The sequence below is a fragment of the Ursus arctos genome, chromosome X (assembly GCF_023065955.2).
Source record: "Ursus arctos isolate Adak ecotype North America chromosome X, UrsArc2.0, whole genome shotgun sequence".
NCBI classification, from domain to species: domain Eukaryota; kingdom Metazoa; phylum Chordata; class Mammalia; order Carnivora; family Ursidae; genus Ursus; species Ursus arctos.
In genome coordinates this window covers 60,657,175-60,801,353 of record NC_079873.1, presented here as the reverse complement: position 1 = coordinate 60,801,353, position 144,179 = coordinate 60,657,175, and positions in this window count along the sequence as shown.

Genomic DNA, 144,179 nt, shown 5'->3' with positions numbered 1-144,179 from the left:
GAACACAAGCAGGGGGAGTGGGAGAGAAAGAAGCAGGCTCCCAGCAGAGGAGCCTGACATGGGGCTCGATCCCAGAACGCTGGGATCACACCCTGAGCCCAAGGCAGATGCTTAACGACTGAGCCAGCCAGGCGTCCCACTGAGCCACCCAGGCACCCCATCACTGGTTTTTGATGTAAAAGTCGATGATTCATTAGTTGCGTATAGCACCCAGTGCACCATGCAATACGTGCCCTCCCTACCACCCATCACCAGCCTATCCCATTCCCTCAACCCTCTCCCCTCTGAAGCCCTCAGTTTGTTTCTCAGAGTCCATAGTCTCTCATGCTTCATTCCCCCTTCTGATTATCCCCCTTCTTTATCTCTTTCTTCACCGACCGATCTTCCTAGTTCTTAATGTTCCATAGATGAGAGAAACCGTATGATAATTGTCTTTCTCTGCTTGACTTATTTCACTTAGCATTATCTCCTCCAGTGCCATCCATGTTGTGGCAAATGTTGAGAACTCGTTCTTTCTGATAGCTGAGTAATATTCCATTGTATATATGGACCACAACTTCTTAATCCAGTCGTCTGTTGAAGGGCATCTCGGCTCCATCCACGATTTAGCTATTGTGGACATTGCTGCTATGAACATTGGGGTGCATATGGCCCTTCTCTTCACTACGTCTGTATCTTTGGGGTAAATACCCAGTAGTGCAATGGCTGGGTCATAGGGTAGCTCAATTTTTAACTTCTTAAGGGACCTCCACACTGTTTTCCAGAGTGGCTGTACCAACTTGCATTCCCACCAACAATGTAGGAGGGATCCCCTTTCTCCACATCCTCTCTGACAATTGTTGTTTCTTGCCTTGTCAATTTTCCCCATTCTAACTGGCATAAGGTGATATCTTAGTGTGGTTTTGATTTGAATTTCCCTGAGGGCTAATGATTTTGAACATTTTTTCATGTGTCTGTTAGCCATTTGTATGTCATCATTGGAAAAGTGTCTGTTCATATCTTCTGCCCATTTTATAAGTTGTTTATTTGTTTCTTGTGCATTGAGTTTGAGAAGTTCTTTGTAGATCTTGGATACCAGTCTTTTCTCTGTAGTGTCATTTGCAAATATCTTCTCCCATTCTGTGGGCTGCCTCTTAGTTGTTTTGACTGTTTCCTTGGCTGTGCAGAAGCTTTTTATCCTGATGAAGTCCCACAAGTTCATTTTTTCTTTTGTTTCTCTTGCCTTTGGAGATGTGTCATGAAAAAATGTTGCTGCGGCCGATGTTGTAGAGGTTGCTGCCTATGTTCTCCTCTAGGATTTTGATGGATTCCTGTCTCACATCGAGGTCTTTCATCCATTTGGTGTTTATCTTTGTGTATGGTGTGAGAGAATGGTCAAGTTTCATTCTTTTGAATGCAGCTGTCCAATTTTCCCAGCACCCTTTATTGAAGAGACTGTCTTTTTTCCACTAGATGTTTTTTTCCTGCTTTATCAAAGATTAGTTGCCCAAGGAGCCAAGGGTCCATTTCTGGGTTCTCTATTCTGTTCCGGTGGTCTATGTGTCTGTTTTTGTGCCAGTACCATGCTGTCTGTGTGATCACAGCTTTGTAGTACAACTTGAAATCCGGCAATATGATGCCCCCAGCTTTGTTTTTCCTTTTCAACAATTCCTTGGCGATTCGGGGCCTTTTCTGGTTCCACACAAATTTAAGGGCTGTTTGTTCCAGTTCTTTGAAAAATGTCATCAGTTTTGATAGGGATGGCATTGAAAGTGTAGATTGCTCTGGGTAGCATGGCTACCATTTCTCTCTTGGTTCTCCTATCTGGACTTTTCTGCAACTACTATGTGCTTTTCTTCTTTTTTCCCACTCATTGTTTGGGACTCCACTTTGCTTTGCTCTTGTGTTTGTGTTTTCCCATTCTGCCTTTTTGGGTTATTTTGAGTCTACTTTCATCTTCACCTCAGTGAAATTGACAAGTTTGCCCATCAGCATTCTGCGCCCTCAGATAATCCCTCTTTCTTCCAACTCACTGTGGCTCCTACCACAATCACTGTAGCCAGTCAATTTAAAACTGATGTTAAGACTTATATGTTCTAGTCTTATTTATATTATACAGGGTGAATCTAATTTCAGTTTCTTAGTGTGTTCCTTAAAATAGATAAATCTATTCTTCACGATAAACCTCTCTAATTCATTTTACTATTCATTACATTAAGTAGTTTTCAGTATCTTCCTTATTCACTGTCCTGGGTACTGCTTTGCAACATGATCTACCTTACCCATATTATTCATAAAATATGGTATCCATCAGCAAAATCATATCTCAAGTGGTCGTACCAGCCCAGAATAAAGTGAAACTATCCCCTCCTTAATTTTGAGCATTATGCTACTGTTGATACAACATAACTTTACATTAGCATTTTTGACAGCTTACTAACTCATCCTGAACTTGGAATCAACTAACTGGGATCAAGTCTGCAAAGACTGTGCTGTTGCAAAGTCATATCATCCAAATCCTATCTTTGTACTTCTTTTTTTTTAGACTGCAGGTAGATTCTGATATACATGTGTATATCACACACACACACACACACACACGCCCCTTTGGGGCAAAAACTTACCTCCAAGATATAAAACTGCTTCTTGGGCTATCTCTCTGACATGCAAACAATTAGTGAAAAAGTTTTTTAAAAGTTAGTTTTTGATCTTTTTTCCTAGTTGCCACACTCCCCTCCTCACTTCTAGCCCCCCAAATTGACTGTATTTATTCCATGAAGACAGTGGCTAGAATCTTCCACCTTCAGGTTCTCTGTACCTGTTTGCCATGAGCCTTTGGCTTTCCTCACTGTCGATCCTGCTTAAAACCATGAAAAAGTTTATTGTAATTTCCAACTTGGCCAAGAATAACAGGGGAAAATATCCCAGATAAGGTCAAACTAATGGGAGCTTTGGCTCCAGGATATGGGTGGATTAACTAAGGGGTCAGTAGGGATCAGCATCTTGGAGTGACCCCGTTACAAGCTCTTACTAGAGTTCTACCCCATCTCAAGGGTTATCAGAAGGATGAACGGATTCTACTGTGGTATGATTTAGTACTTCTGAACTCCAAACCCAAAACCAGGTAGACAGACCATCTGAGGGGAATTGGGCGTTGTTGGTATCTAAGAGAAAGGTGGATTTGAGCAGAGGAAGAACTTGGCTATGGAATGAGGACAAAATCTTCTTTTATAAATCTTTGGCAATCAGCTAACATTTGTACATATGACAGATATGATCTTTTCTAGTACTTTCTAGCTGGAAGGCAGGGAAAGGGAAGAAAATACACCCTAGACTGAAGATTCTGTGATGGATTAGTTCTATGGTGACTCCCAAGGTGGAATATATCCAATCAGTCCAATTCATCCTTGCAAAATTATCATCACATTCTTTGGGCCAGGACAGAAGAGTTACAGAAATTTTCCTCCATTTTTCTATTCTTTTTTAAAATTTTATTTCTAATATAATTAACATACAGTGTTATATTAGTTTCAGGTGTAAAATACAGTGATTCAACAATTCTATACATTACTCAGTGCTCATCATGAAATATATATTCTTAATCCCCTTCACCTATTTTGGTCACCACCACCCTCCTTCCTCTGGTAACCATTAGTGTGTTCTCTATAGCTAACAGTCTGTTTTTTAGTTTCTCTCTTTTTTTTCCTTTTTTTGGGGCTTTGTTTCTTAAATTCCACATTTGAATGAAATCATATGGTATTTGTCTTTCTCTGCCTGATTTCACTTAGCCTTGTACCCTCTGGATCCATCCATGGTGCGAACAGCAAGATTTCAGTCTTTTATATGGCTGAGTAATGTTCCATTTTTTAAATCCATTCATCTATTGATGGAAACTTGGGTGGCTTCTATATCTTGGCTATTATAAATAATGTTGTAATAAACATAGGGATGCATGTATTTTGTTTTGAATTGGTATTTTCATTATTTTTGGTAAATACCCAGTAGTGGAATTACTGGATCATATGGTAATTCTATTCTTAATTTTTTGAGGAACCTCCATACTGTCTTCCACAGTGGTTGCAACACTTTATACTCCCACCAATAGTTCATTAGGGTTCCTTTCTCTCTGTATCCCCACCAACACTTGTTGTTTCTTGTGTTTTTTATTTTAGCCATTCTGATAAGTGTGTGGTGGTACCCTATTGTGGTTTTGATTTGCCATTTCCCTGATGATTAGTGATGTTGAGCATCTTTTCATGTGTCTTTTGGACATCTGGATGTTTTCTTGGAGAAATGTCTATTCAAGTCTTCTGCCCATTTTTTAATTGAATTATTATTTTTTGGTGTTAAGTTGTATAAGTGCTTTAAATATTTAGGACATTAACTGTTTATAGAATATGACATTTGCAAATATATTCTCCCATTCCGTAGGTTGCCGTTTAGTTTTGTTCATTGTGTCCTTTGCTGTGCAGAAGCTTTTTATTTTGATGTAGATCCAGTAGTTTATTTTTGCTTTTGTTTCCCTTGCCTCAGGAGACATATCTAGAATGAAGTTGCTATGGCCAATGTCACAAAAGTTACTGCCTGTGCTCTCTTCTACAATTTTTGATTTCATGTCTCCCGTTTAGTTCTTTAATCCATTTTGAATTTATTTTTGTGTAAGGTGGAAGAAAGTGGTCCAATTTCATTTTTTTGCATGTTGCTGTCTAGTCTTCCCGTCACCATTTGTTTAAGAGATTGTCTTTTCCCATTGAATATTCTTTCCCATTTTGTTGAAGATTAGTTGACCATATAGTTACATTTATTTCTGGGTTTCTCTTATGTTCCATTGATCTGTGTGTCTATTTTTTGTGCCAGTACCATACTGTCTTTTTTTTTCACTGCTGTGACTTTATTTATTTATTTTTGTTTTTTTAATTTGAATGCAATTAGCCAACGTATAGTACATCATTAGTTTCTGATGTAGTGGTCAATGATTCATCAGTTGTGTAAAACACCCAGTGCTCATCACTTTTTTTTTTTTTAAAGATTTTATTTATTTATTTGACAGACAGAGACAGCCAGCGAGAGAGGGAACACAAGCAGGGGGAGTGGGAGAGGAAGAAGCAGGCTCATAGCAGAAGAGCCTGATGTGGGGCTCAATCCCATAACGCCGGGATCACGCCCTGAGCCGAAGGCAGACGCTTAACCGCTGTGCCACCCAGGCGCCCCAATCATCACTTTTTTTAATAATAATTTTTTATTTATATTATGTTAGTCACCATACAGTACATCCCTAGTTTTTGATGTAAAGTTCCACGATTCATTACTTGCATGTAACACCCAGTGCACCGTGCAATACCATACTGTCTTGATCACTACAGATTTGTAATATAACTTGAAGTCTAGAATTGCTTTTTCTGTGTCTATTGAAATGGTCATATGCTTTTTATTCTTTCTTTTATTGATGTGATGTATCATGTTGATTGATTTGTGAATATTGAACCACTCGCGTCCCAAGAATAAACCCCTCTTGCTCCTGGTGAATGATTTTTTTTAATGTATTGTTGGGTTCGATTTGCTAGTATTTTGTTGAGGATTTTTCATCTATGTTCATCAGAGATATTGGCTTGTATTTCTCTTTTTTTTCTGGTGTCTTCATCTTGTTTTGCCTGCCTCGTAGAATGAATTTGGATGTTTTCTTTCCTTTTCTATTTTTTAAGAAAAGTTTGAGAAGGATGGGTATTAAATTTTTCTCCACTTTAAAAATTTTTTATTTAAATCCAATTTAATTAACATAAACTGTATAATTAATTTCAGAGGTAGAATTTAGTAATTTATCAGTGGCATACAACACCTAGTGCTCATTACTTCAAGTGCCCTCCTTAATGTCCATCACATAATTACCCCATTCCCCACCCATCTCCCCTCCAGCAACCCTCAGTTTGTTTCCTAGAGTTAAGAGTTTCTTATGGTTTGCCTCATTCTTTATTTTTGTCTTATTTTATTTTTCCTTCACTTCCCCTATGTTCATCTGTTTGTTTCTTAAATTCCACAAGTGAGTGAAATCATATGGTATTTATCTCTCTCTGACTGACTTATTTTGCTTAACATAATACCCTCTAGTTCCATCCACATCATTGCAAAAGACAATATTTCATTCTTTGATGGTGGAGTAATATTCCATTGTGTGTGGATAGATATAGATAGATAGATAGATAGATAGATATAGATATAGATATAGATATAGATATAGATATAGATATAGATACAGATATAGATATCACACCTTTATCCATTCATTTGTTGATGGATATCTGGGCTCTTTCCATAGTCTGGCTATTGTGGACATTGCTGCTATAAACATAGAGTGCATGTGCCCCTTTAAATCATTATGTTTGTATCCTTTGGATTAATATCTAATAGTGCAGTTCCTTCATCATAGGGTAGCTCTATTTTTAACTTCTTGAGGAACCTCCATACTGTTTTCCAGAATGGCTGCACCAGTTTGCATTCCCACCAATAGTGTAAGAAGGTTCCCCTTTCTCCACATCCTCGCCAACATCTGTTGTTTCCCAAGTTGTTAATTTTAGCCATTCTGATAGGTGTGAGATGGTATCTCATTGTGGTTTTTATTTGTATTTCCCTGATGCCAAATGATGCTGAGCATTTTTTTCATGTGTCTGTTGGTCATTAGTATGTCTTCTTTGGAGAAATGACTGTTCATGTCTTCTGCCCATTTATCGACTAGATTTTTTTGGGTTTGGGTGTTAAGTTTGCTAAGTTCTTTATAGATTTTGGGTACTAGCCTTTCATCTCATGAGACATTTGCAAATATCTTCTCCCATTCTGTATGTTGCCTTTTAGTTTTGACTGTTCCCTTTCCTGTGCAAAAGCTTTTAATCTTGATGAAGTCCCTCTCCGTAGCTCATTTTTGCTTTTGTTTCTCTTGCCTTAAGAGATGTGTCTATGAAGAAGTTGCTGTGGCCAAGGTCAAAGAGGTTGCTGCCTGTGTTCTCCTCTGGGATTTTGATTGATTCCTGTCTCACATTTAGGTCTTTCATCCATTTTTAGTTTATTTTTGTGTATAGTGTAAGAAAGTTTTGTTTGTTTGTTTTTAAAGGGAAAGAAAAACCTTTATTTACATTTTTTTAAATTAAGAGCAGACCAGTAATCTAAAGAAAGTGGTCCAGTTTCATTCTTCATACAGGAATTCACCAACGTTGCAGGTTATAAAATCAATGAACAGAAGTCAGTTGCATTTCTGTACACTAACAATGAGGCTGAAGGAGCAGAAATCAAGGAATCTATCCCATTTACAATTGCCCCCAAACCATAAGATACCTAGGAATAAACCCAACCAACGAAGTAAGTAATCTGTGCTCTGAAAACTATTGAACACTTACGAAAGTTTTTAAATCTTCTTTAAATACTTGGTGGCATTCATCTGTGAAGCCATCTGATCTTGTACTTTTGTTGAGAGTTTTTTGGTTACTGATGCAATTTCATTGCTGGTTATCAGCCTGTTCAAATTTTGTTTTTCTTCCTGCTTTAGTTTTGGTAGTTTATGTTTCTAGGAATTTATCCATTTCTTCTAGGTTGTCCAGTTTGTCAGCATACTATTTTTCATAATATTCTCTTCTAATTATTTGTATTTCCATGGAGTTGGTGTTGTTTCTTTACTTTCCTTTCTGATTTTGCTTGGGTCCTCTTTCTCTCTCTCCTTTATTTGATTAATCTGCTAGTGGTTTATCAATTTTGTGATCTTTCCAAAGAAACAGATCCTAGTTTCATTGATCTGTTCCTTTTAAAAAAAAATTCTGTTTCATTTATTTCTGGTCTAATCTTTTTATTTCCTTTCTTCTGCTGGTTTTGGGTTTTAGTCTTCTTTTTCTGGCTACTTTAGGTTTAAGATTATGTTATTTATTTGGGATTTTTCTTGCTTCTTGAGGCAGGCCTATATTGCTGTTATCTTCCCTTGTAGAACTGCTTTTTGCTGCAACCCCAAAGATTTTGGACCATGTCGTTGTTCTTGTTTTCATTTTCATTTCTTTCCATGTATTTTTAAATTTCTTCTTTGATTTCTTGTTTGACCCATTCATTGTTTAGTAGCATGTTATGTAACATCCATGTATTTTTGGTATTTTCAGATTTTTTTCTTGTGATTGATTTCTAGTTTCATTGCATTGTGGTCAGAAAAAATGTCTGGTATAACTTTGATATTTTGAATTTGTTGAGACTAGCTTTGTGGCCTAATACATGATCTGTTATGGGGAATATTCATTGTACACTATAAAAGAATGTGTATTCTGCTGTTTTAGGATGTAATGTTCTCAATATATCTATTAAATCCATCTGGTCCAATGTGTCTTTCAAAGCCACTGTTTCCTTTTTGATTTTCTGTTTGGATCATCTGTCTTTTGATGTAAGTGTGGTGTTAAAGTCCCCTACTATTATTGTATTACATTCAACTAGTCCCTTTATATTTGTTATTAACTGCTTTATGTGTTTGGGTGCTCCCTTGTTGGGTGCATAAGTATTTATAATTGTTGTATCTTCTTATTGATTGTCCCCTTAATGATTATATTGTGTCTTTCTACGTCTCATGTTACAGTCTTTGTTTTAAACTGTATTTTGTTACCTGATGTGTTGACACCCCAGCTTTATTTTCACATCCATTTTTATGATAAATATTTCTCAATACCTTCACTTTCAATCTACAGGTGTGATTAGATCTGAAATGAGTCTCTTTGGACAGCGTATAGATGGGTCTTGTTTTTTATCCATCCCATCATCTTTGTCATTTGGAGCTTTTAGTCTATTTTCATTCAAAGTAATTATTGATAAGTATGTAGTTATTTCCATTTTATTTGTTTTTGTTTTGCAGTTCTACTCTGTTACTTTCTTGTCTTGCTCTATTCCCTCACAGTTTGCTGGCTTTCTTTAGTGATATATTTGGATTACTTTCTCTTTATTCTTTGCATGTCTATTACTGGTTTTTTATTTGTCATTACCATTAGTTTTGTACTTAGCGTCTTATGCATATAGCAGTCTATATTAAGTTAATGGTCACATTTAAACCTATTGTTTGCTCCTCCTTCCCCACATTTTAGGTGATGTCATATTTTATATGATTTTATTTTTCTTAAATTTCTTGACTGATTTTTCAGATACACTTATTTTTAATACTCCCATTCCTGGTCTTTCTTTTCTACTCAAAAGCTCCCCTTTAATATTTCTTTTAGGGCTGGTTTAATGGTCATGAACTCCTTTAGTTTGTGCTTATCTGAGAAGCTCTTCATCTCTCCTTCTATTCTGAATGAGAGCCTTGCTGGGTAGAGTATTCTTGGATGCAGATTTTTCCCCTTCTGGCAAATTGAATATATCATGCCACTGTCTGCTGGCCTACAAAATGGTTGCTATAAAATCCACTGATAGCCTTACCGGGGTGGCGGGGGGGAGGTTCCTGTGTATGTAACTGTTTTCTTTTCTCTTGCTGCTTTTAATTTTTTTCTTTATCACTACTTTTTTCCATTTTAAATGCTATGTGTCTTTGTGTGGACTTCCTTGTGTTGATTTTGTTGGGGGATCTCTGTGTTTCCTGGATTTGGATATCTGTTTCCTTCCCCAGATTAGGGAAGTTTTCAGCTATTATTTCTTCAAATAATTTTTTTACCCCTTTTCTCTGTTCTTCTGAGATCCCTATAATGTAAATGTTATGCTTGATGGATTCACTGCATTCCTTCAGTCTATTCTCAATTTGCATAATTTTCTCTCTTCCCTGCTCAGCTTGATACTTTCCGTTTCTGTTTTCCAGGTTATTAATTTGTTCTTCTGTTTTCTCTAGCCTGCTATGTATTCCATCAAATATATTTTTAATTTCAATTGTTGTGCTCTTCATCTCCAATTGGTTCTTTTTATCTTTTTGTTGAGGGTGTCACTGATATCCTCCACTCTTTCCTCAAGACCAGTGAGTATCTTTATGAGCATTACTTTAAATTTTCTAGCAAGCATTTTATTTATCTTTGTTTTACTTAGGCCTCTTGCTGTTATTTTATTCTGTTCTCTTATTTAGGACATATTCCTCTGTTTCCTCATTTTATCTAACTCTGTGTGTATGTGTCTCTATGTTAGGAAATTCAGTTACATCTCCTATTCTTGAAGGTAATGACTTTATGAAGAAGAGGTACTGTAGTGCCCTGCAGTAGTGTCCCCTGTTCCCCAGGGCCTGAAACTTCAGGGAGTGTCTCCTATGTATGTTGTATGTGCTCTGCTCCCTGGCCACTTTTTTCTTCAGTCCAGGCATCTGCAGAGGCTCTCTGCCTATTGTGGTCAGTGTTTCCTGGGGCAGGGCACATTTTAAGAAGGTGCTTGCTGGTCTGCTTGTGAAATGAGACCTGCTGCCACTGCTGAAATCAAGGCCCCATAAAATACATGGGTTGGAGACATGTTTGCAGGGTTTGCCCTGGTCTTTTTGGGGAGGTGACCCTCAGCACCATGACTGAGGCAAGTGTGATTGTGGTGGGTGGATCCACCAAAATGCAGGTGGCAGACCTTGGTGTAAGCAAGGTAGATAGTGAGTGTTGTTGCTGTACTGGTTCCTGCAGGTGGTGGCACATTTATGCTGGGGGTTGGGAGAGTGAAGTGGCACCTGCTAGCTCCTTTGTTCCGGGAAGGGACTCCCTGTGATTCCTGCCTCTCTAGGATACACTCTGAGATGAATAAATAACACTCACTCCCATATGCCTCAGACGTTTTTCTAACTGCTGCTTTTATGCTGTATCTCCATAGGCTGTTGTTTGTGCCATCTTTGCGAGGGTAAGGAGTCAGCTTCCTAATGCCCTCTGGACTATCCCAGAGCCAAACCCACTGTTTTTCACAATTCTAGGCTTTATATCTTGCTGGTTGTAAGAACTCACAAAACTCACCCCTCTTTCTTTCAAAGTCAAGTGTACGGGGATTCATTTTCCCCATGCAGGCTCCCCACTATAACAGTCTGTTTTTTGCCCTTCTCAGGGCCACTGGCTTTCTCCCAACTGCACATGGATGGTCATGCTTCATTTTGCTCCCAAACCATGTCTCTGCCCTTTCTGTCTTTAGTTGTGGAGTGTGTTCTTCCAGTCTTTGAGTCATTTTCTGGGTTATTTACACTGATGTGAGTGTTATCTGATTGCATCATGGGACAAGGTGAACTTAGGGTCCTCATAGTCTGCCATATTCCTAGCCTTCACACCATTTTATCTTGAATACTACTGTTTTGCTGTAAATTTTGAAACTGGAAAATGTTAATCCTCCTACTTCATTCTTCATTTTCATAATTGTTTGGCTATTCTGGGTCCCTTGCAGTTCCATATAAATTCTGCAATTACCCTGTCAACTTCTACAAAGAACTCAATTGGTTTGCTTTACCCTACATTCAAGGCTCAAGCCAATATTGAGTATGAACCTGTGGAAAAAGTTCTCTTAAATTAAATTCAAATCACTGGAAAATGTACTCTGTAAAGGGTTTTATTTGTTTAATTAAGAGATTCCTTTTGCATAATGGATAATGACACGCTGAGGGTCTCAAAAAATTATCATGAAATTTATACAAAACTCTTTCCAATAAAAATGGTCATTGATGGTGTCTAACACAGACACAGCCTTTTGGAAAAGGAGCAAGGAGGAAAATCTTGCCATATAATTAAAGATAATGAAATTACCTATCATGATTTAAGGCATTGGATTATTTGATTTGAAGATATTTGATATAAATAGTTTCAGTGTGAAATAAGTTAAAAAATATTGACTATGTGCCTTATAGTAGACAGTATCATTTATCCAATAGATTATATTATTTAACCACCTTTGGAATAGTAATTGTTAATCATAAACTAAACTAAAACAAAGTAAAAATAAAGTATACCACATGTGAAGCCATTGCAATAAACAATTTCTGTGTGAAAAAAAAATAACTCAGCCAGGATTCTGATGGGTTTTGTGTTGAATTTGTAGATCATTTTGGGAAGTGGTGCCATCTTAACAATGCTAAATATTTTGATTTATGAGCGTGTTTTACCATTTATTTAGATCTTTAATTTTTTTAAAGATTTTATTTATTTATTTGGCAGAGATAGAGGCAGCCAGTGAGAGAGGGAACACAAGCAGGGGGAGTGGGAGAGGAAGAAGCAGGCTCATAGCAGAAGAGCCTGATGTGGGGCTCGATCCCATAACACCGGGATCACGCCCTGAGCCGAAGGCAGACGCTTAACCGCTGTGCCACCCAGGCGCCCCTAGATCTTTAATTTTTTTAAACAATATTTTGTCATTAAGAGATGAACAAAAAACCATTCTTAAATATAGAGAACAAACTGGTGGTTGCTAGAGGAGAATTGGGTGGGGGGCGGTATGAAATAGATAACGGGGATAGAACAGAGGGATGAGCACTGAGTAATGTATAGAATTGTTGAATCATTATATTGTGCACCTGAGACTAATATAACACTGTATGTCAATTATACTTCAATTAAAAGAAAATAAAACAAAAAATAAATCTCAAGAGTATAATGACCGGGTGTTTGGTAACTATATGTTTCATTTAAAAAGCAATTGTCTTTCTGTTTGTTTTTTGTCAATGTAATTTCTGGAGTAGCTGTATAATTTTATCTTCTTTCCAGCAATGTATGAAAATCTAGTTTTATTTCATCCTCACAAGCATTTGGTATTGTCACTGTTTTTAATTTTAATCATTCTGATAGGTGTGCAGTGATATCTCATTGTGGTTTTAATTTGCATGCATCTAATGGGTAATTACGTTGCATCTTTTCATGTGCTTCTTTACCATCTGTAGATCTTCCTCAGTGAAATGTATGTTCATATGTTTTGCCCATTTCCTAATTGGACTAATATTTTTCTTCTACTATTGAGTACAGAGGGTTATTTATATATTGTACATAGAAAAACTTTGTTGAAAATATGGTTTGCAAATATTTTGTCCCACCTTGTTGCTTATCTTTTCATCCTCTAAAGAGGGTGTTTGGCAGAGTAAAAGTTTTTAATATTGTTGGGGTTCAATTTATTAATTTTTCCTTCTATAAGTTGTGCTTTTGTTGTCAAGTCTGAGAACTTTTCAACTACTTCAGGTCCTAAGGATTTTCCATTTTTTCCCTAAAAGTTTTATGTTTTACATTTAAGGTCATGATACATTTTGAGTTAATTATTGTATAAGATGTGAAGTTTAGGTCAAATATCATTTTATTTTTGCATATGGGTATTGGTTGCTCCAGCACCATTTGTTGAAAAGGCTGTCCTTTCTCCATTGAATTGTCTTTGCACTTTTGTCAAAAATTTCTCAGGAACATTTGTGTAGATCTGTTTCTGTGTTCTCTATTCTGTTTCATTGATCTATGTGTCTACCTCTCCACCAGTTCAACACTATCTTGATTACTGTTAACCTTCAGCCAGAATGATTCTTCCCACTTTATTTGCTTTTTCAAAATTGTTTTAGTTATTCTAGGTTCTTTCCTTTCCATATGAATTTTAGAATAAGCTTGTGTATGTCTACAAAACACGTTATTGGAATTTGATAAAAATTGCATCAAAACTATAGATCAATTTAGAGAGAATTGACATCTTTACTATGCTGAATCTTCTGATCCACAAATATGGTATAGCTCTCTATTTCCTTAGGTTTTCTTTGATTTCTTCATCAGCCTTCTGTAACTTTCAGCATACAGATCCTTTAACTGTTTTGTTAGATTTGTACCTAAGTATTTCATTTTCTTTGGAGTGGTTAGAAATGGTATTGTGTTTTTAATTTTGGTTTCCACATGTTTGTTGTTCATAAATAAAAATGTTATTAATTTTTGTGTGTTCTCCTTGTAACCTGCAACCTTGCCAAACTCATTTATTCTAGGAATTTTGTTTTGTTTTGTTTTGGAATGTCTATGTAGATAATCATGTCACTTGTAAATAGGAATGGTTTTATTTTTTCCATTCCAATGTATATGTTTTTTATGTCCTTGTCAAGGTTTCATTTTAAGGTTCTATAATTGTGCTTGGGAATATGTTGACTTGTTTGAAGAATTACTGATGAAACACTTGTTTTTAAATGGACACATTTACATTCTATTCCAGAAAGTATTGAAATTGAGAAGGACTACCTATAGTTTTGAAGAATTTAAATATAGCAAAACATCCAAAAGCATCAGAGACAATTCATTTAACCAATTCTGTCTTGGAAAAACATATTTGTTGAAGAAAGGTACTCAACAGAAATAGAAAATAATGTACATTTCAAAATTCAAAAAACAGTATTTTGTCATTTTTGTAGTATAAATTTGACACTTCTGTTAAAGTTATTCCTAACTATTCTCTTTTTTCTACTGTGCATGGAATTGTGTCCGAATTTATTGAACTTCTCCAATTTTGGCCTTATCATCCTTTCAAACTTTTATCTAACTAACAACAGTACTTGCCATCTCCTCTGAACCCAAAATATACACTTGGCTTCCTAGCCTTATGGTTATCGTTGTTGATCCCCATAAGTTTGACTTACATGTTCATCTTCTATCAGGCAGCCATCAATATTTATTGAACCTACAATGTAGAGGCCTGTGATACTCTAAGGATACAAAAATGAAATTAAAAAGTGGTGAAATTTGAGTTGGGTCTTTCAGGAGCGAATCAAGTATTCTCACTAATTCTTTTTGAAAAGTGTTTTTGCTAGACTGTGAGCCCTTGAGGACAGGGGATATGTTGATATTTGTTCTGAGATCATCATCTATACTTAGCTCATATGTTGGCATCGATGGATGTTTGTTGAATGAACTAATCAGGCCAAGAGGAAACTCTAGATTTATAATTAAGACACCTTTAAAAAAAACCAAACTGCTTTTAGATTCTTCCTAACCCTTTTTGGTGGTAGTTGAAACTATCAAAAACTATCAGAAATTGGCCATCAAGCTTACTGATTTTTTCAAACAATTTACTGTATAATAGAGTAGAATGTTCTTGGCTTCATCAACTGTGTCTAGAAGGGTTCTGTGTTCAAATTAGCCACAAGTCATGTCTCTCCTGGCATTGTTGCTAATAGCAATACTTGAAGACCAGAAATATCTGTCAGCGAAAAAGATTTAATTTCAAGTGCCCCTGACAGTTTACACCTGACAAGAAAGTAATTTTCTCTGTGTGGAATTATGATGGAGTAAACTAAGTTAAACACATATACATATGTGTACACACATATGTGCATGCACAAAGGGCTCTCATCTGGTCTGTGATTATCTTATAACCTGGGAAAATTTTATAGCTTCCCTAGTGTTAGGGATGGGAATTGAGCTAAGGGAATGCCCTTGGTGATCAAAAAGCAAAAGGATTTCTGTGCAACTGAGAACAGAGTAGCTGCCCTTGGCTCTTACTTTTAGAAAAATGACAGGTATTCAATAAAGTATCAGAATGATTAAAGGAAAAAAAATCAGAGAGAGCTGCCCTTCCTCTAAATAAGCAGTTGAGACAAAAGCACTCATTGGAAGTCCTGGTTGGTTGACTACATGTAGTCTATTCTTGCTTAGTTGTGTTTCCTATTTTCAGAATGTTGGTTTGGTTCTAGCAATAGGAACATGGATCTTTTTGGCCTTGTGGTGGTTTTTTTTGCGGTGCAATTGACATACAACATTATATTCATTTCAGGTGTACAATGTTATGATGCAACACTTGCACACACTGCAAAATCATTACCACAAGTTTTGTCACCATTTGTCACCATTTTTTATTATAATAATATTTTTTTATTATATTATGTTAGTCACCATACAGTACATCCCTGGTTTGTTATGTAAAGTTCGATGACTCATTAGTTGCGTATAATACCCAGCGCACCATGCAATACGTGCCCTCCTTACTACCCATCACCAGCCTATCCCATTCCCCCACCCCCTTCCCCTCTGAAGCCCCCAGTTTGTTTTTCAGAGTCCATAGTCTCTCATGCTTCATTCCCCCTTCTGATATTTTGTCACCATTAAAAGTTATAAAAATTTGTTTTTCTTGTGATGAAAACTGTGAAAATCTACCCTCCTGGAAACTTTCAAATATGCATTACAATACCATTGACTACAGTCACCATACTACATACCATAACCCAATGACCTATTCATTTCATAACTGGAAGTCTGTACCTCCTGACCCCTGTTGCCTATTTTGCTCACATCCTAACCCCTCTACCCCCAGCAACCAAGTCTCTATTCTGTGTATCCATGAGTTTTGTTTTGTCTTGTTGTTTGCTTTGCTTTTATTTTAGTTTTTTTAAAATTTTTAATAATAATATTTTTATTATATTATGTTAGTCACCATACAATTCATCTCTAGTTTCTGATGTAAAGTTCCATGATTCATTACTTGCGTATAACACCCAGTGCACCATGAAATACATGCCCTCCTTAATACCCATCACCAGACTATCCCGTTCCTCCCCTCCCCTCTGAAGCCCTCAGTTTTAAATTACACATATAAGTGAGGTCATATGGTATTTATGTTTCTGTGTCTGACATATTTCATGTGCCATAATACCTTCAAGATCCAGCCATGCTGTCACAAATGGCAAGATTTAAGTTTTTAGAAGCTGAATAGTATTCCATTGTATGCATGTATGTACACACATGCATATCATGTTTTCTTTATCCATTCATCCATTGATGTAACTTAGGTTCTTTTCCATGTCTTGGTTATTGTAAATGATACTGCATATAACTTTTTTTAAAATTTAAATTCAAGTTAGTTAACATATAGTGTATTATTAGTTTCAGGGGCAGAATTTAGTGATTCATAAGTTGCATATAACACACAGTGCTCATTATATCAAGTGCCCTCCTTAATGCTCATCACCCAATTACCCTCCTTATCTACCTCCCCTCCAGCAACCCTCAGCTTGTTTCCTATGGTCAAGAATCTCTTATGGTTTGCCTCTCTCTCTGTTTTTATCTTATTTTATTTTTCCTTCCTTTCCCCTATGATCATCAGTTTTGTTTCTTAAATTCCACAAATGAGTGAAATCATATGGTATTTGTCTCTCTCTGACTGACTTATTTTGCTTAGCACAAATACCCTCTAGTTCCATTCATGTCATTGGAAATGACCATATTTTGTTCTTTTTGATGGCTGAGTAACATTCCAGTGTGTGTGTGTGTGTGTGTGTACTATATATATACCATATCTATCCATTCATCTGTCAATGGACATCTGGGCTCTTTTCATATTTCAGCTTTGTGGACATTGCTACTGTAAACATTGGGGTGCATGTGCCCCTTCAAATCACTATTTTTGTATCATTTGGGTAAAAACCTAATAGTGCAATTGCTGGGTCATAGGGTAGTTCTACTTTTAACTTTTTGAGGAACCTCCATACTGTTTTCCAGAGTGGCTGCAACAGTTTGCATTCCCACAATGATGTAAGAGGGTTCCCCTTTCTCTGCATCCTTGCTATATATATATATATATATATATATATATATATATAATTTTTTTAAATATCTATTTATTTTAGAGAGAGTGTGCACACACAAACAGGGGGAGAGACAGAAGGAGAGGGAGAGAATCTCAAGCAGGCTCCAACTCCCTGCTGAGCCCAGAGCCTGATGTGGGGCTTGATCTCACCCCTGAGACCATGATGATGCAGAAATCCAGAGTTGACCACCTAACCAACTGAGACACCAAGGCACCCCAATTTTTGAATTAGTGTTGAAACATAGGGGTGCATATATCTTTTCAAAGTAGTGTATTTGTTTTGTTTGGATAAATACCCAGTAGTGGAATTTCTAGATCATATGCTATTTCCACTTTAATTTTTAGAGGAACCGCCATACTGTTTTCCATACTAGTTGCACCAATTTACATTCCTGCCAACAGTGCATGAGGATTTCCTTTTCTCCACATCTTTGCCAACACTTTTTTTATTGAAATATAATGGACATACAATATTCTATTAGTTTCCTGTGTACAATATAGTTATTCAACATTTGTACACATTGCAAACTGATTACTATAATGAGTCTACATACCATCCATTGTACAAAGTTAATACACTATTAACGACTGTATTCCCGGTTCTGTATTACATCCCCATAATTTATTTATTTTTTAACTTAAGTTTGTACCTTTTTAAGCCCTTCACCCATTCCCTCCTCCCCATCCCATTATCTTCTGGCAATCACTAGTTTGTTTTCTGTATCTATGAGTTTGGGTTTTGTTTTGTTTGCTTGTTTTTTAGATTTCACTTGTAAGTGAAATCATGTGGTATTTATTGTTCTCTGACATTTCACATAACATAATACCCACAAGATCCATTCATGTTGTTGCAATTGGCAAAATTTCATTCTTTTTTGTGGCTGACTCAGATTCCATTATATAATATATATATATATAATTTATATATTTTGAATATTAACCCCATATAAGATAAATGATTTGCAAATGTATTCTTCTGTTCAGTAGGTTGCCTTTTCATTTGGTTGTTATTTTCTGTGGCAGTGCAGAAGCATTTTAGTTTGATGTAGTTCCACTTGTTTGTTTTTGCTTTTGTTTCCTTTGCTTTTGGAGTCAGTTCCAAAAAAACTTTGCCAAGACCAATGTCAAAGAGCCTACTGCTTATGTTTTCTTCTAGGAGATTTATTATTTCAGGTCTTACATTCAAGTCATTAATCCATTTGAGTTAATTTTATCTATAGTATAAAATAGTAGTCTACTTTCATTCTTTCACATGTGGTTGTCCAGTTTTTCAAGCACCATTTATCAATGAGAATATACTTTCTCCATTTGTATATTTTTGCCTCTTTTGTAGTAAACTATTGATCATATATATTCAGGAATATTTCTGGACAATTTATTCAGTTCCATAGAATTATGTGTCTGTTTTTATACCAGTACCATGCTGTTTTGATTACTATGGCTTTGTAATATAGTTTGAAATCAGGAAGCATAATGCTTTCAGCTTTGTTCTACTTTCCCAAGACTGCTTTGGCTATTTGGGGTCTTTTTGGGATTCCATACAAATTTTAGGATTCTTTATTCTATTTTGGAGAAAAATGACATTGATATTTTGATAGGGATTGCATTGAATCTGTACATTACTTTAGGTAATATGGATATTTAAATGGGATTAATTCTTCCATTCTACGATCACATAGTATCTTTCCATTTATTTGTGTCTTCTTCAATTTCTTTCATCAGTGTTTTATAGTTTTTTGTGTACAGGCTTTTCACATCCTAGGTTAAATGTATTTCTAGGTATTTAATCTTTTTGATACATTTATGAATAGGATTGGATTTGCTCATCTCTTTTTCTGATAGTTATTACTGTATCAAAACACAACAGATTTTTCTGTGTTGATTTTGTACCTGCAACTTTACTGCACTCATTTATTTTAACAGGTTTTTTTTTTTTTTTGGCTTAGGGTTTTTTATATATAAAATCATGTCATCCACAAACACTGACCATTTTATTTCTTCCTTTAGAATTTTGATACTTTTTATTTCTATTTCTTGCCTAATTACTCTGGCTGTAACTTCAAATACTATGTTGAATAAAAATAGAGACAGTGGGCATCTTTTTCTTGTTCCTGATCTTACAGGAAAAGATATCAGTTTTTCACCTTTAAGTATGATGTTAGCTGTGAGCTTATCATATGGTCTTTGTTACATTTAGGTAAGTTCTATCTGTACCCTCTTTGTTGAGAGATTTCTTTTAAAAATCATAAATGGATGTTAAATTTTGTCAAATGATTTTCCTGCATCTATTGAGATGATCATACCATTTTTATCTTTCCTTTTGTAAATGCGGTGTATTATGTTGATGGAATTGTGGATGTTAAACCATCCTGGAAGAAATCCTACTTGATAATGGTGTATGATCTTCTTAACATCTTATTGTGTTCTGTTTGTTAATATTTTGTTGATAATTTTTGCATTTATGTGGATCAGTGATGTTGGCCTGTAATTATCTTTTGTGTGTGTGTGTGTGTATCCTTTTCTGGTTTTCCTATCAGGGTAATGCTGGCCTCATAGAATGAATTTGGAAGCATTCTTTCTCTTCAGTTTTTGGAGTAATTACAGAAAGATAGGTATTAACTCTAAATATTTGGTAATATTCATCAATGAAGCCATTTGATCTTGGGCTTTTGTGCGCTGAGAGACTTTTTTTTTTAATTACTGAATCAATTGAATTCCTAGTAATTGGTCTCTTCAAAGTTTTATTTATTCTTGATTCAGACTTGGAAGATTATAAGTTTCTAGGAATTTATCCATTTCTTCTAGGTTGTCCCATTTGGTTTGATATAATTTTTCACACTAGTCTCTTAGGAATATTTGTGTCTCAAATGGCTAACAGACACATGAAAAAATGTTCAAAATCATTAGCCCTCAGGGAAATTCAAATCAAAACCACACTAAGATACCACCTTACACCAGTTAGAATGGCAAAAACTGACAAGGCAAGAAACAACAATTGCAGAGAGGATGTGGAGAAAGGGGATCCCTCCTACATCGTTGGTGGGAATGCAAGTTGGTACAGCCACTCTGGAAAACAGTGTGGAGGTCCCTTCAAAAGTTAGAAATTGAGATACCCTATGACCCAGCCATTGCACTACTGGGTATTTACTCCAAAGATACAGACGTAGTGAAGAGAAGGGCCATATGCACCCCAATGTTCATAGCAGCATTGTCCACAATAGCTAAATCGTGGAAGGAACCGAGATGCCCTTCAACAGATGACCGGATTAAGAAGTTGTGGTCCATATATACAATGGAATATTACTCAGCTATCAGGAAGAACGATTTCTCAACATTTGCTGCAACATGGATGGCACTGGAGGAGATAATGCTAAGTGAAATAAGTCAAGCACAGAAAGACAATTATCATATGGTCTCTCTCATCTATGGAACATAAGAACTAGGAATATCGGTAGGAGAAGAAAGGGATAAAGAAAGAGGGGGTAATCAGAAGGGGGAATGAAGCATGACTATGGACTATGAGAAACAAACTGAGGGCTTCAGAGGGGAGGGGGTTGGGGGAATGGGATAGACAGGTGATGGGTAGTAAGGAGGGCACGTATTGCAAGGTGCACTGGGTGTTATACACAACTAATGCATCATCGAACTTTACATCAGAAACCAGGGATGTACTGTATGGTGACTAACATAATATAATAAAAAAAAACATTAAAATAAAAAAATAAAAAAAGGAATATTTGTATATCTGTGGTACTGGCTATAACTTCTTTTTCATTTTTGATTTTATTTATTTGGACGCCCTCCTTTTTTCTTGATAGGTTTGGTTAAAGTCTTATCAATTTTGTTCATCTTTTCAAAGAACCAGCCCTTTGTTTCATTTATCTTTTCTATTGTTTGTGTCTATTTTATTAATCCCTTCTAATCTTTATTATTTATTTCCTTTTACTATCTTTGAACTTCATTCATTCTTTTTCTAGTTCTTTTAGGTGTAAGGTTAGATTGTTTATTTGAAATTTTCTTTATTTCTTGAGTTAGGCCTGCATCTATATAAACTACTCTCTTATACCTACTTTTGCTGCATACCATATAATTGGTATGTTGTATTTTTATTTTAAGTTTTCTCAAGATAGTTTTTGATTCCCTTTTCAATTTCTTCATTGCCCATTCGTTGTTTAGTAGCATGTTTTAGTCTCCATGTGTTTGTGTTTTTTCCAGTTTTCTTCTTGTAATTGACTTTCAGTTTCATAGTGTTGTGGTTGGAAAAGATGCATTATATGATTTCAGTCTTTTTAAATTTATTATGAATTGTTCTGTGGCTTAACATGTGATTTATCCTGGAGAATGTTTTATGTGCACTTGAAAAAATATATATATTCTGCTGTTTTTGTATGGAATTTTCTCTATATATTGATTAACTCCATCTAGTCTAATGTGTGGCTTAAAGCCAGTGTTTTCTTATTGATTTTCTGTCTGGACAATCTATCCAGTGATGTAATTGGGGTGTTAAAGTCTCATACTATTATTATATTGATGTCTATTTCTCCCTTTATTGCTGTTAATATTAACTTTACATTTTTATGTGCTCCTACATTGGGAACATAAATATTTACAAGTGTTATATGTTCTTCCTGGATTGATCTCTTTATCCTTATGTAATGCCCTTCTTTGTCTCTTATTGCAGCCTTTGTTTTAAAGTCTGTGTTTTCTGATATAAGTATTGCTACCCCACCATTTTTTTTGTTTCCATTTACATGGAATATCTTTTTCAAGGCCATCACTTTTAATCTGTGTGATTTTAGATCTGAAACGAGTTTATTGTAGACATTATATAGATGGGTCTTGTTTTTTAGTTCCATTTAGTTACCTTATGTATTTGACAGCAGCATTCGACTATTTACATTTAAAATAATTATTGGAGGGGCGCCTGGGTGGCTCAGTCAGTTAAGTGTCTGTCTTCAGCTCAGGTCATGATCTCAGCATCCTGAGATCAAGCCCTGCATCAGGCTTCCTGCTTAGTGGGGAGCCTGCTTCTCCTTCTTCCTCTACCTGCAGCTCCCCCTGCTTGTGTGCACATGCGTGCTCTCTCTCTCTCTCAAATAAATAAATAAAATATTTTTAAAAATAAAAAATAAGTAATTATTGGACAGACTTCCAGGGAAGATGGCAGAGTAAGAGGATCCTAAACTCACCTCATCCCACAGATAAACATACATAATACCCATGTAAGTGTAGCTAACTTGGAAATGACCTAAAGATTGGCAGAGTAGACTCTCCACAGTTAATTGTGGAGAGGAGGTCACATCAAAAATAGTAGATGGGTAGATATGTGGTTGGGAACAAAACTAACCAGCAAGACTAACCACAAAAAGAAGGGACACCACAAACATATAGAGGGGAGAGGACCAGACACCCCAGACATGGGGAAACTGCAGGGGGAAGATGAATCCCCATAACATTTGACTTTGAAAGCCAGAGGGACTGAACACCTTGAATTTTTCCAGTCTGTGGGTTTTAACATGGGAGAAGTTTGAAAAGCAGTGGGGTCAGCTTTGGGAGAACCAGAAGGCAATAAGAAACAGTTCCTGCCCATAAAGATCATAACAACCTCACTGAGATACAGTATATAAGCAGCAGTTTGAAAAGTGTCTGGGGTATAGGTAACAAGATTTATTTACTAATCTTGGAATATGGAAGGAGGGACAGGGATCGTTGGGAGACTTCACCAAGAACAAAAGAGCTGGCAGGCACCATTTCTCTTCCCCACATCCCAGCCTAGATACCTGGTCAACTATGGGAACTATCAGCAACTCTATCTAACTTGCTAACAACAGGCGCCACTTTCCTGTTCTCTTGTGAATCCACCTCATCCAACCAGTCTCACTTGGTGAGAGTTCCTCCAAGATGGCTCCAGGTCTCTTCCCACAAGCAGACCAGTGCATACTTTACTAACATGGCACGCTGTGACCCTGCATTCTCCTGCATACTGTGCCATGCAACATGCCCCACTGGGCAGGAGTCCATTCAAAGTGCCACAAGCATGGCATCATGCAAGCAGTTACTGAACAATGGCTTACACTACTTCAAAGTGACTCCTGCCCCGACTAAAGAGGAAGATAATGACAGAAACCAATTCCATGTCAGCTCTAGCAGTGGGCTAGGGGCAGACATCTCATCTGACTGCCAGTCTTACCCACCAACAAAAACCTCACAAGTGGCAGCACAAAGAAAGGGCCTAGTAATTTGGGGTTATGGCAACCCCAATAGACAGACTGGGAGGAGACATCTGGTCTAACTGCAGGCCCCATACACCAATGAAACCCTCTAGGACATAATGCAGGAAGAGTCCCCTATAGTTCAGTACAACCACAACTCAGGCAAATGAGCTGAAGGCAGGTGTGCTGTTAAGAGGTCTGTCTGGGGCTGCCTTGGGTTTGACCAAATTCAATCCCAAGGCAGCCCTGGACAGACCTCTTAATAGCACAGGGGCCAAATGTTGCACACAACAGGTAAAGAGAGTCATTGCAGACAACTGGAGTAAGGGCGGACATGGCTCAACCACAGTATTAGGGTGCAAGCAACACACATAGGAGACACACCTGAAGCACCAGTTTCTGTGGAATGTGAACATTACATGGCACGGCACTACAGGACCTCTTCTTCATAAGGCCACACCTTGCAAGAGCAGGAGATATATATGATTTTCCTAACACATAGAAACAAATACAGATAACTAGATAAAATGAGGGGACAGAGGAATATGTCCCAAATGAAAGACTAGGACAAAATCATGGCAGGATAGCTAAGGATAAACAGCAATCTGAAAAATGCCTCAGATGCTCCAAGTGAAATAGAGAAAATTAATAGGACTGATAAAGAATTCAAAGTAATGGTCATAAAGATATTCACTGGACTGGACTTGAGAAAAGAGTGGAGGATCCCAGTGAAACACAAAAAAGAGAGAAAATGTAAAAAAGAACCAATTTGAGAGGAAGAACTCAATCACTGAAATTTAAAATGCACTATATGAAATAAATAGTACACTAGAGGGAGCATAATAATGGATCAGCAAACTGGAAGACAGAGTAATGGAAGGCAACAAAGTGGAACAGGAAAAAGAAAACAGAAGAATACTAAAAATGAGAATTGGTTAAGAAAACTCAGCAATACCATCAAGCATAATAACATTCACATTGTACAGATCACAGAAGTATAAGAGAAAGAAAAGACAGAAAATGTATTTGAAGAAGTAAGAGCTGCAAACATTCCTAATCTGGGAAGGAAAAAGACATCCAGATCCAGGATGCACAGAAAAACCCAAACAAAATCAATCCAAGGAGGCCAACACCAAGACACATAATAATTAAAATTGCAAAAAGTAGTGAGTAAGGGGAAGAGCTAAGATAGCAGAGTATAGGAAGACACTAGGCTTGCCTTATCCTTTGAACACAAATAGAAAACTATCAAATCATTCTGGATATCCAAGAAATCGACCTGAGGACTGGCATAACAAACTGCATAACTAGATGGAGAGAAGACGCCACATTGTAGAAGGTAGGAAGTGTGGAGACAACTTTTGGAGGAGAAATGGGTCAAGGGTGCTGCAGAGGGGAGGGAGCCCTGATTGCAGAGAAAGGTGAGAGAAAGAGAGGAGGACACAGGAGTTTGCACAAGGAGAGCACTTCCCCAAAATCATTCATTGAGAAAATGAGAGGGCAGATTTTTGTGAGTTTTTGCAACCACTGGGGATAAAAGACTGGAATTTTAGAGGTCCAAAACGTGGCTGGTATAGAGCCCTGAGAGTGCTGCAGTACTGCTGTAAATAAGGAATGCAGATAACCCAAGGACAGAAGGCACAATTTGAAGATCCCCTAAGAGGAACAAGGAGAGAACGTTCCCTCTTCTTAGAGTGCATCTGAGAAAGGTAGCATTGCCTCTCTAGGGACAAAAGAACCAGTGGTTGCCATTTTCCTCTCCTGCCCCTCAGCATAGGTGCAAAGAAACCTGCTGAGGGTGGCTAAATCATACACTGGCTGTTTAGCCTGTATTCCTCCAAATCCCATGTCCCTGCACTCTTGTGAGACAACACTTCTAGGTCACACATGCATCAATCCCAGCATGGTGAGATCTCCTCCAGGAGACCAGGATACATACCCATCACACCAGATTCCTAAAGTTTGGGGTTTTAAAAATCAGGTGGCCTGGCTGGGATAGAGCCCAAAGGTCCCTGCACTGCTCCATGTAGGCAAGCAACCCAGACACAGAAACTGAAAACAGCAATCTGAAAAATGCCTCAGATGCATGAAAGGAAATTATCCACTCTTCTGAGTGGTCTTCCCTGAGAGCAGTTAGCATGAACTCCCCTCTCCAGGGACAAAGGAACTGGCTTGAACCATTTCCCTCCCCCATTCCTCAGCATAAACCAACTTCAGGAAATAGCACAGTGCTAACACTGGCTTCCTAACATGCTTATGCCAAGTCCCATCCCCCTGCACTCTGCTGATACTGCCTTTCTCAAATGAGGGTGCCTTAGAACAAGCACAGTGGACCCTTCCCCCAGAAAACCAAAACAAACCCCACATGAATCTCATCTACTGACCATAGAGTTCTACAAAGCTTCAGTTCTAGTGGAAATAACATCAGGTCCCTTTTAACAAGCAGACCAGAGCACATGTAGATAAAACTCGTCACACACTGGCCAAGGTCCAAACACTCCCCATTGCAGGCAAGGAGAAACTCTGCAGAAGACTGACCTGAGGAAAAAAGCAGCCATAACAGAGTAGCATAGTGCATATAGCTCACACCAGAGGCACTTCTTAAGGCATCAGACCCTGGGCATTACATGACGTCGTCTTAATAAAGCCATTACTCTCAGGAGCAGGAAACATAACAGGCTTTCCTAACACAAAGAAAAAGACAGAGACTAGACAAAAACCAAGATGGAGGAATTCATTCCAAAGGAAAGAACAACAAAAGGTCATGGCCAAGGATTTAATCAAAACAGACCATTCAAAAAAAGATGGCAGAGGAGTAGGGGACCCTATTACAACTGGTACCCTGAATTAAGCTTTATATCTACCAAACCATTCTGAACGCCCATGAAATCAGCCAGAGATATAAGAAGATAAATCTGGATCTCTACAAACAGAATATCTCTGGCAGTTGGTCTTGAGGTATGAAGCAGGGAGCTGTGATTCTGCAGGCAGATATTGGAAGATAAACAGAAGGGGGAGGGAACTTCCATAAATTTGTGCTGGGAAGGTGAGATAACACTGGAGTGCAAAAGCCTCCCCCACTGGGGACCAGGCACAGACTTGCCGACCAGTAGTGGTGGGGAAGGAATTTTAGGGCAGCCCCCAGACAGAAACTTGGAGCTAGGGGTGCGCACTTGCGAACTGGGAGCAGTTTGTGGTTTTAGAAGCCCGAAGGGCAGAGATGTGCCCAGTATTGGGAGCAACATCTGAGAGTGCTGCTGTGGGGTGCACAACCCAGGAGACTGCTTTTTAGAAGCACAGACAGAAACAGAGACAGTGTAGCCTGGAGAGCTCAGTGAAGAGCAGACTGCAATCTCTCAGTTCTGAGACAAAGTTTTGGATGTGGTCACTTCTGCTCTGGCTCTCAGAAGATACATGGAAAGCCACCAGAGAACATAGGCCACAAAAACCCAGTTTTCACTGAGCCCGTTCCCCAACACACAGAGGGCAGGGCAACTGCACCCAAACAGGGTTGTCTGAGTAACGGCATGGCAGGCCCCTCCCCCAGAAGACAGGCTGGAAGAGAAAGAGGACAACAACCCTAAGGTCCCTATAAAACAGGTGCATCTTGTTGGGTCGTGGTTAATACTTTGAACTCTGTACATTCCCTCAACCACCCCTCAACAGAATGACTAAGAAGAGGAACCCCCAACAAAGAAAAGAAACAGAGACTGTGGCCTCTGCCACACACCAGATGGATATGGATATAACCAAGATGTCAGAGATAGACTTCAGAGTAACAATTATGAAAACGATATGTAGGCTTGAGAAAAATATTAATGACAATATAGAATCTCTGAGGGCAGAAATGAGATCTAATCAGGTTAAACTTAAAAATGTTATGAATGAAATGCAGTCTAAACTGGATACTCTGACTGCCAGGGTAAATGAGGCAGAAGAACAAATTAGTGAGATAGAAGATAAGATGATAGAAAAGAAGGAAACCTAGAAGGCCTGGGAAAAACAGCTTAAAGCCCAAGAGATCAGACTGAGAGAGATTAATGATGCCATGAAATGTTCCAATGTCAGAATTATTAGGATCCCTGAGGGAGTGGAGAGAGAGAGAGGTTTAGAACTTTCCTAATCTGGGGAAGGAAACAAGCATTCTTGTCCAAAAGGCAGAGAGGACCCCTCCCGAGATCAATGAGAACAGACCAATGCCTCGACATATAATAGTACAATTTGCAAATCTTAGATCTAAGGAAACAATCTTGAAAGCAGCTAGCGGGAGGAGATTTCTATGTACAGAGGGAGGAACATCAGAATAAGGTCAGACCTATCCACAGAGACCTGGCAAGCCAGAAAGGGCTGGCAAGACATACTCAGGGTACTAAATGAGAAGAATATGCAGCCAAGGATCTTTTATCCAGCAAGGCTGTCATTCATAATGGATGGAGAGACAAGAGCTTCCTGAGAACTGGCAGAAACTGAAAGAATACATGACCATCACCCCGACCCTACAAGAAATATTAAGGGGGGTTTTATAAAAGAAGAAAGATCCCAAGAGTGATATAGAAAAGAAATTTACAGAGACAATCTATAGAAACAAGGACTCCACAGGCAACATGATGACAATAAAATCATATCTTTCAATAATCACTCTTAACATGAACAACCTAAACGCTCCCATGAAATGGCACAGGATAACAAATTGGATAAAAAGACATGACCCATCCATATGTTGTCTAAAGGAGACTCATTTTGAACTTAAAATTGCCTTCAGACTGAAAGTGAGGGGATGGAGAACAATTTTTCATGCTACTGGACCTCAAAAGAAAGCTGGGGTAACAATTTTCATATCAGACAAAATAGATTTTAACCTAAAGACTGTATTAAGAGATACAGAAGGACACTATATCATTCTTAAAGGGTCTACCCAACAAAAATTTAACAATTATAAATATCTATGCCCCCAATAGGGGAGCAGCCAACTACAGAAGCCAACTGTTAAACAAAATAAAGAAACATACTGGTAATAATACGTTAATAGTAAGGAGACCTCAACAGTCCACTCTCAACAATAGACAGATCATGTAAACAGTAAATCAACAAAGAAATAAGACCTTTATATGTTACATTGGACCATGTGGACTTCATAGATATATATACAGAACATTGCACCTTAAAACAGCAGAATACTCATTCTTCTCAAATCCACATGGAACTGTCTCCAGAATAGACCACATACTGGGTCACAGATCAGGGCTCAACTGATACCAAAAGATTGAGATTATTCCCTGCATATTCTCAGACCACAATGCTTTGACACTGGAACTCAATCACAGGAAAGAATTGGGGAGAAATTCAACCACTTGGAAGCTAAAGACCATCCTGCTTAAGAATGTTTGTGTCATTCAGGATATCAAAGAAGAACTTAAACAATTCATGGAAACCAATGAGAATGAAAACACAGCAGTCTAAAACCTATGGGATACTGCAAAGGGGGTTCTAAGGGGGAAATACATAGCCATCCAAGCCTCACTGAAAAAAGTAGAAAAATCCTGAAAACACAAACTAACTTTATAGCTTAAAGAACCGGAGAAAGAACAAGAAATAAAACCTGAACCAAGCAGGTTCTCTGCTGTAGCAGAGATCAATGAATTCAAAACCAGAAGTACAATAGAGCAGATCAACAAAACTACATGCTGGTTCTTTGAAAGAATTAATTAGATCATTGGTCAGAGCTATCCAAAAGAAAAGAGAAATGACCCAAATTTTTAAAATTATGAATAAAAGGGGAGAGATCATGACTAACAGCAAGGAAATAGAAATAATTAGAATTTATTATCAATAACTATATGCCAATAAATTAAGCAACATGGAAGAAATGGATGCCTTCCTGGAAACCTATAAACTACCAAGACTGAAAGAGGAAGAAATTGACAATCTGAATAGACCAATAATCAATTATGAAATTGAAGCAGTGATCAAAAACCTAACAAAAGCCAAAGTCCAGGGCTTGATGGATTCCCAGGGAAATGTGAAACATTCAAAGAAGAAATAATATCCATTCTTCTGAAGCTATTTCAAAACATAGAAACAGAGGGGAAAAAGATGGGGGAGGAGTAGGGGTCCCCTTTTTCAACTGGTCCCCTGAGTCGGGCTGGATAGGTACCAGACCATCCTGAAAAACCCACGGAATCAGCCTCAGACACAGGAAGATATATCTGGATCTCTACAAACGAACATCTCCAGCGCTGAGTTTTGAGGTACACAGTGGGGAGCCTGAATCCACGCACAGATATCGGAAGATAAATGGAAGGGGAAGGGAACTGCCATGCTCAGGCACCAGGAAGCGGTAGCCACCTGCACTGGGGAGTGGGCCAGACTCGCGGGACCCACGAGAAAGCAGACTGAGACTGTGAGCCTGGGAACACATGTGTGACCAGACTGAAAACCGGAGCCCTGGAGCTCTCACTGGAGCTGGACTACAACCGGGAGCTCGGTAGTGCGCACGTGTCCAAACTGAAAACCGGAGCTCCAGAGCGCACACTTGAACTAGACTGAAACCGGGAGCTCGAGAGTGCTCGCGTGACCAACTGAAAACTGGCGCTCCGGAGCGTGCGTGAACCACACTGAAACAGGGAGCTCAGGAGCGTGCACAGGAACTGGGGGTGGCTGGCAGTGTTAGAAGCACAAAGGACAGAGACGTGCCTGCCCTGGAAGTGAGGGCTGGGACACCGGCTGTGGGGCCCACAACCTGGGACGCTACAGGGTTTTTGGTAGCACTGACAGAAACAGAGTTAAAGTGGCCAAGAGAGCTCAGTGGAAAGCGGACTGCAATCTCTCTGTTCTGAGACAGGCTAGGATACAGCAGCTGCTGCTCTGACTCTTAGAAGAGTCACAAAAAATGGCCAGGGAAACCTGCCAGAGAAGAAAAGCCCGGAAATACCAGCTCACATTGTGCCCATCCCCATCCCCCCTCTCAAGGGATAGGGAGACTCTACCCAAAACAGGGTTGCCTGAGAATCAGCGCGGCAGGCCCCTCCCCCAGAAGGCAGGCTGAAAAATCAAGAAGTCCACATCCCTAAGGTCCCTATAAAACAAGTGCACAATGCCTGGGTCTTGGTCAATAATTTCAGCTCTGGACAACCCCGCAACCTCTCCTCACCAGAATGATGAGGAGGAGAAATCCCTCCCCCTCCAAAAAAAAAGATGAGTCTGTGTCCTCTGCCACAGAAATGATGGATATGGATATAACCAAATTATCAGAGATGGAGTTCAGAGTAACAATGGTCAATATGATGTGTAGACTTGAAAAAATTATTAACGAAAATATTAACGAGAATATAGAATCTCTAAGGGCAGAAATGAGGGTGTATCTGGCAGAAATTAAAAATGCTATGAATCAAATGCAGTCAAAACTAGATGCTCTGACAGCCAGGGTAAATGAGGCAGAAGAACGAATTAGTGAATTGGAGGATGGGATGGTAGAAGACAAAGTTAAAACAGAAATTTCATTAAAAAATATCCAATCTCAAGAATGTAGATTACAGGAGATTACTGACTCAATGAAATGATCCAATATCAGAATCATTGGCATCCCCAAGGGGGTGGAGAAAGAGAGAGGTATAGAAGAGATATTTGAGCAAATTGTAGCTGAAAACTTCCCTAATCTGACAAAGGAAGCAAGCATTCATGTCCAAGAGGAAGAAAGGACCCCTCCCAAGGTCAATGAGAACAGACCACATCACATCATAGTACAATTTGGAAATATTAGATCCAAGGATACAGTACTGAAAGCGGCCAGGGCGAAAAGATTTCTCACGTACAGAGGTAAAAATATCAATATAACGTCAGACCTGACTACACAGAATTGGCAAGAGAGGAAGGGTTGGCAGGGTATTTTTAAAGCTCTATCTGAGAAGAACATGCAGCCCAGGATCCTTTATCCAGCAAGGCTGTCATTCACAATTGATGGAGAGATAAGGATCTTCTAGAATCACCAGACACTAACAGAATTTGTAACCACGAAACCAGCCCTACAGGAGATATTAAGGGGGGTTCTATAAAAGTAAAAAGGCCCCAAGGGTAATACAGAACAGAAATTTACAATCTATAGAAACAAAGACTTCACAGGCAACATGACATCATTAAAATCATATCTCTCAATAATCACTCTCAATGTGAATGGACTAAATGCTCCCATAAAATGACACAGGGTTGCAGATTGAATAAAAAGACATGACCCATCCATTTGCTGTCTACAAGAGACTCATCTTGAACCTAAAGATACATCCAGACTGAAAGTGAAGGGATGGAAAACAATTTTTCATGCAAATGGACCTCAAAAGAAAGATGGGGTAGCAATTCTCATAACACACAGATTAGATTTTAAACAAAAGACTGTAGTTAGAGATACAGAAGGATATTATATTATTCTTAAAGGATGTATCCAACAAGTGGATATGACAATTCTAAATATCTATGCCCCCAACAGGGGAGCAGCTAGATACACAAGCAAACTCTTAATCCGAATAAAAAGACATATAGACAGTAATATGTTAATAGCAGGGAACCTCAACACTCCACTCTCAGCAATAGACAGATCACCTAAGCAAAAAATCAACAAAGAAACAAGAGCTTTGAATGACATATTAGACCAGATGGACCTCTTAGGTACATACAGAATGCTACACTCCAGAATAAACAGAATACTCATTCTCTTCGAATGCACATGGAACTTTCTCCAGAATAGACCATATACTGGTTCACAAAACAGGTCTCAACCGATACCAAAAGACTGAAATTATTCCTTGCATATTCTCAGACCACAATGCTTTGAAATTAGAACTCAATCAAAAGAAAAAATTTGGAGGAAACGTAAACACTTAGAAACTAAGAACCATCCAGCTCAAGAATGATTGGGTAAACCAGGAAATTAAAAATTAATTTAAACAATTTATGGAGACCAACAAGACTGAAAACACAATGGTCCAAAACCTATGGGACACTGCAAAGGCGGTCCTAAGGGGAAAATACATAGCCATTCAAGCCTCACTCAAAAGAATAGAAAAATCTAAAATGCAGTTTTTATATTCTCACCACAAGAAGCTGGAGCTGGAACAGAGGAATAGGCCTAACCAATGCACAAGAAAGCAGGTGATCAAGACTAGAGCAGAGATTAATGAATTAGAAACCAGAACCACAGTAGAGCAGATCAACAGAACTAGAATCTGGTTCTTTGAAAGAATAAATAAGATCGATAAGCCACTAGCAAGACTTATTCAAAAGAATAGAGAAAGGACCCAAATTAATAAAATTATGAATGAACGGAGAGGTCAAAACCAACACCAATGAAATAGGAAGGATCATTAGAATCTTTTATCAACAGCTTTATTTCAACAAGTGAAACAGTCTGGAAGAAATGGATGTCTTCCTGGAGACCTATAAACTACCAAGACTGAAACAGGAAGAAATTGATTTTTTAAACAGAATGACTAATTATGAAGAGATTGAAGCAGTGATCAAAAACCTCCTGAAAAACAAGACTCCAGGGACTGATGGATTCCCCGGGGAATTCTACCAAACATTCAAAGAAGAAATAATACCTATTCCTCTGAAGCTGTTTCAAAAAAGAGAAACAGAAGGAAAACTACAAAACACATTCTACGAGTCCAGTATTATCTTGATCCCCAAACCAGGAAAGACCCCATCAAAAAGGAGAATTACAGCCCAATATCCCTGATGAATATGGACGCCAAAATTCTCAACACCATCCTAGCTAATAGGAACCAACAGTACATTACAAGGATTATCCATCTTGACCAAGTGGGATTCATCCCTGGAATGCAAGGGTGGTTCAACATTCACAAATTGATCAGTATGATAGATCATATCAACAAGAAAAGACTCAAGAACCATATGATCCTCTCAATTGATGTAAAGAAAGCATTTGACAAAATACAGCATCCATTCCTGATTATAGCACTTCAGAGTGTAGGGATAGAGGGTATTTCTCAGTTTCATAAAAACCATCTATGAAAAGCCTACAGTGAATATCATTCTCAATGGGGAAAAGCTGGAAGCCTTTCCCTTAAGATCAGAAAGACGACAAGGATGCCCGCTCTCGCCATTATTATTCAACATAGTACTAGAAGTCCTAGCATTCAGACAACAAAAAGGGATGAAATGTATTCAAATCGGCAAAGAAAAAGTCAAACTGTCTCTCTTTGCAGATGACATGATACTCTATTTGGAAAACCCAAAAGACTCCACCCCAAAACTACTAGAACTTATAGAGCAATGCAGTAATGTGGTGGGATACAAAATCAATGCTCAGAAATCAGTTACATTTCTATACACGAACAATGAGACTGAAGAAAGAGAAATTAGGGAATCCATTCCATTTAAAATAGCACCAAAAATCATACGTTATCTCGGAATTAACTTAACCAGTGACTTAAAGGATCTATATTGTAGAAACTACAAACCACTCTTTTTTAAAAAGATTTTATTTATTTATTAGACAGAGATAGAGACAGCCAGTGAGAGAGGGAACACAAGCAGGGGGAGTGGGAGAGGAAGAAGCAGGCTCATAGTGGAGGAGCCTGATGTGGGGCTCGATCCCATAACACCGGGATCACGCCCTGAGCTGAAGGCAGACGCTTAACCGCTGTGCCACCCAGGTGCCCCTACAAATCACTCTTGAAAGACATTGAAGAACACACAAAAAGATGGAAAAATATTCCAGGCTCATGGATCAGAAGAATAAACATAGTTACAATGTCAATGTTACCCAGAGCAATCTACACTTTCAATGCCATCTTGATCAAAATACCAATGACATTTTCAAAGAACTGGAGCAAATAGTCCTTAAATTTGTGTGGTACCAGAAAAGGCCCTGAATCGCCAAGGAATTGTTGAAAAGGAAAAACAAAGCTCGGGGCATCACATTGCTGGATTTCAAGCTATACTACATAGCTGTGATCAGAAAGACAGCATGATACTGGCACAAAAACAGACACATAGACCAATGGAACAGAATAGAGAACCCAGAAATGGACCCTCGGCTCTTTGGGCAGCTAATCTTTGACAAAGCAGGAAAACACATCCAGTGGAAAAAAGACAGTCTCTTCAATAAATGGTGCTGGGGAAATTGGACAGCTACATGCAAAACAATGAAACGTGACCATTCTCTGACACCATACGCAAAGATAAACTTCAAATGGATGAAAGACCTCAATGTGAGACAGAAATCCATCAAAATCCAAGAGGAGAACATAGGCAGCAACCTCTACGACATCGGCCACAGGAACTTTTTTCATGACACATCTCCAAAGGCAAGAGATACAAAAGAAAAAATGAACCTGTGGGACTTCATCAAGATAAAATCTTCTGCACTGGTAAGGAAACAGTGAAAAAAACTAAGAGGCAGCCCACAGAATGGGAGAAGATATTTGCAAATGACACTACAGATAAAAGACTGGTATCCAAGATCTACAAAGAACTTCTCAAACCCAATACACGAGAAACAAATAATCAAATCAAAAAGGGGTGGAAGATATGAACAGACACTTTTCCAATGAGGACATACAAATGACTAACAGACACATGAAAAAATGTTCAAAACCAGTAGCCATCATGGAAATTCAAATCAAAACCACCTTAAGATACCACCTTACACGAGTTATCATGGCAAAATTTGACAAGGCAAGAAACAACAATTGCAGGAGAGGATGTGGAGAAAGGGCATCCCTTCTACATTGTTGGTGGGAATGTAAGTTGGTACAGCCACTCTGGAAAACAGTGTGGAGGTCCCTTATACCCGTTAGAATGGCAAAAATTGACAAGGCAAGAAACAACAAATGTTGGAGAGGATGTGGAGAAAGGGGATCCCTTTTACACTGTTGGTGGGAATGCAGGTTGGTACAGCCACTTTGGAAATCAGTGTGGAGGTCCCTTGAAAAGTTCAAAATTGAGCTATCCTATGATCCAGCAATTGCACTACTGGGTATTTACCCCAAAGGTACAGACATAGTGAAGAGAAGGGCCATATGCACCCCAATGTTCATAGCAGCATTGTCTACAACAGCTAAATCGTGGATGGAGACGAGATGCCCTTCAGCAGATGACTGGATTAAGAAGATGTGGTCCATATATATAATGGAATATTTCTCAGCCATCAAAAAGAATGATTTCACAGCATTTGCATCAACTTGGATGAGACTGGAGTAGATAATGCTAAGCAAAATAAATCAAGGACAGAAAGACAATTATCCTATGGTTTCACTCATTTATGGAAAATAAGAAATAGGGAGATCGGTAGGAGAAGGAAGGGAAGAAGGAATGGGGGTGAACAGAAGGGTGAATGAACCATGAGAGACTACAGACTCTGGGAAGCAAACTGAGGGCTGAATAGGGGAGGGAGGTATGGGATTGGGATAGGTCGGTGATGGATTTTAAGGAGGGCATGTATTGCTTGGTGTAGTGGTTGTTATATGCAAGTAATGAATCATGGAACTTTACATCAAAAACTTGGGATGTACTGAATGGTGACTAACATAACTTAATAAAAATTATTATTAAAAAAATAGAAACAGAAGAAAAACTTCCAAACTCATTCTATGAGGCCAGCATTACCTTGATCCCAAAACCAGGCAAAGACCCCATCAAATCAAAGTATTACGGACCAGTATGCCTAAAGAATATGAATGTCAAAATACTCAACAAGATCTTAGCTAAAGATCCAACAGTTCATTAAAAGGTTAATTCGTCACAACCAGGTGGGATTTATTTCTGGTATGCAAGGGTGGTTCAACATTCACTAATTGATCAGTGTGATAGATCACATTAATAAGAGAAGAGACAAGAACCACATGATCCTCTGAATTGATGCAGAAAAAGCCTTTGACAAAATACAGCATCCTTTCCTGATTAAAATGTCAGAGTGTAGGGATAGAGGGTACATTCCTCAATTTTATAAAAACCATATATGAAAAGCCCGTAGCAAATATCATTCTCAATGGACAAGACCTGAGAGCTTTTCCCTTAAGATCAGGAACACGACAGTGATGCCCATTCTTGCCACTATTGTTCAACATAGTACTAGAAGTCCTAGCATCAGCAATCAGACAAGAACAAGAAATAAAAGATATTCAAATTGGAAAAGAAGATGTCAAACTCTCTCTCTTCACCAATGACATGATACTTTATATGGAAAACCCAAATGCCTCCACCCCCAAATTACTAGAACTCATACAACAATTAACCAATGTGGCAGGATACAAACTCAACACAGAGAAACCAGTTTCTTTCATATACAGTAACAATGTAACTGTAAAAAGAGAAATTAGGGAATCAATCCATTCACAATAGCAGCAAAAATCATAAGATACCTTGATATAATCCAAACCAACGAGGTAAAGGATCTATAATATAGAAACTACAGAACACTTATGAAAGACATTGAAGAAGACACAAAAATATGGAGAAACATTCCATGCTCATGGATCAGACGAATAAGCATTGTTAAAATGTGTATGCTGCCCAAAGCAATCTATACTTTCCACCCCATCCTGATTAAAATACCAATGCCATTTTTCGAAGTGCTGGAACAAACAACCCTAAAATTTGTAGTGAACCAGAAAAGACCCCGAATCACCAAGAAAATGTTAAAAAAGAAAAAGAAAGCTGGGGCATTATGTTACCTGATTTCAAGCTATATTACAAAGCTGTGATCACCAAGACAGCGTGGTACTGGCACAAAAACAAACACATAGATCAAAGGAACAGAATAGAGAGCCCAGATATGGGCCCCCCATCTCTATGGTCAATTAATCATTGACAAAGCAGGAAAAAACATCCAATGGAGAAAAGATAGTCTCTTCAATAAATGGTGCTGGGAAAATTGGACAGCTACATACAGAACAATGAAACTTGACCACTCTCTTATACCATACACAAAGATAAACTCTAAATGGATAAAAGACCTCAATGTGAGACAGGAATCCATCAAAATACTAGAGGAGAACATAGGCAGTAACCTCTTCAGTATTGGCCACAGCAACTTCTTTTCAAGATACGTCTCTAAAGGCAAGGGAAACAAAAGTGAAAATGAACTTTTGGGACTTCATCAAGATAAAAAGCTTCTGCACAGCAAAGGAAACAGTCAACAAAACAAAGAAGGAACCTCCAGAATGGGAGAAGATATTTGCAAATGACACTACAAATAAAGGGCTGGTATCCAAAATCTATAAACAGCTTCTCAAACTCAACACCCAGAAAACAAATAATCAAGTCAGAAAATGGGCAGAAGGCATGAACAGACATTTCTCCAAAGAAGACATAGGAATGGCTAACAGACACATGAAAAAAATGTTCAAAATCATTAGCTGTCAGGGAAATGCAAATCAAAACCACATTGAGATACCACCTTACACCAGTTAGAATGGCAAAAATTGACAAGGCAAGAAACAACAAATATTGGAGAGGATGTGGAGAAAGGGGAACCCTCTTACACTGTTGGTGGGAATGCAAGTTGGTACAGCCATTTTGGAAAACTGTGGAGGTCCCTTAAAAAGTTAAAAATAGAGCTACCCTATGATCCAGCAATTGCACTACTGGGTATTTGCCCCCAAGACACAGACATAGTGAAGAGAAGGCCATACGCACCCCAATATTCATAGCAGCATTGTCCACAATAGCTAAATTGTGGAAGGAGCCGAGATGCCCTTCAACAGATGAATGGATTAAGAAGATGTAGCCCATATATACAATGGACTATTACTCCGCCATCAGAAAGAACGTGTCTTGTTTCTGACCATAGAGGAAATGCTCTTGTTTTTCCCCGGTGAGGATGATATTAAGGGTCTTTCATGTATGGCTTTGATGATATTGAGGCATTTGCCCTCTGTCCCTACATTGTTGGGGCTTTGAATTGTGAATGGATGCTATATTTTGTCAAATGCTTTTTTTCCCATCTATTGAGAAGCTCATGTGGTTCTTATCCTTTCTTTTATTAATGTGATATAACACATTGATTTTTGAATATTGAACTATCCTTGCAGCCCAGGAAAAAATCCCATTTGATTGTGGCGAATTTCTTTTAATGCACTGTTGCATTCAATCTGCTAGTATTTTGTTCAGAATTTTTTAAAGCTTTATTTATTTGAGAGAGAGAGAGAGAAGGAGAGCAGGGGAAGGGGCAGAGGTAGAGAAATCTTCAAGCACACAACCTGCTGAGTGGGTAGCCTGATGTGGGGCTGAGTTCCAGGACCATGTGATCATGACCTGAACCAAAACCAAGAGTCAGACACCTAACTGACTGAGACACCCAGGTGCCCCTGTTGTTGAGAATTTTTGCATCCATGTTCATCAGGTATATTGGCTTGTAGTTCTCCTATTCAGTGGGGTGTTTTTCTGGTTTTGGAATCAGGGTAGTGCTGGCCTCATAGAATGAGTTTGAAAGTTTTCCTTTCATATCTATTTTTTGGAATAGTTTGAGAAGAATAGTTATTAACTTTTCTTTATTTTTTATTTTTTTTAAGTTTGAGTGTTTTTTAAAATATTTTTTATTATATTATGTTAGTCGCCATACAGTACATCCCTGGTTTTTTATGTACAGTTTGATGATTCATTAGTTGCATATAACACCCAGTGCACCATGCAATATGTGCCCTCCTTACTACCCATCACAAATTCAATTTCTTTCCACGTAATTGGTCTGTTCAAGTGTTCTATTTCTTTCTGTTTTAGTTTATATGTTTCTAGGAATTTATTCATTTCTTCCAGGTTGTCCAATTTTTTGGCACCTAATTTTTCATAATATTCTCTTATAATTGTATTTCTGTGGTGTTTATTTTGGTCTCTCCTGTCTAATTTGTGATTTCATTTATTTGGGTCCTTTCTCTCTTCTCTTTGACAAGTGTAGTTAGGGGTTTATAATTTGTATTCCTTCTTTCAAGGAACCAGGTCCTGGTTTCCTTGATCTGTTCTACTGGTATTTTTTGTTTGTATATCATTTATTTCTGCTCTAATCTTTATTATTTACCATCTTCTGCTGGCTTTAGGCTTCATTTGTTGTTCTTTCTCTAGCTCTTTTAGGTGTAAGTTTAGGATGTGTATTTGAGATTTTTATTGCTTCTTGATGTAGTCCTGTATTGCTATATGCTTCCATCTTATGACCACATTTGCTGCATTCCAAAGGTTTTGGACTGTCATGTTTTTTTAAGTTAATTAATTTATTTGAGAGAGACAGAGAGAGTACAAGCAAGGAGAGAGGCTGAGGCAGAGGGAGAGGGAGAAGCAGACTTCCCACTGAGCTTGGAGCCTGAAGCAGAACTTGATCCCAGTACCTGGAGATCACGACCTAAGCCAAAGACAGATGTTGAAACATCTGAGCCACCCAGGCGCCCCTGTTGTGTTTTCATTATTGTTTGTCTCCAGGTATTTTTTATTTATTTCCTGGTTGACCACTTCATTCTTTGGTAGGATGCTCTTTAACCTCCATATATAAGTGGTCTTCCCCAATTTTTCAAGTTTCATAGTGTTGTGGTCAGAAAATATACATTGTATGATTTCAGTCTTCCTGTACTTACTGAGGCCTGATTTGTGACACAATATGTGATCTATTCTGGAGAAAGTTCAGTGTGCACTCTAAAAGAATGTGTATTCTGCTGCTTTAGGATGAAATGTTCTGAAAATACTGGTTAAGTCCATCTGGTCCCATGTGTCATCTATATCCATTGTTTCTTTGTTGATTTTCTGCATAGATGATCTGTCCCATTGCTGTAAATGGGGTGTTGATGTCCCCTACTATTATGGTATTAGTATCAATGGGTTTATTTTTGTTTGTTATTGATTTATATATTTGGGTGCTCCCAAGTTGGGGGTATACCATTTGCAATTGTTAGTTCTTCTTGTTGGATAGACCCATTTATTATGACACAGTGCCATTCTTCATCTCTTATTACAGTCTTTCATTTAAAATCTTGTTTGTCTAAGTATGGCTACTCCAGCTTTCTTTTGATGTCCATTAGTGTGATAAATGGCTCTCATCTTTTAATCTGCAGTTGTCTTTAGGTCTAAAATGAGTCTCTTCTAGGCAACATATAGATATTTTTTAAAAATTCATCCTTACACCCTATGTCTTTTGCCTGGAGCCTTTAGTCCATTTACATTCAGAATGATTATTGATAGATATGAATGTAGTGATATTTTATTACTTGCTTTGTCATTTTTTTTCCTGGAGATTTTTGCTGTTCTGTTCTAGTCTTTATTACTTTTATTCTTTCCTTCCCACTCAAGGAGTCCCCTTTAATATTTTTTGTAGGGCTGGCTTAGTGGTCACAAACTCCTTTAGTTTTTGTTTGTGTGGGAAACTCTCTCTCTCTCCTTCTATTCTGAATGATAGCCTTGCTTGATAGAATATCCTTGGCTACAGATTTTTCCCATTCAGCACTTTGAATATATCATGCCTCTTCTTTCTGCTCTGTCAAGTTTCTGTGATGAGATCTGCTGCTGACCTTATTTGTCTTCCTTTGTAAGTTAGAGACTTCTTTTCTTTTGCAGGTTTTAGGATTTTTTAAATTTCTATGTTTGCAAACTTGAGTATGATGTTTCTTGTTGGCCTGCTTTTTTTTTTTTGATGGGAATTCTCTGTGCCTCCTGGATTTGGATGTCTATCTCCTTCCTCACATTAAGGAAGTTTTCAGGAAGCGGGGAAAGATGGCAGAGGAGTAGGAGACCCTATTTCAACCAGTCCCCTGAATCCAGCTGAATATCTACCAGACCATTCTGAACACCCACAAAATCAGCCTGAGATGTAAGAAGACATATCTGGATCTCTACAAACAGAACATCTCCAGTGGTTGGCCTTGGGGTATGAAGTGAGGAACCAAGAGTCTGCGGGCTGGCATCAGAAGATAAATGGAAGGGGGATGGAGCCTCTGTATGCATGTACTGGGAAGTCAAAAGCCTCCTGCGCTGGGGAGCAAGCTGGACTAGCAGACCCATAGCAGTGGGGAAAGGTCTTTAGGACACCACACCAGACTGAAACCTTGAACTCGGGAGTACATGTGCAAATCGGGGGTGGCTGGTGGTTATTTATTTATTTATTTATTTATTTATTTATTTATTTATTTGATGGAGAGAGAGACAGCCAGCAAGAGAGGGAACACAGGCAGGGGGAGTGGGAGAGGAAGAAGCAGGCTCCCAGTGGAGGAACCTGATGGGCTCCATCCCAGAGCACCGGGATCACGCCCTGAGCCAAAGGTAGACACTTAACTACTGAGCCACCTAGGCACCCTGCCTGGTGGGTTTAGGAGCACAAAGGGCAGAGACGTGCCCAGCCCTGGGAGCAGCTGTGGGGCACACGGGTTTTTAGCAGCACTGACAGAAATGGAGTCAGGGTGGCCTGGAGAGCTCAATGAAGAGCAGATTGTGATCTCTTTGTTCTGAGACAGAGATTTGGATACAGTCGCTGCTGCTCTGACTCTCAGAAGAGATATGGAAAGCTGCGAGAGAAAGTCACCAGTGAACAAAAGACCCCCAAAACCGGTTCTCACTGAGTCTGCTCCCCTCCCAAAGGGGCAAGGCAACTGTGCCTAAACTGGGTTGCCTGAGTATCAGCATGTCAGGTCCCTCCCCCAGAAGGCAGGCTGGAAGAACAAGAAGCCCACATCCCTAAGGTCCCTATAAAACAGGTGCATCTTGCTTGGGTCCTGGTCAATAATTTGGACTCTGTACAACCCCACAACCATACCTCATCAGAATGACAAAGAGGAGGAACCCCCCCCAAAAGGGAAGAAACAGAGACTGTGGACTCTGCCACAGAACTAATAGATACAGCTATAACCAAGATGTCAGAAATGGATTTCAGAGTAACAATTATCAAGATGATGTATAGGCTTGAGAAAAATATTAACAAAAATATAAAATCTCTAAGGGCTGAAATGAGAATGAATCTGGCAGAAATTAAAAATGTTTTGAATGATATGCAGTCTAAACTGGGTGCTCTGACTGCCAGGGTAAATGATGCAAAAGAACGAATTAGTGAGTTAGAGGATGAGATGATAGAAAAGAAGAAAAAAGAAGTAGCATGGGAAAAAAAGAATCCAATTTCAAGAAAAAAAGCTGCAGGAGATTACTGACTCAATGAAAGTTTCCAATGTCAGAATTATGGGGATCCCTGAGGGGGTGGAGAAAGAGAGAGGTCTAGAAAAGATATTTGAATAAATTGTAGCTGAGTACATCCCTAATCTGGGAAAGGAAACAAGCATTCATGTCCAAGAGGCAGACAGGACCCCTCCCAAGATCAATGAGAACAGACCAACACCACAACATATAATAGTACAATTTGCAAATCTTAGATCCAAGGAAACAATCTTGAAAGTAGCAAGGGGGAAGAAATTTCTTATGTACAGAGGGCAGAACATCAGAATAACGTCAGACCTGTCTACAGAGACCTGGCAAGCCAGATAGGGCTGGCAAGACATATTCACAGAACTAAGTGAGAAGAACATTCAGCCAAGGACACTGTATCCAACCAGGGTGTCATTCAGAATGGATGGAGAGACAAGATCTTCCAAGACCAGCAGAAACTGAAAGAATACGTGACCACCAAGTCAGGCCTGCAAGAAATATAAAGGGGGTTCTGTAAAAGCAGAAAGACCCCAAGAGTGATACAGAACAGAAAGTTACAGAGACAATCTATAGAAATAAGGACTTCATAAGCAACATGATGATATTAAAATCATATCTCTTAATAATCACTCTCAATGTGAATGGCCTAAATGCTCCCATAAAACGACACAAGGTTGCAGATTGAATAAAAAGACATGACCTATCCATATGTTGTCTACAAGAGACTCACTTTGAACCTAAAGATACATCCAGACTGAAAGTGAAAGGATGGAGAACCATCTTTCATGCCAATGGACCTCAAAAGAAAGCTGGGCTAGCAATTCTCATATCAGACAGATTAGATTTTAAACTAAAGACTGTAGTTAGAGATACAGAAGGGCACTATATTATTGTTAAAGGGTATATCCAACAAGAGGATCTAACAATTATAAATATCTATGCCCCCAATAGGGGAGCAGCCACCTACATAAGCCAACTGTTAACCAAAATAAAGAGACACATAGATAATAATACGTTAATAGTAGGGGACCTCAACACTCCACTCTCAGCAATAGACAGACGATCTAAGCAGAAAATCAACAAGAAACAAGACCTTTGAATGACACACTGGACTAGATGGACCTCATAGATATATACAGAACATTCCACCCTAAAACAACAGAATACTCATTCTTTTCAAATGCACATGGAACTTTCTCCAGAATAGACCATATACTGGGTCACAAAACAGGTCTCAGCCAATACCAAAAGATTGAGATTATTCCCCGCATATTCTCAGATCACAATGCTTTGAAACTGGAATTCAATCACAAGAAAAAATTTGGAAGAAACTCAAACACTTGGAAGCTAAAGACCATTCTGCTTAAGAATGTTTGGGTAAACCAGGAAATTAAAGAACTTAAGCAATTGATGGAAACCAACGAGAATGAAAACACATTGGTACAAATGGGATACTGCAAATGCAGTATTTCCCTAAGGGGGAAATAAACAGCTATCGAAGCCTCACTCAAAAGAATAGAAAAATCTAAAATGCACTCCTGATACTCACACCTTAAACAGCTGGAGATGGAAAAATGTACAGACCTAAGCCAAGCACTAAAAGGCAACTGATTAAGATTAGAGCATAGATCAATGAATTAGAAACCAGAAATACATTAGAGCAGACCAACCAAACTAGAAGCTGGTTCTTTGAAAGAATTAGTAAGATCGATAAACCATAAATCGATAATGTGTGTGATAGCACACATTTATAAGTGAAGAGACAAGAATCATATGATTCTCTCAATTGATGCAGAAAAAAGCATTTGACAAAATACAGCATCCTTTTCTGATTAAAATCCTTCAGAGTGTAGGGACACAGGGTACATTCCTCAATTTCAAAAAACCATCTATGAAAAGCCCACAGTGAATATCATTCTCAATGGGGAAAAGCTGAGAACCTTTCTCTTAAGATCAGGAACACGACAAGGATGACCACTCTCGTCATTATTATTCAACATAGCACTAGAAGTCCTAGCAACAGCAAACAGACAATAAAAAAGAATAAAAGGTATTCAAATTGGCAAAGAACAAGTCAACTTCTCTGTCTTCACAGATGACATGATACTTTATGTGGAAAACCGAAAAAACTCCACCCCCAAATTACTAGAACTCATACAACAATTCAGTAGGGTGGCAGGATGCAAAATCATTGTACAGAAATCAGGTGCATTTCTATACACTAACAATGACACTGAAGAAAGAGAAATTAGGGAATTGATTTCATTTACAAATAGCACCAAAACCCATAAGATATCTCAGAATAAACCTAACCAGAGAGTTAAGGATCTATACTCTAAAAACTACAGAACACTGGTGAAAGACATTGAAAAAGACACAAAAAGATGGAAAAACATTCCATGCTCATGGATCAGAAGAATAAACATAATTAAAATGTTTGTGCTACCCAGAGCAATCTATACTTTCAATGCTATCCCGATCAAAATACCAATGACAGTTTTAAAAGTGCTTGAACAAACAATCCTAAAATTTGTGTGGAACCAGAAAAGACCCCAAATCATCAAGGAAATGTTGAAAAAGAAAAACAAAGCTGGGAGTATCACGTTGCCTGATTTTAAGCTGTACTACAAAGCTATGATCACCAAAGACAGCATGGTAGTGACACAAAAACAGACACATGGATCAATGGAATAGAATAGAGACTTCAGAAGTGGACCCTCAACTCTATGGTCAGCTATACTTTGACAAAGCAGGAAAAAACATCCAACAGAAAAAAAAAGTCTCTTCAATAAATGGTGCTGAGAATATTGGACAGCTATATACAGAAGAATGAAACTTGACCACTCTCTCACACCATACACAAAGATAAAAACCAAATGGATGAAAGACCTTGATGTGAGACAGGAGTCCATCAAAATCGTAGAGGAGAACATGGGCTGAAACCTCTTCGACATCGGCCACAGCAACTTCTTTCATGAAAAGGCAAGGGAAACAAAATCAAAAATGTACTTGTGGGACTTCATCAAGATAAAAAGCTTCTGCACAACAAAGGAAAGAGCCAACAAAACTAAGAGGCAGCCCACGGAATGGGAGAAGATATTTGCAAATGACACTACAGAAAAAGGCAGGTATCCAAGACCTATTAAGAACTTCCCAAACTCAGTACCTAAGAAACAAATAATCAAATAAAAAAATGGGCAGAAGATATGAACAGACACTTTTCCAATGAAGACATACAAATAGCTAACAGACACATGAAGAAATGTTCAATATCATTAGCCATCACAGAAATGCAAATCAAAACGACATCGAGATACCACCTTACCCTAGTTAGAATGGCAAAAATTGACAAGGCAAGAAACAAAAACTGTTGGAGAGGATGTGGCAAAAGGTGAACCCTCTTACACTGTCGGTGGGAATGCAAGGTGGTACAGCCACTTTGGAAAAGTGTGGAGGTTCCTTAAATAATTAAAAATAGAACTACCTTATGACCCAGCAATTGCACTATAGGGTATTTACCCCAAAGATACAGACGTAGTGAAAAGAAGGGCCATATTCACCCCAATGTTCATAGCAGTGTTGTCTGTGATAGCCAAACTGAGAAAGGAGACGAGATGCCCTTCAACAGATGAATGGATTAAGAAGATGTCGTTCATATATACAATGGAATATTACTCAGCCATCAGAAAGAAGGATTACCCAACATTTGCGTCTACATGGATGGAACTGGAGGAGACTATGCTAAGTGAAATAAGTCAAGCAAAGAAAGACAATTATCATATGGTTTCACTTATTTGTGGAATATAAGGAATAGCAGGGAGATCAGTAGGAGAAGGAAGGGAAAAATGAAGGGCTGGGGAAACAGATGGGGAAAAGAACCATGAGAGACTATGGACTCTGGGAAACAAACTGAGGGTTTTAGAGGGGAGGGTGGTAGGGGGATGGGCTAGCCTGGTGAAGGGTATTAAGGAGGGCAGGTATTGCATGGAGCACTGGGTGTTATATGCAAACAATGAATCATGGAACACCACATCAAAAACTAATGATGTACTGTATGGTGACTAACATAGCATAATAAAAGAAATATAAATAAATAAATAAATAAATAAATAAATAAATAAATGGAAGTTTTCTGCTATATTTTCTCAAAGAACTTCTGCCCACTTTTCCCTCTCTTCTTCTTCTTCTGGGCCTCTTATGATACGGATGTTATTGTGCTTTATGGAGTCACAATGTTCCCTGAGTCTGCATTCATAATCTAAAATTTTCCTTTCTCTCTTTCGTTCAGCTTCATTATTTTCCATAGTTCTCTCTTCTATATCACTTATTCACTTGCCAAGAAAAACGGCACCTGCAAAGCATAGGGGGTGGGTCTTGCTGTAAGAAGTTTAGTCCACCACCATTGGCACTGTGCTACTTACTGAGATTAGTTTATGCTGAGGGGTGGGGAAAAGAAATCACACCTGTCCTCTCCCTTGTCCTTGGAGATGGGAAACCATGCTTGCTGATGTCTGGGACGCCCTTCCAGAAGAGTGAACAGTCTCCCCTTGTGTGTACCAGGCATCCTTTAGATCGCTGTCTACACCCTGTCTGAGCCATCTGCCCACCCAGCAGTGCATTGCATCTTGGAGTCTATCCCAGGCAATTCGGCTGCATCTTAAAACTCCAAACTTTAGGGACCTGGCTTGGTACGGGCCTGTGCTCATCCTCTGGAAGGGGGTCTTGCTGTACTGGGACTGATGTAGATTTGTCCCAGGAGGGCAGTCTCACCAAAGCACAGTGGCATGGAGTTTGGAGTAAAGCACAGCAAAAAGCCAGTGTCCAGGTTAGCTAACCTCAGCAGGTGTCTCTGTACCTATGCTGGTGGGTGGGAGTAGGTAAGGGTGCCTACTGGCTCTTTTGTCCCTAGAGAGGCAATGCCACCTCTCCCAGATGCACTTTGAGAAGGGGGGGGCGTTTTTCCCAGTGTATCCCAGGGGATCTTCAGATTGTTCCTTCTGCTCCCAGGCTATCTGCCCTCCTTCTCTACAGGAGCAATGCAGTGCCTTCAGGGCTCCACACTGGCCATCATGGACTTCTAAAACTCCAGTCTTTGAGCCCTGCTGGTCATAAAAACTAATGAAAATCAGCTCCTCTCATTTTCCCAGTCAACAACTTTGGGGAAGTGTTTTCCTTGTGTTAAACCCTCTGCAGTCTTCTCTCTCTTGACTCTCTTTGTCACCAGGGCTCCCTCCCCTCTGTAGTTCCTGTGATCTGTTTCTCCCGCAAATAATATCTCTCCACCTCCTACCTTCCATGATGTGGTCTCTTCTCTCCTTGTAGTTGTGCAGTTTGTTCTGTCAGTCTTCAGACTGATTTCTTGGGTATTCAGAATGATTTCATGTCTATCTAGCTATGTTCAAGGGATGAGGCAAGTGTAAGATTCTCCTGCTACTCCACCATTTTAGCTCCCTTAGAATTGTTGAATTAATATGCTGTACACCTGAAACTAATATAACATTGTATGTTGATTATACTTCAATTGAAAAATAAAATGTCATAAAATTTAAAAAATGTAAATCATATCACACATTAGGATGGTTACTATGATGGTTAGTTTTATGTGTCACCCTGACTGGGCCGTGGATGTATGCAGATAGTTGGTTAAACATTATTCTGGGTGGTCCTCTCAGGCTGTTATGGATGAGATTAACATTTAAATTGGTAGACTGGATGGGGAGGCAAGATGGTGGAGGAGTAGGTGATCCCATTTCAACTGGTCCCCTGAATTGAGCTGGATGTCTACTAAAGCGTTTTGAACACCCAGGAAATCAGCCTGAAATTTAAGAATATATACCTATACCCCTACAAGAAGAAAATTGACTGCTTTTTGCAAGAGTTGTGAATCTTTGGGGAGATATCAGAAGATAAACAGAAGGGGGAGGGAGCCTCCATAAGCTGGCTCCTGGAAAGTGATATAACACCGAGGCACAAAATCGGAACCCCTTGAAATCTGCTCTAGTGAGAGACATCCCTCTCTGAAAGGGGCTCTGGAGATAAAAAGGCAGAATTCTAAGTAGGGCATTGTGGTCTTGAGATACAAGGAACACCAGGGCAAAAGGGGTTTCCTGAATGAGTAGACAGCCCAAGCAGTGGAGCCAAGAAGCAGGTTATGGTCAGTGAGCCCAGGAAGCTCTCAGCTTGGATCACCATAAACCACGAGCTGAGCCAGTTGGTAATTGCTCTTCTCTTGGGCAGCCTGAAAAAATCTGGAACCTGTGCCTGCAACCATGCAAAAACTCACAGAGTGGTAGCAGCCTGGAAAGGACTTTAGAGCAGTGCACAGACATGATCCAGGAGCTTCGGGTGTGGACCAAAGGGCAGTGGTATTCCTGGGCCCCTGGGACTACCTCTGAGAGAGTTGCTGTGGGCATGCACCACGGGAGGCAACCCTCAGAATGGGAGAAGATATTTGCAAATGATATTAGAGATAAAGGGCTGGTATCCAAGATCTATAAAGAACTTATCAAACTCAACACCCAAAAAACAAATAATCCACTCAAGAAATTGACAGAAAATATGAACAGACAATTCTCCAAAGAAGACATACAAATGACCAACAGACACATGAGAAAATGTTAGACAACACTAGCCATCAGAGAAATACAAGTCAAAACCACAATGAGATTCCACCTTACATCAGTCAGAATGGCTAAAATGAACACGACAGGAAACAACAAGTGTTGGGAAGGATGTGGAGAAAGGGGAACCCTCTTACACTGTTGGTGGGAATAAAAGCTGGTACAACTACTCTGGAAAACAGTACAGATCTTCCTCAAGACGTTAAAAATAGATCTACTCTATGACCCAGCAATTGCACTACTAGGTATTTACCCCAAAGATACAGATATAGTGAAAATAAGGGGCACCTGCACCCCAATGTTCATAGCAGCAATGTCCACAATAGCCAAACTGTGGAAGAAGCCAAGATGTCCTTCAACAGGCGAATGGATAAAGAAGATGTGGTTCATATTATATACAATGGAATATTACTTAGCCATCAGAAAGGATGAAAACCCCTGAATACCTCCCATTTGCATCGACCTGTATGGAAATAGAGGGGATTATGCTAAGTGAAATAAGTCAAGCAGAGAAAGACAATTATCATACGGTTTCACTCATATGTGGAATATAAGGAATAGTGCAGAGGACCATAGCGGAAGTGAGGGAAAACTGAATGGGAAGAAATCAGAGAAGTAGACAAATCATGAGAGAGACTCTGGACTCTGGGAATCAAACTGAGGGTTGAGGAAGGGAGGAGGTGGGCGGATGTGGTAACCAGGTGATGGGTATTAAGGAAGGTATGTGTTGTGGTGAGCTGGGTATTATAGGCAACTAATGAATTGCTGAACACTACATCAAAAACTAATGATATACTATATGTTGGCTAATTGAACATAATAAAAAATAAATTTCAGTGAGTTAACATACAGTGCAATATTGGTTTCAGTAGTGGAATTTTGTGATTCATCACTGAAATGCACACAACATGTGCGCTCCTTGATACACATTACACATTTAATCCATCCCGCCTCCAACCTCCCCTCCTTCAAACCTTAGTTTTATGAAGAAGTGTTCATATAGTGTTCAGGGCCTGGTGCTTCAGGGAGTGTCTCTAATGTGTGCTGCATGAACTCTGCTGCTGTGTGACTGCTTTGTCCCACAGCTCAGTCATCTGCAGAAGCTCTCCTTGCCTGCAGTGGGCAGTGTTTGGACCTTACTCAGAGTGTGGCAAGTTTTAACTAGGCATGATCTGGTCCAGTTGTTAAATGAAATATGACTCTACTTCCCTAGAACTGAAGCCTAGCAGAATTCTGTGGTTGGTAGACATGGTGTGTGCAGATGCTTCTCCTGGTCTTCTGGTGAAGGGGCCTCCTGTGCTTGTCCATAGACACACTTGCTTGAGAAAAGCAGTACTAGAAGAGTGCAGGGGGTCATGACTTGGTGTAAGCAGTTTAGGCAGGCAGTGCTTGCACTGTGCTGTTTACTGAAGTTGGTTTATGCTGAGGGGCAGGTGAGGGAAATGGCATCAGCCAGCTCCTTTGTCCCCAGATAGGGGACTCAGTGCTTGCTGTTCTCAAGGAAGCACTCCCAGGAGAGTGAATTAGTTCCCCTTGTGCGTCCCAGGCATTTTTTCAGGTCGCTGTTTTCACACTCTCTCCAGTTTGCTTGCCTGCCTGGAGCAATGCAGTGCACTTTAGGCTCTATCCCAGCCAAGCATTCTGACTTTTCAAACTCTAAACTTTGGAGACTTGGTGTGGTGGGGACATGAGCTGGTCTTCTGGGGGAGGGTCTTGTCACACTGAGACTGATGCATGTTTGACGAAGAAGGGAAGTTGCACCAGAGAGCAGGGGCATGGGATTTAGAGCAAAGCAAGCTAAACGGCTGATGTGCAATTTATCTGCCCTTGGCAGGTGTCTCTTCACCTATGCTGAGGAGCGGGGGGAGGGAAATGGCACCTGCCAGCTCTTTTTTACCCTGAGAGGTAAGCCTGCGAATGTCACCTCTCACAGATGCACTCCAAGAAGAGTGAAAAGTCTCTCCCTGTGCACTTTACATGATCCTCAGATTGTGCTGTTTGCCACCGGTTACTTGCCAGCCTTTTCTCCAGGAGTAGGGCAGCACCCTCAGGGCTCTATCCTAGCCAAGGCCAGGCACCGCTAAAACTCAAGTGGTTGAGCCCTGCTGGTTGCAAAAACTCACAAAAATCAGTCCCTCTCATTTTCCTATTAATGGGTTTGAGGAAGTGTTTTCTTTGTGCGTATCTCTGTACACTTCACTCTCTCTAACCTTTCTCCACAACCAAGGCTTCCTCCCCTCTGTTGCATCCATGATCTGTTTTCCCCACACACACAAAACACATCTCCACACTTCTTACCTTCCTTGATGTGGCCTCTTCTTCCCTTCTAGTTGCACTGTTTGTTTTGTCAGTTGTCTGGGAGATTTCCTGGGTCTTCAGAATGATTTGATAGTTATCTAGCTGTGTTCAAGGGATGAGATAAGCTTAGGGTCCTCCTATGCTGCCATCTTAGCTCCTCCTTTGATACCCATTTGAATGATAAATTTTTCTTGATTCCCTCACTTTCAATCTGCAGGTGTCTTTAGGTCTAAAATGAGTCTCTTGGGGTACCTGGGTGGCTCAGTCGTTAAGCATCTGCCTTCGGCTCAGGGCATGATCCCGGAGTTCTGGGATCGAGCCCCACATCAGGCTCCTCCACTGGAAGCCTGCTTCTTCCTCTCCCACTCCCCCTGCTTGTGTTCCCTCTCTCACTGGCTGTCTCTCTCTCTGTCAAATAAATAAATAAAATCTTTAAAAAAATATTTAAAAAATAAAAAATAAATAAAATAAAATGAGTCTCTTGTAGGCAGCATCTAGATGGGTCTTTTTTTTAAAATTCATTCTGACACCCTATGTTTTTTTTTTTTTTTTAATTTGACTGTTTAGTCCATTTACATTCAGAGCTGGTTCAGTGGTCATGAACTCCTTCAGTTTTTGTCTGGGAAACCCTTTATTTTTTTTCCTCTATTCTGAATGATAGCATTGACTGGTAGAGTATTCTTGGCTGGAGATTTTTTCCCATTCACCCTTTTGAATATGTCATGCCATTCTATTCTGGCTTGCCAAGTTTCTGTTGAGAAAAGTCCAGCTTGCCTTATGGGTTTTCCCTTGAAAGTTAAGGACTTCTTTTGTCTTGCTGCTTGTAAGATTTTTTTCTTTATCACTGTATTTTGCAAATTTAATTTCAATACGTCTTGGTGTTGGCCTGATTTTGTTGATTTTGATGGGAGTTCTCTGTGCCTCCTGGATCTGGGTTTCTGTTTCCTATCCCAGATTAGAGGAGTTTTCTGCTATTATTTCTTCAACTACATTATCTGTCCCCTTTTCTCTCTCTTCTTTTGGGACTCCTATAACATGAATATTATTACATTTGTGGAGTCACTGATTTTCGTAAGTTTATTCTCCTGTTGCATAATTCTTCTTTCTCTCCTCTGCTTGTCTCTATTGCTTTCCATTACTTTTTTCGCTAGGTCACTAATTCATTTGTCTGCTTCCTCCAGCCTGCTGTTCATTGCATCAAGTGTATTTGTAATTTCATTTATTGCACTCTTCATCTCTGATTGATTCTTTTTTTAACTCTTTTATCTCTGTGGTAATGATGTTTCTATCCTTTTTTAAAGCCTGTGAGTATCACTGATTGTTGCTTTAAATTCTCCATCAGGCATGTTACCTATATCTGTGTTGCTTAGATCTCTGGCTGTGGCCATACCTTGTTCTTTCATATTGGGTGAATTCCTTTGTCTTCTCATTTTGTCTAAGTTGCTGCCTTCTCTGTGTTAGAAAGTCCAGTTATGTCTCTTGCTCTTGAAAGTAATGGCCTTATGAAGATGTCATGTAGTGCTCAGGGCTTAGCACTTTAGGGAGTATCTCTGGTGTGTGCTGTGTGTGCTCTGCTGTGGAGTTTTTCCTGCTGTATTCTTCAGGTCAGTCATCTGCAGAGGCTCTCTTTGCCTGCAGTGGGCAGTGTTTGGTTCCTGGCCTGAATGTGCTGAGTTTTAACTAGATGTGCTCTGGTCTGCTTGTGAAATGAGACCTGTCAACACCTTCAGCAGAACTGAGTCCCTGCAGAACTCTCTGTTCAGATGTGGTGTGGGCAGGGTTTGTGCTGGTCTTCTGGGGTAGAGTCCTACTGCACTGGGACTGAGGCAAATTGTCTGTGAAGGGCAGTCTCACCATAGCACAAGAGGTGGGGCTTGGTGTATGCAAGTTAGGCAGCCAGTGTTGGTTCTGCATTCCTTCACACAGGTGGCTCTGTGTTTATGCTGAGTGTTATTTGAGGGAAATGGCATTGGTCACCTTCTTTGTTCTCAGGGATGTATCTGCATGAAGGCTGCTTCTCAGGGACATGTTCTGAGAAGAGCAAATAATCTCCCCACTGTGTGCCCCTGGTACTCTTCAGATCACTGTTTTATGCTGTCTGCCCCTAGGTTGTTTGCTTGCCTTCTCTCTAGGAGGAGTGCAGTGCCCTCAGAGCTCTATCCCAGCCAAACCCACTGACTTTAAGACCCACTAGTTGCAAGAACTCGTGAAATTCAGTACCTCTCATTTTCCAAGCCAATGGCTTGGGGGAAATGTTCTCTTTGTGCATTCCCCTTTGTGATCTGTTCTGTTTCACCCTTCTGTGTGACCACAGCTCCCTCCCCTCCACAGCAGTCATAATTCATTTCTTCCCTAAATCACGTCTCTGCTCTTCCTACCTTCTTTGATGTGGCTTTTTTTCTCCCTTCAGTTGTGGACTTTATTGTCAGTATTCACATCTACTTATGTGGTATTTAGAATGATTCGATAGCTGTGTTCATGGGGTAAGGTGAGCCTAGGGTGCTTCCACTCACCACCATCAACCTTTCCTCCTCTTCTTTCTTCTTTTGTATAAACAAAGGAGTAAAATGGCTGGGCCATAGGGAAGTAAGCTGTGAAACAATTTTCCAAAGTGGTTGGAAGATTCTTATTTGTCCTAGATATATTTCCTTTGTCAGATGTATATGCATAGGAAATATGCTTTTGATGAAATCCAGTTCACCATTTTTCCCCTTTATGGTTTGTGATTAAGAAATTTTTACCTACCCCAATACTGCAAATATTTTTTCCTATACTTTCTTCTAGAAGTTTCAGAGTGTTACCTTTTACATTTTGACCAATACTAATGATGAAAATTGTTTGACTATACATGTGTGAGTCTACTTATGGATTTTATGGATTATGGATATTTATGGATTTCAAAGACTGTATGTCCATTCATATGACATTATCACACTGTCTTGATACTTATAGCCTTTTAGTATACCTTAAAAATGGGTAGTGCAAGTCCTGAAACTTTTGTTCTTTTTTTTTTTTTTTAATTTGGCTGTTTTAGGTTTTTTGCGTTTCCACATACATGTTATAATTTAGCTTGGAAATTTCCACAAAATAATTCCTGGTATTATGATCAGAATTGTGTTGAATTTTTAGACCGTTTCTGAGGAAATTTTATATCTTGACAAAATTGAGTCTTCCAATGCATTTATATTTCATGTCTCTTCATTTATTTTGTCTCTTTTTATTCCTCTGAGCAAGTTTTCTTTGTTGTTGTTTTCAGTTTACAAGTCTGGCATATATTTTCTTAAATTTATCCTTAAGTGTTTTGTAATTTTCATGTAATTTTCAATGGTATCTTCAACATTTTAATTTACAATAGTGTATTTCTATTAATGGACATACAATTGACTTTGTCTGATGGCCTTGAATTCTGTGATCTCACTAACCTCTCTTCTTATTTTTAGTTGATATTTCTTGGAGATATCTCAGAATTTTCTACATGAATAATCATGCCATTTACAAAATAAGATTATTATCTCTTCCTTTCCAATATTTATGCTTTCTATTTTTTGCCTTTATTGAAATGGCTAGGATCTTCAGTACAATATTAAATATGAGTGGTGAGAGTAGCCATTGATGCCTTGTTCTTGATCTTGGTGGAGGGGAATATTTTGCTTTTCAAGACTAAGTATGGTGTCAGTTGTAGGTTTTTCTTGTCAATAGATAGTATCTTAGGTTGAAAAAATTCTATTCTTATTCTAGTCAGATGATAGTTTTTATCATGAATGCATATCAAATTTTACCAATTAATTTTTCTGTATCCTTTGAGATAATCATGTAAGATTTTTTCCTTTATTCTCTTAAATGTTTAATGACAGTACTTTTAATGGTAAATCCATCTTGTGGTCCTGACTTTAGCCTCATTTGGTCATGGTGTGTTATCATTTTTATATACTACTGAATTTCCTTTGCTAAAATCTTGTTAAATTTCTTTGTTTATAAGGGATATCGGTTGGTAGTTTAATTTTTAGTTTTGATTTTATCTAGTTTTGGTATGAGCATCAGTATTCTCTTTCCAGAGCTAGCACCACACTACCACTTTTGGTGTGTGCCATGGGACATCTTCCCATGGATTCTCAGTAAAGGCTCATGTCACTTGTACTCCTTGCAGCCAGAAAGATCACCTTTTTGAACCTAGTTTTTACTGGTGACCAAAAAGTTGAGAGTCAGAAAAACATTTGAATTACTTCATTCGTGCAGCTACAGTTTAAGAAGGAGAAAGAGATGAAACCAGAAGGACAGCTGGGATGGAGGTAAAGCACTATGAAAAGAGTGAGGAAGAGCCATGGCATAATAAAGCACTAGAAAGCATAAATCTCAGAACACAGTGGCTTGGACATATTGAAGAAAATAAAAATCATTCTGAATAGTGGGAATAAAGGTATTTGTGCTAAAGTGGTTTGAGATGAGACTGGAGGATTTAACCAGAGATGGATCCTGAAATGCCTTATAAGCCATGATAAGGAGTTTGGATTGTATTCTGGAGGGAATGAAGTGCCACTAAAGGAAATTCCTTAAGGAATAAGGTAGAAAAATTTTTGAAATAACATTATTGTTTTATGACAAAATAGAATTAAAGAGAGGCTATGGACTCTGGGAAACAAACTGAGGGATTCAGAGGGGAGCAGGGTGGGGGATTGGGATAGTCCAGTGATGGGTATTAAGGAGAGCACATATTGCATGGAGCAATGGGTGTTATACTGAAACAATGAATCATGGAACACTACATCAAAAACTAAGGATGTACTGTATGGTGACTAACATAACATAATAAAAAATTTTTAAAAATAGAATTAAAACAAAAAATTGATAAAGAAAATAGGGCAAGAATATGTAGCCAAAATAAGCACATATATGCCAAACAATATAGCCTCAAAAGGGATTAAGCAAGTACCTACAGACTTGAATGAAAAAACAAATATGCCAACAATTGTGGCTGGAGATTTTAACACACTCTCAAAATCTAATGATCGGGAGGGTGACATCACCATGATGGCACCATAGTTGTTTCTGACTTTGCTTCCTTTCACAAAAGAACAACTAACAGCCATTCATGAACAAAACACCACTGAAAGACTACTAGAATATGGGAGAGAGGCTGAACCACTCTCTGCACCACAGAGAGCAGGACATCTTGCATTAGAAGGTTAAGAGAGTTGACTATACACTGAACACATTTCTTCATCCTTAGGGCAGTGCAGCACAATGAGAGGTCTCCCCTGAACCTACAGTTCCTCCAGTAAGAAAAGAGCACTCAGCATTGACTTCCAGCTCCACCAGAATTGTGGGTCACATCTTAGAAACTTCTACTCTGGTCTTACTCCACAGGGATTGGAGGGGAATCAGTGGCCCCACTGGCTTGGCCATTGGGAGTCGAATTGTGATGGAGTAGGGAGTAGGTGCTTGAAACAGCCAACACTTGGATCTTGGCAAACAATATTCCAACCTGCAGCATTCAAGTAGCATTTTCAAATGGTAGATTTGCTCATTTACAGAGCCAAGATAGTGGCACACTTTGATGAGGGAACTCAAGAGTTAAAAGTCTGCCTGATTTGGGTCCTCAAACCAAGGATTTTGCATGCCCTGCAACTTGGCCTGCCCTTGCCCATGCAAGGGAGCTGAATAGTCTGGCTCACTGCTGTGTTAGCTTCTGACCTTGCTTGATTAAAAAGGCTAGCCAGAGCACCTGGGAATTTGCATAACCCAAAAATGCTACAGCAGATTAGGACAGGTAAAGCTGTTCAAATGCAAAGCAAAGTCATTGGCCCTGTTCAGCTAGGAAACTTGAGGCATGGGTTACTTTCATTAAGCCCACAAACAAAAAGGTTTGCTGGCCTTGGAGTCATTTCTCACACTATGTCTGAACAGGGAAATTAATTCTTAGCCCTGCCCATTGCTGAATACAGCCTTAAGCCCACCTAAGCAGGGAACCTAACCAAAGCACACAGGTAGTTGTGTAGTACATGTAACAACCTTCTTTACAGTACCACTAGAACAGAGAGATCTGTCTGTGTCTTTTCCTATATAGAGAGCAAGACAGTAGCTCCACCTGGCCAGGTAACTCAGGGAAGTCTTGCCTGGTTCAGGTTCCCAGATAATCAGGTTTTCAGCTCCTGGGGCTATTCCTGTTGCACTGCCAGGGCAGGGAAGTTAATTAATAAGACCATATACTATTGGGTATAGTACCTAGGCCCAACTATCTAGTAAGCTTGACCAGAGAAACCAAGCAAATGTGGAGCCCATTCTACAGCTTCACTTGATAAGAAACCAAGCCAGCAGTCTTTTCCAATTGTTCTCATTCAGCAGCAACCCCCTTTCAACCTCAGAGCTTGGCCATGGCTTCACACAAAAATACACTGATAACAAGCTTCACCTGTCAAAGAATGATACCAGTAGACACGTCCAAAAACCCAAAATAAGCTGAGTACTGAAGAACTGTTTCTGCCAAAGTGAATCTTTAAAGTCTGGAAGAGGAAAATAATTATTAAAAAAATGCAGACACCAAGGTAAGAATTCAAGAATCATGAAAAATCAGATAAACAAGACACCACCAAAGAAAACTAATAAAGCTCCCAACAATGCACTATAAAGAAGTGAAGATCTATGAATTGCCTGACAATTCAGAATAATCTTCTTAGAGAAGTTTAGTGAACTATAAGAACACATGACAGAAAACTAAACAAAATTAGGAAAACTATGCATGGACAAAATGAGAAATTCAACAAAGAAATAAAAAGCCTAAAAAGCAACCCAAGTAAAAATCCTAGAGCTGAAAAATACAGTGACTGAACTGAGGGTTTCAACAGAGAGCATTAAAAGCAGATTCAATCATGCAGAAAACTGAATCAATGGTCTAGAAGACAAAACATTTGAAATTATCCACTCGGAAGAGAAAATAATATAAATGACTGAAGAAAGACTATGGGACTTATAGGACATAATCGAAAGAAACAACATTTGCATTATGGAAATTCCAGAAAAAGCAGAGATGTAAAGAAACAGTGTATATTTAAAACAATAATTCCTGAAAACCTCCCAAACCTGAGGAGAGGCACCTAGATCCATGAAGCCAAAGAACCCCAAATAAGTTAAACCTGAAAGGGATACACTGAGACACTTATGATTAAATAGTCAAAAGGCAAAGATAAGAAAGAGTTCTGAAAGCAGCAAGATAAAAAAGAAGTTATATATAAGGGAACACCCATAAGGATGTTGGTGGATTTCTCCACAGAAAATTTTTGCCCAAGAGAGAATAAGAAGATATACTCCAAATGTTGAGAGGAAGAAACAAACAAACAAAAATGAAAATCTGCTAACCAAGAATTCTATAACAACAAAGCTGTCCTTCAGAAAAGAAAGAGAGGTAAATATTTTCCCAAACAACCAAAAGCTGAGGGAGTGTATCATCACTGGACCTGACCTATAAGAAATAATATAGTGAGTTATTTGAATGGAAGTAAATGAATGGTAATTGACATCATAAAAAGATAGAAAGGTAATATAAAACTCATTGTTAATGGTAGATATATAATAAAAGTTAGATTCTGTAATATGGTAATGGTAGTGTGTAAGTCACTTACAACTCTACTTTAAAAGTTAAAAAAACCACAGTAAAAATTACCATAACTATAATAATTTGATATTCCTTTCACAGTATAAAAAATATGTAACTGTAACATAATTTACCTAAGTTGTGAGAAGAAGTGAAAATGTTAAGTTTAGAAATCCTACTGATATTAAGTTATTATCACCTTAAAATATGGTGTTATAATTTTAGATACTTTATGCAAGCCTCATCATAGCCACAAAGGAAGAACCTGTGGTAATTACATAAAAGAACATGATAAAGAAGTGAAAACATACTGATACAAAAAGACAACAAAACATGAAAAAAAAAAAAGAACCAGGAAGACAGGGATCCACAATTAATGGATTTACAAAACAGTCAGAAACAATTAACAAAATAACAATAGTAAATACTTACTTATCAATAATTACCTTAAACACAAAGAAACAAGAGCTTTGAATGACACACTAGAGCAGATGGACCTCAGGCAGAACATTCCACTCTAAAACAACACTAAAACAACAGAATACTCATTCTTCTTGAATGCACATGGAAATTTCTCCAGAATAGAACACATAGGTCACAAATCAGGTCTCAACTAATCCCAAAAGATTGAGATTATTCCCTGCATATTCTCAAACTGCAGTGCTTTGACACTGGAACTCAACCACAGGAAAGAATTTGGAAGAAATTCAAACACTTGGAAGCTAAAGACCATCCTGCTTAAGAATGTTGTGTCAATCAGGAAATCAAAGAAGAACTTAAACAATTCATGGAAACCAATGAGAATGAAAACACAGCAGTCCAAAACCTGTGGGATACTGCAAAGGCGGTCCTAAGAGGAAAATATATAACCATCCAAGCCTCACTCAAAAAAAAAAAAAAAGGAAAAATCCAGAATACACACTCTATCTTTACACCTTAAAGAACTAGAGAAGTAACAACAAAGAAGGCCTAAGCCACACACAAGAAGAGAATTGATTAAGATTAGAGCAGAGATCAATGGATTAGAAACCAGAAATACAGTAGAACAGATCAACGAAACTAGAAGCTGGTTCTTTGAAAGAATAAGATCGATAAGCAACTGGCCAGACTTGTCCAAAAGAAAAGAGAAAGGTCCCAAATTAATAAAATTATGAATGAAAGGGGAGAGATCATGACTAACAACAAGGAAATAGAAACAATTATTAGAATTTATTATTAACAACTATATGCCAATAAATTAAGCAACCTGGAAGAAATGGATGTCTTCCCGGAAACCTATAAACCACCAAGACTGAAACAGGAAGAAACTGACAACCTGAACAGACCAATAACCAGTAACGAGATTGAAGCAGTGATCAAAAACCTCCCAAAAAGCAAGAGTCCAAGGCTTGATGGATTCTCTGGGGAATTCTACCAACCATTCAAAGAAGAAATAATACCTATTCTCCTGAAGCTGTTTCAAAAACTAGAAACAGAAGGAAAACTTCCAAACTCATTCTATGAGGCCAGCATGACCTTGATTCCAAAACCAGGCAAAGACCCCATCAAAAGGAGAATTACAGACCAATATCCATGATGAATATGGATGCCAAAATTCTCAACAAATTCCTAGCTAATAGAATCCAAGAGTACATTAAAATGATTATCCATCACAACCAAGTGGGATTCAACCCTGGGATGTGAGGGTGGTTCAACATGTGTAACTCAATCAATGTGATAGAACACAATAAGAGAAGAGAAAAGAATCATGTGATGCTCTCAATTGATGCAGAAAAAGCATTTGACAATATGAAACAACCTTTCCTGATGAAAACCCTTCAGAGTGTAAGGATAGAGGGTACATTCCTCAATTTCATAAAAACCATCTATGAAAAGCCCACAGCAAATATCATTCTCAATGGGGGAAAGCTGAGAGCCTTTCCCTTAAGATCAGAAACACGACAAGAATGCCCACTCTCATCATTATTGTTCAACAGAGTACTAGAAGTCTAGCAACAGCAAGCAGACAACAAAAAAGAATAAAAGGTATTCAAGACCATGTTCTGTGTCACAAAACAGGTCTCAACCGATACCAAAAGACTGAAATTATTCCCTGCATATTCTCAGACCACAAGACTCTGAAATTGGAAATCAACCACAAGGAAAAATTTGGAAGAAACTCAAACACTTGGAGACTAAGAACCATCCTGCTCAGGAATGACTCGATAAACCAGGAAATCAAAAATCAATTTAAACAATTTATGGAGACCAACGAGAATGAAAACACAATGGTCCAAAACCTATGGGATAATGCAAAGACAGTCCTAAGGGGGAAATACATAGCCATCCAAGCCTCACTCAAAAGAATAGAAAAATCTAAAATGCAGTTTTTATGTTCTTACCTCAAGAAGCTGGACCTGGAACAGAAGAATAGGCCTAACCCACACACAAGGAGGCAGGTGATCAAGATTAGAGCAGAGATCAATGAATTAGAAACCAGGAGCACCGTAGAGCAGATCAACAGAACTAGAAGCTTGTTCTTTGAAAGAATAAATAAGATCGATAATCCACTGACCAGACTTATTCAAAAGAATAGAGAAAGGACCCAAATTAATAAAATTATGAATGAAAAAGGGGAGGTCACAACCAACACCAATGAAATTGGAAGGATTATTAGAAACTTTTATCAACAGCTATATGCCAATAAATTAAGCAATCTGAAAGAGATGGAGGTCTTCCTGGAAACCTATAAACTACCAAGACTGAAACAGGAAGAAATTGATTTTTTAAACAGGCCAATTAATTATGAAGAGATTGAGACAGTGATAAACAACCTTCCAAATAACAAAACTCCAGGCCCTGATGGTTTTCCTGGGGAATTCTACCAAACATTCAAAGAAGAAATAATACCTATTCTCCGAAAGCTATTTCAAAAAATAGAAACAGAAGGAAAGCTACCAAACTCATTCTATGAGGCCAATATTACTTTGATCCCCAAACCAGGCAAAGACCCCATCAAAAAGGAGAATTACAGACCGATTTCCCTAATGAATATGGACGCCAAAATCCTCAACAAGATCCTGGCTAATAGAATTCAACACTACATGAAAAGGATTATCCATCATGACCAAGTGGGATTCATCCCCGGAATGCAAGCGTGGTTCAACATTCACAAATCGATCACCGTGATACATCATATCAACAAGAAGACTCAGGAACCATATGATCCTCTCAATTGATGCAGAAAAAGCATTTGACAAAATACAACATCCTTTCCTGATTAAAACCCTCCAAGTGTACATTTCTCAATCTCATAAAAACCATCCATGAAAAGCCTACAGCAAATATTATTCTCAATGGGAAAAAGCTGGAAGCCTTTCCCTTAAGATCACGAAAACAACAAGGATGTCCACTCTCGCCACTATTATTCAACATAGTACTAGAAGTCCTTGCAACAGCAATCAGACAACAAAAAGGGATAAAAGGTATCCAAATCGGCAAAGAAGCAGTCAAACTGTCTCTCTTTGCAGATGACATGATACTCTATATGGAAAACCCAAAAGAATCCACCCCCAAACTATTAGAAGTTACAGAGCAATTCAGTAATGTGGCGATATACAAAATCAATGCTCAGAAATCAGTTGCATTTCTATACATGAATAATGAGACTGAAGAAAGAGAATTTAGGGAATCCATCCCATTTACAATAGCACCAAAAACCATACGTTACCTTGGAATTAACTTAACCAGAGACATAAAGGATCTATATTCTAGAAAGCATAAATCACTCTTGAAAGACATTGAGGAAGACACAAAAAGATGGAAAAATATTCCATGCTCATGGATCAGAAGAATTAACATAGTTAAAATGTCCATGCTACCCAGAGCAATCTACACTTTCAATGCTATCCCGATCAAAATACCGATGATATTTTTCAAAGAACTGGAACAAATAGTCCTTAAATTTGTATGGAACCAGAAAAGGCCCCGAATCACCAAGGAACTGTTGAAAAGGGAAAACAAAGCTGGGGGCATCACAACGCCAGATTTCGAGCTGTACTACAAAGCTGTGATCACAAAGACAGCATGGTACTGGCACAAAAACAGACACATAGACCAATGGAACAGAATAGAGAACCCAGAAATGAACCCTCGGCTCTTTGGGCAACGAATCTTTCACAAAGCAGGAAAACACATCCAGTGGAAAAGAGACAGCCTCTTCAATAAATGGTGCTGGGAAAATTGGACAGCTACATGCAAAAGAATGAAACCTGACCACTCTCTCACACCATACACAAAGGTAAACTCCAAATGGAATAAAGACCTCGATGTGAGACAGGAATCCATCAAAATCCTAGAGGAGAATATAGGCAGCAATCTCTATGACATCGGCCAAAGCAACCTTTTTCATGACACACCTCCAAAGGCAAGAGAAACAAAAGCAAAAATGAACTTGTGGGACTTCATCAAGATAAAAAACTTCTGCACAGCCAAGGAAACAGTCAAAGAAAACTAAGAGGCAGCCCATGGCATGGAAGGAGATATTTACAAATAACACTACAGATAAAAGACTGGTATCCAAGATCTACAAAGAACTTCTCAAACCCAATACACTAGAAACAAATAAACAAATCATAAAATGGGCAGAAGATATGAACAGACACTTTTCCAATGAAGACATACAAATGGCTAACAGACACATGAAAAAATGTTCAAAATCATTAGCCATCAAGGAAATTCAAATCAAAACCACACTAAGATAGCACCTTATGCCAGTTAGAATGGCAAAAATTGACAAGGCAAGAAACAACAATTGCAGGAGAGGATGTGGAGAAAGGGGATCCCTCCTACATTGTTGGTGGGAATGCAAGTTGGTACAGCCACTCTGGAAAACAGTGTGGAGGTCCCTTAAAAAGTTAAAAATTGAGCTACCCTATGATCCAGCACTACTGGGTATTTACCCCAAAGATACAGACGTAGTGAAGAGAAGGGCCATGTGCACCCCAGTGTTCATAGCAGCATTGTCCACAATAGCTATATCGTGGAAGGAGCCGAGATGCCCTTTAACAGATGACTGGATTAAGAAGTTGTGGTCCATATATACAATGGAATATTACTCAGCTATCAGAAAGAATGAATTCTCAACATTTGCTGCAACATGGACGGCACTGGAGGAGATAATGCTAAGTGAAATAAGTCAAGCAGAGAAAGACAATTATCATATGGTCTCTCTCATCTATGGAATATAAGAACTAGGAATATCGGTAGGAGAAGAAAGGGATAAAGAAAGGGGGTAATCAGAAGGGGGAATGAAGCATGAGAGACTATGGACTCTGAGAAAAAAACTGAGAGCTTCAGAGGGGAGGGGGTGGGGGAATGGGATAGACTGGTGATGGGTAGTAAGGAGTGCACATATTGCATTGTGCACTGGGTGTTATATGCAACTAATGAATCATCGAAGTTTACATCAGAAGCCAGGGATGTACTGTATGGTGACTAACATAATATAATAAAAAATCATTAAAAAAAGAATAAAAGGTATTCAAATTGGAAAAAAAGTCGAACTCTCTGTCTTCAGAAATGACATGATTCTTTATGTGGAAGACCCAAAATACTCCACCCCTAGATTACTATAACTCATACAGCAATTCAGTAGGGTGGCAGGATACAAAATCATTGCACAGAAATCAGCTGTTTCCTTATATACTAACAATATAACTGTAGAAAGAGACATTAGGGAATTGATTCCATTTGCAATAGCACCAAAGACTATAAGAGACCTTGGAATAAACCTAAACAAGAGGTAGAGGACCTATACTCTAGAAACTACAGAACACTTATGAAAGAAATTGAAGAAGAGACAAAAAGTTGGAAAAATATTCCATGCTCACGGATCAGAAGAATAAACATTGTTAAACTGTCTATGATAACCAGAGCAATCTATACTTTCAACACCACCCCTATCAAAATACCAACACCACTTTTAAAGGTGTTGGAACAAACAATCCTAAAATTTGTATGGAACCATAAAAGACCCCGCATTGCCAAGGAAAGTTGAAAAAGAAAAACAAAGCTGGGGGCATCACGTTGCCAGATTTCAAGCTATATTACACAGCTGTAATCACCAAGACATCATGGTACTGATACAAAACAGACACATAGATCAATGGAACAGAATAGAGACTCCAGAAATGGACTTTCAACTCTATGGTCAACTAATCTTCGATGAAGCAGGAAAAAACATCCAATGGAAAAAGACAGTCTCCAATAAATGGTGCTGGGGAAATTGGACAGCTACATGCAAAAGAATGAAACTCGATCATTCTTTTACACCATCCACAAAGATAGACTCTAAATGGATGAAAGACCTCAACGTGAGACAGGAATCCATCAAAATCCTAGAGGAGAACATAGGGAGTAACTTCTTCAACATTGTCCACAGCAACTTCTTTCATGACATGTCTCCAAAGGCAAGGGAAATAAAAGCAAAAATGAACTTGTGGGACTTCATCAAGATAAAAATCTTCTGCACAGCAAAGGAAACAGTCAACAAAACAAAGAAGCAACCTCCAGAATGGAAGAAGATATTTGCAAATGACACTACAGATAAAGGGCTGGTATCCAAGATCTATAAAGAACTTCTCAAACTGAACACCCAAAAAACAAATAATCAAGTCAAAAAATGGGTAGAAGATATGAACAGACATTTCTCCAAAGAAGACATAGGAATGGCTAACAGACACATGAAAAAATGTTCAACATCACTAGCATCAGGGAAATGCAAATGAAAACCATATTGAGATATCACCTCACACCAGTTAGAATGGCAAAAATTGACAAGGCAAGAAACAACAAATGTTGGAGAGGATGTGGAGAAAGAGGAACCCTCTTACACTGTTGGTGGAATGCAAGTTGGTACAGCCAGTTTGGAAAGCAGTGTGGAGTTCCCTCAAAAAGTTAAAAATAGAGCTACCCTATGACCCAGCAATTGCACAACTGGGTATTTACCCCAAAGATACAGATGTAGAGAAAAGAAGGGTCATATGCACCCCAATGTTCATAGCAGCAATGTCCACAATAGCCAAACTGTGGAAGGAGCTGAGATGCCCTTCAACAGACAAATGGATAAAGAAGATGAGGTTCATATATACAATGGAATATTACTCAGCCATCGGAAAGGATGAATACCCACCATTTGCATCGGACGTGGATGGAACTGAGGGGTTATGCTAAGTGAAATAAGTCAAGCAGAAAAAGGCAATTATCATATGGTTTCCCTTATATGTGGAACACAACGAATAGCTTGGAAGAAATCAGGAGAAGGAAGGGAAAAATGAAGAGGGAGGGAGATCAGACAAGGAGACGAACCATGAGAGACTTGGAGTATGGGAAACAAACTGAAGGTTTCAGAGGGGACGGGAGCAGGCAGATGTGTTAGCTCGGTGATGGGTATTAAGGAGGGCACGTATTGCATGGAGCACTGGGTATTATATGCAAAGAATGAATCATGGAACACTACATCAAAAACTAATGATGTACTGTATGGTGAATATCATAACATAAGAGAAAAAGAAATACCTTAAACTAAAAATGGTAAAAAGAGACCAAAAACTTTTAGTAAAAATGATAAAAGGGGCCAATCAATCAAGAATGTAATAATTATAAATATTTATATACCCAGCATTGGAGCACATAAGTATATAAAGTCAAAGCTAACAGAACTAAAAGGAGAATAAAAAAGTAATACAATACTAGTTGGGGATTTAGTGCTCCACTTTTAATGGATAAATCATCCAGACAAAAAAAAAAAACAAAAAAACAAAACAGCAAAAAAGTCATATTTGAACAGCACTGTGAATCAATGGAACTAACAGATACAAAATATCCTACACAACAAAGCAGAATGCACATTCTTTTCAAGCACAGATGGTACATTTTCTAAAATAGACCAAATGTTAGGCCACACAACAAATTCCTAGCAAGTTCAAAGAACCCGAAATCATATCAAGTATCTTCTCTGACCATAACAATATGAAACTAGAAATCAGTAACAGAAGGAAAACTGCAAAATTTGTGAACACATGGAAATTAAAAGCACTCTCCTCAGACACCAATGGGTTAAAGGAGAAATTAAAGGGGAAATAAAAAAGTACCTTGAAATAAAAGAAAATGAAAACACAACATACAAACCTTATTGGATGAAGCAAAAGCAGGTCTCAGAAGAAAGTTCATAGCGGTAATCACCCCATTAAAAAGCATGAAAGATCCCAAATATACAATGTAATTGTACAGGTTGAGGAAGTAGAAAAAGGACAAACTGTGTCCAAAATTAGCAGAAGGAAGAAAATAAAGATTAGAGCAGAAATACAGAAATAGAGAACAGGAAAAAATAGAAAGAAAGCAGCAAAACTTAAAGTTGCTTCTTTCCAAAGATAAATAAAACTGGCAAACCAATAGCTAGACTATACAACAAAAATAGAGTAGACACAAAACGACAAAATTATAAATAGAAAAGGATACATTACATTTGATACCACAGAAGTACAGAGATCTTAAGAGGATACTATGAAATATTATAGGCCAAGAAACTGGACAACCTAGAAGAAATGAAAACATTCTTAAAATCATAAAACGTGTCAAGACTGAATCAGAAAGAAATAGAACATCTGAATAGACCAATTACTAGTAAGATTGAATCAGTAATTGAAAATCTCCCAAAGAAGAAAAACTAAGGAACAGTTGGCTTCACTGGTAAATTTAACTAAACATTTAAATTAGAATTACCACCAATACTTTTCAAACTCTTCAAAAAAAATTAAGAGGAGTGATCAGTTTTAAACTCATTTTATGAGGCCAGTATTACCCCAATACCAAAGCCAGTAATGGACACTACCAGAAAGGAAAACTACAGGCCAATATCCCTGGTGAACATAGATGCAAAAACGCTCAGTGACATTCTAGCAAACCAAATTTAGCAGCACATTGAAAAGGTCACTCACTATGGTCAAGTGGGACTTATCCCTCGATGCAAGGAGAGTTGAAAATATGCAAAATAATCAATATGATACATCACATTAATAGAATAAAAAATTACATAAACGCTTTAATAGATCCAGAAAAAGTATCTGATAAAATTCAACATCCATTCATGAAAAAAACTTTTAACAAATTAAGTACAGAAGGAATACACTTCAACATAATAGAGGCCATATATGACAGGCCCACAGTTAACTTTATACCAACAGTGAAATGTTGAAATCATTTCCTTTAAGATCAGGAGAAAAACAAGAGTGCCCATTCGCAGCAGAGGAGTTTAGATGGTGGAGGAGTAGGAGACCCTAAGTTTGTCTCCTCCCTTGAATACAGCTAGATATCAAATCATTCTGAACACCCATGAAATCAATCAGAAGTTTGAGAAAACAAATACTGCAAGTCTACAAGTAGAAAAGCCGCCACTTTTTGGAAAGTAGATGTGGAGATTTGAATCTGGTGTGGTGTAGCTGAGGATACAGCAGCAGGAAATGAGCCTGCTTAGGGAGGTTACCACAAAGTATTATAAGCAACAGAGTGCAAAAATCAGAACTTTTAGAAGTCTACTACAGTGGGGAATGTGTCTGGCTTAAGGGTGCTCAGGCATCAAAACAGGGCAGAATCCCAGGTGTGACAGCATGGCCCAAGGGTCCCCTGGGTTGAAAGAATGGGTGGCACATAAGTGCAGCTCTGTTCCCAGGCAAAGGAGTGTGGAAGCCGGCTGAGAACAGCGAGTCTGGGTGATGGCTTTCTGATCTGTGTTGCCATAAACTGAGAAGCAGTCGTGCAACTGCTTTCTTGGGATGGATCCAGGAAAAGGCAGAAGTGTGGTGAGACCCTCCCTGGGAGGAACAGCATGGGTCAGTGTGGCGGGAATCCCTAAAATTTGGAGTTTTGAAACTCAGTCCCCTTCCTGAGATAAAAAAGCTCAGACAAAGGCAGGGTGAACACAGAGTTCTGAAGGAAACCAGAGAGACAAGAGTGATTGCTCTTCTGTGAGGGCTCACTGAAGAGTGAGGGCACAAATTTTCAGCTCTGGGGATAGAGAGCAGAGCACCAAAATATTCATCCTACCCATCCACACTAAAAGATATCAGGGAGCAAAACAGCACCACCTGGCGGAGTCTGGAGCCACTGACACCAAGCCCTACCTCCCTCCATTGCCCTGGAAACACATTTCCACTAGGGCAACTCTACCTAAGAATCAAGTGCAACAGGCCCTTACCCCAGAACAGTACAAAAAACTCACTCTCACCTTTACTGATCATAGAGAGCTGCAAAGCTTCTAGGGGAAAATAGTATCTAACATCTTTTGAACTTTTATTCTTTTTATATTATTATTTTTTCAGTTATTTTCTCAGTGTTTTCAATTCTGTTTTTGTTTTGTTTTTTCATTTATGGATAGACAGAATTTATTAGACCAATTTTATGAAGGAGAACATTTAGGTTATTATCAATTTTTTGCTACTGAAAACTATTCAGTGAATTACCTCATATATATGTCATTTTAAATATGTGCAGATCAATGCAATTGTCAGATATTGCCAAACTCTCCTTCATGGGGTTACTCCTCCTACCAGCGATGCAGGAGACTGACTCCTCACAACTTTGACAACTATGCTGTCAAATCTGAGAATTTTTGCCAGTCTGACTGATGAAAATGATAATTCCGTGTAGTTTTTTTTTATAATAATATTTTCTTATTACGTTAGTCATCATACAGTACATCCCTGGTCTCTGATGTAAAGTTCCATGATTCATTAGTTGCATATAACACCCAGTGCATCATGCAATATGTGCCCTCCTTACTATCCATCACAAGCCTATCCAATTCCCCCACCCCCCTCCCCTCTGAAGCCCTCAGTTTGTTTCTCAGAGTCTATAGTCTCTCATGCTTCATTCCCCCTTCTGATTACCCCCCTTCTTTATCTCTTTCTTCTCCTACTGATCTTCTTAGTTCTTATGATCCATAGATGAGAGAAACCGTATGATATTGTCTTTCTCTGCTTGACTTATTTCACTTAGCATTATCTCCTCCAGTGCCATCTATGTTGCAGCAAATATTGAGAAATCGTTCTTTTTGACAGCTGAGTAATATTCCATTGTATATATGAGACAGGAATCCATCAAAATCCTAGAGGAGAGCATAGGCAGCAACCTCTACGACATCAGCCACAGCAACTTTTTTCATGACACATCTCCAAAAGCAAGAGAAACAAAAGAAAAAATGAACATGTGGGACTTCATCAAGATAAAAGCTTCTGCACAGCCAAGGAAACAGTCAAAAAAACTAAGAGGCAGCCCAAGGGATGGGAGAATATATTTACAAATAACACTACAGATAAAAGATTGGTATCCAAGATCTACAAAGAACTTCTCAAACTCAATACGTTAGAAACAAATAAACAAATCATAAAATGGGCAGAAGATATGAACAGATACTTTTCCAATGAAGACATACAAATGGCTAACAGACACATGAAAAAATGTTCAAAATCATTAGCCATCAAGGAAATTCAAATCAAAACCACACTAAGATAGCACCTTATGCCAGTTAGAATGGCAAAAATTGACAAGGCATGAAACAACAAATGTTGGAGAGGATGTGGAGAAAGGGGATCCCTCCTACATTGTTGGTGGGAATGCAAGTTGGTACAACCACTCTGGAAAACAGTGTGGAGGTCCCTTAAAAAGTTAAAAATTGAGCTACCCTATGACCCAGCCATTGTACTACTGGGTATTTACCCCAAAGATACAGACGTAGTGAAGAGAAGGGCCATATGCACCCCAATGTTCATAGTGCATTGTCCACAATAGCTAAATCATGGAAGGAGCCTAGATGCCCTTCAATTCTGTTTTTAATTCATTTTTAATTTTTATTTTTATATGAATTTTATATATTTTTCTTTCAATGTTATATATATATATTTTTGCTTTTTTGTTTTGTTTTTTGTTTTTTTTGCTGTTGTTAATGTTGTTGTTGTTTTCTTTTTTTTTCATCTTTCCTTTTCTGCACAAAATGATGAGACAGAGAAATTCACTCCAAAAGAAAGTACAGGAGGTAGTACTCACAGCCAGGGTTTTAATCAATACAGATATGAGGAAGACGTCTGAATTACAATTTGAAACAAGGATTATAAGGATACTAGCTGGGCTTGAAGAAAACATAGAAGACACTAGAGAATCCCTTGCTGTAGAAATAAAAGAACTAAAATGCAGTCAGGCGAATATTGAAAATGCTATAACTGAGATGCAGTCCCAAATGGAGGCCATAAAAATGAGGATGAATGAAACAGAAGAGCAAACCAGTGATATAGAAGACAAAAGTATGGAAAATAATGAAGCTGAAAAGAAAAGGGAAAGAAAACTATTAGATCATGAAGGTAGACTTAGGGAACACAATTCCATAAAGTGAAATAATATCCATATTATAAGAGTTCCAGAAGATGAATGGGAAGGGGTGTTTGGGTAGCTCAGTTGGTTAAGCATTTGCCTTCAACTCAGGTCATTATCCAGGGGTCCTGGGATCAAGCCTCATGTCAGGCTCCCTGCTCAGCCAGGAGTCTGCTTCTCCCTCTCCCACTTCTCATTCCTCTGCTCGTGCTCCCTTGCTCACTCACTCTCTCAAATGAGTAAATAAAATCTTTAAAAAAAAGAGGTGGAAAAAGGGGCAGAATTTTTATTTGAACAAATTAGAGCTGAAACTTCCCTAATCTAGAGGAGGAAATAGATATTCAAGTACAAGATGCACAGAAAACTCCCCTCAATTAAAACAAAAAATAGGGGTGCCTGGGTGGCACGGCGGTTAGGCATCTGCCTTTGGCTCAGGGCGTGATCCCGGCGTTGTGAGCCTGCTTCTTCCTCTCCCACTCCCCCTGCTTGTGTTCCCTCTCTCCCTGGCTGTCTCTATCTCTGTCTAATAAATAAATAAAATCTTTAAAAAAAATAGGCCAACACCACAATATATTGTAGTGAAACTTACAAAGTAGAACAGTAAGGAGAAAATTCTGAAAGCAGCTTGGGACAAGAGGTACTTAATATAGTAGACACGTAAGGCTGGCAGCAAACCTGTCCAAAGAGACCTGGCAGGCCAGAAAGGACTGCTAAGATACAGTCAGTATACTAAATGGGAAACATATGCAGCCAAGAATTCCTTATCCAACAAGGCTGTGATTCAGAATAGAAGGAGATAGAGTTTCCAAGACAAACAAAAACTAAGGGAATTCATGAACACTAAACCAGCCCTGCAAGAAATATTAAAGGGGAAACTTTGAGCAGGGAGACCAAAAGGAACAAAGACTAGAAAGGAACAGAGACAATCTACAGGAACAGCAACATTATAGGTAATACAATGGCACTAAGTTTATATCTTTCAATAATTACTCTGAATGTAAATGGACTAAATGCTCCAACCAAAAGATAAAGGATATCAGAATGGATAAAAAAAAAAACCCATCAATATGCTGCTTACAAGAGACTCACTGTAGACCCAAAGACAACGCAGGTTGAAAGTGAAGGGGTAAAGAACAATTTATCATGCTAATGGACATCAAATGAAACCTCGAGTAGCCATCCTTATAACAGACAAACTAGATATTAAACCAAAGACTGTAATAGCAGATAAAGAAGGACACCATAGCACAATGAAAGGGTCTATCCAACAAGAAGATTTAAAAACTAAATATTTATGCTCATAACTTGGGAGACCCCAAATATATAAACTGGTTAATAACAAACTCAAAGAAACTCATTGATAATGATACAATAAAAGTAGGGGACCTTAATACTTCCCTCACAGCAATGGACAGATCATCTAAGCAGAAGATTAACAAGGAAACAAGGGCTTTGAATGACACACAGGGCCAGATGGATTTAACAAATATTTTCAGAGCATTTCAATCTAAAGCAGCAGAAAATAAATTATTTTCAAGTGCACATGAAGTATTTTCCAGAATGGATCACATATTCAGTCACAAATCAGGACTCAACCACTACAAAAAGACTGAGATCATACCATGCATTATTTTTTTTTAGAAAATATATTGGTTTTTTAAATATTTTTTATTATATTATGTTAGTCACCATACAGGACGTCCCTAGTTTTTGATGTAAAGTTCGATGATTCATTATTTGCGTATAACACCCAGTGCACCATGCAATACGTGTATTTACCCCAAAGATACAGTCATAGTGAAGAGAAGGGCCATATGCATCCCAATGCTCATAGCAGCATTGTCCACAATAGCTAAATTGTGGAAGGAGCCGAGATGCCCTTCAACAAATGACTGGATTAAGATGTGGTCCATATATACAATGGAATACTACTCAGCCATCAAAAAGAACGATTTCTCAACATTTGCTGCAACATGGACGGGACTGGAGGAGATAATGCTAAGTGAAATAAGTCAAGCAGAGAGAGACAATTATCATATGGTTTCACTCATTTATGGAACATAAGAAGTAGGAAGATCAATAGGAGAAGAAAGGGAAGAAGAAGGGAGGGTAAACAGAAGGGGGAATGAGCCATAAGAGACTATGGACTCTGGGAAACATACCATGCATTATTTTCAAACCACAATGCTATGAAACCTGAAGTCAACCACAAGAAAAAAATATGGAAGTTTCACAACTACATGGAAGTTAAAGAACATCCTATTAAAGAATGAATAGGTTGACCAAGAAATTAAAGATGAATGCAAAAAATACATGGAGACAAATGAAAATGAAAATACAACAGGTCAAAACTTTTGGGATGCAGCAAAAGTGGTCCTAAGAGGGAAGTATATAGCAACATAGGCCTTCCTCAAGATGCAAGAAAATTCAAATACATGACCTGACTTTACACCAAAAGGAGCTGGAAAAGGAATATTTTAAAAAGGCTAAATCCAGCAGGAGAAGAGAAATAATAAAGATTAGAGCAGAAATCAATGATATAGAAATTTTAAAAATTAGGTCTGATAGATGAAACTAGGAGCTGGTTCTTTGAAAGAGTTAATCAGATTGGTAAACCCATTGTCATACTTATCAAAAAGAAAAAAGACCCAAATAAGTAAAAGTATGAATGAAAGAGGAGAGATCGCAAACAACACTGCAGAAATAAAAACAATTATAAGAGATCATTATGAGCAATTATATGGCAATAATTTAGGCAATCTGGAAGAAATGGATGCATTCCTAGAAACATATAAGCTACCAAAACTAAAAAAAAAAAAAAAAAAAAGAAGAAGAAGAAATAGAAAATCTGAACAGACCAATAACCAGAAAGGAAATTGAATCAGTAATCAAAAATCTCCCAACAAACAAGAGTCCCAGGCTGGATGGCTTCCCAGGGGAATTCTAGCAAGCATTCAGAAAAGAATTAATTCCTATTCTGTTTTTCTTCCAAAGAATAGAAATGGAAGGATAACTTCAAAACTCATTCTATGAAGCCACCATTGCCTTGATCTCAAAACCACACAAAGACCCCAACAAAAAGGAAAATTACAGACCAATATGCTAGATGAACTGTGATGCAAAAATTCTCAACAAGATAATAGCTAATTGTATCCAACAACATTGAAAGAACAGCAAATAAAGCCTAAACCCAGCAGGAGTCGAGGAATAATAAAGAGCAGAGCAGAAATCAATGAAATAGAAACCAAAAGAACAACAGAACAGAGCAACAAAACTAGGAGCTGGTTCTTTGAAAGAAGATTGATAAACCCCTGGCCAGACTTATGAAAAAGAAAAGAGAGAGGACCCAAATTAATAAAATCATGAATGAAAGAGGTGAGATCACAACCAACACTGAAGAAACACAAACAATTACAAGAACATATTATGAGCAACTATATGCCAACAAATTAGGCAATCTGGAAGAAATAGATGCATTCCTAGAGACGTAGGAATTACCAAAACTGAACCAGGAAGAAATAGAAAACCTGAACAGACCCGGAACTTAGAAAGAAATTGAATCAGTAATCAAAAGTTTCTGAACAAACAGGAGTCCTGGGCCAGATGGCCTCCCAGGGGAATCCTACCAAACATTTAAAGAAGAGTTAATACCTATTCTTCTGAAACGGTTCCAAAAATAGAAATGGAAGGAAAGCTTCCAAACTCATTCTATGAGGCCAGGATTACCTTGATTGCAAAACCAAAGACCCTCTGAAAAGGAGAATGACAGACTAATATCCCTGATGAACATGGATGCAAAAATTCTCACCAAAACACTAGCTAATAGGACCCAAGAGTACATTAAAAGGATTATTCACTACTTCCAAGTGGGATTTATTCCTGAGCTGCAGAGGTCGTTCAACATCCAGAAATCAATCAATGTTATACACCACATTAATAAAAAAGAATGAGAACCATATGAACCTCTCAATAAATACAGAAAAAAAATTGACAAAATACAGCACCCTTTCTTGATAAAAACCCTCCACCACGTAGGGATAGAAGGAACATACTTCAACATCATAAAGGCCATCTATGAAAAACCCACAGTGAATATCATCCTCAATGGGGAAAAAATGACACCTTTTCCACTAAGGTCAGGAACATGACAGGGATGTCCAATCTCACTGCTGTTGTTCAACAGAGTATTGGAAGTCTTAGCCTCAGCAGACAACAAAAAGAAAGAAAAAGCATCCAAACTTGCAAAGAAGAAAAACTTACACTCTTTGCAGATGACATGATACTCTATGTAGAAAAATCCAAAAGACTCTACCCAAAAAATGCTAGAACTGATAGAGGAATTCAGCAAAATCATAGGATATAACATCAATGCACAGAAGTCAGTTGTATTTCTATACACTAACAATGAAGCAGCAGAATCAGTAATAAAGGAATTGATCCCATTTACAATTGCACTCAAAACCATAAGATACTTAGGAATAAACTGAACCAAAGAGGTAAAATAGTTTTACACTGAAAACTATAGAATACTTACGAAAGAAATTGTGGAAGGCACAAAGAATTTGAAAAACATTCCATTCTCCGAATGGGAAGAACAAATACTGTTAAAATGCCTATGCTACCCAGACCAATCTATGCATTCAATGCCATCCCTATCAGAATATCACCAGCATTTTTCACAGAGTTAGAGCAAACAATTCTGAAATATTTATGGAACCACAAAAGACCCCATAACCAAAGGAATGTTAAAAAAGAAAACCAAAATGGAAGGCATCACAATTCCAGACTTCAAACTGTATTACAATGCTGTAATCATCAAGACAATATGATACTGATACAAAGCAGATACATAGATCAATGGAACAGAATAGAGAATGCAGAAGTGGACCCTCACCTCTATGGTCAACTAATGTTCAACAAAGCAGGAAAGAATATCCAAAGGAGAAAAGACATTTTCTTCAACAAATGGTGTTGGCATAATTGGACAGCCACATGCAGAAGATGAAACTGGACCACTTTCTTACAGAACATCCAAAAATAAACTCAAATGGATGAAAGACCTAAACGTGAAACAGGAATCCATCAAAATCCTAGAGGAGAACACACAGCAATCGCTTTGACTTTGGCCTCAACAACTTCTTGCTAGACACCTCTCCATAGGCAAGGGATACAAAAGCAAAACTGAACTATTGGGACTTCATAAGGATGAAAGTCTTCTGCACAGCAAAAGAAATAGTCAGCAAAACTAGGAAGCAGCCTAAGGAATGGTAGCAGATACTTGTGTCTTATCAGATAAAGGACTAGTATCCAAAATCTATAAAGAACTTATTAAACTCAACACCCACAAAACAAAAAAATTCCAGTCAAGAAATGGGCAAAGACATGAAGAGGCAGTTCTCCAAAGAAGACATCAAACTGGCCAGCAGACACATGAAAAAAATGCTCAGCATCACTCAGTATCAGGGAAATACAAATCAAAATGACAATGAGATACCATCTGACATAGGTAAAAAAAATAATAATAATGGCTAAAATTAGCAACTCAGGAAAGAAGAGATGTTGGCGAGGATGCAGAGAAAGAGGAACCCTCTTAAGTTTTGGTGGGAAGGAAACAGGTGGAGCCTCTCTGGAAAATAGTATAGAGGTTCCTCAAAAAGTTAAAAATAGAGCTACCCTATGACACAGGAATGGGACTATTAACTATTTATCCAAAAGATACAAAAATAATGATTCTAAGGGGCACATGCACCCCAATGTTTATAACAGCATTGTCCACAATAGCCAAAATATGGAAAAAGCCCAGATGTCCATTGACAGATGAATGTAAGAAGAAGATGTGATATATGTCTAGAATGGAATATTACTCAGCCATCAAAAAGAATGAAAATTTCCCCTTTGCAGTGACGTGGATGCAACCAGAGGGTATTATGCTAAGTGAAATAAGTCAGTCAGAGAAAGACAAATACCATTTGATTTCACCCATGTGGAATTTAAGTAACAAAATAGATAAACACAGGGGAAAGGAAGGAAAAATAAAATAAGATAAAAACAGTGAGGGCGCCTGGGTGGTGCAGTCGTTAAGCGTCTGCCTTCGGCTCAGGGTGTGATCCCGGCATCCCAGGATCGAGTCCCACATCGGGCTCCTCAGCTGGGAGCCTGCTTCTTCCTCTCCCTCTCCCCTGCTGTGTTCCCTCTCTCGCTGGCTGTCTCTCTGTCACATAAATAAATAAAAAATCTTAAAAAAAAAAACAGTGAAAAAAAAGAGTGCCCACTCACACTACTTCTATTCACTATAGTACGGGATGTTTGGTCAGAGAAATCAGACAAGAAAAAGAAAAGGGCCGGAACTGGAAAAAAAGAAAATTGTCTCTATATTTACATAACATTATTTTATATGTAGAAAATCCAGAAGACTTTACCCCAAATTTTTAGATCTAATAAAGAGGCTCAGAAAATTTTCAGGATACAAAATTAACATAAAAGATCAGTAGTGCTTCTATACATTAATAACAAATTATCTGAGAAAGAAATAATGAAAATGATCACATTTCCCATAGCAACAAAAATAATAAAATACTTAGGATTAAATACAATAGGGAAGTGAAAGATCTCTAATCTGTAATCTACAGATGTTTATGAATGAAATCAAAGAGAGAAATAACTGGAAATGTGTCCCGTGTTCACAGCAAGAATTAATATTGTTAAAATGTCAATACTACTAGAAGCAATCTATAGATCCAATGCAATCAATACCCATCAAGATTCTAATGTCGTATTTTAACAAAAATAGAAAAACAATCTTAAAATGTATATGGAACCACGAAAGACCCTAAAAAGCTAAAACAATCCTGATAGAGAGGAACACTGCAAAAGGCATCAAACGTCTTGATTTCAACCTATCCTCTAAAGCTATATAGTAATCAAAACAGTATGGCAATGGCATAAAATCAAACACATAAAGCAATGGAAGAGATCAAGAGCCCAGAAATAACCCAAAAATATCTGGTCAACTATATTTGATGATGGAATGAAGAATCCTCAAAGGAGAAACAACATTCTCTTCAATAAATGGTCTGGGAAAATTGCATAGCCACATGTAAAACAGTAAAACCAGATCTCTATTTTACATGGCTCTCAAAAGTTGATATGGATTAAAGACATAAATGAAACACCTGAAGCCATAAAACTCTTAGACAAAAACATAAAAGAAAAACTCCTTGATGTAGGTCTTAACAATATTTTTTTAGATATGACAGCTAAAGCAGAAGCAACAAAATAAAAAATAAACACATGAAGACATAAAATTAAAAGCTTCTTCACAGCATAAGAAAAATCAACAATATAAAAAGATGATTTACAGAATGGGAAAAATTTTAGCAAATCATATCTGATAAGAGCAATATCCAAACTATACATGGAACTCATACAACTCAATAGGAAAAATAATCTGATTAAAAGTGGGCAAACAACTGGAAAAACAACATTTTTCCCCCCCAAAAATATATATACATGGTAAACAGACATGAAAGGACATACAATATCACAAGTAATTAAGGAAATGCAAATGAAAACTACAATGACATGTCTCCTCATACTTGTCAGAATGGCTAGCATCCAAAAGAAAGTACATAACAAATGCAGTTGAGGATGTGGAGAAAAGGGAAAACTGTGTGCTGTTGGTGGGACTATAAACTGGTACATCATATAGAAAACAGTCTGGAAGTTCTTCAAAAAATTAAATATAGAACTACAATATGAACCATCAATCCCATTTCTAGGAATATACCTGAAGGAAATTAAAACACTACTTCAAAAGTTATCTGCACCCCCATGTTCATAGGAACATTATTCACAATAGACAAGACATGAAAACAACCTAAGCATTAATTAATAGTTGAATGGATACAGAAAGTTATATATATATATATATATATATATATATATATATATATATATAATTCATCCATACACAGGAAATCCTGTCATTTACAACAAAATGGAGGACTTTGAGGGTATTATGATAATGAAATAAATCATACAGAGAAAGACTGTATGATCTCACATTTAAGTGAGAGTGGAATCTGAAAAAAATCTCACAGAAAAAGGTATCATATTTACAGTTACCAGAGGAGGAGCTAAGATGGCAGTGGAGTAAGAGAACTCTAGGCTCATCTCATCCTTTGAACACAACTTGATTACTATCAAATCATTCTAAATACCCCAGAAATCAACCTGAAGACTGACAGAACAAGACCCACAAATAAAGGGAAAGAAGAGGCCACATCTAATTAAGGTAGGAAGTACAGAGACATGGTTTGGGGGAAAAAGAGATCAAGGGTGCTGCAGAGGGAAGGGAGCTGTGGATGTGGAGAAAGGCCAGAGAGGAGCACACAGGAGAATGCACAAAGAGAACACTTCCCCAAAGCCATTAGCTGGGAGAAATGGAGGGGCTAATTTTCCTGAGTTCTTGCAACCAGCAGAGATTAAAGACCAATTCCCAAATCCCTGCACTCTGGCAGTACTGTCCTTCTCAACAAGCTTGACTCACTCCCGGGTTGTGAGTACCTTCCTGGGAAGATCAGTAGAAACCCATGCCCACACCATGTCTCCAGACAAGAGAATTCTGCAGGGCCTCAGTTCCAGTGGAGTGGTGATAGATCTCATTTAAGAAGCATACCAGAGCACACCTAGTTAAAACATACCACATTCTGGCCAAGAACCAAACACTCCCCACTGCAGACAACAAGAAACTCTGCAGAGGACTGACCTGAAGGAAAAAGCAGCCATAGTGGTAGAGTGTGTACAGCTCACACCAGAGACACTTCTTGATGTTCCAGGCCCTGGACATTATATGACCTCTTCTTCATAAAGCCATTACTCTCAGGAACAGGAAACATAACAGGCCTTTCTAACACACAGAAGAAGACAGAGACTTAGACAAAATGCCAAGATGCTGAAAGTCATCCCAAATGACAAAACAAGATAAAATCATCACCAGAAATCTAATAAAAACGAACAGATATAGGTCATATGCCTGATGGAGAATTTAAAGCAACAATCATAAGGACACTCACTGGGTTTGAGAAAAGAAAAGAAGACCTCAGGGAGGCCCTTACAACAGAGATTTAAAAAGTTGAAAAAGAATCAGTGAGAAATGAAAAAATGCAAGACTGAGATTGGAAACAGGCTTAATGAAATGAACAGCAGGCAGGAAGAAGCAGAGGAATGAATAAGTGATATAGAAGACAAAATAATGGAAAATAATGATGCTGAAGAAAAAAGAGAAAGAAGAATTATGGAACACAAGAATAGACTTACAAAACGCAGTGACTCCACCAAACGTAATAACATTTCTATTTAGAAGTCCCAGAAGAAAAAAAGAAAAGCAGGCAGGAAATTTATTTGAGGAAATAATAGCTGATAACTTCCTTAAATTGGGGAAGGAAAAAACATCCAGATGCACAGGCACAGAGAACTCCCATCAAAATCAACAAAAGCAGGCCAACAGCAAGATATATTGTAATTAAATTTGCAAAGTATAATGATAAAGAAAAAATCATAAAAGAAGCAAGACAAAAGAGTCCCTAAATTACAAGGGAAGGCCTATAAGCTTCAGATCTCTCTACAGAAATGTGGCAAGCCAGACGACAGTGGTATGATATATTCATATGCTAAATGGGAAAAATCTGCAGCCAAGAATACTCTATTCAGCAAGGCTATCATTCAGAATAGAAAGATAGTTTCACACACACACACACACACACACACACACACACACACACACACACAACTAAAGGAGTTCATGACCACTGAACCAGCCCTGCAAGAAATATTAGAGGAGACTCTTTGAGGGAAAAGGAAAGACCAAAAGCACAAAGACAAGCAAGGAACAGAGAAAATCTCCACAAACAATGACAAAATGAGTAATAAAATGGCACTAAATATATATCTACCAATAATTACCCTGACTGTAAATGGACTACATTCTCCAATTGAAAGAAATAGCGTGTCAGAATGGATTTAAAAAAAAGACCCTTGTTTATATGCTGCCTAAAAGAGACTCATTTTAGACGTGAAGACACGTGCAAATTGAAAGTGAGGGGATGAAGGAACATTTATCATGCAAACGTATGTCAAAGGAAAGCCAGAGTAGCAATACTTATATCAGATAAACTACACTTTATTTTTTTTATTTTTTATTTTTTTAAGATTTTATTTATTTATTTCACACACACACACACACACACACACACACACACACACAGAATAAACAGGGGTAGCCGCAGGCAGAGGGAGAGGGAGAAGCATGCTCCCCTTTGAGCAGAGAGCCCGATGTGGAACTCGATTCCAGGACCCTGGGATCATGACCTGAGCCAAAGGCAGATGCCTAGTCAACTGAGCCACCCAGGCATCCCAGACAAACTAGACTTTAAACCAAAGACTGTAACAAGACATGAAGGGCATTATTATAATAATAAAGGGGAAAATTCAACAAGAAGACCTAACAACTGTACATATTTATGCCCCAAAACATGGGAGCACCCAAATATATAAAAATTAATAACAAATATAAAGGAACTCATTGATAATAATACAATAATAATAGGTGACAATAACACCCCACTTACATCAATGGACAGGTCATCTACACAGAAAATAAAGAACACAATGGCTTTGAATGACACACTGGACCAGAAAGACTTAACAGATATATTCAGAACATCCAATCTTAATGCAGCAGAATAAAGACTCTTTTCAAGTGCACATGGCACATTCTCCAAACTAGAACACATACTAGGTCACAAATCAGGCCTCAACAAGTACACAAAGATTGAGATCATATCATGCATCTTTTCTGACCACAAGACTATGAAACTTGAAGTCAACCACAAGAAAAAAATTTGGAAAGACCACAATTACATGAATGTTAAACCACACGCTACTAAAATTACATGACTGTTAAACCACATGCTGCTAAACAACAATGAATGGGTCAACCAGGATCAAAGAGGAAATTAAATAAATACATGGAAACAAATGAAAATGAAAACACAGCAGTCCAAAATCTTTGGGTTGCTGCAAAAGTGGTCCTTTGAGGGAAGTATATAGCAATACAATCCAACCTAAGAAGGCAAGAAAAATCTCAAATAAACAACTTAACTTTACATCTAAAGGAACTACAGAAAGAACAACCAATGAAGCCTAAAGACAGCAGAAGGAAGGAAATAATAAAGATTAGAGAAAAAACAAATGATATAGAAATTTAAAACCTCAATAGAACAGATCAATGAAACCATGAGCCAGTTCTTTGAAAAAATTAATAAAATTGATAAACCCCTATCCAGACTTATCAAACAGAAGGGAAAGGGTCCAAATAAATAAAACACAAATGGGAGACAAGAAATAACAACCAAAACTACAGAAATACAAATAATTATAAAAGAATATTATGAAAAAACTATATGTTGAAAAATTAGACAACCTGGAAGAAATGGGTAAATTCCTATAAACATATAAAATACAAATAGTGAAACAGGAGAATTAGAAAACTTAAAGAGATAATCAGCAAAGAAATTGAATCAGTAATCAAAATCTCTCAACAGACAGAAATCCAGGGCCAGATTACTTCACAGGTGAATTTTACTGAACATTTAAAGAACAGTTAATACCTATTCTTCTCAAACTATTCAAAAAAATAGAAAAGGAAGGAAACCTTCCAAATTCATTCTATGAGGCCAGAATTAACTTGATACCAAACCCCATAAAGACTCCACTGAAAAAGAAAACTATTGGCCAATATCTCTGATGAACACAGATGCAAAAATTCTCAATAAAATGCTAACAGATCAAATCAACAACACATTAAAATAATCAGTCACATGATCAAGTGTGATTTATTCCTGGACTTCACGTGTGGTCCAATGCTCACGTATCAATCAACATGATACACCACATTAATAGAATAAGAACATATGATCCTTTCAAAAGATGTATAAAAAACATTTGACAAAGCGAATAAATATATATATATTTATATTATATGTTTATATTTATATTTTTATTATATATATATATATATATATATATCCATCCATAGCTAATATCATCCTCAATTGGGAAAAACTGAGAACATTCCTATGGTCAGGAACAAGACAAGGATGTCCACTCTCACCACAGTATTTAACATAGTTCTGGAAGTCCTAGCCTCAGCAATCCCTTAACAAGAAGAAATGAATGGCATACAAATTGACAAGGAAGTAGTAAATCGTTCATTATTTGCAGATGACATGACACTCTATATAGAAAACCCAAAATCCTACACCAAAAAATTGTTAGAACTGATACACCAAATCAGTAGCCACAGGATACAAAATCAATGTACAGAAATCTGTTTCATTGCTATACACAACATTGAAGCCACAGAAAGAGAAATCAAGGAATCAGTCCCATTTGCAATTCAACAAAACCCATAAGATACCTAGGAATAAACCTAACGAAAGAAAATATCCATACTCTGAAAACTTTAAAACTACCAAAGAAAGAAATTGAAGATGACACAAAGAAATGGAAAAACATTCCATGCTCATGGATTGGAAGAAAAAAATATTTTTAAAATGTCTATATTACCCAATGCAATCTACACATTTAGTGTAATCCCTATCAAAACACCAACAGCATTTTTCACAGAGCTAGAACAAACAATCCTGAAATTTGTATGGAACCACAAAATACCCCAAAAAGTCAAAGCAACCTTGAAAAAGAAAAGCAAAACTGAAGCCATCATGATTCTGGATTTCAAGTTATATTACAAAGCTGTAGTCATCAACACAGTATGGTAGTGGCACAAAAACAGAAACACAGATTAATGGAACAAAATAGAAAACTTGGAAATAGACCCACAACTATATGGTCAACTAATCTTCAACAAAGCAGGAAAGAATATCCAATGGAAAAAGGACAATCTCTTCAACAAATTGTGTTGGGAAAATATGACAACAACATGCAGAAGAATGAAACTGGAGGACCTTACAGCATACCCAAAACTCAATTCAAAAACAGATGAAGGACCTAAATGTGAGACAAGAAACCATTAAAATACTAGAGGAGAACACAATTAGTAATGATTTTGACATCAGCCATAGCATATTCTTACTAGATATGCCTCCTGCAGCAAGAGAAACCAAAGCAAAAATAAACTATTGGGACTTCATCAAAATAGGATGTCTTCTGTACAGCAAAGGAAACAATCAACAAAATTGAAAGACAACCTACTGAAAAGGAGAAGATACTTGCAAATGGCATATACATTCCTCCTCCTCTTCCTCCTCCTCCTCCTCATCATCACCCAGTTAAGAAATGAGCAAAAGACATGAATAGACATTTTTCAAAGACATAAAGATGGCCAACAGACATGTGAAAAGATGCTCAACATCCCTGATCGTCAGGGTAATGAAAATCAAAACTACAATGAGATATCACCTCATACTCTTCAGAATGGCTAAAATTAATAACACAGGTATGAACAGATGCTGGCAAGTCTGTGGAGAAAGGGGATCCCTTTTACACTGTTGGTGCAAATGCAAACTGAAGCAGCCACTCTAGAAAATAGTATGGAGGTTCCTTAAAAAGTTAAAAATAAAACTACTACCTAGCAATTGCACTATTAGGTATTTACCCAAAGAAAACAAAAATACTAACTGAGGGATACATGCACCCTGATGTTTATAGCAGCATTATCAATAATAGTCAAATTTTGGAAAGACCCCAAATTTCCATTGACTAATGAATGGATAAAGAAGAAATGGTATACATACACACAATTGAATATTAGCCATAAAAAATAATGAAATCTTCCCATTTGCAATGATGTGGGTGGAGCTAGAGATTATTACGTTAAGCAAAACAGGTCAGTCTGAGAAAAACAAATACCATAAGATTTTGCCCATATGTGGCATTTAAAAGACAAAACAAATGATCATAGGGGAAAAAAGGAGAAGAAAACCAAGAAACAGACAGTTAACTATGGAGAAGAAACTGATGGTTAACAGAAGGGCAATGGGGGTGGAGGGATAGTTTAAATAGGTGAGGGATTTAAGGATTGTCCTTGTTGTCATGAACACATGTGTTGTGTATAAGTTTTAAATCACTGGATTGAGATTTATGTTTACCAGAGGGAAGGGGTGATGGGAGGGGGAATTGAGTGAAGGTGGTCAAAGTGTACAACTTCCAGTTAAACAAAGAAGTACTAGGGGTGTAATGTATAACAATATTACTATGGTTAACACTGTTATATGACACATATGAAAGTGGTTAAGAGAACAGATTCTAAGGATTGTCATTAAAAGAAAAAACTATTGTTTTCTTTTTCTTTTATTTTGTATCATGAGATGACAGATGTTAATTCAACTTATTGTGGTAGTCATCTCATGATAAATGTAAGTCAACTCATTTGCCGTACAAATTAAACTTATACAGTGTTGCATGTAAAATATATGTAAATAAAACTGGAAAAAAGACTAATGATCAAGCAGATAAAAACTAAGCAGAGATGGGGACATGTCCAAAGGACACAGGATCCAAACTGAAAGAAGTCCCCATGGCTTAATCTGGAATGATTTGAGCTATAATAAATCACAGTATTATGTTAAATTGGAAAGGAAAAAATACCCATAAGTCTTGTTGATATGAAAAATGACTGAATAATAATTCAATAATAATAATAAATAACAATAGCTTCTTAACTAATAATTCTAATAGATGTAGAAGAAAGAGCAAAATAGAAAATCATAACAAAATATCACAGTAATAATTGCTGAGGGCAAAATTTACTTACGAAAGCTTAAATTAGTGGGAGAAACTGGGTATATTTGCATAGCCTCATGTATACCTTTCTGAAGTCTATTTATTACTGTGGCAGTTTTAACGTATGCTCAGAAATTCTTATACTTTTTTTCTTCAGATGATGGAGCTTAATTCCTTATTACTAAACTATAAGCTAGGCTTAGCTGGACTTAGACTGTTTTAAAGAAAAGTAAATGTCAAGGGAAAAGAGGACTTTTATAGTGGAGAAAACTGTCAGATACCACCTTAACAAAGTCATCAAGATTAACTTTTAATGTCATGTTGATATCATTTACCCTCAGATATGATGTATTGAGAAAGGCACATCAACTAAATGAGAAAATACCAGAAAACCCATATTGACAGACAATCTGTAATATACCTGGCCAGTACTCTTAAAAATTCTCAAGGTCTTGAGAGACAAGGAAAGACTAAGAAAGTGTCACTGATTTGAGAAGACTAAGAAGATATGCTGATTGAATGCAATATGGTGTTTCTGATTGGATTGTGAGGTCAATAAAAACATCAGGGGAAAAAATAGAATAAAGTTTGTAGTTTAGTTTATGTATTACACCAATTATTAGGTTTGATAAATGTATTTTGTTTAAAAAATGCTATCAGCAAAGGGAAGCTTGGCAAAGAGTATGTGGGTAATCTCTGTTCTATCATCATTTTTTAATAATAATAATTTTTTATTATATTTTGTTAGTCACCATACAGTATACCCTTAGTTTTTTATGTAATGTTCCATGATTCATTATTTGCATGTAATGCAACCCAATGCACCATGCAATACATGCCCTCCTTAGTACTATCATCTTTTAAACTCTTCTGTAAATCTAAAATTATTTCAAATAAAAAATTAAATAAAATAAATAAAAAAATTAAAGCAAACATAAAAAGTAGACATATTAATGACTTGAACCACACATGGAATATGCTTAAAATATTATCTCTATAGAAAGTTCTGCACACAAGAACTGTTTATTTTATTTTGCACAGAGGGAATATTCATTAAAAAAAATGATGCTCTAAGCCATAAATAAAGCCCTAGAAAATTCCAAAAGGTCACTATCACCCAGACTACTTTTTGATAATAATTAAATAAAATTAGAAATTTGTAACAAAAAATAGAAATAAAATTCCATTGGTTTACTAAATTACATGTTACTAAATAACACTTTGACACTTTTAATGCTTAGGTTAAAGGAATCACAAAGGATATAAATAAATATTCATAACAGTAAGATAATGAAAATAGTCCATGTCAAAAATTTATCAGACAGGGGTGTCTGACTGGCTCACTCGGTACAGCATGCGACTCTTGATGTTGAACTTGTGAGTTTGAGCCCACATTGGGTGTATAGATTATTAAAAATAACATCTTTAAAAAATTATCAGATAGATCAGGCAGTATTTACAGAAAAGTATGTAGCTTTAAATAAGTAAATCAGCTTGCAGTATGTAAATTATATAAACATTCATTAGGAAACTGAAGAAGAGGAATAGAGTAAGTATAAGTAAGAAAGAAAGAAATTATAAAGCAAGAGAGAAATAGAGAATAAAAATGGAGATAGATAATAATACCAAATTATGGTTCTTTAAAAATAGTTATAAGATAGATGGATCTTTGATGAAACTTATGGATATAAAAATAATATTCAAATAAAACATATACAATGAAAAACAGGAAATTGCTTTTGACATAACAGAAATTTAAAACTATCATAATATACATAATATAATAAAAATATTATTATAATAAAAAATAGGGGCACCTGGGTGGCACAGCGGTTAAGCGTCTGCCTTCGGCTCAGGGCGTGATCCCAGCGTTATGGGATCGAGCCCCACATCAGGCTCCTCCACTATGAGCCTGCTTCTTCCTCTCCCACTCCCCCTGCTTGTGTTCCCTCTCTAGCTGGCTGTCTCTATCTCTGTCGAATAAATAAATAAAATCTTTAAAAAAATTAAAAAAATAAAAAAAATTTAAAAAGGAAGATTGTTAGGAAAAGGAAGGGATAAAGAAAGGGGCGGTAATCAGAAGGGGGAATGAAGCATGAGAGACTATGGACTCTGAGAAACAAACTGAGGGCTTCAGAGGGGAGGGGGGTGAGGGAATGGGATAGGCTGGTGATGGGTAGTAAAGAAGGCATGTATTGCATGGTGCACAGGGTGTTATACGCAACTAATGAATCATGGAACTTTACATCAAAAACCAGGGATGTACTGTATGGTGACTAACATAATATAATAAAAAATATTATTATAAGAAATATATATATATTTTTTTTTTAAAAAAGAAATTTAAAACTATCTTGAGAGGTATGGAGGCAAGATGGTAGAAGAGTATGGGACCTTGTTTCAACTGGTCCCTCAAATTTAGCTGGATATCTATCAAACCATTCTGAACACCCACGAATTCAGCCTGAGATGTAAGAATATATATCTGTAACTTTACTAGTAGAAAAGTGACTGCTTTTTGCAATGTAGGAGGTGCAGTGTCATGAACCTGTGGGGAGATTTCAGAAAATAAATGGAGGGTGAGGGAACCTCCATAAGCTGGCTCCTGGAAAGTGATATAACACTGGAGTGCTAAATTGGAGCCCTTAGAAATCTTCTCCAATGAGACATCCCTTTCTGAAAGGGGCACAAGGGATGAAAAGGGCAGAATTAGGTGGGTCACTGTGGTCTCAGTATCCCAGGAGACACAGAAAGAACAGGGGTGCCTGATCTGGTAGAGTGCCCCAGCAGTGGAGCAGGGAAACTGGTTATGCTTAGTGAGTCCAGGAGGGACTCAAAGCTCGGGTTGCCCTAACCCTGAGCCAGGCTGATGGGGTGACTATTCTTTTCCTGAGTACCTTAAAAAGGCCTGGAATGTATGGCCTGTTTACCATCCCCTGGAAGGGGCAAAAAGCCTGTGCCCATGACTGGGCAACAGCTCTCAGGGTGGTGGCAGCCCTGGAAAGGACAGCACACAGCCAAGACCCAAGAGCAGCAGAGAAGGGTGCACTCAGGAGCCCACAACCCCTCTCAGTCCCAAGGACACAAAGGGCAGGGGCGCTCATAGGTCCCTGGGACTCCCCCCGGGGAAGATTGCAGTGGGTGTGTACTGCAAGAGTCTGTGGAGTTTGGCACACACAAAAGTGAAAATTGTTTGTCCCAGAGGATTTAAGGAAGGGGAGGACCGCAAACTCTCAGCTCTAGGCCAGAGATCTGAACTCGGCCATTTTTGGTCTGATCCTCTGAAGAGGCGCCAAAAGCCTCCAGGGAACAAAAGCCACACAGGAAACCTGCTTATACTGAGCCCAGACCCTTGACGAGGGGTGGGGCAACTCTGCCCAGGCAAAGACATCTGAGAAGCAACACAGCAGGCCTTCCCCCCAGAAGACAGCCTGGAAGAACAGGTGGACTATAACTTTATGGATCCCACAAGACTGTAAAACTCGAGCACAAGGGGAAAATAGTATATTGAGCTACAGGTTTTCCTCATGACTCATTTATTGTTCAGACTAAAATTTTCCATTTCTTTTTTTTTATTACCTTTTTCCCATTTCAACTAGATTCTTATTTTACCAACATATGTTTTTAAGTCGTTTTTTACATTTACTTTTTGCATCTACATTTTATAGATATAGGCTTCATTTCAGTCCTTTTTCACTCTATTCAATTTTATTTATTTATATATTTGTTTTTTATAATTTAAATTCAATTAGCCAAGGAATAGCACATCATTGGTTTTTGATATAATATTCAATGATTGATTGGTTCAGGATAACACCCAGTGCCATATATATATATATATATATATATATATATATATATATATAGCTTTCTTTGCAAAGATATAGTGTCTTGTAAACACTGACCAAAATTCAATCATGAACAAGTGGATCAACCTGCTTTGTCTACCCTGTGAGATTATAGTCTCTCACCCCCCCTTTTTATTGTTCTGTTTCACTTCTGTTTTATTTGCTTTTCTGTGGTGACTTCTGACCACTTTGGATTTGTGTAGGGTATTTTGCTTGGGTCATGGTTGATATTTTAGAATCTGCTCCTTTACTCACCCATCCTTCTCTGAGCAAAATGACTAGAAGGAGGAATTCATAACAAAAGAAAACTAGAGGCAATGTTCTCTGCCACAGAGCTAATCATTATAGATATAAGTTAGATGGCAGAGATGGAATACAGGATAGCAATTATAAAGTTAATAGTTAGGATTTTAAAAAAAGGATAAATAACAATACAGAATCACTAAGGGTGGAAATGAGATCTAATCTGGCCATACTTAAAAATGCACTAACTGAGATGCAGTCTAAATTCGATGCTCTAACAGCTAGGGTCAATGAGGTAGAAGAGAGAATAAGTGATCTACAGGACAGGCTGATGGAAAGGAAGGAAGTTGAGGAAAAGAGACAAACACAACTCAGAGCCCATGAAGAAAGGCTTCAAGAATTCAATGATGCCATGAAACAAAACAATGTCAGAATTATTGAAGTGCCCAAGAAGGTGGGGAGAGAGAGGGCCAGAAGGTATATTTGAGCAAATCATAGCTGAGAACTTCCCTAATCTGGGGAAAAAAACAAGCATTCATGTCCAAGAGACAGAGAGGATCCCTCCCCAAAGCAATAAAAATAGATCAACACGCGGACATATAACAGTGAAGCTTGCAAATCTTAGAGACAAAGAAAGTATCCTGAGAGCAGCTAGGGAGACGAGGCTCCTTAAGTGCAGAGGGAGGAACATCAGAATAACCTCAGACCTATCAATAGAAACCTGGCAGGCCAGAAAGGGCTAGCAAGATATATTCAGGGTAATAATGAGAAGAACACGCAGCCAAGAATACTTTATCCATCAGGGCTGTCACTCAGAATGGAAGGAGAGATAAAGAGCTTCCAGGACAGACAGAAACAAAAAGAATATGTGACCACCAAGCCAGCCCTGCAAGAAATATTAAGGGGGATACTGTACGTGAAGAGAGACCCCAAAAGTAACATAGACCAGAAAGTAGCAGAAACAATCTACAGAAACAGGGATGTTACAGGCATACAATGGCACTACATTTATATCTTTCAATAGTTTCTGTGAATGTGAATGGGCTAAATACTCTAATAAAAAGACACAGAGTTCAGGTTGGATAAAAAAAAGCAAGAACCATCCATATGCTGTCCACAAGAGACTCATTTTAGACCTAGACACATTGAGACTGAAAATGAGGGGGTAGAGAACCATTTACCACACTAATGGACCCCAAAAGAAAGTTGGGGTAGCAAAAGTCATATCAGACAAATTAGATTTTATTTTATTATTTTTTTTAAAATTCAAGTCGACAAGATTTTTAAAAGATTTTGTTTATTTATTTGAGAGAGAACAGAAGTAGGGGGAGCAACAGAGGGAGAGGGAGAAGCAGACTCCCTGCTGAGCAGGGAGCCCAACACGGGGCTCGATCCCAGGAACCTGAGATCATGACCTGAGCCAAAGGCAGAAGCTTCACCAACTGAGCCACCCAGCAGCCCTGACAAATTAGGTTTTAACCCAAAGATTGTCGTAAGAGATGTAGAGGGACACTATATCATACTGAAAGGGTTTATCCAACAAGAAGATCTAACAATTGTAAATACCTATGCCTCCAACATGGGAGCAGCCAATTATATAAACCAATTAATAACCAAAGTAAAAAAACATATTGCTAATAATACATTAATAGTAGGAGATTTCAACACCCAACTCACAGCACTGGAGAGATCATCTAAGCAGAAGATCAACAAGGAAACAAAGGCTTTGAAAGACACGCTGGACCAGATGGACTTCATAGATACACACAGAACATTCCATCCTAAAACAACAGAATACTCATTCTTCTTGAGTGCACATGGAAATTTTTCCAGATAGGATCACATGCTGGGTCACAAATCAGGTCTCAACGAACACAAAAAGATTGATATTATTCCCTGCATATTTTCAGAAAACAATGCTTGGAAACTTGAACTCAATCACAAGAGGAAATTTGGAAGGAACTCAAACACTTGGAGGTTAAAGAGCATCCTGCTGAAGAATGAATGAATGGGTCAAACAGGAAAGTAAAGAAGAACTTAAACAAATCATTGAAACTAAAGAGAGTGAAAAAAACCTATTGGTTCAAAACTTATGGGATACAGCAAAGATGGTCCTAATAGGGAAGTACATAGCCATTCAAGCCTCTCTCAAAAAAATTAGAAAAATCCCCAATACACAAACTAACCTTACACCTAAAGCACCTGGAGAAAGAACAGCAAATAAAGCCTAAACTGAGCAGGAAAAGAGAAATAATAAAGATTAGAGCAGAAATCAGTGAAATAGAAACCAAAAGAACAGTAGATCAACAAAACTATAAGCTGATTCTTTGAAGGAATTAGTAAGACTGATAAACCCCTGACCAGACTTATCCAAAGGACCCAAATTAATAAAATCATGAATGAAAGAGGAGAGATTGAAGCCAACACCAAGAAATACAAACAAGTATAAGAACATATTATGAGCAATTATATGCCAGCAAATTAGGCAATCTGGAAGAAATGGATGCATTCCTGGGAATGTACAAACTACCAAGACTTAAACAGGAAGAAATAGACAATCTGAACAGACCAATAACCAGCAAAGAGATTGAAGCAGTAATCAAAAATCTCCTAAAAACCAGGGTCCAGGACCAGATGGCTTCCCAGGGGAATTCTATCAAACATTTAAAGAAAAAACACTACCTAGTCTACTGAAGTTGTTTCAAAAACTAGAAATGGAAGGAAAACTTCCAAATCCTTTCTATGAGACCAACGTTACCTTGATCCCCAAATCAAAGACCCATCAAAAAGGAGAATTACAGAACAATATTCCTGATGACCATGAATACCAAAATACTCAACAAGATCCTAGCCAATAGGATCCAACAGTAATTAAAAGGATTATTTACCACAACCAGGTGGGATTTATCCCTGGGATGCAAGGGTGGTTCAACATTTGGAAATCAATCATCATCATAGGTCACATTAATAAAAGAAAGGACAAGAACCATATGATCCTCTCAATTAATGCAGAAAAAGCATTTGACAATATGTAGCATCCTTTCTTGATTAAAGCTCTTCAAAGTACAGGGATAGATGGAACATACCTCAATATCATAAAAGCCATCTAGAAAAAGCCAATGGTGAATATCATTCTCAATGGGGAAAAGCTAAGAGCTTTTCCCTTAAGGTCAGGAACATGATAGGGATGCCCACTCTCACCACTGTTGTTCAGCATAGTCCTAGAAGTCCTAGCAACAGCAATCTGAGAACAAAAAAGAATAAAACGTATTTAATTTGGCAAAGAAGTCAAACTCTCACTCTTCACAGATGACATGATACTTTATGTGAAAAACCCAAAAAGCTTCACCCCAAAATTGCTAGAACTCATATAACAATTGACAACATGGTGGGATACAAAATCAATGCACAGAAATCAGTGGCATTTCTATACACTAACAATGTGAGTGAAGGAAGAGAAATTAAAGAATCGATGTCATTTACAATTGCACCAAAAACCATAAGATAGCTAGGAATAAACCTCACCAAAGTGGTAAGGGATCTGTATTCAAGAAACTACAGAACACTTATGAAAGTAATTGAGGAAGACACAAAGAGATGAAAAACATTCCATGCTTGTGATTGGAAGAATAAACATTGTTAAAATGTCTATACTGCCCAGAGCGAGCTACAGTTTCAATGCAATCCTTACCAAAATACCATCAAAAATGTTCACAGAACTGGAACAAGCAATCCTAAAATTTGTACAGAACCAGAAAAGACCCCAAATCAAAGGGGAATGTTGAAAAAGAACACCAAAGCTGGGGACATCACAATGCCTGACTTCATGCTATATTACCAAGCTGTGATCATCAAGACAGCATGGTATTAGCACAAAAACAGACACATAGATCAGTGGAACAGAATAGAGACCGCAGGGAATGGAGCCTCAACTCTATGCTCAACTAACATTTGACAAATCAGGAAAGAATATCCAATGGAAAAAAGAGTTTCTTCAATAAATGGTGCTGGGAATATTGGACAGCTACATGCAGAAGCATGAAACTGGGCCATTCTCTTACACAATACACAAAGATAATCTCAAAATAGATGAAAGACCTAAATGGGAGACAGAAATCCATCAAAATCCTGGAGGAGAACACAGGCAGCAAACTTTCTGACCTTGGACACAGCAACTTCTTGCAAGACACGTCTCTATAGGCAAGGGAAACAAAAGCAAAAATCAACTACTGGGACTTAATCAAGATAAAAATCTTCTGCAATGCAAAGGAAACAGTCAATGAACCTAAAGGGCAACCTACAGAATGGGAGAAGATACTTACAAATGACATAACATTAAAGGGCTGGTATCCTAGAGCTATAAAGAACTTCTCAAACTCAACACTGCAAAAACAAAGAACACACTCAATAAATGGGTAGAAGACATGAACAGACACTTCTTCAAAGAAGACATACAAATGGCTAACAGACACATGAAAAAATGCTCCACGTCACTTGCCATCAGGGAAATACAAATCAAAACCACAGTGAGGTAACACCTTACACCAGTTAGAATGGCTATAATTAACAAGACAGGGAACGACAAATCTTGGCAAGATTGGAGAAAGGGTAGCCCTTTTACACTGTTGGTGGGAATGCAAGCTGGTACAGCCATTCTGGAAAACAGTATGGAAGTTCTTCAAGAAGTTAAAAATAGAGCTCCCCTATGACCCATCATTTGCACTATTGGATATTTACCCCAAAGATACAAATGCATTGATCCAAAGGATCACTTGAACCCCAATGTTAATTGCAGTAATATCTACAATACCCAAAATGTGGAAGGAGCCAAGATGTCCTTCATCAGATGAATGGATAAAGAAGATGTGGTTCATATATATAATGGTGTATCACTCAGCCATCAGAAAGGATGAATGCCTACCATTTACATCAACATGGATGGAACTGGAGGGTATTATGCTAAGTGAAGTAAGTCAGTTAGAGAAAGACAATTAATTATCATATGGTTTCACTCATATGTGGAATATAAGGAATAGCACAGAGGATCATAGAGGAAGGGAAGGAATACTGAATGGGAAGAAATCAGAGAGGGATACAAACCGTGAGAGACTCTTGACCCCCAGAAATTAACTGAAGGTTGCTGAAAGGGGGCGGCAGGAGGATGGGGTAACTGGCGATGGGTATTAAGGAGGGCAGATATTGTGATGAGCACAAGGTGTTGTATGCAGCTGCTGAATCTTTGAACACTACATCGAAAACTAGAGATATACTGTATGTTGTCTAATTGAATTTAAATAAAAAAATAAAAAATAAGACTTTCATGAAAAAGTAATGCCCATAATTTGAAAGCCTTGTTGAAATGGATAAATTCCTAGGAAATATAAAATGCCAAAATTGACTTAAGAAACATCAAGAATTTTTTAGACTAATAAGTATTAAATTAATTGATAATCAAAGACCTCATTTCTCCTGAAACCTCAGGTACAGTTGGGGTTTTTTAAAATTTAAATTCAATTAGCCAACATATAATATATCCTTTGCTTTTGATGTAATGTTCAATGATTCATTAGTTGCATAATATACCCAATACTCATCACTTCACATGTCCTCCTTAATGCCCATTATCTAGTTACTCCAGAGCAAGACAAGCTATGAGTGACTGTTGACTCTGAGCTACAGCTGGTTTTACCAAACTTTTTTGTTTGAGGTAAAATTGACATATAATGCTGTTTTAGTTTTAGGTGTACAAGATACTGATTCCACATTTTTTATACTTTGCTAAATGGTCATCACTATGCCTAGTTACCACCTGTCACCTCAGAAAGTTAATACAATATTATTGACTATATTCCTCGTGCTGTACATTACATTGCCATGACTTACAGTTGACTATTGAACAACATGGGGTTAGGTGTGCTGACCTCCACATAGTCAAATATCTGCATGTAACTTTTGATTTCCGAAAAACTTTACTAATAGGGGCGCAGGGGTGGCTCAGTTGGTTAAGCTTCCAACTCTTGATTTTGGCTGAGGTCATGATCTTGGGTTGTGAGATGGAGCCCTGCATTGGGTTCTGTGCTCAGTGGGGAGTCTACTTGACATCCTCCCTCTCTCTGTCTCCCCCTCTTCCATCCCTCTCCCCCATTCTTGCTCTCTCTCTCTCTCTCTCTCTCGCTCTTAAATAAATAAATAAATATTTTAAAAACTTTATTAACAGCCTACCATTGACCAGAAGTCTTACTGATAACAGTTAATTACCATTTGATTAGCACACATTTTCTGTATGTATTATATATTATATTCTTATAATGAAGTAAGCTAGAGAAATTAAAATGCTATTGAAAACATCACAAAGAAGCAAAAATACATTCACGGTATTGTGCTGTAAAAATGTTTATATAAGTGGACCCATGCAGTTCAAAACAGTGGTGGTCATGGGTCAACTGTATTTATTATTTTTTTATAATAATATTTTTTTACTGTATTATGTTAGTCACCTTATAGTACATCCCTGGTTTTTGATATAAAGTTCCATGATTCATAAAACTAAGTTAAGATGGTGGAGGAATAGGGATCCCCTTTTTCAGCTGGTCCCCTGAGTCGAGCTGGATAGGTACCAGACCATCCTGAACATCCACAGAATTAGCCTGAGACACAGGAAGATACATCTGGATCTCTACGAATGAACATCTCCAGCGCTGAGTATTGAGGTACGAAGAGGGGAGCCGTGAAGCCGCGCACAGATATCGGAAGATAAATGGAAGGGGGAGGGAGCCGACGTGTTCCGGTGCCGGGAAGCGGTAGCCACCTACACTGGTGAGCGGGCGGACTCACGGACCGGCACCCACGAGAAAGCAGACTGAGACCATGAGCTGGAAACACGCACGACCAGTCTGAAAACTGGAGCTCCAGAACGCCTGCAAACCACACTGAAACGGAGCTCCGGAGCGCGTGGGGGTGACTGGTGGCTGGCGGCATTAGAAACACAAAGGAGAGAGACATGCCAGCCCTGGAAGTGAGGGCTTGGATGCCCTCTGTGGGGCTCACATCCCAGGATGGTGCAGGGCTGAGCAGCACCAACAGAAACAGAGTTAAAGTGGCCAGAACCCCAGTGGAGAGCGGTTTGCTGTCCCTCTGTTCTGAGACAGAGGCAGATATTTGGCTACTGCTGCTCTGACTCTCAGAAGAGGCATAGCAAACCACCAGGGAAAGCTGCAAGAGAACAAAAGCCTGGAAATACCAGCTCACAGTGTGCCCATCCCCATCCCCCATCGAAGGGACACGGAGACTCTGCCCAAACAGGGTTGCCTGAGTATCTTGTGGTTCATTCCCCCTTCTGTTTACCGTCCCTTTCTTCATCCCTTTCTTCTGCTACCGATCTTCCTAGTTCTTATGTTCCATAGATGAGAGAAACCATATGATAACTGTCTTTCTCTGCTTGACTTATTTCACTTAGCATTATCTCCTCCAGTGCCGTCCATGTTGCAGCAAATGTTGAGAAATCGTTCTTTCTGATAGCTGAGTAATATTCCATTGTATATATGGACGACATCTTCTTGATCCAGTCATCTGTTGAAGGGCATCTCGGCTCTCTCCATGATTTAGCTATTGCGGACAAGGCTGCTATGAACATTGGGGTGCATATGGCCCTTCTCTGCACTACATCTGTATCTTTGGGGTAAATACCCAGTAGTGCAATGGCTGGGTCATAGGGTAGCTCAATTTTTAACTTTTTAAGGGACCTCCACACTGTTTTCCAGAGTGGCTGTACCAACTTCCATTTCACCAACAATGTAGGAGGGATCCCCTTTCTTCACATCCTCTCCAACAATTGTTGTTCTTGCCTTGTCTATTTTTGCCATTCTAACTGGCATAAGGTGGTATCTCAGTGTGGTGTTGATTTGAATTTCCCTGATGGCTAATGATTTTGAACATTTTTTCATGTGTCTGTTAGCCATTTGTATGTCTTCATTGGAAAAGTGTCTGTTCAGATCTTCTGCCTATTTTATGATTTGTTTATTTGTTTCTAATGTATTGAGTTTGAGAAGTTCTTTGTAGATCTTGGATACCAGTCTTTTATATGTAGTGTCATTTGCAAATATCATCTGCCATTCCGTGGGCTGCCTCTTAGGTTTTTTTTTTTTTACTATTTCCTTGGCTGTACAGAAGCTTTTTATCTTGATGAAGTCCCACAAGTTCATTTTTTCTTTTGTTTCTCTTGCCTTTGGAGATGTGTCATGAAAAATGTTGCTGTGGCCAATGTCAAAGAGATTGCAGCCTATGCTCTCTTCTAGGATTTTGATGGATTCCTGTCTCACATAGAGGTCTTTCATCCATTTGGAGTTTATTTTTGTGTCTGGTGTGAGAGAGTGGTCAAGGTTCATTCTGTTGCATGTAGTTCTCCAACTTTCCCACCACCATTTATTGAAATGACTGTCTTTTTTTCCACTGGATGTGTTTTCCTGCTTTGTGAAAGATTCATTGCCCAAAGAGCCGAGGGTCCATTTCTGGGTTCTCTATTCTGTTCCATTGGTCTATGTGTCTGTTTATGTGCCAGTACCATGCTGTCCTGGTGATCACAGCTTTATAGTATAGCTTGAAATCCGGCAACGTGATGCCCCCTGCTTTGTTTTTCCTTTTCAACAATTCCTTGGTGATTCGGGGCCTTTTCTGATTCCACACAAATTTAAGGGCTGTTTGTTCCAGTTCTTTGAAAAATGTCATTGGTATTTTGATCAGGAAGGCATTGAAAGTGTAGATTGCTCTGGGTAGCATAGACATTTTAACTATGTTAATTCTTCTGATCCATGAGCATGGAATATTTTTCCATCTTTTTGTGCCTTCTTCAATGTCTTTCAAGAGTGATTTGTAGTTTCTAGAATATAGATCATTTATGTCTCTCGTTAAGTTAATTCGAGATAATGTATGATTTTTGGTGCTATTGTAAATGGAATGGATTCCCTAATTTCTCTCTTCAGTCTCATTGTTCACGTATAGAAATGCAACTGATTTCTGAGCATTGATTTTGTATCCAACCACATTACTGAACTGGTCTATAAATTCTAGTAGTTTGGGGTTGGAGTCCTTTGGGTTTTCCATATAGAGTATTATGTCATCTGCGACGAGAGACAGTTTGACTTCTTCTTTGCCGATTTGGATGCCTTTTATCCCTTTTTGTTGTCTGATTGCTGTTGCAAGGACTTCTAGTACTATGTTGAATAATAATGGCATGAGTGGGCATCCTTGGCGTGTTCCTGATCTTAAGGGAAAGGCTTCCAGCTTTTCCCCATTGAGAATGATAATTGCTGTAGGCTTTTCATAGATGGTTTTTATGAGATTGAGGAATGTACCCTCTATCCTTACACTCTGAAGGGTTTTAATCAGGAAAAGATGCTGTATTTTGTCAAATGCTTTTTCTGCATCTATTGAGAGTATCATATGATTTTTGGCTTTTTCCTTCTGGATAAAATCAATACTGATATATTTGCGAATGTTGAACCACGCTTGCATCCCAGGGATGAATCCCACTTGGTCATGATGGACAATCCTTTTAATGTACAGTTGGATGCTATTAGCCAGGATCTTGTTGAAAATTTTGAAGTCCATATTCATTAGGGAAGTCGGTCTGTAATTCTCCTTTTTGATGGGGTCTTTGCCTGGTTTGGGGATCAAGGTAATATTGGCCTCATAGAATGAGTTTGGTAGCTTTCCTTCTGTTTCTTTTTTAGGAGAATAGGTATTATTTCTTCTTTGAATGTTTGGTAGAATTCCCTGGGAAAACGTCCGGGCCTGGTGTTTTGTTTTTTGGAAGGTTTTTTTATCACTGTTTCAATCTCTTCATAATTAACTGGCCTGTTTAAGAAATCAATTTCTTTCCTGTTTCAGTCCTGGTAGTTTATAAGTTTCCAGGAAGGCCTCCATCTCTTCCAGATTGCTTCATTTATTGGCATAAAGCTGTTGATAAAAGTTTCTAATAATTGTTCCTTTTTCATTGGTGTTGGTTGTGACCTCTCCCTTTTCATTCATAATTTTATTAATTTGGGTCCCTTCTCTATTCTTTTGGATCAGTCTTGCCAACGGTTTCTCAATTTTATTTACTCTTTCAAAGAACCAGCTTCTAGTTCTGTTGATCTGCTCTACTGTACTCCTGGTTTCTAATTCATTGATTTCTGCTCTAATCTTGATCAACTGCTTTCTCATGCATGGATTAGGCCTGTCCCTCTGTTGCTGTTCCAGCTTCTTGAGTTGAGAACATAAAAACTGCATTTTAGATTTTTCTATTCTTTTGAGTGAGGCTTGGATGGCTATGTATTTCCCCCTTACGTCTGCCTTTGCAGTATCCCATAGGTTTTGGACCATTGTGTTTTCATTCTCGTTGGTCTCCATAAATTGTTTAAATTGATTTTTGATTTCCTGGTTTATCGAGTCATTCCTGAGCAGGATGGTTCTTAGTCTCCAAGTGTTTGAGTTTCTTCCAAATTTTTCCTTGTGGTTGAGTTCCAATTTCAGAGCGTTGTGGTCTGAGAATGTGCAGGGAATAATTTCATCTTTTGATGTCAGTTGAGACCTGTTTTGTGTCCCAGAACATGGTCTTTTCTTGAGACTGTTCCATGGGCATTAGAATAGAATGAGTATTCTTTGGTCTGGGGTGTAGTGTTCTATATATATCTATGAGGTCCAACTCATCGAGTATGGCATTCAAAGCTCTTGTTTCTTTGTCGATTTTCTGCTCCAGTGCTCTCTATTGCTGCTTAGTGGAGTATTGAGGTCCCCTACTATTAACATATTTTTATCAATATGTCTTTTTATTCTGGTTAAGAGTTGGCTTGTGTATCTTGCTGCTCCCCTGTTGGGGGCATATATATTTATAATTGTCATATCCACTTGTTGGATACATCTTTTAAGAATAATATAGTGCCCTTCTGTGTCTCTAACAACAGTCTTTAGTTTAAAATCCAATCTGTCTGATATGAGAATTGCTACCCCAGCTTTCTTTTGAGGTCCATTGGCGTGAAAGATGGTATTGCATCCCTTTACTTTCAGTCTGAATGTATCTTTAGGTTCAAAATGAATCTCTTGTAGACAGCAAATGGATGGGTCATGCTTTTTATCCAATCTGCAATCCTGTGGTGTTATATGGGAGCATTTAGGCCATTTACCTTGAGACTGATTATTGAGAGATATGATTTTAATGATGCCATGTTGACAGTAAAGTCTTTTTTTCTGTAGATAGTGACTTTCTGTTCTGTATCACTCTTGGGGTCTTTTTACTTTTATAGGACCCCCCCCCCTAATATGTCCTGTAGGGCTGGTTTCATGGTTATGAAATTTGTCAATGACTGGCGATTCTGGAAGGTCTTTATCTCTCCATCAATTCTGAATGACAGCCTTGCTGGATAAAGGATACTTGGCTGCATGTTTTTCTCTGAAAGAGCTTTAAAAATGCTCCCCCAACCCTTTCTCTCATTCCAGGTCTGTGTAGACAGGTCTGACATAATTCTGATACCTTTGCCTTGGTACGTGAGAAATTTTTTGCTCTGGCCACTTTCAATACTGTATCCTTGGATCTAATATTTGCAAAATGCACTATGACATGACGTGGTGTAGGTTTGTCATGACTGAGCTTGGGAGGGGTCCTCCCTGTCTCATGGATACAAATGCTTGTTTCCTTTGCTAGATTAGGGAAGTTTACAGCTACAATTTGTTCAAATATCTCTTCTAGACCTCTGTTTTTCTCCACACCCTCGGGAATGCCGATGAGTCTGACATTGGAACATTTCATTGAGTCAGTAATCTCCTGTAAGCTACATTCTTGAGATTGGAATTTTTTGAACCAAGTTTCTATTTTAGCTTTCTCTTCTACTAAGCTATCTTCCAATTTGCCGATATGTTCTTCTGCCTCATTCACCCTGGCCATCAGAGCATCTACGTTTGACTGCACTTGGTTCATAGAATTTTTAATTTCTCCCAGATTCGCTCTCATTTCCACCCTTAGGGATTCTATATTCTCATTAACATTTTCGTTTATACTTTTTTCAAGTCTACACATCATCTTCACCATTGTTACTCTGAACTCCATTTCTGATAATTTGGTTATATACATATCCATTAGTTCTGTGGCAGAGGCCACAGAGTCATTGTCCTTTCTTTGCTGGGGGGGATTTCTCCTTCTCGTCATTCTGATGAGGGGAGTTTGTGGGGTTGTCCAGAACCCAAATTATTGAGCAGGACCCAGGCAGTGTGCACTTGTTTTATAGGGACCTTAGGGATGTGGGCTTCTTGATTTTTTTAGCCTGCCTTCTGGGGGAGGGGCTTGCCATGCCGATACTCAAGCAACCCTGTTTGGGTAGATTCTCTGTGTCCCCTGGGAGGGGAGATGGGGATGGGCACACTGTGAGCCGGGATTTCCAGGCTTTTGTTCTCTGGTGGCTTTCCCTAGCGTTTTGCTGTGCCTCTTTTGAGAGTCAGAGCAGCAGTAGCCGAATTTCAGCCTCTGTCTCAGAACAGAGGGATCGCAGACCGTTCTCCACTAATGTTTTGGCCATGTTAACTCTGTTTCTATTGGTGCTGCTCAACCCTGCAGTGTCCCGGGCTGTGCGCTCCACAGTCAGGATCCCAGCCCTCACTTCCAGGGCCAGTACGGCTCAGTCTTTTGTGTTTCTTTTCTTTTTTTTTTTTTTTTACATTTTTAATGATTTTTTATTATATTATGTTAGTCACCATACACTACATCCCCGGTTTCCGATGTAAAGTTCGATGATTCATTTCTTGCCTATAACACCCAGTGCACCATGCAATACGTGCCCTCCTTACTACCCATCACCGGTCTATCCCATTCCCCCACCCCCCTATCCTCTGAGGCCCTCAGTTTGTTTCTCATACTCCATAGTCTCTCATGTTTCATTCCTACCTCTGATTACCCGCCCTTATCCCTTTCTTCCCCTACCGATCATCGTAGTTCTTATATTCCATAGATGAGAGAAAACATATGATAATTGTCTTTCTCTGCTTGACTTATTTCACTTAGCATTATCTCCTCCAGTGCCGTCCGTGTTGCAGCAAATGTTGAGAATTCGTTTTTTCTGATAGCTGAATAATATTCCATTGTATATATGGACCACAACTTCTTAATCCAGTCATCTGTAGAAGGGCATCTCAGTTCCTTCCACGATTTAGCTATTGTGGACAATGCTGCTATGAACATTGGGGTGCACATGGCCCTCCTCTTCACTACGTCTGTATCTTTGGGGTAAACACCCAGTAGTGCAATGGCTGGATCATAGGGTAGCTCAATTTTTAACTTTTTAAGGGATCTCCACACTGTTTTCCAGAGTGGCTGTACCAACTTGCATTCCCACCAACAACGTAGGAGGGATCCCCTTTCTCCACATCTTCTCCAACAATTGTTGCTTTTTGCCTTGTCTATTTTTGCCATTCTAACTGGCGTAAGGTGGTATCTCAGTGTGGTTTTGATTTGAATTTCCTTGATGACTAATGATTTTGAACATTTTTTCATGTGTCTGTTAGCCATTTGTATGTCTTCATTGGAAAAGTGTCTGTTCATATCTTCTGCCCATTTTTTGATTTGTTTATTTGTTTCTAGTGTATTGAGTTTGAGAAGTTCTTTGTAGATCTTGGATAGCAGTCCTTTATCTGTAGTGTCATTTGCAAACATATTTTCCCATTCCATGGGCTGCCTCTTAGTTGTTTTGACTGTTTCCTTGGCTGTGCAGAAGGTTTTTATCTTGATGAAGTCCCACAAGTTCATTTTTTCTTTTGTTTCTCTTGACTTTGGAGATGTGTCATGGAAAAGGTTGCTTTGGCCGATGTCGTAGAGGTTGCTGCCTATGTTCTCGTCTAGAATTCTGATGGATTCCTGTCTCACATCGAGGTCTTTCATCCATTTGGAGTTTATTTTTGTGTATGGTGTGATGGAGTGGTCAAGTTTCATTCTTTTGCATGTAGCCGTCCCATTTTCCCAGCACCATTTATTGAAGGGACTGTCTTTTTTCCACTGGATGTTTTTTCCTGCTTTATCAAAGATTAGTTGCCCAAAGAGCCAAGGGTCCATTTCTGGTTTTTCTATTTTGTTCCATTGGTCTATGTGTCTGTTTTTGTGCCAGTACCATGCTGTCTTTGTTATCACAGCTTTGTAGTACAGCTCGAAATCCGGCATTGTGATGCCTCTAGCTTTGTTTTTCCTTTTCATCAGTTCCTTGGAGATTCGGAGCCTTTTCTGGTTCCATACAAATTTAAGGACTATTTGTTCCAGTTCTTTGAAAAATGTCCTCGGTATTTTCGTCAGGATAGCATTGAAAGTGTAGATTGCTCTGGGTAGCTTGGACATTTTAACTATGTTAATTCCTCCATCCATCAGCATGGAATATTTTTCCATCTTTTTATGTCTTCCTCAATGTCTTTCAAGAGTGATTTATAGTTTCTAGAATATAGGTCCTTTACGTCTCTGGTTAAGTTAATTCCAAGGTAACGTATGGTTTTTGGTGCTAGTGTAAATGGGATGGAGTCCCTAATTTCTTTTTCTTCAGTCTCATTGTTCATGTATAAAAATGCAACTGATTTCTGAGCATTGATTTTGTATCCCGCCACATTACTGAACTGCTCAATAATTTCTAGTAGTTTTGGAGGGGATTCCTTTGGGTTTTCCATATAGAGTATCATGTCATCTGTGAGGAGAGACATTGTGACTTCTTCTTTGCCGATTTGGATACTTTTGATCCCTTTTTGTTGTCCGATTGCTGTTGCAAGGACTTCTAGTACTATGTTGAATAATAGTGGCGAGAGTGGGCTTCCTTGTCATGTTCCTGATCTTAAGGGAAAGGCTTCCAGCTTTTCCCCATTGAGAATAATATTTGCTGTAGGCTTTTCATAGATGGCTTGTGAGATTGAGAAATGCACCCTCTATCCCTACACTCTGAAGGGTTTTAATCGGGAAAGGATGCTGTATTTTGTCAAAAGCTTTTTCGGCATCAATTGAGAGGATCATATGGTTCCTGAGTCTTTTCTTGTTGATATGATGTATCACGTTGATCGATTTGAAATGTTGAACCACGCTTGCATCCCAGGGATGAATCCCACTTGGTTACGATGGATAATCCTTTTAATGTACTGTTGGATTCTATTAGCAGGTATCTTGTTGAGGATTTTGTCATCCATATTCATTAGGGAAAGTGGTCTGTAATTCTCCTTTTTGAGGGGGTCTTTGCCTGGTTTGGGGATCAAGGTAATATTGGCCTCATAGAATGAGTTTGGTAGCTTTCCTTCTGTTTCTATTTTTTGAAATAGCCTTAGGAGAATAGGTATTATTTCTTCTTTGAATGTTTGGTAGAATTCTCCAGGAAAACCATCTGGGCCTGGAGTTTTGTTATTTGGAAGGCTGTTTATCACTGACTCAATTTCTTCATAATTTATTGGCCTGTTTAAGAAATCAATTTCTTCCTGTTTCAGTCTTGGTAGTTTATAGGTTTCCAGGAAGGCCTCCATCTCTTCCAGATTGCTTAGTTTTTGGCATATAGCTGTTGATAAAATTTTCTAATAATACTTCCAATTTCATTGGTGTTGGTCGTGACCTCTCCTTTTTCATTCATAATTTTAATAATCTGGGTCCTTTGTCTTTTCTTTTGGATAAGTCTTGCCAGTGGTCTGTCAATTTTATTGATTTTCTCAAAGAACCAGCTTCTAGTCCTGTTGATTTGCTCTACTGTACTTCTGGTTTCTAATTCATTGATTTCTGCTCTCATCTTGGTCAACTGCTTCCTTGTGAGTGGATTAGGCCTGTCCCTCTGTTCCTGTTCCAGCTTCTTGAGGTGAGAATATAAAAACTGCATTTTAGATTTTTCTATTCTTTTGAGTGAGGCTTGGATGGCTATGTATTTCCCCCTTACGTCTGCCTTTGCAGTATCCCATAGGTTTTGGACCATTGTGTTTTCATTCTCGTTGGTCTCCATAAATTGTTTAAATTGATTTTTGATTTCCTGGTTTATCGAGTCATTCCTGAGCAGGATGGTTCTTAGTCTCCAAGTGTTTGAGTTTCTTCCAAATTTTTCCTTGTGGTTGAGTTCCAATTTCAGAGCGTTGTGGTCTGAGAATATGCAGGGGATAATTTCAATCTTTTGGTATCAGTTGAGACCTGTTTTGTGTCCCAGAACATGGTCTATTCTTGAGAATGTTCCATGGGCATTAGAATAGAATGAGTATTCTTTGGTTCTGGGGTGTAGTGTTCTATATATATCTATGAGGTCCAACTTGTTGAGTATGGCATTCAAAGCCTTAGATTCTTTGCTTAGTTTTTGCCAGGGTGTTCTGTCTATTTCTGATAGTGGAGTGTTGAGGTCCCCTACTATTAATGTATTTTTATCAATATGTCTCTTTATTCTGGTTAAGAGTTAGCTGTGTATCTTGCTGCTCCCCTGTTGGGGGCATATATATTTATAATTGTCATATCCACTTGTTGGATATATCCTTTAAGAATAATATAGTGCCCTTCTGCATCTCTAACTATAGTCTGTAGTTTAAAATCCAGTCTATCTGATATGAGAATTGCTACCCCAGCTTTCTTTTGAGGTCCATTTGTGTGAAAGATGGTACTCCATCCCCTTACATTCAGTCTGAATGCATCTTTGGTTTCAAAATGAGTCTCTTGTAGACAGCAAATGGATGGGTCATGTCTTTTTATCCAATCTGCAACCCTGTGGCTTCTTATGGGAGTTTTTAACCCATTTACATTGACACTAAGAACTGAGAGATAGAATTTTAGTGATGCCATGTTGCCAGTAAAGTCTTTGTTTGTATCGGTTTTGACTTTCTGTTCTGTATCACTCTTGGTGCCTTTTTACCTTTATTGAACCCCCCTTTAATATCGCCTGTAGGGCTGGTTTCATGTTTACGAAATTGGTTAACACTGGCGATTCTGGAATGTCTTTATTTCTCCATCAATTCTGAATGACAGCCTTGTTGCATAAAGGATCCTTGGCTGCATGTTTTTCTCTGAAAGAGCTTTAAAAATGCGCCCCCAACCCTTTCTCTCATTCCACGTCTGTGTAGACAGGTCTGATGTAATTTTGATACCTTTGCCTTGGTATGTGAGAAATTTCTTTGCCCTGGCCACTTTCAATACTGTATCCTTGGATCTAATATTTACGAAATGCACTATGACGGGGCGTGGCATAGGTTTGTCGTGGTTGAGCTTGAGAGGGGTCCTCTCTGCCTCTTGGACACAAATGTTTGTTTCCCTCACTAGATTAGGGAAGTTTTCATCTAAAATTTGTTCAAATATCTCTTCTAGACCTCTGTTTTTCTCCACCCCCTCGGGGATGCCGATGATTCTGACATTGGATCGTTTCATTGAGTCAGTAATCTCCCGTAACCTACATTTGTGGGCGTGGATTTTTTTAAGTCCAGCTTCTATTTTCGTTTTTTCTTCTACTAACCCATCCTCCAATTCACTAATACGTTCCTCTGTCTGAGTGACCCTGACCGTCAGAGCCTCTAGTTTTGATTGCATTTGGCTCATAGAATTTTTAATTTCTGTCAGATTCGCTCTCATTTCTGCCCTTAGGGATTCTATATTCTCAGTAACATTTTCATTAATACTTTTTTTCAAGTCTACTCATCATCTTGACCATTGTTACTCTGAATTCCATTTCTGATAATTTGGTTACATCCATATCCATTATTTCTGTGGCAGATGCCACAGACCTATTGTCTTTTGTTTGCTGGGAGGGACTTCTCCTTCTCGTCATTTTGATGAGTAGAGGTTGCTGGGTTGTCCAGAGCCCAAATTATTGACTGGGACCCAGGCTATGCGCCCTTGTTTTATAGGGATCTTAGGGATGTGGGCTTCTTCTTTAAAGATTTTATTTGTTTATGTGGCAGAGAGCCAACCAGCGAGAGAGGGAACACATGCAGGGGAGTGGGAGCGGAAGAAGCAGGCTTCCAGCGGAGGAGCCCGATGAGGGACTCCTTTCCGGAACGCCGGGATCTCGCCCTAAGCCGAAGACAGGCGCTTAATGACTGCGCCACCCAGGCACCCCAGGATGTGGGCTTCTTGATTTTTCAGCCTGCCTTCTGGGGAAGGGGTCTGCCGCGCCGAAACTCAGGAACCCTGTTTGGGTAGAGTCTCCGTGTTCCCTGCGAGGGGGAATGGGGATGGGCACCCTGTGAGCCGGTATTTCCAGGCTTTTGTTCTCTGGAGGCTTTCCCTGGTGATTTGCTGTGCCTCTTCTGAGAGTCAGAGCAGCAGTGGCCGAATCTCAGCCTCTGTCTCAGAACAGAGGGATTGCGGCCCGTTCTCCACTGATGTTCTGGCCACTTTAACTCTGTTACTGTTGGTGCTGCTCAACCCTGCAGTGTCCCGGGATGTGCGCCCCACACCCAGCATCCCAGCCCTCACTTCCAGGGCTGGCGCTTCTCTGTCCTTTGTGTTTCTAACACCGTCAGCCGCCAGCCACCGGCCTCCAGCCGCCCCGTGCGCTCCAGGTGCTCCCGGTCTCAGTCTGGTTCCAGTGAGCACACAGGAGTTCCGGAGTTCCGTGAGAAGTCTGGTGGTGTGCGCTCCCGGCTCACGGTCTCAGTCTGCTATCTGGCGGGTGCCATTCGGGAGTCCGCCCGCTCCCCCGTGCAGGTGCCTACCGCTTCCTGGCGCCCGAACACGGCAGCTCCCTCCCCCTTCCATTCGTCTTCCAATATCTGTGCGCGGTTTCATGGTTCCCCGCTTCGTACCTCAATACTCAGTGCTGGAGATGTTCATTTGTAGAGATCCAGATGTATCTTCCTGTGTCTCAGGCTGATTCCGTCGATGTTCAGGCTGGTCTGGTACCTATCCAGCTCGACTCAGGGGACCAGCTGAAAAAGGGGTCCCCTACTCCTCCTCCATCTTAACTCCAACCTCACATCTGCAGGTCTTGGTGATATACTTTATGACCTAAATCTTCATTTCTTAGAGGTCTGAGTCCTTGAACAAATCATATCCTTCTTAAGCCAGAACTACTGTACATGTTCATTTCAGTTACAGTTGGACAAAGTCTTAATAGGTGGTGCATTGGAATGCAAAGTTGGTTTAATATCCAAAAAATAAATTAATGTAATTCACAATATAAATAGAATAAGGGAGAAAAAAATATGATAATCTCAATGTTTCCAAAAAGCACTTGAGAAAATCCCACCCATTCATGATGAAAATTCTTAGAAAATTCTGAATGAGAGCTCCTCAACCTAATAAAGGTAATCTAAAAAAGCCTATAGGTATCATCATAATTAAAAGTGAACTTTTAACTGAAGCATTCACCAAAAGATTTGTAACAAGGCAAATGCGTTGACTTTCGTGATTTCTTTTCAATATTTTGCTGATAGTCATAGCCATTGCAATAAAAAAAGAGGCACATAGATTAGAAAGAAATAAGTAAAACTCTTTCTACATATGGCATGATTGCCTATGTATAAGATTTGATGGAATCTACAAAAATCTAGAACTGAAAAGTGAATTTATCAATGTTTCCAACCAGTACTAAATGTTGCTTATTTTACCAGCACTGTAATGAAATGGCACAGCACTGTGGGTTTAGCTTTGTGAAGGTCTCATGTGTTACACTTTAATGTATGAGAAGGCCACCAAAAGCCACCAGACTATCTTAATTAATAAAATTTTTCAGAATCCCAGGTCATGATCTCTACCTAGCAACACCAAACTGTTTATCACCCAGGTTCCTAAGGATTACAATTTGATGGTTTGAATTCTGACAAAATAAGACTTGCAGTCCAAGACTGAGGCTTATTGTAAGCACATAAATAGAAATTCAGAGCCTACCTTTATCCAGGCTTTTACTACCATACCTCTATAATTTCTCAAATTTCCTGAGACATCTTCATTAGTATAGTGGTATCACTGCCTGTCAAATTTCCTGAGACAGCACCAAATTGATTTTATCTTTGGGTTCTTCCCCACCTCCAAATTTTCAATAAGATAGTTTTATCAGTGTTCCATACTCCCACAAAAATGTAACATATCGTTTTATAATTCCACATTTACTCTAACAACTTAGCACTCTGTTTATCAATGAGATCTTCAACCTCTTCAGTGTATCAAGTCACAGATTTCTGATGTAACATTGATTCTGTCCTCCAGTATTTCTAGGGGCTCCTCAAGATCCTTTAGAGGTGTCCAACTCTTCCTTACCCATCACTTTTTGGCTGCTGAGCAAATAACATTCTAATGTTAATATCTGTGAACACTGTCATTGTCCACATACCTGACATCCATTATTAGCTTAAAATAACACATCCCACTGAACTGCCCAGAATATTCCCTCTTATTACAACCACGATTGCATCCCCTGGTACTTCCCTGCATTATTGGCACTACTGATACCCAGGTGGAAAAAGCCTAAAAAAACTTTACATTACTGAGGAAGACTACCAAGTGGGCCTCTGATATTTTATGTTCAGTACAAACAGTATATTGATGAGTACCTGGTGTTCAAGGGAGGACATTCCAAAAAGAAATATTCCTTGTGGAGCATTTATTCCACCTCCCTATTGCCAGAAACTGATAGAATCCATTCAAGATAGCACAGATGGGAGCAGGGTCTGGGCGTCATACCCATCCACCTCAGAAAGACCCGGACCCCTACCCCACATCAGCCCTGCATGCCCAGAGCACACACACACAAAATCAAATATGGCTTTAAAAAGCAACTGGAATATAAAGGGTGCATCCCAAGAACTCTGCCAAATGGCAGAGGAGCTTCTGGAACTCTCTCCAAATCAGAGGTAGTGGCAAGTTCCACAGTCTACATTTCCACTCCACCTTGATAGTGTTCAGGGGAGTGGTGTCTGGGCCCCATATCCAGCCTACTGCCTCAGTAAGCCCCAGACCTCTAGCCCAAGTCATTTTACTAAGGCAGTCCCAACACAGGACACACTGAAATACCCCTGGTCAGTGCTCACTTCAACTCCAGCCATCTCACCAAGATGATAGGACACAAAGAACCATAGAACAATCATGGCCCATACCAATTTAACTCCAGATGACTTTCCAGAATACCTCCAGCGACAGAGAGCTTTAGAATCTCCCAGTCCATGAAGACCTCAGCTCCAGCTACACCAGGGCACCCCCTGCATGGAACATTCCAAGAACCCCCTGTCCATGCTTGCCTCACCTCTAACACTGAGGAAGAGCTGTGTGTGGAGCACTCCAGGATACTTTGTCTTGCTCCTACTTCAGCTTAAGATTTCCCTTTTCTTCAGACAGACACAGTTACCCTGGGTTACACACACATCAACTTTAGCTGTCTTACCAGGGTACCGTTTATGTGGAGAGACTTAAAACAAGCCTAACCCCTGTTTACTTCATCTCTGCCCTTATCACCAGGGAAGCCTCAGCACAGAATGCCCTGGACCCCAAGCTTATACCAGCCACAGCTCAAGCCAGTCAACAAAATTTACCAGACACACATAGTATACACAGGGAAATATAATACATAAGACCAGAAAGTTAAACAAAATGAGAAGATGGAAGAATATACTCCAAATGAAAGAACAAGATAAAACCTCAGGAAAAGAACTAAATGAAATGGAGATAATCAATCTATCTGATAAAGATCTCAAAGTAATGGTCATAAAGATGCTCATTGGGCCAGAGAGAAGAGTGGAAGAACTCAGTGAGAACTTCAACAAAGAGATAGGAAATATAGAAAAGAACCAATCATTGTTGAAGAATACAGTAATAGAAATGAAAATTATACTGGAGGAAATCACCAGTAGATTAGAGGATGTAGAAAAATGGATCAGCAATCTGAAAGACAAAGTAAAGGAAAGAACCCAAGTTGAATAGAAAAAAAATTAATTTTAAAAATGGAGATAAGTTAATTGTTCTCACAGACAATATCAAGCAAACAAACATTTGCATTATAGGGGTCGCAGAAGAAGAGAAAGAAAAGAGCAAAATCTTACCAAAGGAAAAATTAACTGAAAACTCCCCTAACCTGAGGAAGAAAACAGATCCAAATTCAAAAAGCACAGAAAGTTCCAAACAAGGTGAACCCAATAAGGTCCACACCAAGACTCAAAATAATTAAAATGTTAAAGGTAAAAGATAAAGGCAGAATTTTTAAAGCAGTAACAGAGAATATTAGTTATATACAAAGGAAATGCTCATAAGGCTATCAGTGGATTTTTCAGCAGAAACTTTGCAGGTCAGAAGAAAGTGGCATGATATACTTAAAGTGCTGAAAGGAAGAAACCTACAACAAAGAATGCTGTACTGAACAAGGTTATCATTCATAATTGAAGGAGAGATAAAGAGTTTCCAGACAAAAGTTAAAGGAGTTTCATCACCACTAAGCCAGTCTTGGAAGAAATGTTAAAGGGACCTTCTAAAGTGGAAAAGAAAAGGTAATATTTAGAAGTAAGAAAATTATGAAAGGGAAAAAATACATGAGTAAAAGCAAACATACAGTAAAGGTAAGAGCAATCACTTATAAATTTGGTATCATGGTTAAAAGGCAAAAGTAGTAAAATCAAGTATATCTAAAAATATGTTAAAGGAACTCACAAAATTAAAAGATGTGAAATATGACAACATATACAAAATGTGGAAGGGCTTTTAGAATGTATCCAAAATCTTTTTTTAATGTTTCAAGTTTTTATTTAAATTCTAGTTAGTTAACATATAGTGTAATACTTGTTTGAGTAGTAGTATTTTGTGATTCATCACTTACATAAAACACTTAGTGCTCATCAGAATGACTGGCCTCCTTAACATCCATCACCCATTTAGCCCATCCCCTCACCCACTTCCCCTCCAGCAGCCCTCAGTTTGTTCTCTATAGTTAGGAGTCTCTCTTATGGTTTGCCTCTCTCTCTTTTTTTCTCCTATGTTCATCTGTTTTGTTTCTTAAATTCTACATATGAGTGAAATAATATAAAAATCAAGTAACAAAAACTTAATATACTTAGAATGTAATATATGGTCCTCATTGTAACCAAAAACCAAAATCTATAATAGATATGAAAAAAGAGAAAGAAAGCTAAGCATAACACTAAAGAAATTGTCAACCACAAGGAAAAAGACCAAGAGAAGAAGGAACATATAAAAACTACAAAAACAACCAGAAAACAATTAACAAAATGGAGATAAATACATACCTACCAATAATCCCCTTTAATGTAAATGGTCTAAATGATCCAATCAAATGACATAAGGTGACAGCATGGGTAAAAACAACACTCATTTATATGTTGCCAGGAAAAGACTCACTTCAGACCTAAAACAAAAACAAAAACAAAATGAAAATACTGAAAGTGAAAAGATGGTAAAAGATATTCCATTCAGGGATTCCTGGATGGCTTAGTCACTGAGCGTCTGCCTTTGGCTGGGGTCATGATCCCAAAGGGAGCCTGCTTCTCCCTCTGCCTGCAGCTTCCCCTGCTTGTGCTCTCTCTCTCTCTTTCTCTGACAAATAAATAAATAAAATCTTAAAAAAAGATATTCCATGCAAATTAAAGCAAAAGAAAAGCAAATAATAATACTTAATTCAGACAAAATAGACTTTAAAACAAAGACTGGGACAAGAGAAAAATAAAGGCATTTCAAAACTATGAAGAGGTCATTCAATAAGAAGATACAACAATTGTAAATATCTATGTACCTAACATAAAAGCACCTAAATACATAAAGTAAGTATTAAAAGACATTAAAGGAGAAATTGACACTAATACAATAATAGTAGAGGACTTTAACACCCCACTTGTATAAGTGGACAGATCATCCAAGCAGCAAATACATAAGAAAATAGTGCCTTTAAGTGACACATTAGATTAGATGGACTTAAAACAGATATATACAAAAAAATTCCATCCAAAACCAGCAGAATACACATTCTTTTCAAGTGTCCATGGGACATTCTCCAGGATACATAGTATGTTATAACACAAAACAAGTTTCAGTAAACTTAAGAAGATTGAAATCATGTCAAACATCCTTACCAGCCACACAATATGAAACTAGAAATCAATTACAAGAAAAAAATTGGAAAAAAGAGAAATGCATGAAGACTAAACAAAATAAACGAAGACAGAAGAAACTTGGGAAGATGGCAGAAGGACCCTGAGTTCACCCTGTCCTATATTTACAACTAGACATCATCCACATCCAAGTAAATAAACTGGAGAGCAATCTGAAGACTGCCATAACAATCTCCACAACTAAATATAGAGAAAGAACTGCATCTGAAAGTTAGGAAGGTCAGATACACAGAGGGAGGCTGTCCACAGGATTGAGGGAGCTGCACAAGTGGAGAGGGCAGAGAAATAGGCCCTCACACCAGGGCGCTCACACTGGGAATACTAATCCCCATATCATCTGGCTTTGAAAACCAGAAGGGCTGAACTACATGAGTTTGTATAACTAGTGGAACTTGGAGCCTGAAGCTTTAAAAGTTAGCTGAGTCAGGGCTGGGTGAGCAGGGAGGGTGGGTCATAGCTGGCTCACCACCCATAAAGAGACAGCAGACTATGCAAATGGGCAAAATATAAATGGCAGTTTACACAATGCTAGGGGGAAACAAGAGACAGATATGTTCATAATGATTTTGGAGCATGTTGGGGGACTTCTCCAAAAATAAGGAAAGGTGCTATTTTCCTCCCCTGCTTTCCAGCACAAACATAGGGATATCTATAGGAAGTGAGGCTACGCAGAGACTTGCTACCTAACCTCCTAGCAGAGCACCATGCCCATGAGTTCTCCTGATGAATCACAAACTCCATGCTTGCTACACTTGGGCCTTGGCTCAGGGCAAATTTTGTTAAACCCTTGCATGTATCCCATCCAGCCATTGGGTTCAAAACTGTTACCACACACTGCACCCAGCCGTGTGCCCCCAGTTGCCACAAAGTGAGGTCTCCAGCCTCCACAATGCTTGAGGGCAATCTGGCATAGGACTAGTGAACCAACTCATGTTTCACTAACATGCCTGCCCCACTCCCAAGTTTTCTAGTGAGCACACCACTCCAAAGTTGGCCTACTTGGGTACTACTAACAACGAAGAGAGCAAGCACAGCCCAAAACAGTCAAAGAGTCAGTGCATACAATAGCACTGAAAGGAAAAGTAACTCAGACACAGCAGCAGGGTATAAGCAACACACATAGGATATTCTCCTGAAGTGCCAGGTTCTGGTGAATAGGGAACAATGCACTGTAGGGCATCCAGGACTTCTTCATCACAGCATTACTTTCAAAAGCAGAAGACATGACTGACTTTCATAACAGAGAAACAGACACAAAGAGGAAGACAAAATGAGGAGGCAAAAATTTATCCCAAATGAAAGAACAAGACAAAGCCTTTCTTCTGGGACACCTGGGTGTCTCTGTTGGTTAAATGTCTGCCTTTGGCTCAGGTCATGATCCCAGGGTCCTGGGATTGAGTCCTGCATTTGGGCTCCTTGCTCAGCAGAGAACCTGCTTCTCCCTCTGCCTGCCACTCCCCCTGCTTGTGCTCTCTCACTGACAAATAAATAAAATCTTTTAAAAAATTAAAATTAAAAGTGAAAGTGCGGGGATGGAGAAACATCAATCATGAAAATGGGTGTTAAAAGAGAGCCAGGGTAAGAATACTTATATTGGACAAATTGGACTTTAAAATAAAGATTGTAACAACAGACAAAGAAGGACATTATATAATAATAAAGGGGTACAATCCAACAAAAAAACATAACAATTTTAAATACTTATGCACCCAACATAGGAGCACTTAAATACATAACATGGTCAATAACAAATATAAAGGAACCAATAAGTAATAATACAATAATACTAGGAGACTTTAACACCCTACTTATATCAATGTACAGATCATCTAAACAGAACATCAAGAGGGAAACAATGGCATTGAAATACACTAATGATGAAACAGCAGAAAGAAAAATTAAGAAAACAATCACATATACAAATGCATCAAACTTAATAAGATACCTAGGACTATCTAGGACTAAATCTAACCAGGAGTGAAAGATCTGTATTCTGAAAATTATAACACTGATAAAAGAAATTGAAGATGGCACAAAGAAATGGAAAGACATTACATGCTCATGGATTGGAAGAACAAAGATGTCTATACTACCCAAAGCAATATACACATTCACTGCAATCCCTATTGAAATGCCAACAGCATTTTTCACAGTACTAGAACAGCCTTAAAATTTGTATGAAATCACAAAACACCCTGAATAGCCAAATCAACCTTTGAAAAAGAAAAGCAAAGCTGGGGGCATCACAATTCTGGACTTCATTATATTACAAAGTTGTAATAATCTAAAACAGTATGGTACTGGCACAAAAATAGACACATAGATCAATGGAACAGGATAGAAAACCCAGAAATGAATATACAACTATATGGTCAATTTATCTTTAACAAAGCAGGAAAAATATCCAATGAGAAAAAGACGGTCTCTTCAACAAATGGTGTTGGGAAACTTTTGCAACATGCAAAAGAATGAAACTGGACCACTTTTTAACACCATACAAAATAAATAAATTCTAAAACAATGAAAGACCTAAATGGGAGACAGAAAACTCAACATTCTAGAAGAGAACACAGGCAGTAACTTCTTTAATATCAACTGTAGCAACTACTTACTCGATATGATTCCTGAGGCAAGGAAAATAAAAGCAAAAATAAACTATTGGGGTTTCCTGAAAATTAGAAGCTCCTGCACAGTGAAGGAAAAAATTCACAAAACTAAAAGGCAACCTCCAGAATGGGAGAAGATATTTGCAAATGACATATCTGATAAAGGGTTAGTTTCAAAAATATATAAAAAACTTATACAACTCAACAGCCTCCAAATAAATAACCAAAATAAAAATGGGAAGACATGAATAGACACCTTCCCAATGAAGACATCCAGATGGCCAACAGATACATCAAAAGACGCTCAACATCACTCACCATCAGGGAAATACAAATCAAAACTACAATGAGATATCATCTCACACCTGTCAGAATGGCTAAAATCAACAACACAAGAAACAACAGGTGTTGGTGAGGGTGTGGTTTAAAGGGAACCTTCTTGCACTGTTGCTGGGAATGCAAACTGCTTTAACCACTCTTGAAAACAGTATTGGGGTTCCTCAAAAAGTTAAAAATAGAAGTACCCTATGATCCAGCAATTACACTATTAGGAATTTATTCAAAGACTACAAAAACTCTATTTCAAAGGGCTACGTGCACCCCAATGTTTATAGCAGAATTATTTACACTAGCCAAATTACAGAAACAGCCCATGTCCATTGACTGATGAATGGGTAAAGAAGAAGTGGTATATATATTCAATATATACCATAAAAAATGAAATCTTGCCATTTGCAATGACATGGATGGAGCTAGAGAGTATTATGCTAAGCAAAATAAGTCAATAAAAGACAAATACCATATGATTTCACTCATTTGTGGAGTTTAAAAAAAAATAAAACAAATGAGCAAAGGAGGAGAAAGAGAGGGAGGCAAGCCACGAAACAGACTCTTAACTATAGAGAACAAACTGATGGTTGCCAGAAGGGAGGTGGGTGGGGGATGAGTTAAATAGATGATGGGGATTAAGGAGTGCACTTGTAGTGATGAGCACTGGGTGATGTGTGGAATTGCTGAATCAGTATATTGCACACCTGAAACTAATATAACACTGTAGATTAACTATACTGGAATTAAAATTTTTTAAAGTATGCAAGTTGGTAAGGAAGAAGTAAATCTGTCACTTTTTGCAGATAGCTTGATACCTATATGTAGAAAACCCTAAAGACTCCACTAAACAACTATTCAAGTAATAAATGAATTCAGTATAGTTGCAGCATACAAAATCAATACACAGAAAATGGTTTGCTAATGAAGTGGCATTGTGCCATCTTGCTAATGAAGTAGCAAGGAACAGAAATAACAAAAACAATTCCACTTATAATTGCACCAAAAAGAATAATCAAGGAATTTTCACTAAGGGGGTGAAAGACCTATATTTTGAAACCAGTAAAACTTTGATGATAGAACTTGAAGATGACACCAACAAATGCAATACCACTATGCTCACGGACTAGAAGAATTAAAGTTGTAAAAATGTCCATACTACCCAAAGATACTTACAGATTTAATGCAATCCCTATCAAAATTCCTATAGTATTTTCCACAGAAACAACAAAAAATCCTAAAATTAGTATGGACCCACAAAAGACCCTGAATAGCCAAAGTGATCTTGAGAAAGAAGACCAAAGCTGGAGGTACCACAACTTAAGATTTCAAGATATACTACAAAGCTAAGACAATTACCAAGGTTTCATTCATACGTGAAATCTAAAAAAACAAAGTGAATGAATAAACAGACAAAAATCAGTAACAGGTGTATATATACAAAGACAAAACTAATGTTGCAAAGGAAAGGGGGAATGGGCAAAATGGGCAAAATTGGTGAAAGGAAGTAGAAGATACAGGTTTCCAATTATGGAATAAATAAGTCACAGAAAGAATAGGCACAACATAAGGAATGTGGTCAATGATATGATCATAGCATTGTATGGTAACAGATGGTAGCTGCACTTGTTGTGAGCATAGCATAATATATGGAGAGGTTGAATCACTATGTTGTACAACTAAAATTAATGTAACATTGTTTATCAACTATACTCAAATAAAAATTCTAGAAAATAACCAAAACAGTATGGTACTGGCAGAAAACGAGACATATAGATCAGTGGAACAGAATAGAGAACCCAGAAATAAGCCCACAAGCATATGGTCAATTAATCTACAAGAGGCAAGAATATACAATGTGGAAAAGACAGTCTTTTCAATAAATGGCACTGAGAAAACTGGACAACTACACGCAAAAGAATAAACCTGGAGCCCTTTCTTATACCATACACAAAAATAATCTCAAAATGGATTAAGTATCTAAAGTGAAACCTGAAAATATAAAACTACTGGAAGAAAACAAAGGTGGTAATCTACTGAGCATCAGCCTTAGCAACATTTTTCTAAATGTGTCTCCTCAGGAAAGTAAGCAAAAGCAAAAATAAACTCTTGGGTCTATGCCAAAGTAAAACGCTTTTGCACAGTGAAGGAAGCAATCAACAAAATGAAAAGGCAACCTACTGTTTAGAAAAAGATATTTACACGTGATATATCTGATAAGAGGTTAATATCCAAAATATATAAAGAACATGCACAACTCAACACTAAAAAAAAAAAAAATCTGATTAAAATGGGTAAAGGACCTCAACAGACATTTTTCCAAAGAAGACATACAGATGGCCAACAGACACATGAAAAGACACTCAATACCACTAATCATGGAGATGCAAATCAAAACCACAATGAGATAGATGTTATCTCACACTTCTCAGAATTCTTGTTATCAAAAGGACAAGAAATAATAAGTATTGGTGAGGATGTGGAGAAAAAGAAACCCCTGTGCACTGTTGGTGAAAATGTAAGTTGGTGCTGACACTGAAAAACAGTATGGAGGGTCCCCAAAAAAATTAAAAATAGAAATACCATACAATCCAGTAATTCCACTATTGGGTATTTACACAAAGAAATCAAAAACATTAATTCAAAAGATACATACACCCTATTTTTATTACAGCATTATTTACAATAGCCAATATATGTAAGCAAGTGAAGTGTCCATCAATAGATGAATGGATAAAGAAGTTGTGAGATATATAATCAATGGAATATTTCTAAGCCACAAAAAAGAATGAGATCTTGACATTTGATACAGTATGGGTGGACCTACGGAGTATTAGCTTAAGTGAAATAAGTCAGCCAGAAAAAGACAAATACTAAATTATTTCACCTATATTTGGAATTTAAGAATTGAAACAAATGGACAAACAAAAGTAGAAACAGACCCATACATACAAAGAACAAAGTAGTGACTGCTACACAGGGTAGCAGGGAGAGAATGGGTAAAATGGGTGAAGAGGAGTGAAAGGTACAGGTTTCCATTTATGGAATAAATAAATACGGGAGATGAAACATACAGAATAGAGAATATAGTAAATGATATTATAATAGCCTTGTATGGTGACAGATTGTTGTTACACTTGTGGTGAGCAATGTGTAGAGTGGTTGAATAACTATGTTGGACACATGAAACTTTTGGTTTTTTAAAGATTTTATCTATCTATCATCTATCTATCTATCTATCATCATTTATTTATTTACTTATTTGAGAGAGAGAGGTTGTGAGTGGGGAAGGGGCAGAAGGGGAGGGAGAGGGAGAGAGAGAATCTCAAGTGCCCTCTGCACTGAGTGCAGAGCCTAACACGGGCTTGACCTCACGACCCTGAAATCATGATCTTAGCCAAAACCAAGAGTTGGACACTTAACCAACTGAGCTATCCAGGTGCCCCAGACACAAGAAATTTCTGTCACATTGTATGTCAACTGTACTTCAATAAAAAATAAAAAAAATTGAAACCATTCAAAGTGAGGTAAGTCACTGACTTTCCTTTTGATCTTAGCAATCTATATAAATGTTTATCCGCTCTATCATTTACCAGTTTTAGAGATCCAGTACACAAGACCCTTTCTTCATATGGTTTCTCAACAGATTTTGCTGAACACCTAGGCTAGCGAAGCTCAAATACCTAGTCTAGGGAGTCATTCCTGGACTCACAGTATTATGAAAAGAACCATTGGGAAGTATATGGCCCCTGAGGAAACCTTTTATTTCCAGAAAATACCCAAGTAGTTTAAATCCCTCCAGTAGATAAATGCAGGTAAACCTCACCCCTAAGCCTCCCAGGAGAGGTGGCTTAGGGGTAACACGGTGTAATACCCATTTTCTACTATTATTTTCGGTAATCCCAACACTTATCATTACCAAAATTCTCCCTTGATGATTGTTTGTTGTACTTAAGTTTGGTAAATAAACTTTATTCCATAGCTGTTTGTCTCACCCTAGACCAATAGCAGTCATTCTAACTTGCTCACACTTTGGTTACACTACGTTGAGCCTTCAGGTGCAGGTGATAAAGTTAATCATAATCCTCAGTTAATGGCATATTATCCCATACAAGACTCTTCTCAATTTATTTCTTCGTATCCCCTTGCCTCCACACACACAGACAAGAATTCTAATGCACTTAATATGTATATTTTTGTTTGCTGCTATAAAATATGTGTTGTTCTTTTTGTGGGCATGTTTTTGCAATTTACATAAAATACATATATAACTTATATATATAATATGTAATATATTATAATATATTAAATACATAATTATTTTTATTATTATATATAATTTTTAATACTTTTCCATTACTAAGCATGTTTTTAAGATCCTTCTATTTGATTACATGTACATCTAAGTTATTTTTTACTATTATAATAATATTTTTTATTATATTATGTTAGTCACATCTAAGTTATTTCTAACTGCTGTGAAATACTCCATGACATACATTTACCACATGCTATATACCCACACTTCCAGTGAGGTCCATCCAAATTACCCAAAATTCCCACCACCAAGAACAATGACACAATGAAACAAAGTGAATATCTTCAGACATTTATGGACCCTTATGGTCCAGGTGGAAATATTTTAAGAATATACACTCAGGAGCAAAATCATTGGGTGTATCTGTATAATTAATCTGACTTGGTGCAAGATTTTTTCTCCAGAATGACTGTACCAATCTACTTCCACTGACGTTGAAAGGTTTCTAGATTCCTTTGTCTATCACCACTTAAGCATTATTCAGTCTTCTCATATTTGCAAGTCTAACAGTTATAAAGTGATATATTATTGTTACAATTGAATTTCTCTCATTCCTGAATTAGAACATATATTTTGAATGCTTGTTGGCCTTGAGGGTTTTTTTCTTCTGTAAATTATGTATTCATCTCCCTTGTCATACTTTCTATTGATTAAGGTTTTTTCTTATTGATTTGTAGCTTTTTGTATATTCTAGACATAATCCCTTTATTTCCTTCTATTCCATCATTTGGTTTTCCCTCTGTGTCAATTAAAACAAGCTTTTGTGCTTTTTGCAGTTTTACTTAACAAAATCAGTCTCTGCCCCATGTCACAAATATGTTTCCTACATTTTCTTCTGTCGACTGTTCCATTTCACCTTATGGAATGGAAAAATCCTTTCATTTTTTGAATGTGGTATTAGGGAAAAAATGCAGTTTTATATTTGGGGTAAATACCTAGTAGTGCAATTGCTGGGTCATAGGGTAGCTCTATTGCTAACATTTTGAGGAACCTCCATACTGTTTTCCAGAGTGGCTGTACCAGCTTGCATTCCCACCAACAGTGTTAAGAGGGTTCCCCTTTCTCCACATCCTTGCCAACATACAGAAGTAATGAAAAGAAGGGGCTTATGCACCCCATGTTCATAGCAGCAATGCCCACAATAACCAAACTGTGGAAGGAGCTGAGATGCCCTTCAACAGATGAATGGATAAGGAAGATGTGGTACATATATACAATGGAATATTATTCAGCCATCAGAAAGGATGAATACCCAACATTTGCATCGACATGGGTGGAACTGGAGAGGATTATGCTAGGTGAAGTAAGTCAAGCAGAGAAAAACAATTATCATATGGCTTCACTCATATGTGGAACATAAGCAGTAGCACAGAGGATTAGAGTGGAAGGGAGGGAAATCTGAAGAGGGAGAAATCAGAGGGAGATGAACCATGACAGACTATGGACCATGGCAAACAAACTGAGGGTTTCAGAGGGGTGGGGGGTGGAGAGAGAGGGTAACAGTGTGATGGGTATTAAGGAGGGCACATGTTGTGATGTGCACTGTGTGTTATACATAACTAATGAACCACTGAACACTACATCAAAAACTAATGATACAGTGGCTAACGGAACATAATAATAAAATTTTTTTTAATGCAGTTTTATGATCCTACATAAAGTGAGCCAACATTTCTTACTATCACTTTCTAGATAATCATTTCAACACTGATTTGTGGAGCCATCTTATCATAAATTAAGTTCATATGCGCTCACGTGTGTGTGTGTATGTGTATATATGTATATGTATACATATGTATCTATATGCAGGTACATATATATAATGCTAATGATATTACTGTAACTTTAAGGTATGACAATACTTAATAGGGCAAGCCTCCCCTTTATATTCTTTTTATCATTGGCTTAGCTAGGTTTGGATCTTTATATTTCTTCAGAAATTTTGAGTAAGCTTATCAGTACATTAAAAGCTTCAACTACATTGTTTGGAATTGCATTGAATTAAAAATTCATTTGGAAAAACATATCTTTATAATATAATGCTATTCTAGTCATGAGTATGGATTCTCTCTCCATTTGTTCAGAACATATTCTATGTTCTAGAGTAGAGTTAGAAATTCTTTCCATAGATATCTTACATATTTTTAATTTTGTTCCTCAAAATTTTAGAGTTTTTGGTGCTATTGTGAATGGCAACTTGTTTCTTATTACATTTTCTTGTTGATTATTATTGGTATAGAGAAATTCTATTGATTATTATAATTTTCCTTCTATCTATACACTTTGCTGAACTCTTCTAATATTTCATTGATTCCATTGGTTTTCCAAGGTAGATTATATAAAGTGTATGTGGTGAGAGTTTTATCTCTTCCATTCCAATCCTTTTCCATATTATTTATTTTTCTTTCCCTATGATATTGGTAAAAATCTCATCTTACATTTAAAAATAACAATTGAAAGTGGGCATCTTTATCCAGTTTCTTATATTAAAGGTAACACATTTAAATTTCTCTATTGCAAGTAAAATGTTTACTCTAGGGTTTTTGTTATAGAACATTTCTCAAGTTAAATAAGTTTTCTATTATTGGTTTTTAAATAGGTTACATTATAAAAATGCATTGAGCTTTATCAAAAGGATTTTCTGTATTTAAGATAATATGTAAAATGTTTCCTTTATTCTATTAATATAGTGAATTACAGTGATACATTTTCTAATATTGAACAATTCTTGCATTTTGTAATAAAACCCATTGGTTAAGGCAAATTTTTAAATATTTTATACTGCATATGGTGAACTAATATTTTATTCAAGACTTTGCATTTACATTCCCAAGAGAAATAGTTCTGTAATTTTTTATCATGTATTTCCCTTATCTGGTTTTGAAATCAAGATTATACTAGAGGAGATAATGCTAAGTGAAATAAGTCAAGCAGAGAAAGACAATTATCATATGAGTTCTCTCATCTATGGAACATAAGAACTAGGAAGATCGGTAGGACAAGAAAGGGATAAAGAGAGGGGGGTAATCAGAAGGGGGAATGAAGCATGAGAGACTATGGACTCTGGGAAACAAACTGAGGGCTTCAGAGGGGAGGGGGGTGGGGGAATGGGATAGGCTGGTGATGGGTAGTACAGACGGCATGTATTGCATGGTGCACTGGGTGTTATACGCAACTAGTGAATCATCGAACTTTACATAAAAAACCAGGGATGTACTGTATGGTGAATAACAATATAATAAAAATATTATTATGAAAAAAATTTTTTTAAAGATTATACTGACCTCATAAAATGAACTTTCAGCTTCCATTAATAATCTTTTATGGAAACATTTGGATAAAAGAATAAGTTACACCTTAAAAGTTTGGTGGGAGAGGGGGTCCAAGATGGTAACATAGGAAGATCCTGAACTGTCCTCCTTCTAGGATATATTAAATCTATAGATAGCTATGGATCATTGTAACAGGAAGAAACTTAGCATGCATGACTCCATATTGTTTCAATTTCCCTTGCTGGTGTGACTATAGCTTAGAAACTTCTGCTTAGTCCTACACATAAGCATGTTATTCATTGTAGGACGTTTGCTTACAGCTGAGATTTGAAAGAAAAAACTGCTTTTAACCAAAAATCACCTGACTGAGGAGATAAGGAAGTACATACAGAAATGACTATATTTTGGGGAGGTTTTTGATCATTGCTTCAAACTATTCACAATTAATCGGTCTGCTTAAATAATCAATTTCTTCTTGTTTCCATCTTGCAGTACATAGGTTTCCAGGAACGCATCCATTTCTTCCAGGTTGTTTAATTTGTTGGCATATAGTTGTTGATAATAGATTCTAATAATTGTTTCTTTTTCCTTGGTGTTGGTTGTGATCTCTCCCCTTTCATTCATAATTTTTTTAATTTGGGTCCTTTCTCTATTTTTTGAATAAGTCTGGCCAGTGGCTTATCAATCTTATTTATTCTTTCAAAGAACCAGCTTCTAATTCTGTTGATCTGCTCTACTGTGCACCTGGTTTCTAATTCATTGATCTCTGCTCTAATCTTGATCAACTGCCTTCTTGTGCATGGGTAAGGCCTGTTCTTCTGTTCCAGCCCCAGCTTCTTGAAGTGAGAATATAAAAACTGCATATTAGATTTTTCTATTATTTTGAGTGAGGCTTGGATGGCTATGTATTTTCCCCTTAGGACTGCCTTTGCAGTGTCCCATAGGTTTTGGACCGATGTATTTTCATTCTCATTTGTCTCCATAAATTGTTTAAACTGATTCTAATTTCCTGGTTTACCCAATCATTCTTGAGCAGGATGGTTCTTAGTTTCCAAGTGTTTGAGTTTCTTCCAAAGTTTTCCTTGTGATTGAGCTCCAGTTTGAAAGCATTGTGGTCTGAGGATATGCAGGGAATAATCTCAGTCTTTTGGTGTTGATTGAGACCTGTTTTGTGACCCAGTATATGGTCTATTCTGGAGAACGTTCCATGTGCATTCAAAAAGAATGAGTGTTCTGTTGTTCTGAGGTGTAGTGTTCTGTATATATCTATGAGGTCCATCTGGTCCAGTATGTAATTCAAAGCTCTTGTTTCTTTGTTGATTTTCTGCTTAGGTGATCTGTCTATTGCTGAGAGTGGAGTGTTGAGGTCCCCTACTATTAATGTATAATTATCTATATGTCTCTTTATTCTGGTTAACAGTGGGCTTGCATATATAGCTGCTCCCATTTTGGGGGCATAGATATTTATAATTGTCATATCTACTTTTTGGATACATTCTTTAAGAATAATATAGTGTCCTTCTGTACTTCTAACCAGGGCCTGACAGATTCCCTGGGGAATTCTACCAAACCTTCAAAGAAGAAATAATACCTTTCTCCTGAAGCTGTTTCAAAAAATAGAAACATAAGGAAAACTACCAAACTCATTCTATGAGGCCAATATTACCTTGATCCCCAAACCAGGCAAAGACTCCATCAAAAAGGAGAGTTACAGACTGATTTCCCTGATGAATATGGATGCCAAAATTCTCAACAAGTTCCTAGCTAATAGGATCCAACAGTACATTAAAAGGACTTTCCATCATGACCAAGTGGGATTCATCCCTGGGATGCAAGCATGGTTCAACACTTGCAAATCGATCAGTGTGATAGATCATATCAATAAGAAAAGAGTCAAGAACCATATGATCTTCTCGATTGATGCAGAAAAAGCATTGGACAAAATACAGCATCCTTTCCAGATTAAAACACTTCAGAGTGTAGGGACAGAGGGTACATTCCTCAATTTCATAAAGAATCCACTTCAAAACTATTAGAATTTATAGAGCAATTCAGTAACGTGGCAGGATACAAAATCAATGCTCAGAAATCAGTTGTATTTCTATACACAAACAATGAGACTGAAGAAAGAGAAATTAGGGAATCCATCCCATTTACAATAGCACCAAAAACCATACGTTACCTTGGAATTAACTTAACCAGAGAAGTAAATGATCTATATTCTAGAAACTACAAATCACTCTTGAAAGACATTGAGAAAGACACAAAAAAATGGAAAAATATTCAATGCTCATGGATCAGAAGAATAAACATAGTTAAAATGTCTATGGTACCCGGAGCAATCTACACTTTCAATGCCATCCCAATCAAAATACCAATGACATTTTTCAAAGAACTGGAACAAACAGCCCTTAAATTTGTGTGGAACCAGAAAAGGCCCCGAATTGCCAAGGAATTGTTGAAAATTCTTCATAGATTTTGAATACTAGCCCTTTATATGAAAAGGCATTTGCAAATATCTTCTACCATTCTTTAGGTTGTCTTTTAGTTTTGTTGACTATCATCAAGACATTATGGTACTGGCAGAAAACAGACACATAGATCAATGGAACAAAATAGAGAACCCAGAAAAGGAACCTCAATTCTATGGTCAACTAATCTTCAACAAAGCAGGAAAGAATATCTGATGGAAAAAAGACAGTCTCTTCAAAAAATGGTGTTGGGAAAACTGGACAGCCACATGCAAAAGAATGAAACTGGGCCACTTTCTTACACCATACAGAAAAATAAATTCAAAATGGATGAAAACCTTAAAAATTTTTAACCAATTTCTTTTAAAGTTAAATTTGTACCTGTCCTATAATGCATCAATTCCACTTTTATATCCAAGAGATGTGAAAACATGCCCATACAAATAATTGTGCATGAATACCCAGAGCAGCTTTATTCAAAAGAACTAAGAAGAAAAAAAAACAAAAAAACAAAAAAAAACCCTAAATAACCATCAAAGGAGCAATGGATAAAAACATGTGTGGAATACTAATAAAATGGAATTCTCTTCAGCAATAAAAGTCTAAAGATTAGCATGAGGGGAGTCCAAGATGATATCATAGAGAGATCTAAACTCTCCGCATATGGACACACTAAAGCTACAGCTACATATAGTTCATTTCTCTCTGAAAAAGATCTGAAACCTAGATGAACTCCTCCTCTCCACAAAAAAGAATGAAAGGACAGTGAGATGGGTAGGATAAGCAGAGATATAGTCTCAGAAAAAACTCCATGATGGCAGAACAAAACACAATAGGGAGGGATCTGACCAGTTGTAAAGTTAACTAAAGCTACAATAATTAGTTTAGGAATACATAAAATGGAAACATGTAAAACATGACATAAAAACAGAAAATGATGAGGGGTAAAAATGTACTTTTGAAATACATTAATATTTCAGTTGCTATCAACGTAAAATAGATTATTATATATATAGGGTAAAAAATGTGAACCTCATGGTAATCACAAACCAAAAACTTATAGTAAATACACATACACAAAAAGAAAAGAATCTAAACATAACACTAAAAAACTCACCAAACCACAACAGAAGAGAACAACAGAAGAAGAAATGCACAGAGAGTAAGTACAAAAACCAATTAATAAAATGACAACAAGTAAATATCTATGAATAATTACCATGAATATAAATGAACCAAATTCTCCCATCAAAACACATGAAATTGTTGAATAGATTAGAAAGTAAGACATATATACAAACTTCCTGCCTGAGACTTACTTCAGAAATGAGGACACACACAGACTGAAAGTGAAGGGATAATAAAATATACTCCATGCAAATGGAAATGAAAAGAAAACTGTTGTACCTATAGCTTATAAGACAAAATAGATTTTAAACCAAGGACTGTAATAAAAGATGAATGAAGGCACTACTTAATGATAAAAGAGATAATCCAGCAAGAAGATATGACATTTACAAATATATATGCACCCAACATAGGAGCAGCAAAATATATATTGCAAATATTAACAGACATAAAGCAAGAAATTGACAATACAATAGTAGTATAGTATTTTAACACTCCACTTACATCAATAGATAGATCATCCAGATTAAAAATCAATAAGGAAACACTGGCACTAAATGACACATTAGACCAGATGGAGGTAACAGAACATTATATAAAAAAGCAGCAGACTGCACACTCTTCTCAAGTGCACACAGAATTTTCTCCAGGATAGATCAAATGTAAAACCAAAAAACAAGTTTCATTAAATTAAAAAATATTGAAATCATATTGAGCATGTTTTCTGACCACAAAGATATGAAATCAGATATTAATTACAAAAGCACCTGGAAAAACTATAAATACATGGAGATTAAACAACATGTTACTGAACAAGTACTGGCTAATAGAATAAATCAAAGGAGAAACAAAAAAAAATACTTAGAGACAAATGAAAACAGAAATGCAACAAACCAAAATCTATGGGGTGCAGCAACAGTGGTTCTAAAAGGGAAGTTCATAGTATTACAGGCCTACTTTCAGAAAAAAGAGAAATCTTAAATGAATAATTTAATTTTACAACTTAAGAAACTAGAAAAAGTAAAACAAATGAAACACAAAGTTAGTAGAAGGAAATAACAGAGCAGAAATAAATGCAATAGAAACCATAAAAAAATAGAATAGATCAATGAAACTAAGAGCTTTGAAAAGATAAACAATATTGACAAATCTTTGGCTAGATTCAACAAGAAAAAAAATGGAGAAGACTCAGATTAAATCAGAATTAGAAGGGGAAAGTTACAACTCATATGAAAGAAAAGGGAAAAATAGTAAGAGGCTTAAATGAATAATTACATACGAACACATTGGACAACCCAAAAGAAATGGATAAATTTATAGAAACATACAATCTTCTAAGACTCAATCATGAAGAAATAGGAAATCTGAATAGATACATTTTTAGTAAGGAGATTGAATCAGTAATCCAAAACCTCCCAACAAACCAAGGTCCAGGACCAGATGGCTTCACTGGTAAATTCTATTAAACATTCATAGATGTTTTAACACCTATTCTTCTCCAAATCCTCCAAAGAATTGGAAACGAAGGAACACTTGCAAACTCATTCTACAAGGACAGCATTATCCTGATAACCAAACAAGACAAGGACACCACAAAAAAAATTGCTGGCCAACATCACTGATGAATACAGATGCAATAATCCTTTTTTTAAAAAAATTTTATTATGTTATGTTAGTCACCATACAGTACATCCTTAGTTTTTGATGTAGTGTTCCATGATTCATTGTTTCAGTATAACACCCAGTGCTCCATGCAATATGTGCCCTCCTTAATACTCATCACCAGGCTAGCTCCCCCATGAAGCCCTCAGTTTGTTTCCCAGAGTCCATAGCTTCTCATGGCTCATTCCCCCTTCTGTTTACTCCCCCATTCATTCTTCCCTTCCTTCTCCTACCAATCTCCCTGCTATTTCTTATGTTCCACAAATGAGTGAAACCATATGATAATTGTCTTTCTCTGCTTGACTTATTTCACTTAGCATTGTCTCCTGCAGTCCCATCCATGTTGCTGCAAATGTTGGGTAATCATTCTTTCTGATGGCTGAGTAATATTCTATTGTATATATGGACCACATCTTCTTTATCCATTTGTCTGTTGAAGGGCATCTCAGCTCCTTCCACGGTTTAGCTATTATGGACAATGCTGCTATGAACACTGGGGTGCATATGGCCCTCTCTTCACTACGTCTGTATCCTTGGGGTAAATACCCTGCAATGCAATTGCTGGGTCATAGGGTAGCTCTATTTTTAACTTTTTGAGAGACCTCCACACTGTTTTCCAGAGTGGCTGTACCAACTTGCATTTGTACCAATAATGTAGGAGGGTTCCCTTTTCTCCACATCCTCTCCAACATTTGTTGTTTCCTGCCTTGTCCATTTTTGCCATTCTAACTGGCGTAAGGTGGTATCTCAATGTGGTTTTAATTTGAATTTCCCTGGTGGCTAATTATTTTGAACATTTTTTCATGTGTCTGTTAGCCATTTGTATGTCTTCATTGGAAAAGTGTCTGTTCGTATCTTCTGCCCATTTTATGCAATAATCCTTAACAAAATGTTAGCAAACTGAATTCAGTAATATATTGAAATGATTAAACAACATAACCAAGTGGGATTTATTCCAGGGATGCAAAGATGGCTCAACATTCAATCATTAAACAACATGATACAGCACTTTAACAAAATGAAAGATAAAAATCATGTGATCACCTCAATAGATAGAAAGTATTTGACAAAATTTGCCATCCATTTATGATAAAAACTCAACAAACCTGGGTATAGATGGAAAATATTTCAGCATAATAAAGGGCATATAGGACAAACACACAGCTAACTTCAACTCAGTAGTGAAAAGCTGAAAGCTTTTCCTCTAAAATCAAGAATAAGACAAAAATGCTCACGTTATCATCTTTTATTTAACATAGTATAGGAAGTCCTAGTCATAGCAATTAGATAAGAAAAAGAAACAAAAGAGATTTAATTTTGAAAAAATGAAGCAAAATTTTAGTATTTGCAGATGAAATGATACTACACATAGAAAATGCTAAAGACACCATCAAAAAAATTTTAAAACTAATAAATAAATTCAGTAAAATTTCAGGATACTAAGTGATATTAATAATCTGTTGAGTTTCTATGAGCTAAAAGCAAATTATCAGGAAGAGAAATCAAGAAAACTATCCCAATTATGATTACATCAAGAAGAACAAAATAGCTAGAAATAAATTTAACCAAGCAGGTAAAAGACCTATCATGCTAATGGACATCAAAAGAAAGCTGGAGTAGCCAGACTTATATCAGACAAACTAGATTTTATTTTGTTTTATTTTATTTGTTTTGTTTTGTTTTATATTTTATTTTACTTTACTTTTTTTAGAGAGAGAGAGAAAGCATGAGTTGTAGGGGCAAAAGGAGAGACAGAAACTTAAGTAGGCTCCCTGACCACCATGCAACCCAAGTGGGGCTCAATCTCACCACCCTGAGATCATGACCTGAGCCAAAATCAGGAGTCAGATGCTTAACAACTGAGCCCCCAGGTGCCCAAAGTAGATTTTGAAGCAGAGACTGTAAAAAGAAATGAAAAGGGCACTATATCATAATAAAGGGGTCTATCCAACAAGAAGATCTAACAATTGTACATATTTATGCCCCCAACATGTGAGCAGCCAAATATATGAATCAATTAATAACAAACATAAATAAACTCGTTGATGATAATAATACAGTAATAATAGGGGATTTTAACACCCTACTTACAGCAATGGACAGATCATCTAAGCAGAAAATCAACAAGGAAACAACGCTTTAGACTGACATACTTGACCAGATGAACTTAACATATATATTCAGAACATGCATCCTAAAGAAGCAGAAAACACATTCTTTTCAAGTCCACATGGAACGTTCTCCAGAACAGATCACATACTAGGCAACAAATCAGGCCTGAACAAGTACAAAAAGATTGATGCATATTTCAGATCACAACAGTATGAAACTTGAATTCAACAACAAGAAAACATTTGGAAAGACCTCAAATACATTGAGGTTAAAGGACATCCTACTTAAGAATGAATGGGTTAACCAGGAAATTAAAGAAGTAAAAACCAACCAAAAATGAAAAATGAAAACACCACAGCCCAAAATCTTTGGGATTCAGCAAAAGCGGTCCTATGAGGGAAGTATACAGGACTACACTAAGAAGCAAGAAATGTCTCAAAACTGCAACCTCACAGTACACCTAAAGTGGCAGAAAAGGAACAGCAAATATAGCCTAAAGCTAGCAGAAGAAGGCAAATAATAAAGATTAGGGCAGAAATAAATGATATAGAAACAACAGAAAAACCCAATGGAACAGGTTAAGGAAACTAGGTGCTGGTTCTTTAAAAGAATTAATAAAATTGATAAACACCTAGTCAGACATATCAAAAAGAAAAGAGAAAGGACCCAAATAGACAAAATCATGAACGAAGAGGAGAGATCACAACCAACACCACAGAAATACAAACAAGCATAAGAGAATATTATGAAAAATTATATGCCAACAAATTGGTAATATGGTGGAAATAGCTAAATTCCTAGAAATATATAAACTACCAAACTGAAACAGGAAGAAATAGAAATTTGAGCAGACCTATAACCAACAAAGAAAATGAATCAGTAATCAAAAATTTCCCAACAAACAAAAATCCTGGACTAGATAGTTTCCCAGGGGATTCTACCAGACATTTAAAGAATGAGTTAATACCTATTCTTCTCAAACTGTTCCAAAAAGTAAAAATGGAAGGAAAACTTCCAAATTCATTCTACAAGGCCAGCATTACCTTGATTTGAAAACCAGGCAAAGAACCCACTAAAAAGAATTACAGGTCAATATCCCTGATGAACATGGATGCAAAAATTCTCAACAAGATTCTAGCAAATCAAATCCAAAAGTCCATTAAAAGAATCATTCTCCACCACCAAGTGGGATTTATTCCTGGGCTGCAGGGGGGGGGGTGGTTAACATCCACAAAATAATTAACCTGATATACCACATTAATAAAAGAAAGGATAAGAACGACATGATCCTCTCAATAGATGCAGAAAAAGGATTTGAGAAAAAACAGCATTCATTCTTGATAAAAACCCTCAACAAAGGAAGGATGGAAGGAACATACCTCAACATCATAAAGCCTATATATAAAAGACCCACAGCTAATTTCATCCTCAATGGAGAAAAACTGAAAACTTTTCCTTTATTGTCAGGAAAAAGATAGGGATGTTCACTCTCACCATTGTTATTTAACACAGTACAAGAAGTCCTAGCCTCAATGAGACAAAAAAAGAAATAAAAGTCATCCAAATATGCAAGGAAGAAATCAAACTTTCACTATTCTCAGATGGTATGATACTCTATATAGAAAACTTAAAAGACCCCTTCAAAACATTGTTAGAACTGATACACAAATTCAGCAAAGTCTCAGGATACAAAATCAATGTACAGAAATCTGTTGCATTTCTATACACCTATAATGAAGCATCAGAAAGTGAAGTCAAGGAATCGGTCCCATTCACAATTACACCAAAAACTGTAAGACCCCTAGGAATAAACTTAACCAAAGAGGTAAAAGATCTATATTCTAGAACACTTAGAAAAGTAATTGAAGATGACACAAAGAAGGGAAAAAAATACATTGCATGCTCATAGAATGGAAGAACAAATATTGCTAAAATGTGTAAACTACCCAAAGCAACTTACACATTTAATGCAATCCCTACCAAAATACCACCAGCATTTTTCACAGAGCTAGAACAAACAATCCAAAAATTCATATGTTTTAAAGTAGGCTCCATGTCCAGTATTGGAGCCCAATGTGGGACCTTAACTCACGACCCTGAGATGGAGACCTGAGTTGGACACTGAACCACCTGAGCCACCCAGGTGTCCAACAATACAAAAAGTTGTATGGGACCACATGATACCCCAAATAGCCAAAGCAATCTTGAAAAAGAAAAGCAAAGCTGGAGGCACCACAGTTCTGGACTTCAAGCTATATCACAATGATGTAATGATCAAGACAGGATGGTATGGGGGCACCTGGATGGCTCAGTCAGTTAACCGATTACCTTTGGATCAGGTCATGACCCCAGAGTCAAGCCTCATGTTGGGGCTTCTCCCTCTCCCTCGGCCCCTCCCCCCACTTGTGCTCTCCCTCACTATCTCTCTCTCTCAATTAAATAAATAGAATATTTTTTTAAAAGACAGTATGGTATTGGCACAAAAACAGACACATAGATCAATGGAACAGAGTAGAAAATGCATAAATGAACCCACAACTATATGGTCAACTCATGTTTGACACAGCAGGAAAGAATACCCAGTGGAAAAAAAGACAGTCTCTTCAACAAATGGTGTTGGGAAAACAGAACAGCAACATGCAGAAGAATGACATTGGACCACTTTCTTATGCCATACACAAAAATAAATTCAAAATGGATGAAAGACCTACATGTGAGACAGGAAACCATCAAAATCCTAGAGGAAAACACAGGCAGAAACCTCTTTGACAAATTCGCTGCACCAAATTCTTACTAGATAAATCTCCTGAGGCAAGGGAAACAAAAGCAAAATTGAGCAACTGGGAATTCCTCAAGATAAAAAGCTCCTGTCCGGTGAAGGAAGCAATTAACAAAATGAAAAGGAAACCTGTGGAATGGGAGAAGATATTTGCAAGTGACATATCTGATAAAAGGTTAGTACCTGAAATCTATCATGAACTCATAAAACTCAACACCCAGAATGCAAATAACCCAGTTAAAAAATGGGAAGAAGACATTAATAGACCTTTTTCCAAAGAAGGCATCCAGATGATGGGGCGCCTGGGTGGCTCAGTTGTTAAGCATCTGCCTTCAGCCCAGGGTGTGATCCCACCGTTCTAGAATCGAGCCCCGCATCAGGCTCCTCCACTGGGAGCCTGCTTTTTCCTCTCCTACTCCCCCTGCTTGTGTTCCCTCTCTTGCTGGCTATCTCTCTCTCTCTGTCAAATAAATAAATAAAATCTTAAAAAAAAAGAAGAAGAAGAAGGCATCCAGATGGCTAACAGACACATGAAAAGATGTTCAACACCACTCATCATCAGGAAAATACAAATCAAAAGTAATGTGATATCACCTCACACCTGTCAGAATGACTGAAATGAAAACCCAAGAAACAAGAAGTGGTGGCAAGGATGTGGAGAAAAAGGAACCTTCTTGCACTGTTAGTGGCAATGCTGGTGTAGCCACTCTGAAAAACAGTACGGAGTTTCCTCAAAAAATTAAAAATAGAACTACCCTACAATCCAGCAATCACACTATTGGGTATTTATCCAAAGAATACAATAACACTAATTCAAAGGGATACATGCATCCCTATGTTTAGAACAGCATCATTTCAATAGCCAAATTTGGAAGCAGCCCAAGTGTCCATGATAGATGAATGGATAAAGAAGATGTATTGTATATATACAATGGAATATTATTCAGGCCTAAGTAGAATGAAACCTTGTCTTTTGCAACAACATGGATGGAACCAGACAGTATAATGCAAGTGAAATAAGTAGTCAGGGGAAAGGAAGTACCACAAGATTTCATTTATATGTGAAATGTACGAAACAAATTTAAAAAAACCAGCAAAGGAGAGAGAGAGAGAGAGAGAGAGAGAAACAAAGAAACAGACACATAAATAGAACAAATAGATGGTTACCAGAGAAGAGGTGGGTGCTGTGATGGGTAAAAAAGTTGATTGAGTTTAAGGAGTGCGCTTATGTTGATGAACACTGGGTGATATATGGAATTGTTGAATCACTATATTGTACACCCGAAACTAATATAACACAGTATGTTAACTATAGTGGGATTTAAAATTCAGTTAAAGGGGCGCCTGGGTGGCACAGCGGTTAAGCGTCTGCCTTCGGCTCAGGGCGTGATCCCGGCATTATGGGATCGAGCCCCACATCAGGCTCCTCTGCTATGAGCCTGCTTCTTCCTCTCCCACTCCCCCTGCTTGTGTTCCCTCTCTCGCTGGCTGTCTCTATCTCTGTCGAATAAATAAAATCTTTAAAAAAAAAATAAAAAAAATAAAATTCAGTTAAAAGAAAATCATTGGCTGCCAGCCTTATGTTTCTACCCTTGTAGATTAAAGACTTGTTGTCCCAAGCTGCTTTCAAGATTTTCTCTTCATCTCTGAAGTTTGCAAGCTTCACTATTATATGTTGATTTGTTGACCTATTTTTACTGATTTTGAGGGGTCTTCTCTGTGCCTCTTAGACTTGAATGCTCGCTTCCTTCCCCAGATTAGGAAAGCTCTCAGGTATAATTTGTTCAAATAAACCATTGCCCCCCTTCATTATCTGGGACCCCTATTATATGGATATTATTTTGCTTTATGGAATAGCTGATTTCTCAAATTCTCACTTCATGATCCAGTAGTTATCTTTCTCTCTTCTTTTTAGCTTCTTTGTTTTCCATCATTTTGTCTTTTATATCACTGACTTTCTTTTCTGCCTTATTTGTCCTTGTTGTTAGATACTCCATTTTTGACTGCATCTCGATTATTTTATTTTTTATTTTAGCTTGACTAGATTTTAGTTCTTTTATTTCTACAGTAAGGGATTCTGTAGTGGCTTGATTAGCTTGATTTTTTTTAATTTTTTTAATTTAATTTTTTATTTTTTTATTTTAGCTTGATTAGATTTTAGTTCTTTTATTTCTACAGTAAGGGATTCTGTAGTGGCTTCTATGCTTTTTTTCAAGCCCAGCTAGTATCTTTGTTTTAAATTTTAGTTCAGACACCTTGTTTATATCCATATTGATTAAATCTGTGGCCGAGTATTACCTCCTGTTCTTCCTTTTGTGGTGATCATCAAGACAATATGGTACTGACACAAAAACAGTCACATAGATCAATGGGACAGAATAGAGAACCCAGAAATGAACTCTCAACTCTATAGTCAACTAATCTTTAACAAAGCAGGAAAGAATATCCAATACAAAAAAGACACTCTCTTCAACTAATGGTGTTAGGAAATTTGGACAACCAGATGCAGAAGAATGAAACTGAACCACTTTCTTATACCATACACAAAAATAAACTCGAAATGGATAAAAGTCCTAAATGTGAGACAGGAAACCATCAAAATCCTAGATGAGAACACAGGCAGCAAACTCTTCGACCTTTGCCACAGCAACTACTTGCTAGGCACATCTCCAAAGGAAGAGAAATAAAAACAAAAATGAACTATTTGGACTTCATCAAGATAAAAAGCTTCTGCACAGCAAAGGACACAGTCAACAAAACTAAAAGGCAACCTACAAAATGGGAGAAGAAATTTGCAAATGACATTACAGATAAAGGGCTAGTATCCAAAATGTATAAGGAACTTAGCAAATTCAACACACAAAAAACAAATAATCCAGTAAAGAAATGGGCAGAAGACATGGACAGACACTTCTCCAAAGAAGACATACAAATGGCCAACACACACATGAAAAAATGCTCCACATCACTTGCCATCAGGGAAATACAAATCAAAACCACAGTGAGATACCACCTTACACCAGTTAGAATGGCTAAGACTAAGGTAGCAACAAATGTTGGCGAGGAGGAGAATGGAACACTCTTACACTGTTGGTGGGAATGCAATACACACAATACATACATGCAATATATATTCACATACATACATATACACAATGGAATATTACTCAGTCATCAGAAACATAAACATGGATGGAACTGGAGGGTATTATGCTGAGCAACATAAGTCAATCAGAGAAAGACAATTATCCTATGGTTTCACTCATATGTGGAATATAAGAAACAGCATAAAAGATCATAGGGAATGGGAGGGGAAACTCAATAGGAAGTCATCAGAGAGGGAGAAAAACCATGAGGGACTCTTAACTATAGGAAATAAACTGAGGGTTGTTGGAGGGGAGGTGGGTGGGAGGATGCAGCAATTGGGTGATGAGTATTCAGGGGGGCATGTGATGTGATAAGCACTGTGTGTTATATGCAACTGTTGAATTATTGAATACTACATCTGAAACTATAATGTACTATATGTTGGATAATTGAATTTAAGTTAAAAAAAAAGAAGATGTGGTATATATACAGTGGAATATTACACAGCCACCAAAAAGAATGAAATCTTGCCATTTGCAACAACATGGATGGAACTAAAGGGTATTTTGCTAAGCGAAATAAGTCAGTCATAGAAAAACAAATACCATATGATTTCACTCATATGTCGAATTTAAGAAACAAAACAGGTGAACATAGGGGAAGTGAAGGAAAAATAAAATAAGATTAAATTGAGAGGAAAGCAAACCATAAGAGTCTCTTAACTATAGGAAAAAAACTGATGATGCTGCATGGAGGGTGGGTGGAGGAAAGGGATAATTGGGTGATGGACATCGAGGAGCATACTTGATGGAATGAACACTGGGTATTATATGCCACTGATGAACAACTAAATTCTACCTCTGAAACTAATAAAAAATAAATTAAAATTTTAAAAGAGAAAAACATTGGCAATGAGGAAGAATAATCTGAGTAGAGAGAGGGAAATATCTTAGTTTTTTCAGGTTACTGTAACAGAATGCCATAGACTGGTTGGCATATTAACATCTAAATTTTTTTCCATAATTCTGGAGGCTGGGAAGTCCAACATTAAGGCTCTGGCTAATTTGGTGTCTGGTAAGAGCCTACTTCCTTGTTCATTGATGACCATCTTCTCATTATGTTTTCACATGGTGGAGCAGGCAAGGGAACTGTCTGAGGTCTCTTCTGTTATTCCACTAATCTCATTCATTGGGGTTCCATTCTCATGATCTAATCACCTTCCTAAGGCCTCACCTCCAAATAGTGTCACACTGGGGATTAATTAGGTTTCAATATATGAATTTTGAGGGGGGAATATTCAATATATAGCAGAAACCTTAAAGGCTTTCATAAAATAGGGCATTCTTAAAATACAGATTTCTTTTTTTAAAACATTTTATTGACCCACTTATTTTTAGAGATAAAGAGAGGGGGAATGGAGAGGAGTGGGGGGGGAGGGAGAGGAAGGGGAAATGAATCCCAAGCAGCCTCCATGCTCAGCATGGAGCATGTGGTGTGGCTCAATCTCATGACGTGAGATCATGGCCTGAGCTGAAACCAAGAGTTAGACACCTAACTGACTGAGTCACCCAGGCCCCCCAAAATACAGATTTCTGATCCCCACCTCCAGAGTTTCTGATTCAGAATTTCCTTGGTGAGGCAGGAGAACATGCATTTCTGACAAATCCCCATGAGATGCGGACACTGCTATTCTTGGGACTACACTTTCAGAACCAAAATTCAGATCTGGAACTGTTGTTAAAATGCAGATTGTTTTGGCAGGCCTAGTGTGGGAACTGAGATGCTGCAGTACCCATAAGCTCTCAGGTGATGCTAATGCTGTTGGTCCAGGGACTGTGCTTTGAGTGTATGGGGAATGTACCCAGATGATTCATATGCACATTACAGTTTGTGAAACCCTGTTCTACATGACGTCTTCAGGTCTTCCAGCTTGGAAGCTCTTAAGGTGCACTCTGTATGAATGGAAAGCATTATTCTGTCATGTTCACACTTATATTATCACCTATTTGCACACCAGCCTTAGAGAAAAATAGGTAAATCTCAAGATTTCAGCCTTCTGTCATTTCACCTCTGCAGGATTTGATTAGCATAGGTATAAAACTAGATCAGAAGAGTTTCTTCAGTAATGGATCAATTTTATATGGAGTCCTGGAATAGATAGGAATGTGTGGGCAACTCAGAGATATTGCCAACCTACTGCTTGCACTTTGCACCAATTAAATGGAGGATTCCATTTAATTATCCTGAATGAGCCAGTGAGGTGTACTCCAGAATATAGCAGATCAAATGAAAGTGCCCAGGTGATGCAGTCAGTTAAGTGTCCAACTCTTGGTTTTGGCTCAGGTCATGATTTCAGGGTCATGAGATCAAACCCTGCGTCAGGCTCTGTGCTCAGCATGGGGTCTGCTTAAGACTCTCTGTCCCTCTCTCTCTGTGCCCCTACCCCTCTCAAACAAATAAATAAATCTTTTAAAAAATTAGCTGAGACTTACAGGAGTGACTGGGGAGAAGAGAAAGAAGTTTTCACGTGTGCATCAATGTCTTTTCACAACTTCAGTCACAATGCCTCTCAGAATTCCTGCAAGTTCCGTACTTAACATAAAGTCACAGATCAGTAGTTTTTAACTTTGAGTGTATAATAGAATGACAGGTGGTCTTGTGAACAATGAAGATTTCTGATTCTGACTCCAGATTAACTTAGTTGGAATATTTAGGGATAAAGCCAGAATATTTAAATATTTTATAAGCTATTTGTTATTCATCAATGTTCAAGAAGGATTACCATAGAAACTCCTGGGAAAAGTTTTCTCTTCTCCAAGACCAAATTGAATTGGCTTCAGTTACCTTTAAACCTTGAGAAATCAGGAGAGTGGCAGCTGTGGTAGGAAGATAAAATAACTACCTATCTACACTTCAGCAGATGAGGGGTTTAAGGGAATTCCTGGCCTCCCGTTTATTAAGAATTTTGGTGGTGTTTTGGAATGGTCACACAGAAGTTTCAGCTGAAATAGGAAACTGTTTCAGGAATTGTGGCCTGAAAATTTTATAGCCATCGAGATTGATTAAGTTTAACACCTGGAGTTGTACTACAAAGCAAACAGGTGGCTGCTTTAGACTTCAGAGAATGGGAGTCACATGCTTGCAACAGCCTTATTCCCAGGGGATAAAAAAGGAGGACACGCACCTGGGGATGATGAGGGAAAATCCCTGATGGAAGAGATTCTTTCCTCCCCAAAGTTGGGATCTTTCACCTGCATCTCTATGACCTGTTCTAGCCACACATAAAACACGAACACACACACACACACACACACACACACACACACACGTGGAGATCATAAGTATGGAATTTTTGACTTGCTATGTCATTTGGATTTTAGGAACATTACATTTGAATCTGCTTTCCTGAAACACTCCAATGCTAGTATTGAGGAGATATATAACCCTCAATTTTGCTAGAAGAATAGCATAATAGTGCAATAGAATGAACACTGAATTGGGAATGAGGAGGTCTATGCTCTAGCCAGGCATTTCTACTAATAAACTGACTTTGATCAAGATGCTATCCCATCCCCAGGTCCTCAGTTTAATCGTCTGACAATAAGAAGGTTGAACAAGTTGTTTTACAATGTCTCTCAGTTCTGATGATCTGGTTTAGTAGCTACTCGGCTGTTGAGGGTCAACAATGTAGTACTTTAGAGCATAGGCATTTGTGTCAAACTGTACGGGTTCAAATTCAGGCTCTACTACTACTTAGTTAACTCTGGGCAAGCTTTTTAAAACTACTTGAGCTTCAGTTTTACCATCTACGAAGTGAGAATGATAGTAATACTAACATAGAGGGTTAAAAAACAACTAGAAAAATGTCTGGTATGTGGCAAGCTCTCAATAACTTCATTATTCTTATTATTCTGATTCTTATCACTTTCCCCTTGAATTGTAACACTCAGACTATAAGATGTCAGTGGATATTGAAAATGTGTCAAGAACAAAGTTTTTGAAGGAAGAGCTAGATGGTGGCAGAGTAGGGGACCTCGTTTCATCTGGTCCCTTGAATTTAGCTGGGTATCTATCAAACCATTCTGAATAGACATGAATTCAACCTGAGATTTAAGAAAATATATCTGGATCTCTGCAAGAAGAAAAATTACTAATTTTTGCAAGGCAGGAAGTACAGAATCTTGAATCTTTGGGGGAAATATAGGAAGATAAATGGAGTGGGGATAGAGCCTCCATAAGCCGGCTACCAGAAAGTGATATAACACCAGAGTGCAAAATTGGGACCCTTAGAAATCTGCTCCAGTCAGAGACATCTCTTTCTGAAAAGGGCACAGGGGATGAATAGGGCTGAATTCCAGGTGGGTCATTGTGGTCTCAGGATCCCAGAAGACTCAGAAAGAACAAGGGAGCCTGAACTGATAGTGTGCCTAAGCAGTGGAGCAGGGAGACTGGGTATTGTCAGTGAGCTCAGAAAGGACTCCCAGCTCTGGTCACCGTGACCACTAGCCAGATCAGTAGGGAGACCACTCTTTGCCCGAGCATGCTGAAAAGGACTGTAATGTATGGGCTGTTTAACACCCCCAGGGAGGTATGAAACAGCTACGCCCATGACTGGGCAACAGCTCTCAGGGTGGCAGCAACCCCAGGAAGGACTCTAGAGTGGCACCCAGCTATGCCCTAGGAGCAGTGGAACCAGGTGCATGAGCAAGCCCACAACCACTCATAGTCACAAAGACACAAAGCACAGAGATGCTCGTGGGTCACTAGAACTCTTCCCAGGAGAATGGCAGCAGGCATGAACTGTGGGATTCAATGGTTTGGCACACACAAATGTCGTGCCCACAACTGAGCAACAGCACTCAAGGCAGTGTGGCCCCTGAAAGGATGGTGGAGTGGCACCCAGTTATGACCTGGGAGTGGCAGAACAGGGTGGGCATGCAAGCCCATCCCCACTTGCAGTTGTGAAGACACAAAGCACAGAGACACTCGAGGGTCCCTCACACTTCCCCTGGCAGAAGTGCAGCAGGTGCAAATAGTGTGAGTATGTGGAGTTTGGTATACACAGAAGTGGAGACAGTTTGACCTAGAGGGTTTATTGAACAAAGGGAACCACAACTTTGTGGCTCTGGGCCATATTTGCTCTGACTCTCTAAAGAGGCCCAGAAAGCCACCAGGGTACAAAAGTCACACAGAGGACCAGCTCACATCATGCCCATCCCTCTGACAAGGGATGGAGCAACTCCACCCAAGCAAAGACCCCTCTGAAGCCAAGCAGCAGGCCCCCCACCCAGAAGACAGACCGGAAGAACAGGTGAATGACAAGCTTTTTTCCCACAAGACTGTAAAATTCCAGCACCAGGAGAAATCATATATTGAGCTCCAGGTGTTCCCTCATGACTCATTTATACTTCAGGCTAAAATTTCACATTTCTTTTTTTTTTTTAACTTTTTCCCATTTCAAATAGATTCTTATTTCCCAACTTATGTTTTCTTTTTTATTATGATATGTTAGTCATCATACAGTATATCATTAGTTTTTGATGTAGTGTTCCATGATTCATTGTTTGCATATGACATCCAGTGCTCAATGAAAAAAAAAAAAAGAAAGAAAATCCTGCACTCCTTAATACCCGTTGCAGGGCTAGCCCATCCCCCACCCCCTCCCCTCTAAAACCTTCAGTTTATTTCCCAGAGTCCATAGTCTCTCGTGGTTCATTTCCCCTCTGTTTACGCCCCTTTCATTTTTCCCTTCCTTCTCCTACTGATCTCCCTGCTATTTCTTATGTTCCACAAATGAGTGAAACCAC